Source organism: Medicago sativa, chromosome 6 (assembly GCF_051527215.1).
Source record: "Medicago sativa cultivar Bolivia chromosome 6, Bolivia_mono, whole genome shotgun sequence".
NCBI classification, from domain to species: Eukaryota; Viridiplantae; Streptophyta; class Magnoliopsida; order Fabales; family Fabaceae; genus Medicago; species Medicago sativa.
Window position 1 is genome coordinate 81,972,071 of NC_140754.1, and position 115,593 is coordinate 82,087,663.

At 35.8% G+C, this 115,593-nt stretch overlaps 2 protein-coding genes and 3 pseudogenes across 3 annotated transcripts; 1 reads left to right on the top strand and 4 right to left on the bottom strand.

Moving 5' to 3' along the window:
- Positions 1–8,150: 8,150 nt before the first annotated feature.
- Positions 8,151–10,795, bottom strand: LOC146917363 (rhazimal reductase 1-like). The gene is made up of 4 exons (XM_085719152.1): positions 10,383–10,795; positions 9,904–10,147; positions 9,092–9,271; positions 8,151–8,537 (listed from the first exon to the last, which is right to left on the bottom strand). Exons 1-4 carry the CDS (start codon positions 10,400–10,402, stop codon positions 8,322–8,324), a joined length of 660 nt encoding a protein of 219 aa, XP_085575278.1. The 5' UTR covers positions 10,403–10,795; the 3' UTR covers positions 8,151–8,321.
- Positions 10,796–10,803: 8 nt separating this feature from the next.
- Positions 10,804–11,124, bottom strand: LOC146917364 (methylecgonone reductase pseudogene; annotated as a pseudogene).
- Positions 11,125–15,416: 4,292 nt separating this feature from the next.
- Positions 15,417–76,294, bottom strand: LOC146917365 (methylecgonone reductase-like; annotated as a pseudogene). Its single transcript, XR_015015581.1, has 6 exons — positions 76,212–76,294; positions 28,859–29,214; positions 28,354–28,585; positions 27,784–27,963; positions 26,957–27,174; positions 15,417–15,558 (listed from the first exon to the last, which is right to left on the bottom strand). The product of XR_015015581.1 is annotated as a methylecgonone reductase-like (transcript).
- LOC146917366 (uncharacterized) lies at positions 16,859–22,307 on the top strand (annotated as a pseudogene).
- A 4,503-nt stretch (positions 76,295–80,797) lies between the features above and the next one.
- LOC146917367 (CASP-like protein 4D1) lies at positions 80,798–82,486 on the bottom strand. The gene is made up of 3 exons (XM_085717238.1): positions 82,328–82,486; positions 81,538–81,673; positions 80,798–81,046 (listed from the first exon to the last, which is right to left on the bottom strand). The coding sequence occupies exons 1-3, from the start codon at positions 82,474–82,476 to the stop codon at positions 80,798–80,800; spliced, it is 534 nt and encodes a 177-aa protein (XP_085573364.1). The 5' UTR covers positions 82,477–82,486.
- Positions 82,487–115,593: the final 33,107 nt, after the last annotated feature.

Below are 115,593 nucleotides of genomic sequence, written 5' to 3' on the forward strand. Positions count from 1 at the left end.
AAACCAGGAGGCAATGAGCACGAGAGAAGTCTTTTGTGACCAATGAATGCATAAGATGCATGAGATGTGTATATGCAAAAAGATTCTTTTTGAGTTATCGAAGGGTTTTAGACAAATTAGAAACTTGTAAACATTACTAAACAACTGAAACATATTCAAAACATCACAAGATCTTACAAGATAATTCCCTTTGAAATACTAAGCCAAGGGATAGACTTTGAAATGTAAAACAATCAAAAACAAATGGAAATAACAACAGGAAACTGAAATCCTCAAGCATAGGAAGTGGAAGCATCATCCTCAGCCTCAGACCCAGACTCATAGCTGCAGTATCGTGCATAGAAGTTACGGGCACCCCTAGCCCTCTTGGAGTCTCTCATAAGCATCGTATCCTTTTCTTCAATTTCTTTCCTAGATTTAGCCAACTCTTTCTTCAGTGTCAACACCTCATGAGTCTTCTGCTCATCCTTTCCATCCAAAGTCATGATCAAGTTCTCAGCCTCATAATATCTAGTCTTCCATTAATACTTCTCTCGGCTCTCCATAGCTAGATGCCCCTGATACATCTTCTGAGTAGGTGGTAATAGAGGCAAAGGCATGGCTGGAATAGATGCAGACACATATCTCATGGAGGGGTAAGGCATACCAATCTTCTCAGCTTGGTTTATCACCCACTGAGTATAGGCCTCATGAGTAACACCGGACCTTACACCCATATGCTTCACCTCTTTCTTCCGAAGTTTAGACCAAGTCTCTATGAAATCCTCTCTTATTCCTGTGGGTGTATTGGAGTAGTGAAAGAAGTAAGGAGATGTAGCAAGATTGATGGGCTTCTCTTTCATCGGGAAACCAAATTGTCGCAAGGCGAGCTACGGGTTATAGTTGATTCCACCCCGGGTACCAAGAAGAGGTACATTAAGAAACTTCCCACCACCGAAGATGATTTCCTTGACTCTAGAATCTGGAGTAAGCCGAATCACGTCATTAGGAGTGAGAGCCATGATCCTTTGTGAAATAGACCAATTCTCTGGATTATCATGAAAAGACTTCGGAAGGTGGGAAATAAACCACCTATGGAGGAGAGGCACACAACAAAGAATGTATCCACGACCCTTGCCGGATCGATCGTGAATAGCATGGTATGTGTCAGTTAGCAAAGTTGGAACCGGATTCTTGGAGTGGAAGATCATAATAGCATTCATGTCCACGAAGTCATCAAGATTTGGAAAGAGAATAAGCCCATAGATGAGAAGTGCGAGAATAGCTTCAAGAGTGTCCTGACAAGTGGTCTTGAGGTTGGCTTTCTCAAGTAGATACTTCGAAGTGAACCCTCGGATGTGAGCCTTAGTGACAAGATTCTTGGAGACATCGGTGGTCTTGAGATAGAGATCCTTAGCAATAACCAATGAAGTAGGAGGATTTTCAAGTCCCGCGAAGGGTACCCCCTTAGCAATAGATAGACCCATCAAGCAAGAATAAGCCTCTAGAGTAGGCACCAACTGAAAGTCAGGAAAAGTAAAGCACCGATACTCCTGATCATAGAATTGCACTAGAGTGTGCACAATCTTCTCATCCACATTAGTCTGGAGAATAGTAAGTAAGGCCCCGTAACGATGTCGGAAACCAGTCGGATCTTTGATCTTGAGTGCCAAATCTCTCAAACTAGCCAAATCCACTTCCTTGAACTTGTAGGACTTAGTCTTCCCCATTCCTACAATGTTTACAAATTCAATTTGTCTAAGCCCTTCGATAAAAATGCATGGAAAAAAGTTTATGCATGTATGCATGTATGCATGATCACATTCAAGTACGGAGAAAACATGGTGGGTTAAAATTCAAAGTCAAGGAGTCATGGGTTGACACGGTGTCCGGTGAATCTAGGGCTTTGGATAATAGTAACCGGGTTCTAAAAAGGTTCCCAAGTTGCAACCTCTCCGACGTATATCATGGTGTCACGAGACAAACACTCGCTCCATGATTATCCGTAAGAAGGTCTAACTTGAGTGTAGTATCGCGTGACGACTAAAATTCGAGACAACACTCGGTTTAGCCTCCGCACTACATCCTAGAAAATGGCCATGGATGGGTTTGGTTATCTACGGTTCATAGTGTCATAGAACAATTAGAAGTAAAGTGCCTAAACGCGACAACACGCGCCGACAACATCACCCCCAAAATGCCTCAGCTATGTGGGATTGATCGCATAATCCAAAACACGAGGCAACCCCCGGAATGAATTGTCGATTATATCCCCCCTAAATCCTAAGTTCACTCAGCCCGGGTGTAGGACTTTTGATATTCGCACCCCACACGTTTGCAAGAATTTAAACATTTATTCACATAAGAAAGCAAGTAAAAGAGGCAAGTAAAAACGAAAGCGCAAGCGTGGAAATAAAGACTAGGCGTAACTCTCGAATCTCCCCAGTGAAGTCGCCAGCTGTTTTATCTTGGTTTTCGGGTGTCAAACATTGATTACGTTTGAACCTTTTTAACCTTTGATATCTCATTTTTTCTTGGGAAGGGAAAAAATAAGCAAAACCCTTGAGAATCGAGGTCCGGGAGTTGTTTTCGCTACGGGAAGGTGTTAAGCACCCATAACGACTATAGTATCCTATAGGAACCGTCTTTACTTTCTACGCGCACGCTTTATTTTTAAATGCTATTTTGAAAGTGTTTATTTAAACCTAAGAGTTTTCTAAGTGAAGAATTGGAGGGAGAAGAAAGTGTTTGAATTTTTATTTGAATTGAAGGAATTTTGATTCCTTGCCTACGTACCCGATTAAGGGATCAAATCCACCGTAGTTCTCTTCCAAAAAATGTTTTTTGTTTTTGTTGGTCGATTTTAAGTTTGAAAATTGGAATTTGAAGAATGAGGGAGAGAGGCCTCAAGGGCATAAGATTGTGAAATTGTGAGGTTGAATTAGTGATTTTGGAAAAAGTCAAGTATGACTAATTTTCATTGAAATTTGATTAAGAAAATAAAAGGGAAAATACAATGGGATTTTGATCCCAAGGTTTATTTAGAAAATGATTTGAGTGATATTGTTCATATTTATTTGGAAAAAAGATTTTTGTAAGTGTAAACCCTAAGCATTCATCTAAACATTCAATCCTAAACATACATCTAAACATGCATACCCTAGCCATACATCTAGAAATATCTATGTGATGTGTGTGCATGTGTCGGTGCTTGTGTCGGTGTACATCATTATAGTCCATTGTCCTTTACATCATTGGCCTAGATACATTCTATGGTCTTGCAAGAAATTAAAAATTGCATAAAAGGAAATTACAAAGTCCCCAAGTTTTTTACATGCTAAATCTTGGCTAGAGTTAAATTGCAAGAAAAATAGAGATGGATATGAGATGAGAGAAGCTATGGGATGCATGAAATATGAAATGAAATGGTTAGTGAAACATGACAATGTCAAGAAATAAAAGCAAGTAAAAATTACTATAACAGAAGCAAAGCCATCACCACAAAAAACATAGCAAAAATGATGCAAAATATAGCTAAAATTATACCATAAAATGCAAGATTCACATGACTTATAATCCCCACATTTCAACACATTTTAAAGACATGAACTCAGATTCTAAAATGGGGATCAAAGGTATATGAGAGACCATGCATTTTAATGGTGAACTTAAGCATATTTTTTATTATTTATCCACAAACAAATCTTGCAAAGCAAGTAACTAAACACAAGGCACACACATATAGCAAAGACACATTCAAATAGCAACAAGACCTTCACAAATCATATATCCTGAATCAAAAAACATCCATCAAGAATTGGAATTGAAATCAAACAATTTTCATAGGCTTTTTACATAAAGTTTCACAATTAAAGCACTAAAATGCCACACTATTTTTTTATCAATTTTCAACACAACGAATATCATAAAAGGACCACAAAAAAAAAATAAAGAAAACACGTATGAATTTTTATAGAAATTTTTAAAGGTTTTGATTATGATCATGGGTGTAATTATGAAACATAGCGTGTAAAACAGCAAAAAACTTAAGAAAGATGCAATCTGTAGAAGAACACAACCCAAGCCCAAGGTCTTGATGGGTCTGGACTATCCAAACGCACCAGGGGCGTTGGATTGATCCAGCTCCCATCTAAACCTAGATCCAAGGGACTACATCACGCAGAACATAGTAAAACAAGACAGGTACACAGCAACGAGTAATCACGTACTACACGTCATACAGATCAAGATCTAACAGTCCACAAAGCCAAAGAACATGGTAACAAGCATATACAGGCACGCATGGTAACATGCAATATATAAGCATGAAGATAGAGAAAATACACACAAAAACTCAAGCCACTCTCTCTCTAAAACGAAAATAGAGAGAGAAGCTCTGCAGATATGCGCCTTCTTCTCCGATTTCCACTTCTTCTTCCGGCGCGGCGGCCGGTTCACTTTCCGGTGCCGTCGCCGTCGCCGGAAAACCTTTTAGCCTCAGATCTTAAGTTTTTTCATAGTTTTGAAACCGTTTTCCATTTTTAAATCCAAATCCGAGCTTAGTTTTTGCACGTGGAGGTCGGAGAAGCGTAGATCTTAAGGTTTACTATATATAGAAAACGAAAATGAAAGAAAGGGAACGAAGAGAAGATTACCTCTCTTGATGTGTTTTTCTTCACGTCGTTGTCCGTTTCAAGTACTCCTTGCTCCGATCTGCAGCAGATCCTTCCCCTCTTGCTCAGTTTTCAGTTCGAATCTGGTTTTGGAAACTTGTTGAGTGTTCGTTCTTGATGAGAATCCAGTTTTGTCTTGTATCCCTCTGATTCATTTGGTTCACGTGTTCGTCATTGTTACGAACGGTTTGAATCGATGAGTCTTGACGTTTTTGTTGCTGGATTCGAATTTGTGTGGTTTTGGTATCGAAATTGCTGGATTCGAATTTGTGTGGTTTTGGTATTGAAATTGCATTCGAATCTTGCGAATTGGTGCTATTGTTCGGTGATGATGATTCTGTGATGTTGAATCTTGGTGAATTCTGGAAATTTGTATTGTTTTTGGGAAAAAATTGAGTTTGTTAGGGTTTGAGATTCATGTGTTCTTGATGAAGTTCATCAAGTTCATATGAATCTTGATGGTTTGATCTGTTTTTTGGTGGAGAGGGAAACTGTGTGGTGTTTCTGATGAGTGTGCAGAAAAATGATTGGGTGTTGCCCCTTTGACTGTGACTGGACTATTTATAGCTGATGTGTATGATGACTGGACCAATCTGCTGATGTCATGTGGCACTGGACAAATGAAAAACTGACATGTGGACTGGACTTATAACAAACTTTGGACCAATCTGCAATTAACTGAAATAAAAGGATTAAGATGCAAAATGACAAAAAGGACTAAAAATGTAATTAAAATAAAATTGGTAAAAAATGTAATTTGAAAATAACGTAAAGTGAAACGATTAAAAATGACAAAACGGACTAAAACAAACCAATTACTTAAATGAGGTACTTTAAAGTAACCTCTTCTGCCAAATTTTCGTGTGAAATGACCAAAATGCCCCTGGGGACTAAAACGACTCAAAATGACTCAGATGCAATTTTTAAAATGATTTTTTAACAGAGAACTAAAGCAAGAATTTATACAAGCAAATTAAAAGACTCAGAGACAATTTTAAGAGATTAAACAGGGCTTTAACACATGAAAAGACTAAAATGCCCCTAGAGGCTAAACTGACTTAAAATGACTTCAAATGCAATTCTTAAAATGGATTTTGACATGGAATTGAAATAAGGACTTATTCAAACCATTTGAAAAGACTCAAACAATTTTTCAAAGATTGAAAGAAATTTTAACATAGGAAATGACTAAAATGCCCTTTTTTCATGAATTTTGCAAATAACATTGAAATAAAATGCAGAGAAAGATGCAATTGATCAGAGACAAATTCAAATGACTTGAAATGCAAGAAAGATGTCTTGGATGACTTGAAATGCAATAAAACATGGACAAATACTCAGTTAAAAAGATTTGTAAAGCTAAGTTGAGAGATAAAGCAGAGTGAAATGTCAGTGTAAACAATAGCAAATTGGCAATTCTTCAAAAGTAATAGACATATATCAAAGATGAAAGAAAATTTTGAACAAGTATTTTTAGGTCCAAAATTAGGGTATAACAGGTGGAAGTAAGGAAAAGAAAAATAAATTAGGTTTTGTGGGAAAAGTGTGTAGACCTTTAGAGGAGGGTGGACCTGGGATTAAAAATTTGAGAGACTTCAACATGGCTCTTTTAGGGAAATGGGTTTGGAAAATTAAATCAGAGATGTAGGATTGTGGAGTAGAGCTTTGGCTTGCAAATATGTGGCGGGGAGGAAGGGTTTATGAATGGTGGTATAGATCGTTCAGTCTGGTGGTTTGACATTAGGCAATTTGAGTTTGACGATAGAGATCTAGTGTTTTTGGTAATCAGTAAAAGTTTATTGTAAATCGATTATTTTGGGCTTACCAAGTTGGTCTAACACGGCTTGGGTGAAATTAAGTGTGGCATAAATCGATTTTGTCGAAGCTCCCATGTTTAGTGTGGAGAATTTTTTTCAAAATATAGTAGCAACAAAAGATAATCTTGTGAGGAGAGGTGTCATTGGTCAAGGGTCGTCCTTGTGTGTCGGGGGTTGTAGTATGGAGGTATCGGTTCACATCTCTTTTTTGAGTGTCCGAATTTTGTAGGCTTATGGTACCATGTGTGGAATTACCTAGGGACTGTTGCAACACTTTAGAATAAAGTGATGGCTTGCCTAGATCAATTTGAAGGCTCTATCGGTATTGGAAGAGCATTCTCTTTAAGTGTTAGTTTGATTTGGTTTGCCGGTATATGGAGAATTTGGAAATTAAAAAATGATATGTTTAAAAACACTGATATTGGTATGGATAATATGATTGATGAGGTAAAAAGCATTGTTCATTTGCACGTGAGTCCTAAAGCATGTCTTCGATATGTGGATTAATGCTTTGAGCTTTGATATTATTGGAAGATTATGGTTCAGTTTGCTGATATAATATGTCCTCATACCAATTATTAGATGCATTTATTATTTTTTTTCTAAACATACTCTTAATTAATATTATTACCTTGTCCTAAAATATAAAATGTCAAATTTAATACACATAGTAGTATTCATACACAAAATACACACATAATTGTACTAACAAATTTTCTTAAAAAATATAAAAAAATAGAAAAGAAACTTATATATAATGATGGAGGGAGTAACATTTTTGTCTCTTAAAAAAAATGCAATTCTTCTATGGGAAAATTTGAGCCTTTGCCCACTATAAACATTAAACGGCATCTTAAGTCATAGCCATTAAATTCGTGTGAAATTTATAGTTTTTTTTGACAATTTATAGTTGCTATAGAATTCGTGTGAAATTTATAGTTGCTATAGAATACTTTATCCGATCTAAATTATATGTCATCTTAGTAAAATATATTTATTCTAAATTATACTCCCTCCGTTTCAAAATGAGTGTCGCTTTAGCCAAAAAAATTGTTTTAAAATGAATGTCGCTTTCAGTTTCCAATGCAATAATAACTTTTTCTTTTCAATTGTACCCTCCAATTAATACTCTGCACACTACTTCCAAAGTATTACTTTTAAAACTAACCAATGGTTAATAAGGATAATTTTGTAAAATAACCATTCTCTTTCTTTTAATCATTGCATTTCTTAATATGTGTGTAAACACCTAAAACGACACGCATTTTGAAACGGAGGGAGTACGTTGTTTGACATTATCAAATAATCATTAATGTTTATTTCCTTGTTATGTCATTAACTATTTATTATTTTATCTTTCTCCAATTCTTTTTATTTATGTTTTTCATACCATTAATAAAGGATATTTTGTAAACCAACTTATATATTTTTTTTACTATACAATATTAACTGCATTTTTTAAATTATGAAAAATTTCTAAAGGTAATATATAATGTGGAACAGAGAGAGTAAATAAATGAAATGGAATCTAACTTCTATCCCCGTGAGCATAGCTCAGTTGGTTGGGACATAAATAATTATATATAGGATCGGGGTTTGAACTCCGGACACCTCACTTATTCACCTTGACTTATGAAAATTAACAATAAAAAATGTGTTTGTATTTGGTGTGTCTGAAATATTCACATACAAACACAAATATTAAACTGTAGATATATTATATTACAATTTATTGTCTTTTATGATGATTATCAAACTTTTTTCTAAACTGTAGAACTTAAAATAACTATCATACATAATATTTTATTGATGAAGAAAACATAAGGGTGATATTCTTGAATTTCATGTCTTCTCAGTCAAAAAGATCTTCAGTAGTTTTGTAAGGTCCATTTTCAGTGATAAAACGTTCTCCTTTAAAACCCCTGCATTGTGATACTTGTTTAATCTTCTCCAAATCAACCTCACTTAGCTCCCAATCAAATATTTCAAGATTTATTTTCATTCTCTCCTTGTTGAAGCTCTTCACAATTGGAGTAGCACCTTGCTCTATTAGCCATCTTAATGCAACCTGAAATTGAAAATGTGTAAGGGTGTTGAATTACTTTTAGAAAGAAAAAAGGGGTAATTAACATATTGTAATTAAAAGTAGTGATTGAAAATACAAAAGTTTACTTATAAATAGGAACCAAAAGTAGTGATTGAAAATTTTACGAGGACTAAAAGTTGAAGAAATTTTTTAAAGGGACTAAAACGAAAAGCTTGTATATTTATAAAGCCTGATGTGGTACGAATTAAACAAATTAAAGGACCTATCTACACCTTTTTTTTATAATAAGGGACCAATATAAACTCCGAAATAAATATATGGGACAAAAAATGGTGTTTAAGCCAAAAAATTATTAATGATATAGATTTCTCCTTCATAATATTTGATTTTAGTCACATTTATTCACTATTTTCTACAATCCCACAAAGTTGTAACCTAACTATGTAAAAGCAGTCACATCTATCTATGATTGAAAACTTGTATAATGCAAAAAATAAATTTTAGTGCCCTGATTTATCATAAGAACCTCTAAATTCCTAATAATGCAAAGAAATTGGATTAGTATGAAAATTCACCTGTGCTATAGCTTTTCCAGATGAATTTGCAATGTCTTTTATTATTGGATTGTCCATAACAGCAAGTGAACCCCACGGTGCTCCATTAGCACCCAAAGGGGACCATGCACTCACATGAATCCCTTTCTCTTTGCAGAACTTTCTCAGATTTTCTTGATGCCATGCAGCATTCATTTCCACCTGGCAAAGCAAACAATAAATATTTCTAATGAGTTATTGGCAGAACATTGATGATGTTTTTGAAAATTAATTTTGTTTTATCTTCAAAGAAAATTGTTGATAAAAATAAAAAATAACACTACTTTCATATTTTATAATTCTATATATAAATGGTTAAAAAAAAATTCAATTCAAAAGTTTCCATTTTTATTGAGACACATTTATAAATAAAAATAACACTAGTTTCATATTTTAGTTTATAGGAAACTTCTAATTTCAAGAACATACGCAGCCAAGAAACGCAATTATAAATCTCAACCATTAATTTAAATCCCACTACCGATATATTCCGCCAATAACCTACTGTATCAGTATCACCAGCTATTTGTTTAAGATTCTTCCACGTGTATATTCTTGCAATTCTTGAATATATCCTTCGCAACATATAGCAAAGCCCTAGTTTATATTATGACCAATATTAAGATGTTTTTATTTTATAAGTATATTAATTTATGTTTCGAATATTACTAATCTCATTTTTAGTTTTTACCTGATTCAGATATGAACACCTACACTAGTTATATCAGTAGATCAATTTTTAAATGGTTTACCAAAAGATGAAAAAGAAAATAGAAAAAATCAAAGCATTGTACCTGGACAAGAGCAGGAGGAATAGTTGCATATTCTAGAATTTCTGAAATTTTTTTCACACCAAAATTGCTGAGACCAATAGACTTAGCCAAGCCCAGATTAGCACATTGTTCCATATCTTTCCATGTCCCTTTCATATCGAAAGGAAGAATGTCTTCATTGGTGTAGTTGATCCCTTTTACCCCTTGTCTCAACCTCACTGGAAAATGGATTAGGTACAGATCCACATATTCTAGGCCCAACCTCCTTATGGAATGAATCAACACAAAAAAAAAAAAAAAACATAAAACAATTAAGTCAAGCTAGACATAATCAAATAAAACACATGCCAAATAAAAATAAATAAAAAAATTCTCCGGTCATAGGTCCGGGATCCACATGTACGAATTGAAACATCAGAATGATGCACTCTGGAGAATCAGTTGTTAGAATCAATCGATCTTGAAATCGTTCATTTGAAAGAAGAAAAAAAAAAGACTACCATAAATGAATTCTCTCCATTGAAATCTTTTCAATTTCTTTTGATTATTACATCCCAATCATCAAACTCAAGCACATATTTTCTTTATAATATTATCTCTTTTATTTTCTCTCGTGTTTAATGGTTGAAATGTAGCAATAGAGAAAAAATAGAGATGGATTCAATGAAGAGAATCTGTTCCCACTTTACCCTATTCTAGAAAAAATCACGAGCCTCTGGATTTATTCATCAAAACAGAAAGAAAAAAAAAACTTTTTCCTGTCCGGACAGATAAATCCAAAAGCGTAGTTTTTTAATAATCATGGAGGGGAGAAATGAAGCTCTAATAAAAACTAAATTGACATTATGTAAAAAAATAATATCTAAATTAACAAAATTTCATTTTAAAAGTTGCACCAATGAAATGAATGAGAGAAATTGATTACTTCAATGAATTTTGGAGTGCAGGGAGAACAAGGCCAGGGTGTGCCTCAGTGCACCATAGTTTAGTAGTGACAAAAATTTCACTACGATTTTTAATAAGACCTTGTTCTAATGCTTGTGCTATGGCTTGACCAAGAGGTTCCTCTGAACCATAATAAGCTGCAGTATCAAAATGTCTATAGCCAACTTTTATTGCATTGATGAATGCTGGAATGAGTTCATGATGTGGTGGTAAAGGTACTGTTCCAGTGCCAAACCCTAGCATTGGCATTTTGTGGCCTGAATTTAGCACAACTTCTGGAATTGATTTTGCTTCCATTGCTTCTATGGTATCAAAAGGATGGAGATTATTGAATTTATAATATGGTTAATGGTGTAGTCATTTGCTTGTTAAGGAATATTGTGATACGTTTAATATATTATTAGTCATTTTTTTGTCCCTTATTCATTGTTTAAGATTTTTACCAAAAGTAAATTGTTGAAGATTCTAGAATATGCATTTAGAAATGTAATAAATAGTTTATTTTTAAAAAACAATAATATACATGAAGACTCATTTTGATCCTTGAAAACAATGTATATTCCACTTTAGTCATTGGAAAAGATAAACATGAACAACTTAGTCTTAATATTCTCTTGCATTTTAACAAGATTCATTTCACATTTTCCGGTTTACAAATTAAGAGTTTGAAGAAAAATATTTATATAGAAGGAAAAAAAAGGAAAAGCATCGGCTGTTTTTTAAGGAAGGGAAAATATTGACTGTTATTTTGTATTTTCATGATACAATTAAGTTACTTTTCAAATTATATTTCTAAATTTGTACTATATACATTAAGTCTGCTATGTATGCATTAATTTTTTTTTTTGGTAATATGTATGTATGCATTAATTAATCTACTTTTTCAATTTTATTAAGACTTTGAAAAAAATATTGACTTAGTAAAAGGGAACAAAAAAATATTGACTATTATTTATATTATCATGATACGATTAATTTACGTTTCAATTTTATTTCTAAATTTGTACTATATACATTAAGTCTACCATGAATTTATAATAGTTTTTTGAGGGCTCCCCTAAAGAAAAAGCTTTTTGAGGGGTGGAATTTATAATATATAGTTAGTAAAAAATATCGATCACACAAGTATTTGTCAAATCCACTGGCGGAACCAAGGGGTGGCAAGGGGAAGCCACGGCCACCCTATCTTAAAAAATAATACTCCCTCCGTCCCATATTATAAGAAAAAAAATAATTTCACATTTATTAAGAAAATTAAAACATAATAGTTTATAACATAGTTCCTTGTGTTATCCTTGAAATAAGTTTTATAGATAGATGTAAAAACAATTTTCATTGGTTGTTGATTATAGGGAAAATGAAAAAGAAAGCAAATTGAATGCAGTTTGCATTTAATTTTCCTATGGAAAAGATGATTTTTTGAAATAACATAATTAAATATGATAAAAAAAAATTACATTATAACTTGAGACAAAGAAAATGAGTTTTTTTTTTGCTTATAATTTGGGACGGATGGAGTATTTTTTTTAGGTCTTGGAAATTACCATAATTCCCTTCAATTAATATGAAAATTATCAATGTCATTTCATTTCCTCTTCCCCTTTCTTCTGATTTAGTGAGCAAGCAATTGATTTGTTGACACTAAGTTGTGCTTTGTTTTCTGAGGATAAATATGTACTCTTGTTGAAAAATATTATCATATGGATTTTAATGATCAAGAGAATATTAATTTGTCATTTCATCTTCGATATTTCCTTTTTGATGCTCGTCAATCATCAACTTTGAAGAATTTATCAACTATTCAAGAATTATGCTCATGTTTGGCTGTCAATAGACAAACCAAGTAATACTTCTTGATTGATAGGTTGTTGCATTTTATTATGACTCTTCTGGTTTCTACAGCCACAACTGAAAGATCTTTTTTAGCAATTAAATTTATTAAGCCTAAGTTGAGAAACAAGATGGGACCTGGGTTTCTAGTAGATAACATGTTAGTTTATATGGTATGGGAAATTAGTGCATGTACTAGTTCTGAGTCAATTATTGATTATTTCAAGTCACTCGGAAAGCGTAAAATGTCACTTTAAGTATTTAATGATCAATTTTATATATTATGTAGTTTAAATTTTGAATGATCAGCTTTTTGTTTATTACAACTTAAATGTGTAGTATGCAATATGATTTATATATTTTAGTTTATTTTGATGGCAGCCACTCCAAACTTTTTTGTTTTCCTCCGCCACTGGTCAAATCTCAATATAGTCTTTGGATTTATTATAATGGATGAATGATGTTTGAAAAACGATTTGATATTTGTGTCAGAAATATAAAATGATGAAAAAAGCCTCGGAATCATTATAGTTCATCATTACAACAAACACTTTAAATCTTATTAGTTTTCTTTGCCTTAGAAATGCATGTCTAAAGATGAGATATTCTCTTTGATATCAATGTTCTATTTCAAGAAATATATAAGTTTCTAACCAACAAGACTCATTCTCATAGTGTCCATGTTAGTGCAACCCATTACGATCGAATATCCATTTTTACATCCTAAAATATGTTAGGTTATTCTCATGTTTCAAAACTTTTGTCTAACCTTATAAGTTCAGCAGCTACCTTCACCTTTCAGTTCCTCGATCGTTGCCTTAGATTTTGGTGAATTATTGTGTGTAAGACTTTCAATCCTTATTATGACCGAATATCCATTTTTACTGTTTGACTCTTATCATGCTTCAAGCCTTAACTAACCTTGTAAGTCTAGAAACTACCTTCATCTTTCGGTCCTTCGATCGTCACCTAAGATTTCTCATTATGACCGAATATCCATTTTTACTATTTTATATTGTTATCATGCTTCAAGTCTTTTATCTAACCTTATAAGTCCATAAACTACCTTCACATTTCGATCCTTTGATCGTCATCTAAGATTTTGGTGGATTATGGTGTCTAAGATTTTTCAATCCTTCTGTTTTCAACATCCACTCTCGTTACCTCGTTGATAACATAAACTAATAATTATTTGATCTTGTTGTGCTTATATCAATCTAATTTGATTATCCAAATTTTAACAATCATACCATAATCCGATCCGTTTTGAAAAGCAATAAAATTAGATTAGGTGAATGCATTTTCAAAAAAAAAAATTAGATATTATGTAAAGTTTGTCATAAGACTACTTTCCGTAACCATAAAACTTAGGAAAACTAGCCACTCATCATACGATGACCTACCAAAAAAAGATCATCAATGTTTAAACCACAAATTGATAGACAGTCCAGTATATACATACATATGTACATAATAACAATGTAGAATTGATATACCTTGAATTTAGCTAACAACAAAAGTATAATGACTTATGCTAGCAACATTCTCTCTAATACTAGCTATTTTATTGGTTTAAATCATTGTGGATATAGACTTTGAAAATTGAATTCACGGTAGGACATTCATTAATTTCATCAAATAAAAAAATGGGTGTTATAGAGAATGTTGAAAAGTGAGTGTTGCTAACATTCCTAAAGCGTAATAACTTAGCCATGGTAGCAATAGCGGTGACGATCTCTCCTAGTTTGAGATTGTAGAGGATGGTAATCAGAAAAGGAATTAATCAACCAAGAATGAATAAGGTGATTACACCTTTCCCATGCACCTCGATTCAAATCCAATTAACATGGAATTGGAGTAGAATCGTTGATAAAGACGAGCTTTCTCAGCACCCAATGCTCGTTGCATGGTGAGACTTCATGCGAGATAGTTTGATATATTAAGCTTAGGAGTTAGGATTAATATAACAGAGTTAGATCCTTCGCTTGGATGAACTTTTAAGATGTAATCGGAATCGGAATCAGGTTGTTGATGTTGAATGTGAACAAAGGCATGATGAATGTGCAGAAATACGAAGAATAACAATGAAAAATCAATTGAATCTAGAATGATTGAAGAATAGAATAAGAATATTGATAACTTGTAAAAGTAAAAACCAGAAGATGATGAAGATTTACCAAATAACGAGGCACCAAAAACTTGATGACAAACTCAAACAAGAAGAAGATCCAACGGAAAAAAATAAAACACCAATCTTGAACGAACCATGAACAAACCAACAAAGAAGCTTTGCTGTAAAATCAATGAAGAGGATGAAGATAAACAAAGACGAAGAATCTCAATGAAGATGAGTCACAATGGAAGGAAAACCTTGTAACTGAAAATGGTTAGGATTGTAACTAACTTTTTATATTGACATAGGCGAGAAAATTTGGTACCATATTATGAAAGAAACAAATTGAATGAAAGTGAACTATTTGCATCGATTCAATCCGTGTTTACAACTCACTTGTATATACAAATAGTCATCTACACACTCACTAGGGTGCACAAGCTAGTATTGGATCCAAAAAAACTAGTATTCAAATAGTAGCTTAAGCTACAAGTAACTGCATGAATCTAACTAACCAGGTGTAGAACTATCTATATTGTAATAGCAATACCCTCTTGAACATCTTTCTTAGCATAAACAAGAAATGGGTTCTTAGATTCTATTGCTTCATAATTATGTAGGTGCACAATTGTTGGAAATTAAGAAGTTTGACAACAGAAAAAAAATTCTCATAACTGCTTATAAAAAGGAATGGAGGAAATAATAATCAATTTATGATGTAATACAACACAGTACATTGCAATTTCAATCAAATTTGGAATTTGTACAAAATGCCTTGGAAATCATAGCTCACTGATGACACCTCGTCATCTTAGTTTTCTTAGGCCTTTTTATGACATTGTGGATCATATTTGATGTAATTCTCGAAGCAAAGAGCCACAAAGAAGCAAAAGAGAAGGTTTCAAAGAAGTCAGAAATCGGTTACCGAAATTAATCATCGGTAACCGATTTTGCTGCTGATTTTCATGCCCTTGATACTGGATTTTTCGGTAACCGATCTATGGAATTCGACCACCGATTCTGCGAAAAGCTGGCACGCGTTTTGGTTAATGAAGGGTGTTCGGCCACCGATTCTGGGGGTTCGGACACCGATTTTCTACAGCTCTATTTAAAGGAAACTCGTTTTCAGAATTAGGGTTGACGATTTTTGGAGATCAAAAGGCCTAGAAACACATAGGAGAGCGATTTGGAGCAACTTGGAACATCATTGAAGGAGTTTTAACAAGGTTTATTCATGAATTCATCTTGTAATTCTTCTTTTATTGTTTATTGCTCAATTATGTGTAACTAAACCCTCCATTGTTGGGGATGAATAGACCTAGATGAACATGTTTGTTATGACCTAGTTTATTTTATTGATTGAAATTCAAATGATTGTTTCTCTTATTTCCGTTCTTAATGCTTTTTATTGTGTCGGCCGCTTTAAATTGATTTACGGTTTATTTTGTGATACGGAAGTGGAATTGATAAACGCTTTGAAATAAGAGATCCTCGCCTTTGTAATCTAGGAATAGATACAAACCCTTGGAATCATTAAGAGAATTCTTGTTCGTTAATGCTTAACCCTAATCTTCAAATTCACTAAGGAATTAGGTCTTTAGTTTAGGTTTAAAGTTTTTGTCACTAAGGAATTAGGGCAAGAATAAATTAGATAATTCGATAACAATCATATGAGTCGATTCAATAGTTGAGACTAAGTTATTAACTTTTCATGGTCATCTAGTGAAATTCATCCCTAGCATCTTTCTCCAATTAATCTTAATCACTTTACTTTCCATTATTTTCATTATTGCACTAAAAACAAACCTCGTACCTTTTTGTTCAATTAAGTCTTAAATACAATTCAATAGTATAACGCAATCCTCGAGTTCGATACTCGGTTTTACCGTTTTAACTTTACTACTTGAACGGTTTCGTACACTTGCGAAATACGCCATCAAGTTTTTGGCGCCGTTGCCGGGGATTGCCAAATCACTATTGAATTTTATTTTCTTAATTGAAATTTTTTGCTCTGCAACAAAATTTTTACTTGCTTTTTATTTTAATTATTGTTCAATCTCTTATTACTTACTATTTGTCTAATCTTGTATGCGAGGCCAGGCCTCAGCTAAACTTCTCTTTGTTCCAGAGATTGAAAAAACTTGCCGAGCCAATCGGAAAGAAGCAAAACTCAGGAAACTCAGAGAAAAGGAAGAAGCGAGTAAAGTGGAGATTGACACGGACGAAGAGGTAGTCGAAGTAAGTGTAGAGATGGAGGGAACACCAGGGCCACAGCCCCAACCTGCAGAAAGACTTCTAGGAGACTATGGGGCCCGTGACAGAAACCGAAACAGGTTGACCATCACAAATCAGCCTGTGACGGTGGACAAGTTTGAAATCAATCCCGGTCTATTGCGGGAGTTGAAGGAGAATCAGTATGCTGGAAAGTACAATGAAGATGCCAACAAGCACTTGAAGAGTTTCTTGATACTCTGTGAGACAGCAAAAGTGCAAGGGCACTCTGAGGAAGCAAAAAGATTGAGACTGTTCCCGTTCACTTTAACTGATGATGCATATGAGTGGTTTGATTCCTTACCGGCTGGTAGCATAACAACTTGGAATGAGATGGAAGACAAGTTCTTGGAGCAATTCTTTCCTACAGCTCTATTTGTGAGAAGGCGACAAGACATTTCCAGCTTCCAACAGAAAGAGGGAGAGTCCTTGGGAGAAGCTTATAAAAGGTACAAGAAGTTACTCTCAGCATGTACCGAGCACAACTATGATACTACAGTTCAAATGCAGATTTTCTGTAATGGTCTACGTCTGGCTCCTAGACAAGTCCTCGACACAGCTTCCGGTGGTTCCATAAATTTCAAAACCGCCTCTCAAATAATCAAAGTCATTGAAGCTGTTGCACTTAATGAACAAATGGAGATGTATGATAGAACTCGTGTTACAAGGGGAGGACTCATAGATCTGAATCAACTTGAGCTCAAAAATGCTCAAAGCATACTAACTGGTAATCAGATTCAAGATGCAGTAGCTGCTGAAGTATCAAAGAAAATGGCAGCACTTAACTTAACTCAACCCCAAGTTGCTTCGGTGAATCAAATGAACACTGTCAAATGCGATTGGTGTGATGGCCCTCATTTCACTATGCATTGTGATGTGCCCATGGACGCAACCCAAGTAGAAATGGTGAACTACCTCAGCAGTCAAGGGAACCAGGTTAGAAATAACCCTTTTGCAAATACATATAATCCAGGCTGGAGGAACCATCCAAATTTCTCATGGAAAAATCAACAAGGTGGTTCTCAAAATCAACAACAAGGGGGTTATCAAGGAGGTCCATCAAACCAAGCTCCAAAAAAGGCGGATTGGGAGTTAGCAATTGAAGCAATGGCTACCAACATGAATTCCTTAGCTCAAGAAACCAGAGAGGCTCAAAAGAATACAAGGGCTTCAATCAAAAATCTTGAAACTCAAGTTGGTCAAATTGCTCAACAACTCACACAACGAGCACCAGGAACCCTTCCAAGCAACACTGTTATCAATCCAAGGGATCATGAAAATGTGAACATGGTTACCACAAGAAGCATGAAGAAAGATGAATCACTATCATCTCAAGCTAAACATGATGAAGGTGACTCATCTCCTGAACTCATTGAAGTGGAGCTTGAGGTGCATGATACTGGTGTTACTAAAGTTGTTGAAGAGCCTGAAAAGAAAAAGAAAGATGAGGCTCCAAAGCCACAAATCAAGCTGCCTTACCCTCAAAGGGTGAAGAAAGAAAAAGATGAAAAGTGCTTTGCAAAGTTCATTGAGATGTTTAAGAAGCTACAAATCAACATTCCTTTTGCTGAAGCTATCCAACAAATGCCTTCATATGCAAAGTTCATGAAAGACATCCTTTCAAGAAAGAGAACAATCGATGATGAAGATGTGTTGCTCACCGAGCAATGTAGTGCGGTCTTGCAAAGAAAAATTCCAAGGAAACTAAAAGACCCCGGGAGTGTCACTATTCCTTGTACAATTGGGGATAGAACTTTTAAGAAGGCGTTGATTGATCTTGGAGCTAGTGTGAGCTTGATGTCGTTGTCCATATATAAGAAGTTGGGCATTGGAAGGGTACGAGACACAAGGATGACTCTACAGTTTGCAGATAAGTCTTACAAATTCCCTTATGGCATAGTTGAAGATGTTCTTGTGAAAGTTGATAAATTCATCTTCCCGGTAGATTTTGTCGTTCTTGAGATGGAAGAAGATGAGGATATTCCTTTGATACTAGGAAGACCGTTCTTGCAAACCGGAAGATGTTTAATTGACATGGAAGATGGCACTTTAACTTTGAAATTCTTTGATGAGGTGGTGAAATTGAATGTTCTTAAAGCTATGAAGCACCCCGAAGAAAAAGAAAAATGCTATAGGGTCGACATGATCAAATCCTTGGTGAAAGAAAAACTCCAAAAAGAGATACCAGCCCTACCACTTGAAAGAGTCTTAAGCTTGCCACCGGAAATTGCAAAAGAAAGTGAGGATCCTAAAGAAGGTGAAGTCTTAGCTATGTTGGAGGCCTCTCCATCCCACAACCGTCGCACCCCTACTAGGTGGGAGGAACTTCATCCTCAAAACGAAGTTGTGGAGAAATCAAAAGAAGCACCAATAATTGAACTCAAACAACTACCTTCTCACTTGAAGTATGTGTTCCTTGGTGAGAAAGAGAAGTACCCAGCTATCATAAGTGCTAGTTTGAGCAAACTTGAAGAAGAGAAACTATTGAGGGTGCTTAGAATGTACAAGGGTGCTCTGGGTTGGTCTATTGAAGATTTGAAAGGTATTAGCCCCACTTTCTGCATGCACAAAATTCTGATGGAGGATAATTTCAAGCCGGTGGTGCAGCCACAACGAAGACTAAATCCAGTCATGAAAGAGGTGATTAGAAAGGAGGTGGTGAAGTTACTTGAAGCTGGTATCATTTATCCCATTTCAGACAGTTCGTGGGTGAGTCCCGTCCAAGTTGTTCCTAAAAAGGGTGGGACTACCGTGGTTACAAATGAGAAGAATGAGCTGATCCCAACACGTACAGTCACCGGGTGGAGAGTTTGTATTGACTATAGGAGACTGAATACAGCAACAAGGAAGGATCACTTCCCACTACCTTTCATTGATCAAATGTTAGAGAGGTTAGCGGGTCATGAGTACTACTGTTTCTTGGACGGGTACTCTGGTTATAATCAAATTGCGGTGGCACCTGAAGATCAAGAGAAAACTGCTTTCACATGTCCTTATGGGATATTTGCTTACAGGAGGATGCCATTTGGGCTATGCAATGCCCCTGCCACGTTTCAAAGGTGTGTCATGTCCATATTCTCCGATATGCTTGAAAAACATATCGAAGTTTTTATGGACGATTTCTCTGTCTTTGGCTCTTCTTGATAATTGTTTGCATAATTTATCTCTTGTTTTGGAAAGATGTCAAAAAGCTAATTTAGTCCTAAACTGGGAAAAATGCCATTACATGGTGAGAGAGGGAATTGTTTTGGGTCACCGAATCTCCCACAAGGGGATAGAGGTTGACCAAGCTAAAATTGAAGTAATTGAAAAACTTCCTCCTCCCACTAATGAGAAAGGCATTCGAAGCTTTTTAGGCCATGCAGGTTTTTATAGGAGGTTTATCAAGGATTTTTCAAAAATAGCAAAACCCCTTACTAACTTGCTTGTAAAAGACATTCCTTTCCAATTCAATGATGAGTGTTTAAATGCTTTTAATACCTTGAAACAAAAATTGATCACTGCCCCTATTGTCATTGCACCTGATTGGTCACTACCTTTTGAAATTATGTGTGATGCAAGTGACATAGATGTTGGGGCAGTACTTGGTCAAAGAAAAGATAAGTTGTTGCATGTTATCTATTATGCCAACCATGTTTTGAATCCGGCACAACTTAACTATGCCACCACTGAAAAAGAACTTCTGGCTGTTGTTTATGCTTTTGATAAATTTAGATCTTACTTGTTAGGGTCTAAAGTCATTGTTTACACTGACCATGCTGCACTAAGGTATTTGTTTTCTAAGCAGGAATCTAAGCCAAGGCTTCTTAGGTGGATACTGTTGTTGCAGGAATTTGATTTAGAGATCCGTGACAAGAAAGGATCAGAGAACACGGTGGCTGACCATCTTTCTCGCCTGGAGAAGATGGATGAAACAGAGGAGAAGAGGCCTATCAAGGACCTCTTTGCTGATGAGCACATCTTAGCTGTAACGATGGTGTCGTGGTTCGCTGACTTTGCGAACTACATGGTGGGTAAGATTATTCCTCTTGACTTTAACTCCCAACAACGTAAGAAATTCCTACACGACTGCAAGTCATATGTGTGGGATGAACCATTTTTGTACAAAAGGGGGGTTGATGGTTTGTTAAGAAGGTGTGTCCCCGAAGATGAACAAGAAAAGGTGTTGTGGCACTGCCATGACTCCAGCTATGGGGGACACTTTAGTGGGGATAGGACTGCTGCAAAGGTCCTTCAGTCAGGCCTGTTTTGGCCTACTCTCTTTAAAGATGCGTTCACCTATGTTAAGAAATGTGACCGCTGCCAACGCACAGGAAATATTTCAAAAAGAAACGAGATGCCACAAAATCCTGTGTTAGAAGTGGAAATCTTTGATGTGTGGGGAATTGATTTCATGGGACCATTCCCGTCCTCATACTCAAAGATGTACATTTTGGTGGCAGTGGACTACGTTTCTAAGTGGGTAGAAGCTATAGCCACGCAAACCAATGATGCTCAAGTAGTGGTTGCCTTCCTCAAGAAAAATATTTTTTCACGCTTTGGGGTTCCTAGAGCTTTAATTAGTGATGAAGGCACCCACTTCCTCAATCGAAAGATGGAGGCATTGTTGAAAAAGTACAATGTGCATCATCGGATTGCTACACCCTACCATCCTCAGACTAGTGGACAAGTAGAAGTGTCCAATAGGCAAATCAAGCAAATTTTAGAAAAAACTGTGAACTCGTCCCAAAAGGATTGGTCTCTTAAGCTTGATGATGCCTTATGGGCATATAGGACTGCCTTCAAAACACCTATAGGTATGTCCCCTTTTCAAATTGTTTATGGAAAATCTTGTCATTTGCCCTTAGAGCTCGAACACAAGGCTTTATGGGCAACTAAGCTCCTTAATTTTGATCTTTTTAAAGCAGGTGAGTCTAGAATTCTTCAACTCCATGAGTTGGATGAATTCCGGAACTATGCCTACGAGAATGCCAAAATTTATAAAGAAAAAACAAAGAAATGGCATGACAAAAAGATTCAAATTAGGGAGTTTAGAGAAGGGCAACTTGTTTTACTTTTTAATTCCAGGTTGAGGCTGTTCCCTGGAAAGCTGAAGTCAAGGTGGTCCGGACCATTCAAAGTGGCGAAAGTTTACCCGTACGGTGCCATTGAGGTACAACACTTGGATTCTGACAAGACCTTTAAGGTCAATGGACAAAGGCTCAAACCATATTATGGGGGAGAGTCGGAGCGTTCAAGGGAGTCCATTTCGTTACAATCCACCTGAAGGAAGAAAAGTGGACCGTCAAGCTTAGGACGTTAAACCAGCGCTTGATGGGAGGCAACCCATCGTAGGTATAATTTTTCTTTCCGTTATCTTTGCATTTAAATTATGAAAAATGTGGGCACTGCTGATTTTAAGTCCCACACAAAAAAAAGAGAAAAAAAATATATAATCAAAATCGGCTACCGATCACCCAAATTCGGTGACCGTTTTTGACCAAAAATAGTGTCTTTTTATTCTGTAAAAATCGGTCACCGTTTACCCTTTTTCGGTGTCCGATATTTTTTCGTTTCTTAAAAAAAAAAAAAAAGGCATTTAATTTCGGACACCGATGTGCACACAACGGTAACCGAAGTCAGCTTGAAAAATCCAACGTTTGTCGCTGGAAAAATCGGTCGCCGAAATTCCCACATCGGTAACCGATTTTGCACGAAATTCAAATTTTCTATCCGTTAATGCTGACTTCGGTGACCGAATTATCTCCATCGGTAACCGATTTTCTGGTTCCAATTTTAAAATATGACCGTTATAACTCCATCGGTCACCGATAAACCCAAATGGTGGCCGATTTTCCCTGCATCTATATATATCCTTCCACCGAAAAACACATTCACAAATTGAAAACTTGGTGTTACTCTGCCCAATTTTCCTTAGACCAAGTTGTGCATCCTAAACTTCATCTTCTACCTTTCTAAGCCTTCATACATCAAACCAACAACCACAACTTCACCTACAAACAACTAATTCCATTCAAACCAACCCAAACTTCACATCAACCCTAACTTTACCCTACCCCCAAATTTCATATTTTCAAATTGGCCTACCCATTCCCAATTCCAAACAACAAATATGGCCAGAGACAAAAACCAAACTCAAGAACCCACCAACAAGAGGAGTAGAGGGAAACGATCTACCGGAACCTCTTCTCAACCACCACCACCAAGCCCCCCACCACAACCTCAACCACCCATTCAACCACCATATGACCGTTTTAAGTCACAAGAGGTAGAGGATAGATACCATGTGATCAAAAAGCGTGTGTTTACCAAGGAGAGAGGGTTCGATTTTGACAATTTGTCTCGTTACCCGAATTTTGAACAAAAGATCCATGAGAAGCAGTGGGAAGGAATAGTTGCAATGGTGACCCCGGAAAGTAATCAAAGCATAGCATTAGAATTCTTGGCTAATGTGTTTGTTGAAGGGAGTACCGGGAGGCATGCAATGGTGAGAGGGAAAGAGGTGAGTTATGCTCCGAGTGATATTGCTAGAGTGTTGGGGCTGCCAAGGCCAGAGGAGTGCGAGGTTGTGCGTAGAAGGAAGGAGCTGTCCGGAGAATCTACCAAGGCACAGTGGGATGCATTGTTGGATGGTTTGATGAGGGAGGGTACCGGTTGGAAAGGACAAGGAGGGCGGCCCCAGAGAATTGATACTGTGGATTTGCAGCCCGAATACAAAGCATGGGCATCTTTCATTCTCACTACTATTGAGCGGACATCGGCGAAAGCAGAGATGACCCGTGCTCGTGTTTACATCTTACTTGCTTTATTATCTGACAAGGAAATCGACGCAGCATCCTTAATGTATCACAGTTTGAAGGAGCTTATAACTACATCCAGGGCAACGTTGGGACATTGCTGTTTAATTAACGCTTTATGCAGGGATGCACATGTTCCGACAGATCCTTCTGATGTGTTTTTGACATCCCAGCTACCTATCTCCAACAAGGTCATGCGAAAATTTGAGAAAGATCAAGAAGAGTTTGAGCGTGGACTTGCGCAGCAGGAGGGGCAGCAAGGTCAACCTCAGATGATGGAAGAAGATCAGGTGCCTCCGGTGCAACCACCTATGATGCAGCAGCAGCAGGGATATATCCCTCCCTATTTTGCGGAGTACACTTATGCTATGGCCAACTGGGCCCAGGAGATTTCTGCTAGAGACCGGATGCCACCACCAGCTTTCCCGGAGCCCTTTCTGATAGAGGCTGAGCGTTATCGTCAAAATCCTATTGCCAGGATGAATGCTTATGAGAGGTTTGCTAGCCCGGATGACATGGAGGCTTATTTTGCGGCAGAGAGGCAGAGAGGAGCTGAGAGTGAGGAGTGTATCAGGCAGGAGTATTACAGGATTCAGGCTGAGCATCAGAGTGCGACTGGCACATATCCTCAGTTTTATCAGTTTCCATCAGCGGATCCAGGAGGACCTTCAGGAGGACCACAGTGACTTGGGCACCTTGTCTAGCCCGAGCATTTTATTTACATTTCAGTTGTTACTTTTGTTATTTCTGTTATTTGCTTCTGTCATTTCTTTCAGTTGTATTTGAATCGAACCTGATTAGTACTGTGATGTTTTGGTTAATCCCCTTTTTGTAATGCATCTGCGGTTGTTTTTTATTGATGAATTCATTTTTCTTGAAAGGTACCAGTTTAGTAACAAAGATTTCACCAATGGTTTGTCAAAAGTTCAAAAGGAGGTGGTTGCTTGATTGGATCTTGTCAATGGGAAGTGTACAGCAGGACGGAATGCTTAGGTAGCCACAACTTCCAGAAACCTCATCTTGTAAGGTCATAGCCAAATTTTATTTTTCAATTTTTACAAATATGAGTGTTTCCATGTGAATGCTATTTCTAGGGCTTTCGATTTTTCTCTACTATTGATTGGTTATATTGTGTGCACACTAAGGCAAATTGCTTGTACCTTGAGCCTTTGCAGCCAACCTGAGTTTATATTGAATTATTCCTTTGTTTAAACCAAGTTGAGCCATTAGGATTAGACCCCTTGTTTCGGTCACGAACCACATTACAAGCCTAGAGACCATAGGATTGTCCCAATAATTTTGTTGGAGTTAGGCATGAATTGTGTTTCAGTGTTACAAAAATTCAAGTTTGGGGTTGCTCATGGAACTAGCAACGCTCTAAGTTTGGGGTAGGGGTACTAGAGAATTGAAGATCATCTTGTGTTGTCTTATAAAAGAAAAAGAAAGAAAAGCATGTCAAAAATAAGCTGAAACATTAAAAATTCAGCTCAAAAAAAAAATTATATGAATATGCATAAAGACAACAAGTGATCAGTTTTTCATTCAATGTTAATGATCTCTAGTCCCTGAATTTTGTGTGGTATTGTTTTTAAATTTTTAGAACCGTAGGTTGATGCTTAACTCCAATTTGTTTATTAAGCCTACTTTCCAAATTATCCCACCTCGAACCTAAGCCCCGTTATAACCGAAAAAGTCCTTAAAAGTGTGTGCATGATATTAACTTTGATTGATGCTTAGAAATTTTTAAAGTTTTGGTAATATAGTAGTTTGCATGTCGACTGTGTGAACCCTGTTTCAATATTGTTGCGAGAAGTTGTGGATTGAATTTGTTGCCAAGCAAGTTAGCTCATCAATTGCTAACAAAGGAGTGAACTTTTGACATAATCATTGGTGGGGTAAGTGTTATTCTACTGTTACTTTTCATTTAAAGTGCGTTCCTTGAGGACAAGCAACGATGCAAGTTTGGGGTTGTGATGACACCTCGTCATCTTAGTTTTCTTAGGCCTTTTTATGACATTGTGGATCATATTTGATGTAATTCTGGAAGCAAAGAGCCACATAGAAGCAAAAGAGAAGGTTTCAGAGAAGTCAGAAATCGGTTACCGAAATTAATCATCGGTAACCGATTTTGCTGCTGATTTTCATGCCTTTGATACTGGATTTTTCGGTAGCCGATCTATGGAATTCGGCCACCGATTCTGCGAAAAGCTGGCACGCGTTTTGGTTAATGAAGGGTGTTCGGCCACCGATTCTGGGGGTTCGGACACCGATTTTCTACAGCTCTATTTAAAGGAAACTCGTTTTCAGAATTAGGGTTGACGATTTTTGGAGATCAAAAGGCCTAGAAACACATAGGAGAGCGATTTGGAGCAACTTGGAACATCATTGAAGGAGTTTTAACAAGGTTTATTCATGAATTCATCTTGTAATTCTTCTTTTATTGTTTGTTGCTCAATTATGTGTAACTAAACCCTCCATTGTTGGGGATGAATAGACCTAGATGAACATGTTTGTTATGACCTAGTTTATTTTATTGATTGAAATTCACATGATTGTTTCTCTTATTTCCGTTCTTAATGCTTTTTATTGTGTCGGCCGCCTTTAAATTGATTTACGGTTTATTTTGTGATACGGAAGTGGAATTGATAAACGCTTTGAAATAAGAGATCCTCGCCTTTGTAATCTAGGAATAGATACAAACCCTTGGAATCATTAAGAGAATTCTTGTTCGTTAATGCTTAACCCTAATCTTCAAATTCACTAAGGAATTAGGTCTTTAGTTTAGGTTTAAAGTTTTTGTCACTAAGGAATTAGGGCAAGAATAAATTAGATAATTTGGTAACAATCATATGAGTCGATTCAATAGTTGAGACTAAGTTATTAACTTTTCATGGTCATCTAGTGAAATTCATCCCTAGCATCTTTCTCCAATTAATCTTAATCACTTTACTTTCCATTATTTTCATTATTGCACTAAAAACAAACCTCGTACCTTTTTGTTCAATTAAGTCTTAAATACAATTCAATAGTATAACGCAATCCTCGAGTTCGATACTCGGTTTTACCGTTTTAACTTTACTACTTGAACGGTTTCGTACACTTGCGAAATATGCCATCACTCACCATCCCAAAGATCTTCCAAGGTTTTGTAAGGTCCATCTTCAGATACAAATTCTCTTACTAAGCATCCTCTCCTCTGTGGTATTTGCTTAATCTTCATCAAATCATCTGAACTAAGCTCCCAATTAAATATCTGAAGATTTTCTGTCATTCTTACCTTGTTGAAGCTCTTCACACTGGAGTGACACCTTGTTCCAATATCCATCTCAATGCAATCTACCATACCAACATTAATAGTTAGTATAGGACTTGAAGAGTGACATGGCAACCTTTTTACTATGAATTCAACACATTCTATGATAAGATTTCAAAATGACTAACAGTGGCACAAAAACTTTTCTTTTGCCAAATTCAATTGGAAGAAAGAATTTTGTATTCTGCAGTTATAAAAGTGTTATATGTTTTGGAATTATTAGAGTCTAAATATTTGGATTGGTTCTAACTCAACCTTATAAAACTGACTTGCAAGGTAAGGCTTAAACAGACAGAACTCGATATCTAAGTTGGTCTAACTCAAATTTGCAGAATCAATCGATAAGGTGGGGAATACCTCCACTTATAAATTCATGCACATGCATTATCTCTAATGTGAGACTCTTAATAGAGATTGTATTCGACATATTAATCAAGCTCGTTAAGCATGACGTAGATATTTAAACAGTTGAGTGATTGTACTATTACGTTCGATATAAATATTCAGGAAACTATTTCTCAATTATACAGAAAGTGTTTTCATCTCATGAACAAAGAAAACCAAATTCTGGTACCTTCAAACTTATTTGGTTAGGAAAGAAAGATCCAAGAAATTCCAAAGAAAAAATTCACCTGTGGCACACTCTTTCCTGTTGAAATTGCAATATCCTTTAAGATTGGACTCTCCATAACAGCAAGGGTACCCCATGAAGCACCATTAGCTCCCAAAGGGGACCATGCACTCATCTGTATTCCTTTTTCTTGGCAGAATTTTCTCAGATTTCCTTGCTGCCATGCTACATTCATTTCAACCTGAAAATTTTTAAGTACAAATCTCGAATCACTTCATCATCATCAAAGTAAAAATGCAAAATCTTGTCAAATTTGATCGTCATTGAAAATTGATGACACTCACTGTTACATAATATCTCCGTTTCAAAATATAGGATGTCTTCGGAAAAATTATCGTCCCATTTTATAAGACCTTTGTCAAATTTTGGCTTAAATATGAAAATGGTCTCCAGAAATATCGTAGATTTTGATTTTAATTCAGTAAAAACAATTTTTTTGTTTTAGTATAAACTAATGTTTTGTCTTGAAGGATAAATTGTAATAATCTTCCTATCTATGTTCTTAATTCTCGTGATTCATTTAACAGTTCCAAAATTTAGGGATGAAGGTAGTAACTTGAAAGATTTTTACCTGATTAACAGCTGGTGGAATAGTAGCATTTTGTAAAAGTTCAGAAAGCTTTTTTGCCCCAAAATTGCTCACACCAATAGACTTGGTTAAGCCTAACTTAGTGCACTCTTCCATGGCTTCCCAAGTCCCTTTTATGTCAAAAGGAAGCACAACTCCTCTGGCCTCATTTCTAGGTTTCAATCTCACTGGAAAATGGATTAGGTAAAGATCCACATACTCAAGTCCCAACCTCCTTATAAAATGTTAAAGAGCAAGTTAAAACAATTGAGTTAATAATCACATAATAAAACAACAATTTAATTTTGATGCAGTCATTTAAAAAAAAAAAAAAAGTCACTGTCAACAAATCACAATCAATCGTATGTGTGAGTTTACCAGTAGTTATAATCAATATTGAGGTATGATTGATTGGCTATACTGACGGTGTATTGGAATTAGATCCATATAACAAAGGCAGATGTTCATGAAAAATAGAAAGAAAGTAAAAAATGAATGTTATAATTACTGCAGTGAGTTCTTGCGGGGAGGACAAGGTCAGGATGAGCATCAGTACACCACAGTTTAGTGGTGATGAAAATATCGTCGCGGTTTTTAATAAGACCTTGGTTTTGTGCTTCTGCTATAGCTAGGCCAAGGGCCTCCTCAGAACCATACATAGCTGCAGTGTCGAAATGACGGTAGCCGACTTGGATGGCAGCAGTCAAGACAGGTATGAATTCTTCATTTGGTAGGAGAACCGCTGCTGAGGTTCCAAAAGAAAGCATAGGCATTGTGTGGCCAGAGTTTAGCACCACATCTGGAACTGCTTTTTGCTCCATCAATGTATTGTTTTCCTTCTGTTATTCTATATATGCTATAAGCCTAAAATGAAAAAACATTATCAAAATGGGATGAAGAACCCCCTAAGGTTAAGTTTATAGCACCGACACTTTAAATTAGAGGCATGTCTGATATCTGACACTCGCATTTAATTATACAATTTTCTCAAATTACAACCGATGTCATGTGATAGGTGTTTGTATACCGATGTCATGTGATAGGTGTTTGTATGTGTGTCCGGACTTCATAGCTTGGGTTGTTTGGTAAAAAGGACTTTTTAGGGAACTAACTAAATACTTATCACATAAGTGTTTGTTTATTGGTTATTTCTTTAACAAAATATAAAATAAAATCAACTTGTTTTCATAAGTTAACCTTAAAAGCTTACAGAAATAAGTTGAAAGTAACTTATGAACATATCATATGTTATTTCCATAAGCTAATCCGTATAATTTTACGAGTGGTTATGTAAGTAGATAAATTTAAAGTAGTCACACAATCCAAATTCATATTGAGAACGCAAATAGAATTATGATACAAGATGTTCGTATAAATAATTACAATTAACAACAACCTATTTTTTCACTCTTTTTTGAGCCTTGAATATGATAGTAATTGTTTTTTTTTTTAAAGAAAATTAACAACCTAACAAACTCGCAACTAACTAACTAACTAACCAATTGTTCCGTGAGCATAGCTCAGTTGGCAGGGACATGCATTGTTACATGCAGGGACCGGAGTTCGAACTCCGATGTAACACCCCGTTTTCCCAACATAAAAATTTCATCATAAATCAGAGTATTTAAATCACAAACGGAATGTCACATACTTCTTTTAAAACACTCCGTCTTATAAGTGAACTCTATCAACGGAAGATGACTATCCCAATACTTGAATGATAGCTGTTATTATAAGTGAACTCTATCAACGGAAGATGACTATCCCAAGTTCCACCTTGCTCAAGTACACATACTCTCAACAAATCTTCGAGTGACTGAATCGTTCTTTCCGACTGACCATCTGTTTGGGGATGATAAGCCGAACTCAATCTCAACTTAGAGCCTAAAGCTTCTTGCAAACTCTTCCAAAATCTCGAAGTAAATCTTGGATCTCTATCTGACACAATGCTTGAAGGAACACCATGCAACTTCATAATATCTCAAATATAAATTTCTGCCAACTGAGCTATAGGAAAACTAATATTGATCGGAATGAAGTGTGCCGACTTCGTCAATCTATCGACAATCACCCAAATAGCGTCATTCCCTTTAGGAGTATTCGGCAAACTCGTCACAAAATCCATGGATATTGTCGCGTCATTTTTCGGAGATCAAGGCTATTTGATTAGCTTTTGACTCACTAATTTATTTCACGACTGAACATTTTTATTTTTTAAGAAAAGGGGAAAAAAGTTCAAACTACCCCATTTTGAAAAGATTTTGGATTCGGGGGTTAGTTACATAAAGAGAAGGTATTAGCACCCTTTATGTCCGTACTACTCTATGGGAACCTCTTGGTTTCATTTAATTAATGTGCTATAACTTGCTTATTTTTGAAGAAAGAAGAATTTGAAATGATTAATAAAGGAGGACCTAATTATCTACATTTTATTGATTTGAAAGGACGAGTGTCCTCTGCCTACGTACCCGTGAGGGATCAAAATCACGTAGTTCGTGGTAAAAATTGACGTTTCATTGGTTGTGTGTTTTTTATTAGTTTGAAAAAGGTTTTAAAATGGAAAAGCCAAATGGCAAATGATATTTGTTTGTGTTTTTTAATATTGAAAGAAAATTACTCAAAGTAAAATTAAATGGATTGAAATTTGATTAAGAAAAGAAAATAAAAAAAAAAGAGACGTCACTTGATTTAAGATCAAGGTTTATTTAAAAAAAAATATTTTTGTGTTTTGTTTTTGTTGTTTTTGAATGATAACTAACGGAGCATAAAAAAGTAAAAGCGTAGGGATTTTGTGGTGACGTTGGATCACCACAAAACCGTTAACCTAATCTAGAAACATAGAAAGAAAGGCATACACACACGCACCCTTGCACCTACAGCTATTACATTAAAGCCTATGATACATGCTATAGTCTGCAGAAAAATAAATATGCATGATAATAAACCTAAACTAAAGATGTATTTACATTAAACCTAATATACATTCTAAAGTCTGACAAAAATGAATAAATTAATATGCAAAACGATGAAACTAAACCAAAATGCATGAATGATTTACATCAAAGCCTAATATACAAACTACGTCCACGTGGTAAAATAAATAACGAAAAGTGAAATATGCATGATAATAAACCTAAACTAAAGATACATGAATGATTTTTACATTAACCTAATATGCATTCTAATTATTAAAAAAATAAAAATAAGTGACATAAAAAATAAATATGCAATGAACAAATGAATGATGAATATGCATCCTAATCTAATAAATATAGAAATAACAACATGCTAAAGAAAATAATAACAATGCAAGAGAATTTAAAATGCATGAAGTAGAATAAAAAAAAATGATGCAACAGTGGGGTGCAGGAAGCAATCAGGGGGGTATTAAACAGCAAGCAGGAAAAATAAAAGGGAGAAGCAAGATGAGCCTTGCAGGCCGAACCGGGTCGGTTGTTGGTGTACGGGTTGAACCGGTTCGGATGGGTTGATATATAAAGGTTGTGGGCTGTTTTTTATTCATTTCAAAGCCAGACTCTCTATCTTCTTTCTTTCTAATCCCTAAACTCTCTCTTCCTCACCTTGTGCTCTGTTCTTTCTCACGTTCTCCTTCTCTCTTTATTCTTCTTCTTCAACAAAATGAAGGGGCGGCCGGAGGAAGATCCGGTGCGGCGGTTAGCCGTCGTTGACGGCGCCGCCGCCGCTGTTAAAGCCCCAAACACCTCTTTTTCATTCTTTCTTTTCCTTATTCTCTCCTCTAATCCTATTTCTTTCTCTCAAAAACAAAAAGAAAACAAACAGGGATAAAAATAAAATACCCTTATGCGTTTAGCTCTGATTCGGACTGGCTACGAGCTGAACGATTGTTGGCTCGCGTGTCTCCGATTCGTCTGTGTTGAATGGCTGGCTGTAGTGTCTCTGTGTCTGGATCGGTTCGGTGCTGTTATGCGGCCCTGATAGTGGTGACTGGTCTCCTGTGTGTCGCCCTCGGTTTCGTGTCACCGTCGCAGCTTCCGATTTGGACTTGTGAACTCGTCAGCTGCGTGTTGTGTCCGCTGTGTTGTGTGTGTTGCTCATTGTAAGTTTGGGATGTGGATTTGGTTTGGCTGGTTCTGCTTCGTTTCCGATTCGGCTGAGTTCTTGTGTTGCGGCTTGAGATGATTATTTGTGGTGTGTTTGTATTAGGTTTTGGGAGGGTTTGAGGTTTGTGTTCAGTTGGAATTGAATGTGTTATGCGTGACTGAATTGTGTAGGTTTTTTGAGATGATTCTGTTGATTTTGATGCAGGTTTGGGATTGAGATTGTGTTGTTGAAAAAATGGTTGATGAGTTGTGCGATGAAAACGTTTGGCTCGGTGGATTTGTGTGATAGACTTGGCCGTGAAAATGGTTTGTTTCCTTGTGAATTTCGGCCCCCTTGACTGTGTATTTTGTGCAGGTTTTATAGTGCTGGACTTAGGTTTTGGGGTTTGTTAATGAAGAGCAAAAACTTGTGCTTGAATTGGGATGAGAAGGAGGAAAAAAATGTGATTCGGTTCCTGGATTTTGAGCAACACGTTTGCAGATGTACCTGGACATATTTTTTGACTCCATGGACACTATTTGGACTTATCTCTTAAAAAACAAATAACAATAATAATAAAGATAAATATGCATATATTTTTTGGATTTTTATTGAATTAAAAAATGAGATAAAAATAGAAAAATGAAAAAAACAAACTACGCCTACCTCTAAAAAACAACAATTAAAAAAATGAAAATAATGATGAGGACTAATTTAAAAGGAAAAAATTGAAAAGTTAAGATTAGATTAAATTAAAAAACAAAACAAAATTAAAGTTAATTAAAACTTAAATAAAAGATGGAAATTAAAAATAAAAATAATGAGAGAAGAGGGTCCAACTCGAAATCAGACATGAGGTATTTTAAAATACCTCTCTGCCAAATTTTTCACTGAAAAAGTCAAAGACTTAATTAGGTCAAAGGACACGTGTCGGTGTATGAATGTAGGATTCTTAGGTCAAAAATTGGGGTATGACAGATATGCTATCCCATTTCCATTCTGGTACATCTAACGGTGTCATCAACCCAACAGGTTTCTGATGCTCTACTTTCGACTTCTGACAAATCAGACAAGAGTACACAAATTGTGCTACATCACGTTTCAATCCAGACCACCAAAACAACTTCTTCAAGTCATGATACATCTTTGTAGCTCCCGGGTGAATACTTAAGCTACTCCTATGACTCTCTTCAAGAATCATCTTCTTTATCTCATCATTGTCTGGAATGCAAATCCTACCTCGAAATCTCAGCACACCTTGATCATCTACCTTGAAGTCATTATCTTCAGTTTGATTACTAGCAACCAACAAGTCCACAAACTTAACATCAGCTTTCTGCGCATCTTTAATATCTTTTAAGAAATCATTATCAATTTTCAGCATTCCTAACTTAATGCTCCGAGACAGCATTTCACAAACTAAGCTCATATCTCTAAACTGTTCAAGCAATTCAAATTCCTTCACCATCATAGCAGACATACGTAAACTCTTCCTACTTAAGGCATCCGCAACAACATTAGCTTTACCCGGATGGTAATTCAAACTAAAGTCATATTCCTTCAACAATTCGAGCCACCGTCGCTGTCGCATATTAAATTCTTTCTGATCAAACAAATACTTCAAGCTCTTGTGATCACTAAACACCTCAAATCTCGAACCATACAAGTAATGTCTCCAAATCTTAAGGACAAATACGACTGCAGCTAATTCAAGGTCATAAGTAGGATAGTTTCGTTCATGAGTTCTCAACTGTCTTGATGCATAAGCAACAACTTTACCATCTTGCATAAGCACACCGCCTAAGCCCAATTTGGACGCGTCACAATACACCACAAAAGGTTCATCAGGTTTTGGTAAAATCAAAACTGGAGCCGTCGTCAAACGCTTTTTCAATTCATTGAAACTGTTCTCACAATGAACATCCCACACAAAGGTTTTACCTTTACACGTCAACTGTGTTAACGGAAGTGCTAACTTAGAAAATCCTTCTATAAATCTTCGGTAATAACATGCCAAGCCCAATTTGTCACTCATCTTCATGTATTCTGCTTTGGGTATGGCAGTGACAAGAGCTCCTCTGATAATATGTTGCTTCTTGTAAAGTTTCCTCAGTTCTGGAGTATGTTTCTTTCTATCCACAGCAGCTCCTTCTTCATCAAGGACTAAATCACCAACACCATCTTCCAGAATATCCCATAATTCTTCATCCAGGCTCATGATGTTACTGTAAAAGTTGGTCTTCCACCAAGAGAACTCTTCAGCATCTCCATTGAACTTTGGAACTTTTCCAACACTGGTTTTCTTACTATCACTATAATCATGTGAGACATGTTTATAGCTAGTATCACTAGAACCAGTAGGAGGAGGAGTAGACATGTTTTTCTCAGATCTTTGACTGTTGCACGGTTAAGTGTTACACAACAGACTAGGGCTCTAGATACCAATTGAAGGTGAGAAAAACACAAGAAGGGGGGTTGAATTGTGTTTTAGAAAAATTCTTCGTTTCTCCTAAAAACTGAACACACTGATCAGAAGCTAAGCGAGACAGCTTCTGAAGTGATAATCAGAATCTAAATGCAGCGGAATGAAACAGAGAGAGAGAAGAAGAACGACACAAGGCAATTATACTGGTTCCTTCCACAATCCGGAAGTAGTCCAGTCCCCCTTGCACTTCCAAGGAGATTTCACTATGAGTAATATCTGATTACAAATGCTCAAGCACACAAGCAAGAGACTTCCAATGCTCAAGCACACAAGCAAGAGACTTCCTTTGCTCAAGAACGCAATCAAGAGACTTCCTGCTCAAGCACAATTGCAAGAGACTTCCTAACTAAACAAAATTACACAGAAAATTGTTTAAGGTTGAACACTTGATATACAATCAGAGGTGCTCACAATACAAATCAGATACAGACTCAATGGACTTAAGAATTTCTAAGATATGACTTTGAGACACAGAAATTCTAAGTGAATGCAGAACAATTTCAGCAGAGGTTTGGTACTTGTGAAAATCTTGTGAGTCTTTCGTTCAGCGTTCTTGCATTACCAATTCTCTAGGTCTTCACTCCTTTATATAGAGGTGTGAAAGAGACGTTGTGAAATTGCCAGCGCACCAAAGAGTCGTTGTTGAAGCTTGATCTTTCACCAGTGATATATTGCCTGATTTGGTTGTTGTCCTATGAAGAACAAATTTGAAATCCATTCCTTATCCAAAGGAACATCTATGCAGGCGAAGCTGTATTCTGGAGCTGTTTTCTTGTCTTGTAGCGTGGACACAAAACAGAGTAGTGGAGAACGTGGTTGTACAATTCGTACAAAGTACAATGTCAACGCTTTCGTCCAAATTGCAAGCACAAGCCTTCAAACACCTTTGAAATGACCGTTGCAAAATTCCACTAATCCTTTGTTTGTGTTTTCGAATCCAATAGACAGCTTTTGCATTGATAATTCTTCAATTCTTGAATCTTTTGTAAATCCAGTTGAGATTCAGCTTCTGGTGAAATAGCTTCTGATGAGGCAGCTTCTGATGATGCAGCTTCTGATGATATGACTTCTGCAGCTTCTGATGACGCAGCTTCTGATGATGTGGCTTCTGGACCTCTTGTCTTCAGAAGCACTATTCTTCAGGAGCAGCTTACTTCAGGAGCGCTATTTCTTCAGGAGCAGCTTGACTTCAGGAGCGCTTTGCCTTCAGAATCATTTAAGCTTCATTTTCTTTGCTCTTTATTTGCTCATTCAGAACCAATGATGATGTAACTTTATAATTATGGTCCTGTACACTTGAACAAATATTAGCTAGCCCAATTTACAATTTTTAATACCTTGTTATCATCAAAACTCTTTAAGGTTCATTGTTAAACACATTTTGTTCCAACAATCTCCCCCTTTTTGATGATGACAAACAAAAGTATTTAAAATTGATCAATTGTTGTTAATCTAATTAACAAGTTGACTTTGGGGTTCTGAGGTTTGTAAGCTCAGAATCTGAGGTTTGTAAGCTCAAACTCCCCCTGAGTCTGATAGTCTTTAAGGTGAGGTTTGTAAGCTCCCCCTAAGTTCTATCCAGGTTAATTAAATTCATTTTTCGCACAATAAAAAATATCAGAGCTTAAAAACAAAATTGAATCATTGAAAGAATTAACTTATAGATAAGAAGAATGGTTCAATTAATTTTACTTGAATTTTGATACTTCTTCGTTCGTTCATAGCTTATACCAATAAGGTAAAAAAAATGATAGAAGTTTTTCAAAAATTTCAAATGCCATTAATGGGGCTCAGAGCCTTTAAATACTTGTCACATATACTCCCCCTTTTGTCATTATCAAAAAATAATAAAAAAAATAAGCATAAAAGACAAAAAGATTTGAGAAAAACTCAAACAAAAGAGAGTATACAAGAAATTAATCAGATCAAGGATATATGAACATGAATATCTAAAATATCAGAAGCAGCTAAACAGTCAGAATCAGTAAGCATTCAGAAGCAAAGAGAATTAAAACAGAATGGTTTCAGAAGCAAGGACTAGGAATTTAAAACAAACAACAACCAAAAAGAAAAACACAAGGGTGTGCAACTAAGGGTTGGTTTGATGTTGTTTCTTCATCTCCTCCATTTCTTCAATCTTCTTCTGCAACAGTTCTTCAAGCTGTTGTTGCCTCTGGAGAAGAGCCTGTTCCCTTTCCTTAGCTTCTTGCTGCTGCTGTGCCATCTGTTTCTTCAGAAGCTTACACAACCTGGCTTCTCTGGTCAAGTAATCCGTTTCTAAGAAGAAAGGCTGGTTTGCCAGGAGCAGTGTAGAACTTCTTACTCTAAGACTCTGATTCAGATTTTCCATTAGCCTTCTGACTGATGCTTGCTTGACTCTGATGCATTTAGCCTTGATCTCTTCAATAAGTTCAGCTGCCCGGTTCTGAAGAGATGCCCAGGTGTCTTCATATGCACTTGTGAGATCAATTGTCCTTCTTTGATCCACAAGATTATGCAACTGACTCAAGATTGAGAGAAGCTCAGAATTAATATATTCAGATTCCAGGATGTTTGAGGGTGGTTGTTCAAGGATTTCAAGATCAGAATCACTGATTTCCAAATCTTGAACAGGGTTAGGAACTGGAATGGTAAAGTGTGTTTGTGTGTTTGAAGATGAAGGCTGGTCAGAGGCAATGTGAGTGGTAGAGGTTGAGGCTTGAACATTGACTAGAGATATGTCAACATCCATGGGAGTTGGTTCTGGAGAGTGTTCAGGTAAAGATTGAAATTCAGTTTCAGTTGGTGGTTGTTGTGGTGAAGTTGATGTTTGAGTGTTGAGTTGGGGGTCAATGGTAGCTGTTGGTGATTTTGGGGGTGTTGTGGGTTTATGTGGTTCAGGTGTTTGTTGATGGGGGTTTTCTAAAACAACATTTTCAGAAGCAGCTGCTTCTGGAGTTGCTTCAGAGGCCTTTTCTGAAGTAGATTTGTCTATGGGTAACTCACCTGAGTAGTGGAGAGCAAGATTGTCTAAGACAGAAGTGTCTTCTATTGGTTCAGGTGCTGATGGTGAAGAGGGTGAAATGGGGAGAGAGGTGACTGGAATCTGAATTACCTGATCTGCAGGGCCAGCTTCAGAAGTGATCTTCTGTGGATCAGCAGCTTGAGGAACTACTTCTGAAGTTCCCTCTTCTGGAGCTTTTTCAAAAATGAGCATCATATCGTCTTCCTCATTGTCTTCAGTAGGCTTACCAGCAATGGCTCTTACTTCAGCCAATTTATCTTTGTAGAACCTATCACAGTCTTCCAATCCCAAAGCCTTGAGCTTTTCATCTCTTTGATGAGTGTATTGTGCTTTTAGATCCTTCTTGTCTGAAATAAGTTCAGAAGCACGCTCATCTGCCATCCTTTTCCTTATTGGAGTCATCTCAACCATAGGACTCACAAGTTGAAGGGGAGCATTCTTCTTCTTCAGCTTGGGATCAGCCTCTTCTTTCTCCATTTCTTCAAGAGCTTCCTCCAGCTACTCTTGAGTGATTACCAAGTCTGCCTTACCTTTTCTTCTCTTCTGAGGAATAGAAGCAGCACCGATCTTCTGCATCTTTCCTTTATCCTTGATAGAAACAGGTTTAGCTTCAGACTTAGCAATTTTAGCAATTGCAGCTTCTGACTCAGTACTGGTTCTGGCCTTCTTTCCTTTAGTAGGAGCAGCATCAGATTCAGAACTAGTTCTGGCCCTTTTCCCTTTAGGTGCATCAGAAACAGCAGCTTCTGACACAGCAACTGCTTTGGCCTTCTTGCCTTTCCCTTTAGCAAGAGCAGCTTCCCCCTGAGAACTTGCATCAACCTCCAAGATGTACTCAGCTATTAATCTAGCTAAGTGTTCAGGATTACTTTCCTTAACTATGGAAGGAAAGTCCCTGATAAACTCAGATTCTTCTGTGGTCAACTCCAACCATTTCTCATCTTTAGGAGCTGTCTTGAAAAAGTGCATTGAATGCAAAGTTTTGCTACTGATAGTCTTCTCTGCAGTAGAAACTTCGAAGCATTTATCAGAAGCATCCCTTGTTCTTCTCAACAAATCCAGCACTTTCCCTTGATAAAAGATCTCAGAGAGCAATCTTCCATAGGGCACTTGTTTCCTTCCTTTGACTGTGCTTTCATTAATAGCCCAGCAGAGATGATCCAATACATATCTTGGAAAGTTTATCTTTTCCAGATTGGTCATGAAGTAGATTGCTAGCTTCTGTTGGTTGTTGGGTTGATCAGACCCACCTGCTCTTTGAAAGAAGCAATCGTTGCTGAATTTCACCAACATTCTATTGTGAATCTCCATTTCAGAAGGCTTAGCATCTTTGTTACCACCCAGAAGAGTGTTGTAGTAGTTTTGCAGCAGGACATCATCCTTCTTAACAATTTCTTGAAACCTTCCTTCTGCATCCATTCTACAAGCTTTAGCAACTATCTCCTCTGTGATGATTACAGGAATACCCATCACTTCAGACCTTATCTCAAGGCTACTGAAGGAAGTGGGATTCAACTCAATCTCCTTCTTTCCTTTCTTCGACCCAGCTGGTTTATCTGCTGCCTTCACAGGCTTTCTATTGACAATTTCAGCCCTTAACCAGAAATCTTTGACCAAGTTCACATATGTTGGCCCATTTAGCATGTTGAAGTAGCCAGACAGTTTCTGAGTTTCTACGTAGCCTTCCATGTCCACTTCGTACTTCTTGAGTGAAGTGAAGTCCACTGGTGATTCTACTTGGACTATTAAGGATTTCCATGGAATATCCATAGTCTTCTCTTTTTAGATGGACCCAGATTCTGATATGCTTTGCTTGTTTGATGTAGATTATGAAACTTTTGAGCTTGATGATGCCATTTGATGATTGATGAAGATTTGAAGAAGATGAAGATTTTAGGGTTCTAAGTTTGAGAGAATGCGCTTACTTCGCAAGAGGTTTGAGAGCAAATGTGTTTGTTGTGAGTGAGTAGTGTGTGAATTGACAAAGTGTTAAAAGTAAAACGATTGCAATTCAAAAGAGACAAACAAACATAACATTAATGACAAAAAATTGGGGGCGCGTGAAAAGTACTTTCAAAGCTATTAAATCATCATTGCCCTTTTTAGTTATACACCAACACATACATGCCACGTAAGAAGTTCACAGAGTAACTACCAAGTTAGTGGGCCAGAAGTTACTTTTTAAAAGGTAACTTCCAACGTTTCCACTAATTCAACTATTCAGAAGCAACAAATCCAGCTTCTGGACTTCAGATGCTGACGTCATCATCAGAAGCGAGTTTTTCTCAGAACCTCAATAAAGAGCTTCTGATGGACTACCGCTTCTGAACTAACTTCAGAACCTAAAATCCTATTCAGGAGCAAGCAAGCATTTAATCAGATACAAAGTGCATGTTCAAATTTTTCTTTATAAAATCAAATCTTTCAACAGTTAAAGGCTTAGTAAATATATCAGCCCATTGATTTTCAGTATCAATGAATTGTATATCTAAAATTCCTTTTTGAACATAATCTCTGATAAAATGGTGTTTGATTTCAATGTGCTTCGCTCTTGAATGCAAAATTGGATTTTTAGACAAACAAATAGCAGCAGTATTATCACAATAAATGGGAATACTGTTAGCAGTTATCTGATAATCTTCCAACTGATGTTTCATCCAAAGTAGTTGTGTACAACAACTTGCAGCTGAAATGTATTCTGCTTCTGCTGTAGACATAGCAATAGTTGTTTGTCTTTTGCTAGCCCAGGATATAAGATTATCACCCAGAAATTGACAATTGCCACTGGTTGACTTTCTTTCAATCCTATCACCAGCATAATCAGCATCACAGAATCCAATTAGCTTATAATCTAAGGATTTCCTATAAAGGAGTCCAAGATTGGTCGTTCCTTTCAAATACCTGAAGATTCTCTAGGATCTGATTGGAATCTTGCACACAAGCATACACTGAATAAAATATCTGGCCTAGATGCAGTGAGGTATAACAAAGAACCAATCATACCTCTATACAGCTTCTGATCTACTTTAGCTCCTTCATCTTCTTTGTTTAAGGTGCACGTAGGGTGCATTGGAGTGTTCATCACTTTACAATCTTCAAGTTTGAACTTCTTCAGAAGCTCCTTTGTGTACTTTGATTGATGAACATAGACTCCATCTTTGCATTGATTGATTTGAATGCCCAGGAAGAACTTCAGCTCTCCCATCATGCTCATTTCAAATTCATCCTGCATTAACTCAGAAAATTCCTTGCAAAGAGATGCATTAGTAGAACCAAATATTATATCATCAACATATATTTGCACAACAAGAATATCTTTCTCAAGGGTCCTTCTGAAGAGTGTAGTATCAACCTGTCCTCTTTTAAAATCATTTTTGATTAAGAAATTACTTAGTCTATCATACCAAGCTCTGGGAGCTTGTTTCAAGCCATATAGTGATTTCTTCAGTTTAAAAACATGGTCAGGATATTTAATATCCTCAAATCCAGGAGGTTGCTTGACATACACTTCTTCTTCTATGACACCATTTAGAAATGCACTCTTGACATCCATTTGATATAATATTATGCCATGATTAACTGCATAAGAAAGAAGTAACCTGATTGCTTCCAATCTTGCAACTGGAGCAAACGTTTCAGTGTAATCAATGCCTTCTTGTTGACTATACCCTTGTGCAACAAGCCTGGCTTTGTTTCTTGTTACTTCACCTTGCTCATTCAGCTTGTTTCTGAATACCCATTTTGTTCCAATAATGTTCTTGTGCTGAGGTTTGGGTACCAGATCCCACACATCATTTCTTTGAAATTGATTCAACTCTTCTTGCATAGCTAGGATCCATCCATCATCTGAAAGTGCTTCATCAACTGTTGTAGGTTCAATCATTGAGATTAGTCCAATCATTGACTCCTCTTGTCTGAAATGTGATCTTGTTCTTCTTGGACTATCTTTGTTTCCAATGATTAGCTCCTCAGGATGTGAAGACTTGTGTTTGAATGTGTTTCTGGGAGGATCTGCTTGATGTGAGCCATCTTGTGCTTCATCAGAAGCAGCTTCATCTTGTGCTTCTGATGTGGGTTCAGCTTCTGGACTATCTTCAGATTCAGTTATCTAATCAGGTTCTGGAGTAGCTTCAGGAACCTGTATCTCTGCAGAACTTTCACCTTGCTTTGAAGTTTTATCTTCAAGCTCCTTGTCATCAAATTTAACGTGCATAGATTCTTCAACACAAAGTGTTTCTGAATTATACACTCTGTATGCCTTTGACCTTTCAGAGTAACCTAAAAAGATTCCTCTTTGGGCCTTGGCATCAAATTTCTTTAGGTATAGCTTGTTGTTCAGAATGTAACATGTACATCCAAATTGATGAAAGTAAGAGATATTGGGTTTTCTTCCTTTAAAGAGTTCATATGCTGTTTTCTCCAAAATAGGTCTAATATAGATCCTGTTTTGAACATAGCATGCTGTATTCACTGGTCCAAATAAATCAATATGGAGTAATTCTAAAGGTCTTGAGGTTGAAACAATGTCTTTGGTTTTAAAAGATGATTTCACAATTTTCCCTCTCTGACATGCACCACAGAGTGCATCTGAATGATAGTCAATGTCTGGTAGCCCTTTCACAAGTTGCAACTTACTAAGCTTAGAGATTAACCTCCAGTTAGCATGTCCCAACCTTCTGTGCCACATCCATTTCTTATCATTCACTGATAGTAGGCAAACCACCTTCTGATCAGCCAGTTCAGAAAAATTGATTTTATAGACATTGTCAACTCTCTTTCCTTTAAACACAATGGATTTGTCTTCCTTGTTGATTACTGTACAGTTGGGTTTTTCAAAAAGCACATCATAACCATTATCACAAAATTGACTAATGCTCAAAAGGTTATGTTCAAGACCATCTACCAACCATACATTATTAATTGAGGTAGAGGAATTACCAATAGTTCCTGTACCTATGATCTTGCCTGACTGGTTGCCTCCAAATTTCACATTTCCTCCCTCTTTCATTGTTAGGCTGAGGAACATGGACTTGTCTCCTGTCATGTGTCTTGAGCAACCGCTGTCTAGGTACCATGATCTTTGCTTTGGAACTGCTCTTAGACATACCTGCATCATTGACATTTTTAGATTTAGGTACCCATTGTTCTATGGGTCCTGGAAGGTTAGTACTTAAGGCTTTACTCTTCACTTCTTGTACCTTGTGCTGTGAGTTGGGTTGCTTCTGATTTTCCATCACCTTAGGTTTTGGTACTTCAGAAGCAGTAACTATCTTCTTCTGAAACTTAGACTTCAGAACCCCAGATTTTGGTTTCACCAGACTCTGAGGAATAGGTTCTGATCTTTTCAGGATCCTGACCTTTGAAGTCTTGGAATCAGATTTGATCATAGCCTTTGACTTAGAGTTCTTTGGCGTTGAAGTAATCTTAGCCTTAGGACTAGAAGCTTCAGGTTCTGATTGAACAACAGTTTCCAACTCAGCCCCTTCTGGTACAAAGAATGTTTTCAGACCTTCCTTGATGCATTCACAACAAGATTTTAGATTGGTTTTCTAAAGTTTCACTTCTGGAAAACCAATTCCTCTGCCATTGTTCTTGTAAATGCTATAAATCATAGAAGCTACTCTGCTTCTGTCAATGCCAGATATAATAAAATCTTCAAGAGCAATTTCATGGTTACTTAAAGGTTTTTCATTACACTTTTCTTGTAGCTTCTGACATAAGAACCTGAGCTGATCTTCATATGTTTTACACATGAAGTCAAAGCCCCTAAGTCCTTGTTCAGAAGCTTTCAGATCCAATAGAGTTGATTTTTGCTGTTGTACCAAATCAGCATATTTTTCTTTTAAATCCTTCAACTCATTGGTTCTTACTTCAAAATGTGTAAGAAGTTCTTTAAGTGACTCAACAAGTTCATCTCTGGGAATTTTGGAATATACCTCGTTTTCATCTTCTGAGTCTGAATCTGATCCAGCTTCTGAAGTTGCTGTTGCTACCAACCCAACAGCTACCTTTGCATCTTCATCAGCTTCCTCTTTATCAGATCCAGATTCACTACCCAAATCATCCCAGGTTGCCATTAAACTCTGCTTAATCTGCTTCTTGAGTTTGCTTGGTTTGAATGTAGACCTCTTTGACTTGTCCTTTGACTTTTCTCTTTGAAGATCAGGGCATTCAGCAATGAAGTGTCCAGGCTTCTTACAGTTGAAGCATCCCTTCTGATCTTCTTTCTTTGAGCTTCTGGAGTTACCCCTTCTAGAGAGAAACTTTCTGTTCTTCTTGGCCAAATATTGAAGTCTGTTTGAGAGCATGGCCATTTCAGCAGCATCTGGTTCAGAATCTGAACTTGACTGTTCTTCCTCTTCAGATTCAACTACTTTGAGAGCTTTTGATGACTTACCTTTGGATGGAAGAGCTATTGATTTACTCTTCTTAGTAGACTCATGTTCATTAAGACTTAACTCATGAACTTTGAGAGAACTAACAAGATCTTCGACACTTAAAGTGTTTAAATCTTTAGCTTCCTCAATGGCAGTCACCTTTGGTCTCCATCTGGCAGGTAAGCTTCTGAGTATCTTGCTTACATGATCAGAAGCAACATAGCTCTTCTTTAGAATCTGTAGCCCAGAAACTAAGGTTTGAAACCTTGAGTACATTTCCTCAATAGTTTCATCATCCTTCATCTTGAATAACTCATACTGATGTACAAGCAGAAGAGCCTTTGCTTCTTTGACCTTCTTGCTCCCTTCATAATTTGAACAGAGAGAAGCAAACATAGCTTTAGCAGTGGATTTGTCACTCATCTTCATGTATTCTGCTTTGGGTATGGCAGTGACAAGAGCTCCTCTGATAATATGATGCTTCTTGTAAAGTTTCCTCAGTTCTGGAGTATGTTTCTTTCTATCCACAGCAGCTCCTTCTTCATCAAGGACTAAATCACCAACACCATCTTCCAGAATATCCCATAATTCTTCATCCAGGCTCATGATGTTACTGTAAAAGTTGGTCTTCCACCAAGAGAACTCTTCAGCATCTCCATTGAACTTTGGAACTTTTCCAACACTGGTTTTCTTACTATCACTATAATCATGTGAGACATGTTTATAGCTAGTATCACTAGAACCAGTAGGAGGAGGAGTAGACATGTTTTTCTCAGATCTTTGACTGTTGCACGGTTAAGTGTTACACAACAGACTAGGGCTCTAGATACCAATTGAAGGTGAGAAAAACACAAGAAGGGGGTTGAATTGTGTTTTAGAAAAATTCTTCGTTTCTCCTAAAAACTGAACACACTGATCAGAAGCTAAGCGAGACAGCTTCTGAAGTGATAATCAGAATCTAAATGCAGCGGAATGAAACAGAGAGAGAGAAGAAGAACGACACAAGGCAATTATACTGGTTCCTTCCACAATCCGGAAGTAGTCCAGTCCCCCTTGCACTTCCAAGGAGATTTCACTATGAGTAATATCTGATTACAAATGCTCAAGCACACAAGCAAGAGACTTCCAATGCTCAAGCACACAAGCAAGAGACTTCCTTTGCTCAAGAACGCAATCAAGAGACTTCCTGCTCAAGCACAATTGCAAGAGACTTCCTAACTAAACAAAATTACACAGAAAATTGTTTAAGGTTGAACACTTGATATACAATCAGAGGTGCTCACAATACAAATCAGATACAGACTCAATGGACTTAAGAATTTCTAAGATATGACTTTGAGACACAGAAATTCTAAGTGAATGCAGAACAATTTCAGCAGAGGTTTGGTACTTGTGAAAATCTTGTGAGTCTTTCGTTCAGCGTTCTTGCATTACCAATTCTCTAGGTCTTCACTCCTTTATATAGAGGTGTGAAAGAGACGTTGTGAAATTGCCAGCGCACCAAAGAGTCGTTGTTGAAGCTTGATCTTTCACCAGTGATATATTGCCTGATTTGGTTGTTGTCCTATGAAGAACAAATTTGAAATCCATTCCTTATCCAAAGGAACATCTATGCAGGCGAAGCTGTATTCTGGAGCTGTTTTCTTGTCTTGTAGCGTGGACACAAAACAGAGTAGTGGAGAACGTGGTTGTACAATTCGTACAAAGTACAATGTCAACGCTTTCGTCCAAATTGCAAGCACAAGCCTTCAAACACCTTTGAAATGACCGTTGCAAAATTCCACTAATCCTTTGTTTGTGTTTTCGAATCCAATAGACAGCTTTTGCATTGATAATTCTTCAATTCTTGAATCTTTTGTAAATCCAGTTGAGATTCAGCTTCTGGTGAAATAGCTTCTGATGAGGCAGCTTCTGATGATGCAGCTTCTGATGATATGACTTCTGCAGCTTCTGATGACGCAGCTTCTGATGATGTGGCTTCTGGACCTCTTGTCTTCAGAAGCACTATTCTTCAGGAGCAGCTTACTTCAGGAGCGCTATTTCTTCAGGAGCAGCTTGACTTCAGGAGCGCTTTGCCTTCAGAATCATTTAAGCTTCATTTTCTTTGCTCTTTATTTGCTCATTCAGAACCAATGATGATGTAACTTTATAATTATGGTCCTGTACACTTGAACAAATATTAGCTAGCCCAATTTACAATTTTTAATACCTTGTTATCATCAAAACTCTTTAAGGTTCATTGTTAAACACATTTTGTTCCAACAGACACAAGTGAGGAGTCCTCTCACGAACACTTCTAATCTTTATTACCTGCAAATTACCCACGGTCGAGGCAACATATACGCAGAAGGGGTGAGATTTCACAGTCAATACATTAAGCATATAATTCAATAAAATGCATTAAACAACATAAAATATTATTGACATATCAACATTTAACACTTAGCATATTTTCATTCCATAATCAAATACAATCATCAAATACCATTACTAAATATCATCACTAAATCATAATTGACTTAACTCTTAACTTGACACCACAACTCATATTGACAATGCAACTCTATCAACTCAACAACTTAACAACTTAAACCATCATGAAACTTCCTGATATGCAAATGCATGTGGTACCAATCATCAACATAAATGAGCACAAAGGCTGTCGGGCCTAAAGCCCCCAACTTTAATGAGCACAAAGGCTGCCGGGCCTAAAGCCCCCAACTTTAATGAGTATGCAATGGACTCAACCTTCCAACAACTTAGACAACATCGTGGACAACTTAGATAACTCATAATCATGGACAACTTCTTACATTCTGACAACATAAACCGACTCATGCAGCTTCAAGACATTAATAGTCAACAGCAGAAAACAGCAGCAAGATACAGCATATTATAACAATTGAATGCATTAACATCATCTAAGGAATGATTTACATCAACATAATTATCATAAAGCATCATAATATCACTCATGCAACATCACTACTAATCTCAGTCACCTGGACAGAGTTCTGGAGCTTCTGAAAGTATCCTAAACAACTCTCTTTCTTACTTCTAAGGTCAACTCATGTCTACACGTGCGAAAGGATTTCATCGGAACAATTTTGGGCAACTAACAGTCTAACTCGCAGTGGCGAGTAACCTTGCTCGCAGTGGCGAGCAAAGCGTGCATTTCTGGGGTCCCTAAGTCCTTGCTCACAATGGCGAGCTATTCTGCTCGCAATGGCGAGCTTACAGGTCACTCGCAGTTGCGAGTTGCATTGCTCGCAGTGGCGAGCTCTGGGTCCTGGCTCGCAGATGCGAGTGTTCTTGCTCGTAATTGCGAGCGATGAATGTCAGTACGGCCAGTAACCTAAAATTTACAACTTTTCACCTATCTTCAAGATTCTTTCATCCAAATAGCATCTAATTATCATCTTAGGCAATATCTAAGGTTTGTACACTAATTTTGCATCAATCTAACATCTTTTCATGGTTCAATCATCAAATTCAGTCTTAAACCTAAATCATGTATATAAATATATTTTTAAATAATCAAATAATTAAGACGGGCGTTACAACTCTCCCCAACTTATAGAATTTTCATCCTCGAAAATTTACCTCAAGCAAACAACTCTGGGTAAGACTCCATCATCTTACTCTCTAGCTCCCATGTCAAGCTTTCACCAGTCGTTCCACTCCAAACAACTCTCACTAGAGGTATCTCCTTGCCTCTCAACGTCTTCATCTTGCGATCATCAATCCTCAAGGGTAAGGTCTCCACCGTAAGGTTGTCTCTAACTTGCACATCATCACTCTGAATCACATGGGACGGGTCTGGAACATACTTCCTCAGCTGCGACACATGAAACACATCGTGCAAATTCGATAAATGCGGTGGTAAGCCAACTCTATAAGCCACCGTGCCAATTCTCTCAGATATCTGATAAGGACCAATAAACTTCGGAGTCAACTTCTTTGACTTCAATGCACGACCAACGCCGGTCGTCGGAGTAACTCTCAAGAATACATGGTCTCCCTCTTGGAACTCAAGGTCTTTCTTACGCTTATCATGGTAACTCTTCTGTCGACTCTGCGACGCTTTCATCTTCTCTTGAATCATTTTCACCTTCTCAGTAGTCTGTTGAACAATTTCTGGTCCTAAAATCACACTTTCACCTGTCTCAAACTAACACAACGGAGTCCAACACCTTCGACCATACAAAGCCTCGAAAGGTGCCATCCCAATACTTGAATGATAGCTGTTATTATAAGTGAACTCTATCAACGGAAGATGACTATCCCAAGTCCCACCTTGCTTAAGTACACATACTCTCAACAAATCTTCGAGTGACTGAATCGTTCTTTCCGACTGACCATCTGTTTGGGGATGATAAGCCGAACTCAATCTCAACTTAGAGCCTAAAGCTTCTTGCAAACTCTTCCAAAATCTCGAAGTAAATCTTGGATCTCTATCTGACACAATGCTTGAAGGAACACCATGCAACTTCACAATATCTCAAATATAAATTTCCGCCAACTGAGCTATAGGAAAACTAATATTGATCGGAATGAAGTGTGCCGACTTCGTCAATCTATCGACTATCACCCAAATAATGTCATTCCCTTTAGGAGTATTCAGCAAACTCGTCACAAAATCCATGGATATGCTATCCCATTTCCATTCTGGTACATCTAACGGTGTCATCAACCCAGCAGGTTTCTGATGCTCTACTTTCGACTTCTGACAAATCAGACAAGAGTACACAAATTGTGCTACATCACGTTTCAATCCAGACCACCAAAACAACTTCTTCAAGTCATGATACATCATTGTAGCTCCCGGGTGAATACTTAAGCTACTCCTATGACTCTCTTCAAGAATCATCTTCTTTATCTCATCGTTGTCTGGAATGCAAATCCTACCTCGAAATCTCAGCACACCTTGATCATCTACCTTGAAGTCATTATCTTCAGTTTGATTACTAGCAACCAACAAGTCCACAAACTTAACATCAGCTTTCTGCGCATCTTTAATATCTTTTAAGAAATCATTATCAATTTTCAGCATTCCTAACTTAACGCTCTGAGACGGCATTTCACAAACTAAGCTCATATCTCTAAACTGTTCAAGCAATTCAAATTCCTTCACCATCATAGCAGACATACGTAAACTCTTCCTACTTAAGGCATCCGCAACAACATTAGCTTTACCCGGATGGTAATTCAAACTAAAGTCATAATCCTTCAACAATTCGAGCCACCGTCGCTGTCGCATATTCAATTCTTTCTGATCAAACAAATACTTCAAGCTCTTGTGATCACTAAACACCTCAAATCTCGAACCATAAAAGTAATGTCTCCAAATCTTAAGGACAAATACGACTGCAGCTAATTCAAGGTCATGAGTAGGATAGTTTCGTTCATGAGTTCTCAACTGTCTTGATGCATAAGCAACAACTTTACCATCTTGCATAAGCACACCGCCTAAGCCCAATTTGGACGCGTCACAATACACCACAAAAGGTTCATCAGGTTTTGGTAAAATCAAAACTGGAGCCGTCGTCAAACGCTTTTTCAATTCATTGAAACTGTTCTCACAATGAACATCCCACACAAAGGTTTTACCTTTACACGTCAATTGTGTTAACGGAAGTGCTAACTTAGAAAATCCTTCTATAAATCTTCAGTAATAACATGTCAAACCCAAAAAGCTTCTAATCTCTGTAACTGACTTAGGAGTCTCCCATTGTGATACTGCTTCAACTTTAGATGGATCGACTGCAATACCATTACCAGAAATAACATGGCCAAGAAAACTTACCTCATTCAACCAGAATTCACACTTAGACAGTTTAGCATACAACTTCTTCTCTTTCAGCACTTGCAAGACAATCTTCAAATGCTCCGCATGTTCTTCTTCTGTCTTGGAGTAAATCAAAATATCATCGATGAACACAACCATAAAGCGATCCAAAAATGCATGGAAAATGCGATTCATATACTCCATAAACACGCCAGGCGCATTACTCACACCAAAAGGCATCACCTTATATTCATAATGACCATATCGCGTCCTAAAAGCCGTCTTCTGCATATCTTCATCTTTTACTTTAATCTGATGATAACCCGACCTCAAATCAATTTTGCTGAACACACGTGCACCCACCAGCTGTTCCATCAAATCATCAATTCTAGGAAGTGGATATCTATTCTTTATAATTACTTTATTCAGTTGTCGATAATCAATGCACAACCTCATACTTCCATCTTTCTTCTTAACCAACAATACCGGCGCTCCCCACGGTGAAACACTCGGTCTTATGAACTTCTTTTCTAGCAAATCTTCCAACTGTTTCTTCAACTCAGCCAACTCAGAAGCTGACATACGGTAAGGTGTCATAGACACAGGCTTCGTTCCCGGAACAAGATCAATAGAAAATTCAACTTCTCTCTATGGTGGTACATCAGGAATGTCATCAGGGAAAACTTCAGGAAAACCACACACCACTTGCAACTTATCAACCACTGCTTGATTCTCCAAAGATAAGGATGCCATCAAGGAAAACATTAAGATCCCATCGCGTTCTAATTGCTTCAGCTGCTTAGTAGCCAAAAACTTTGCTCCACTTTCTTCTTCAGCAAAAGAGTAATACACCGACTTACTAAAACAATTAATACGAACATGGTTGTATTCCAACCAGTTCATACCAGGTATTGGTTCTCTACATAACAGTCAACAATAAGTACAACTTAAATACAGTACAAACTGTAAAACGACACAACGTGACTCAACTACTTGGCCGGACGGACCGACCTGCTCTGATACCAATTGTAACACCCCGTTTTCCCAACATAAAAATTTCATCATAAATCAGAGTATTTAAATCACAAACGGAATGTCACATACTTCTTTTAAAACATAAAATGGATAATAATAATTATCTCTCAAATTCAACATCAAAATCTAAAATCATGCAGCGGAAAATAGTTCAGCATACTAAAGTTTGGCACGCATGCCTTATCAAAATCTCGTAAATCAGTTCAATACTTATTCATGAAAAGTTCATAAAGACACGTAAGGAATAGATAAGAAAGCAAGCCCCATCCCGTTACGTATCAGAGCACCTAGACACAAGTGAGGAGTCCTCTCACGAACACTTCTAATCTTTATTACCTGCAAATTACCCACGGTCGAGGCAACATATACGCAGAAGGGGTGAGATTTCACAGTCAATACATTAAGCATATAATTCAATAAAATGCATTAAACAACATAAAATATTATTCACATATCAACATTTAACACTTAGCATATTTTCATTCCATAATCAAATACAATCATCAAATACCATTACTAAATATCATCACTAAATCATAATTGACTTAACTCTTAACTTGACACCACAACTCATATTGACAATGCAACTCTATCAACTCAACAACTTAACAACTTAAACCATCATGAAACTTCCTGATATGCAAATGCATGTGGTACCAATCATCAACATAAATGAGCACAAAGGCTGTCGGGCCTAAAGCCCCCAACTTTAATGAGCACAAAGGCTGCCGGGACTAAAGCCCCCAACTTTAATGAGTATGCAATGGACTCAACCTTCCAACAACTTAGACAACATCGTGGACAACTTAGATAACTCATAATCATGGACAACTTCTTACATTCTGACAACATAAACCGACTCATGCAGCTTCAAGACATTAATAGTCAACAACAGAAAACAGCAGCAAGATACAGCATATTATAACAATTGAATGTTGTTTTATCTTGGTTTTCGGGTGTCAAACATTGATTACGTTTGAACCTTTTTAACCGTTGTGTTTTATCTTGGTTTTCGGGTGTCAAACATTGATTACTTTTGAACCTTTTAAACCGGTGATATCTTATTTTTTCTTGGGAAGGGAAAAAGTAAGCAAAACCCTTGAGAATCGAGGTCCGGGAGTTATTTTCGCTACGGGAAGGTGTTAGGCACCCATAACGACTATAGTATCCTATAGGAACCGTCTTTACGTTCTACGCGCGCGCTTTATTTTTAAATGCTATTTTGAAAATGATTATTAAACCTAAGAGTCTCTAAATGAAGAATTGGAGGGAGAAGAATGTTTTTGGATTTTTATTTTAGTTGAATTGAAGGAATTTTGATTCCTTGCCTACGTACCCTTTTAAGGGATCAAATCCACCGTAGTTCTCTTCCAAAAATGTTTTTGTTTTTGTTGGTTGATTTTAAGTTTGAAAATTGGAATTTGAAGAATGAGAGAGAGGCCTTAAAGGCATGAGATTATGAAATTGTGAGGTTTGATTAGTTATTTTGGAAAAAAGTCAAGTATGATTAAAGTTCATTGAAATTTGATTAAGAAAATGAAAAAGAAAAATTCAATGGGATTTTGATCCCAAGGTTTATTTTGGAAATGATTTGAGTGAAGTTTGTTCAAGTTTTTTGGAAAATGATTTTTCTAAGTATAAATCCTAGGCATTCATCTAAGCATACAATCCTACACATACATCTAAACATGCATATTCTAGCTATGTACTTAAAGTGGTGTGTGTGCATGTGTCGGTGCTTGTGTCGGTGTACATTATTAGAGTCCATTGTCCTTTACATCATTGGCCTAGATACATTCTATGGTCTTGCAAGAAATTAAAAATTGCATGAAGTAAAATATTACAAAAGCTCCTAAGTATTACATTCTAAGCCTCGGTACAAATTAAATTGCAAGAAGATAAAAGGTGAATATGAGATGAGATGGGAATGCTTATGAAATGAACAAAAGAGTTAGTGATAATAGGCATAGTATGATAGGAAAAATTGACAAGGAAATAAATTATGGTAACATGATAAAATGGCAAGGAAAGAGGGCAAAATATACCTAACAAAATACCAAAATCCCAAGCAAACAAAAGACTTATAACCCTCACATTATAACATTTTTTAAAGAGTTTTGGGGTCAGCCCTAATATGAGAGTTACAAGAAAATTATAGGCCAAGGAATCATGATACGAAATTAGGCCTATTTTTGCACCAATTCACATATTAAAATGACAAATAACTTGCTAACTAAGCAACCAATTATTACCCATTCAAAACAGCACCAAACACTACATATTATGCAACAAATAACACCCTAAGATCACCCATCAAGTACCAACTATCATGAGCCAAGATATTGGAATTAAAACGTGCAAAAAGGCTTCACAAAATATGATAAAAAACAACATAAATCGCTCACAATCTCACATGTATTTTTCCATCAATTTTCAACGGGCTAAAGGTCACAAGAAGCAAATCTTAATCCTTCAAAACAAATGTAAAAGAAAACACGAGGTTTTTTACAAATTCTTTAACAAAGTTTTTTTTCAAAAAAAGAAAAATTGAATTAACAAAGAATGAATTATTTTCATGTATTTTCATCAAGACTAATGTGTAAAACACATCAACATTTACTGAAAATAACAAGAAACTATCGAAAAGATTTTAGAAAAATTTTTGTAGGATTTTTAACGAAACAGGGGTGTAAAAACTAAAACCAAGCGATGAAATAGCAATGCAAATTAGTTACAGCAAAAACTGCAAGCACTCAAGGCCCAAATCCAACCCAGAATGAAGACGGGTAGGGTTATGGATCGGGTTAGCAGCATGGATATGGCATAAAGGCTATGTTGCTGCTTATGAAGACATTTTCGCAAATCAAGACCTCACTTTCCACAAAACCAGTTTCAGACTCCTCTTTCTCTCTAAGCCTTTTACGGTTCCCTCTCTCTCTAAAACCAAGCTTCATCTTCTTCCCTCTCTCAAACACGCTACACATACACATACAAACGGATTCAGACTGGAACTCTTCTCTTCCTAAATCATTCTTTCTCTCTATTCACGTGGTAACACATCCTTCAATTCACTTCTTCTCTCAAATCGATTTTTCACACAAAAAATGTCGAAGACTTCAACAAGAACACACCTCTAAACCTTTCTCACTTTCTCAAACATTAAACACAACACATAATCACCGAAACAACACAAAAACGATTTCAGCAAGAAAAGGAGCAAATAGCGATTAATAACCACAACGATGAAGCATATGCATATATTCAGTTGAAAGGGAACGAATACCTGAATTACAATCGGAGAAGTTGGTGGTTTTCAGACGAAGAAGCTGCTACAAACTCCAATCCGAAGGCATAGCTTGTTCTTCTCAGTTGTTTTGCGATCTGGAAATAGCTCGATCTAGTTTTCGAATGATTTGAATAGCTTGAATCTGGATCCTTGATGTTGTAGCATTTCAAATCCGATCTTGATGCGTTTGTGATTTTTGATTCTGGATCGTAATTGGAATTGTGATAGATTGCTGTTTCCTGATTTGCGATGGATTGAATGTGGGATTCTGTGAAATTCGGTGGTGATGGAAGAATTGTGATGAATTTGGGTGGTTATGGAGGATTTTGAAGGTTGTTAGGGTGGTGGAAGTGGTGGTTGAAGGTGGAGAAGAGGTTGTTATGGTGGTGGAGTGGGTTAGTTATGGTGGTGAAGGTTTGTTATGGTGGTTGAGGTGGTGGAGGGGAGGTTGTTAAGAATTGGTTGTGGTGGTGGAAATTGCCACGTGATTGAAGAGAGGAGAGGAAAAAGAAAAGAAAATTTGTGACTTTTTTTTGTGGAATTTTGTAAAAAAAATGATTGGTGTTGAAAAAATTGACCATGACTTTGACTTATATAGGTGATGTGGTAGGCCTTGGACCAATGACAAACTGCCATGTGGTGTAACTAACTCTTGGGCAAATTAGGACCTGACACGTGGCACTGGACTATGACTTGGACAAAAATGGACTAAAATGCAAAAAAAGACAAAAACGACTTTAAAAGTAATTAATAATAAAATGGGTAAAAAACGTAATTTGGAAATAAACGTAAAGTGAAACGATTAAAAGCGACACAACGGACTAAAACGAACCAACGGCCTAAATGAGGTACTTTAAAGTAACCTCTCTCTGCCGAAATTTCGTGTGAAATGACCAAAATGCCCCTAGGGCTAAAACGACTAAAAATGACTCAGATGCAATTTTAAAAATGGATTTTTAACAGGGAATCGAAACAAAAGTTTATTTAAACCAACTTGAAAGACTCAGAGGCAATTTTTAAGCTTTGAACAGAGCTTTGACACTTGAAAAGACTAAAATGCCCCTAGGGGCAAAACTGAGTCAAAATGACTTCAAATGCAATTTTTAAAATGGGTTTTGACATAGAATGAAACAGAGTCTTATTCAAACTACTTGAAAGGACTCAAACAAATATTAAAAGACTGAAAGAAATTTTAACATGAGAAATGACTAAAATGCCCCTAGGGGCTAAACTGACTAAAAAATGACTCAACTAATATTTTTTGAAATGAATTTTGACATGAGATTGAAACAGGGACTTATGCAAACCAATTTAAAAGACTCAAACAATTTTCAAGGATTAAAATGAGTTGAATGCAGGAAATGACTAAAATACCCTTCTATGTGAGTTTTGCAAATAACATTGAAATAAAATGCAAAGAAAGATGTAATTGATCAGAGACAGTTCAAATGACTTGTAATGCAAGAAAAGAAGAATTGAGCTAGTATTTTTAGGTCCAAAATTAGGGTATAATAGCTGCCCCTATTTAAGTTTCTTTGTCCGGAGAGTCAAGAGACGAAGTCTTAGAGTTGACGGGACGAAGATACTTAAATATTAACATTTGCACTGCTTTTGGACATAAAAATACGCTTTCAGATTTTCAAAAATATGAATGCCATGCAACATTTTGATTATGAATGCAAGACAAACGACTGGAGTCCATGGAACATGTCATGTCACTGGGGATTCAGATGGACATTGACAGGGTGGACAGACCAGGGGATAGAAAATAAGGTACAAGTTGTTCTTTGGATCGAACTAGTCACTTGACCAAGGAATACAAACAAGAGATAGGTACAAGCTGTTCTTGGGATCGAACTGGGCACTTGACCGGAAACATAGACATATAGGCAGATACAAGCGGTTCTTTGGATCGAACTTGACACTTGATTGAAAATACAAACAGATAGGTAGACACAAACTGTTCTTTTGGATCGAACTGGCTGTTTGGCCGGAGATATAGACAAAAGGGTAGATGCAAATTGTTCTTTGGATCGAACTTGCTTGTTGGATTATCACCACGTCATGTGGGAAGGTGCAAACTGTTCTTTCAGATCGAACTTGCCGTTTGACTGATAACAAAGCATAAGCTGGGTACAAACTGTTCTTTGGGATCGAACTTGTCGTTTGTCCGGAAGTATAGGTATGTAAGCAGGTACAAGTGGTTCTTTTTGGATCGAACCTGGCACTTGACCAGTAACAAGATACAAAATGAAAGTCTGGTTTAACAAGATACCAATTGAGGGTAACTTGTCATTGACTTGATTTGAAAATAGACATGACCATTTTTGTTGGTCCAAGAGTAAATTGAGAGTAAATTGACATTGATTTGAATTGAATTGAAAGTTGACATTGGCAGAGAGATTGAAAGTTGAGATTGAGCAAAGACATAGACATTGGATTGAAGAGTTGCAATTGACATTGAGATTGGATTGGAATTGAATTGAAAGTTGAAATTGACATTGACATTGGATATTGACATTGACATTGACATTGAGATTGGGTATTGACATTGACATTGAGATTGAAATTGGAGATTGACATTGAAATCGAAATTGAGATTGCTTCGAATTTGAATTGAATTGAAATTGAGATTGGAAATTGCTTCGAATTGACATTGAATTGAAATTGAAATTGCTTCGAATTTGACATTGAATTGAAATTGAAATTGAGATTGAGATTGGAGATTGCATCGAATTTGACAGTTGAAATTGAATTGGATTTGACAATTGGAATTGAAATTGAGATTGAGTTTGACAGTTGACATTTGGATTGAATTTGACAGTTGAGAGCTTGGATATGCAACATGTATGTATGGTATAGCAAGATTATTGGATGTATGAGCACATAAAATGCATGATTATGCATGTATGAATGTTTGAAATGCATGATTGGTTTGTAGTTTGACAGAGAAGTTTCACAAAGGCAGACAAAACATTGGAAGGTTGGGCACGTAGTGGCTCGTGCTGCAACATATTCACAGGGGAAAACCTCTTTGGAGAGATCGTCGTTGGGAGACGTATCAAAACCATGGCTGAGGGCAATAAAACTTGTAGATAATGGAACCTTGGAAGATTCTTGGATACAGGCCGCCGTTGCTAGGCTTGTCAGTGCTGGGTAAACATTGGATATTCGCATCTGTGGTCAATGCTTTTCAATATTTCATTCTTTCATTCTTTCATTTTTCAATCCCATTTTTGCCTGAACCGCCCTTTCGGGTTTTCGATTCACCGGGGAATAAATTCTTTTCATTGCCCCATTTTTGCCTGATTTGCCTTCACAGGTTGTCAATCAGCGGGGTGCTCATTTTTGCCTAAGCCGCCCTTTCGGGTTTTCAACTTAGCGAGCTTTTCATTTTCATTTGTCGATTTTTCGTTTTCATTCTGTTTTTCATTCTTGCCATTGACCACAGATCATCCTGGGGAGTAACCTGCTTGTAACATGTATTGAAATAGACATTGACATTCATTTATTCATGCATGTTTCATTGAAATATACCCTATTGCTCAAGTTTGTTTTCAAAATAGACAGGAAAAGATGTTTTAATTTTCAAAAATGTTTGTTTCAGACATTAACATTATCAAAATAGAAAGAAAATGTTTTTTATATAGTATTGAAAGTGGAAAGAAAAATAGAGTTTCAAACAATAGCACAGGCTCAAATTGATGTAGAAGAGTGAGAGTCAGCCAAAGGCATGACTTCACAGATTTACAAAGCTTGGAAAATGGTAATTTTATTGGTTGGTGATACATTGAACACGATGACCGCTACATTTCATAGAAATTTTGAATCCACAAGTACGGAAGCTTCTGATGAAGACGATCATTGACAGTTGCAGATGCCCCAAGGGGTGATGGTGATTTGCCAGATATAGTTACTTGTCTTTTATTGTCAACCTCATTTTTGCATGGACCGCCCTTTCGGGTTTTCGGCTCATCGAGGCACTCATTCTTGCCTGAGTTGCGTACAATCTCAGCGAGCTTTTTCATATTCATTTTTTTGTCCCTAACTTTTGCCTGGATCGCCCTTTCGGGTTTTCGATCCACCGGGAAGCGCATTTTTGCCTAGGCCGCCCTTTCGGGTTTTCGACCTACCGCGCTGTTCTTTTCTTTCTAGACAAAGTATTTCTTGACTATATCGGCGTTAACAGGATTTGGGAGTTCAACACCATCCATGCGTGTAAGGATCAAAGCACCACCAGAGAAAGCCTTCTTGACAACATAAGGACCTTCGTAGTTAGGTGTCCACTTGCCCCTTGGGTCGGGTTGTTGACTTATCCTTCTTTTCAATACAAGTTCGCCTTCCTTGAATTCTCGAGGTCGGACTTTCTTGTCAAAAGCATTCTTCATTCGCACTTGATACAACTGTCCATGAGCCATAGCATCCATACGCTTCTCTTCAATCAGATTCAATTGATCATACCGACTTTGACACCATTCAGCCTCGGTTAATTTTGCTTCCATGATTACTCGAAGAGATGGAATCTCCACTTCCAGAGGGAGAACTGCTTCCATGCCATACACAAGAGAGAAAGGAGTTGCCCCGGTTGAACTACGCACTGTAGTACGGTAACCATGCAGGGCAAAAGGTAGCATTTCATGCCAGTCTTTGTAAGTAGTGACCATCTTCTGAACAATCTTCTTGATGTTCTTGTTAGCGGCCTCAACTGCACCATTCATCTGAGGTCTATAAGGAGAAGAGTTGTGATGTTCGATCTTGAATTCTTCACATAAAGCTTGCATCATACTATTGTTCAGATTGGAACCATTGTCAGTGATGATCTTGTTGGGAACACCATATCGACAGATGATGTTATTCTTGATAAACTTGACAACCACTTGCTTGGTCACATTTGCATAGGAGGCAGCTTCGACCCACTTGGTGAAATAGTCAATTGCCACTAGAATGAAACGATGTCCGTTGGAAGCTTTCGGTTCAATTCTTCCGATCATGTCAATGCCCCACATAGAGAAAGGCTATGGGGAAGATATAACATTGAGAGCATGTGGAGGCACATGAATCTTGTCAGCATAAATTTGACATTTGTGGCATCTTTTAGCATGTTTGTGGCAGTCACGCTCCATAGTTATCCAGTAATAGCCGGCTCTTAACAGTTTCCTCGACATAGTGTGGCCCGAAGCATGGGTCCCAAAGGTACCATCATGTACATCATGCATCAATTTCTCAGCTTCTTGTTTGTCAACACATCTCAATAGGACCATGTCATAATTCCTCTTGTATAGAATTTCTCCGTCCAGAAAGAATTTACTAGCCCATCGTCTCAAAGTCTTTTTATCCCTGTTGGAAGCACCAGGTGGATATTCACGATTCTGCAAGAATTGTTTGATATTGTAATACCAAGGCTTTTTACCATTCACATCTTCATCAGTTTGATCTGGTATATTTTCAACAGTAAACACGTGAGCAGGTCTATCAAGACGCTGTACTTTGATCACAGGTACATCATTCCAATGATTGACACGAAACATGGAAGACAAAGTAGCAAGAGCGTCAGCCATCTGATTTTCATCCCGAGGGATATGGTGCAGCTCAACTTTCGTAAAGTATGTCAACAGACGTCTTGCATAGTCACGGTACGGGATCAGCTTCTCATGATGAGTCTCCCATTCACCCTTTATCTGATTAATGACAAGTGCAGAATCTCCATAGATGTCAAGGTGCTTAATCCTCAGGTCAAGGGCTTCTTCAATGCCCAAGATACATGCTTCATATTCAGCTATGTTGTTTGTGCATTCAAAAGTTATTCGAGCGGTGAAAGGGATGTGATGCCCCTGCGGAGTTACAATAATGGCTCCAATCCCTTTACCATAAGCATTAACAGCACCATCAAACACCAATCCCCATTTGCTATTGGGATACGGCCCTTCATTGATCAGTGGTTCTTCACAGTCTTTTGCTTTCAAATACATAATCTCTTCATCAGGGAAATCAAACTTAATTGGCTGGTAATCATCAAGAGGCTGACAAGCAAGATGCTCAGCAAGGACACTTCCTTTGATTGCTTTCTGAGCTTTGTACACAATATCATATTCAGACAATAACATTTGCCAACGTGCAATCCTTCCAGTAACGGCAGGTTTCTCGAAGATATACTTGATCGGATCCATTCGGGATATCAACCAAGTTGTATGATTCACCATATAATGACGCAGGCGTTTGGCAGCCCAAGCTAGAGCACAACAAGTCTTTTCAAGCATTGTGTACCGAGTCTCACAGTCGGTGAACTTCTTGCTCAGATAGTAGATAGCATGTTCTTTCTTACCAGTCTCGTCTTGTTGACCGAGAACACAACCCACTGAATCATCTAACACTGACAGATACATAATCAAAGGTCTTCCTTCCACTGGCGGGACAAGGATGGGTGGTTCCAACAGGTATTCTTTAATGCTATCAAAAGCTTCCTGGCATTCATCATTCCATACAACAGGCTGATTCTTTCTGAGCAATTTGAAAATTGGTCCACAAGTAGTAGTCATGTGAGATATGAATCTTGAAATATAATTCAGACGTCCGAGGAAACCTCTGACTTGCTTCTCAGTTTGAGGGGCCGACATTTCTCTAATGGCTCGGACTTTGTCAGGATCAACTTCAATGCCTCTTTGGCTGACAATGAAGCCTAGCAACTTCCCAGATCGTACACCGAAGGTACACTTGTTAGGATTCAACCGCAGCTTGTACTTTCTCAATCTTTCAAACATCTTTTTCAAATACACAACATGCTGCTCTTCATCACTTGACTTCACAATCATGTCATCAACATACACTTCAATTTCTTTGTGAATCATATCATGAAATAGAGTCGTCATACCTCTTTGATAGGTTGCACCAGCATTTATCAAGCCAAACGGCATCACTTTATAACAGAATGTTCCCCACGGAGTGATAAAGGACGTCTTTTCTCTATCTTCAGGTGACATCTGTATCTGGTTGTAGCCAGAGAAACCATCCATAAAAGAGAACACCTTAGACTGAGCCGTACTGTCAACAAGAACATCAATATGAGGCAATGGGAAGTTATCTTTTGGACTGGCTTTATTCAGATCTCTGTAATCAACACACATTCGAACTTTTCCATCTTTCTTTGGTACTGGTACAATGTTGGCAATCCACTCGGGATATTCAGCTGTCATGAGGAAACCCGCATCGATTTGTTTCTGCACCTCAGCCTTGATCTTAAGAGCCATGTCTGGACGAGACCTTCGCAATTTCTGTTTGACAGGAGGACATTCAGGTCTTGTCGGTATCCGATGTTCCACAATCTTGGGATCTACACCCGGCATATCTTCATAGGACCATGCAAAGACATCTAGATAATCATGGAGAAGCTGAGTGATCTTCTTTTTCACTTCTGGCTCAAGTGCAGCACCAATCTTGATCTCTCGCTCGTTCTCTTCGGTACCCAGGTTGATAAGCTCAATCTCTTCCTGGTGAGGCTGAATGGCTCTTCTTTCTTGCTCAAGCAGCCGAGTGATCTCATACGGTATCTCTTCATCATCATCCTCATCTTCGGCTTCATATACAGGGAATTCAAAATTTGGAGGAACCATAGGGTCACTGTGTTCAACGGGTTTATTGTGGTTCAATCTGCATAATGTGATTGGGATGATTTTTAGAAAAATGTTTTTCATGCAGATTTTTGAAATTAATAAGAAAATACAGATGTTTTGGTTTTTTCTGGCATTACCATTATTTACAAGAAAAAGGCACTAAAAATGTAAAAAACAAAGAGTCGTGAAAAAGACGACAACTTTTATTGATAACGGCAATGCCGAAACAAACACGCCCTTACAATGATATCACTTTCGCCTTGGGCAGAGCGAAAGGATTGTTATTTTGAAAACGAAGAAAACATGAGCAACAAGACACATTACATGGAAGCATGCATGACTAAAGGAACATCAATGGCTTCCCAATTTCTCACGGTGCCTCCTGGTATAACAAATGTAGGCACATAACTTCTTTCAGCAGCATCTTCAGTAATAGCATTGATGAACCCAGCACTGTAGAAAGTTCCTGTTGAAACACCCGAGGTTGGGGAGAATCCAAGGCCCTCTTTACGCTTGTTTTCCAGAATCTGAATCACTTTGCCCCAGCCTGCAGCTTGCCCTTCTTGAACAGCCTTCTGGGCATCCTTCAATGAAGCCATGCTAGTACCAGCCCTCCGGGGTTCTGCTCCTTCAACAGTCAAGCCTTGAAATGATGTCCCTTCAGCGGACCCTGCTTCAACACAAGAGAAAGATGACACTTGGCTAACCAGATATGCTTCTTCACCATGCACAGTGACAATCTTACCGTTCCTCATGAACTTGAGCTTTTGATGCAAAGTAGAAGTGACTGCCCCAGCGTCATGAATCCACGGTCTTCCGAGGAGGCAGCTGTACGAAGCATTGATGTCCATGACTTGGAAGGTAATCTGAAATGTCTCAGGACCAATGGTGATTGGCAAGTCTACTTCCCCGAGAACATCCTTGCGAGATCCATCGAAAGCCTTAACCAGATAGCTACTTCCCCTCAAAGAGATCCCATGATGGCTCAATTGCCTTAATGTGGATTCAGGCATTACATTCAGAGATGATCCAGTGTCCACCAGCACATTGGATATCATGTCAGACTTACAATATACGGAGATATGCAGAGCCAAGTTGTGGTGTTTCCCTGTTTCGGGGAGTTCATCGTCGCCAAACCCCAAGTTGTTGCAGGCAGTAATATTACTCACTATCCCACCAAACTGATCCACAGAGACTTCATGGTCAACATAAGCTTGCTCCAGTATCTTCATCAGCACTTTCCTGTGAGCCTTTGAGCTCATGAGCAGAGACAGGATGGATATCTTTGACGGGGTTTGCAGCAGCTGGTCAACAATTTTATAGTCACTCTTTTTGATAAGCCTCAGAATTTCGTCCAGATTGGACTCGTCAATAGATTGGCCTGTTGGGCCGGGGCTTTTGTCAATAGGAGGAGCAACTGGTGGAGTTACTGTGGCAATAGGTGTGACCACCTTCTTTTGAAACAAGGGTAGACGGACTTTCCCGCTTCTCAGAGCTGTAATTTTTCCCGCAACATTGTCGACTGTAGCTGGGGATACCAGAGGCACTTCCACTCCATTCTCAATCATGGTTGCATTGTACTTGTAAGGAATTGCTCTTGTGGATGCATAAGATACAGGACCAGGTAACCTGATCACCAAAGGCTCAACATTCCTTGTCTTAGATACACTTTCAGCGGGAGAATCATGAAACACTGGCACAATCACACATACATCACTGGTAATCAAGTGTTTGTCATCCATCAGACTCTGGATATCATCTTGCACCACACAACAGCCCATAGGATTCCGAAGACATTCTGAACAAGAAGCATGATCATGTTTGAACAGAGAAGCTTGGCAAAGCTTGACATGTAATGGCACCAAGGGAGTAACGACATTGCGGACATCCAACACGGGATCCTCTTGAGGAGCGGGGACTCTTTCAAAAGCCTCGATCATATTGACAGCAGCATGGTTTGGAAGTGGATTGTCAAGAACATGAGGAACACTATTCTCAAACGTCAACCGTCCTTTTTGTATCAGATCTTTCACAATATATTTTAAAGCATAGCAACCTTCAGTATCATGGCCTTGAGCACCCTGATGAAATTCACATGTAAGGTCCTGACGGAACCTAGGAGGCAAAGGATTAGGCGGAGGTTTGCATGGTCTAGTGACACAGTGTCCCTTAGCAAGTAAAGTTGGGAGCAGCTCAGCATACCGCATAGGTATTGGTGGGAAAGAAGGTCTGGGTCGGGGACCCTGTTGTTGCTGTTGTTGTTGCTGAGCAGGAGGCTGTTGTTGTACTTGCTGAGCGATGGCATTGACGGGCACTGGTGGTTGACCCGGTGGCAGAGGATATTGCTGGTAAAATGGTGGGAAGAAAGTATGTTGAGAGTACTGCATGTATTGGTAAGGCAAAGGCATTTGAGTAATAGCTGCAGATGGGTTACCAGATACCATCCCTACTTCAGATTCTTTCCTCTTATGGTGGCCATTACCGTACTTCTTTGGTGCACTGGCTGAGGATTCACCTTTCTCAAGAACAATGATGTCTTCTCTGACAGCCTCCTCTAGACGAGTTCCCATAGTGACCATGTCGGAGAAGTTGTTTGGAGCAGAGACTATCATCCTTTCTTTATATTCCTTCTTCAGAGTCTTCAGGAATGTCTGTGTTAATTCTTCCTCATCTAGTCGAGGAGAAACACGGGCAGCTGCCCCTCTCCATCTCTGGGCGTACTCACGGAAGGTTTCATCTGATTTCTGAGACAGAGCCCTAAGAGAGTCCCTATTCGGCTTCAGACGGGTATTAAATTCATAATGGCTTTCAAAAGCAGTAGCGAGTTCCTCAAAAGTATGGATGTTGTCTTTGCTCAAACTAGGGTACCAATCTGCTGCATCATCTGTCAAGCTACTTTGGAAGCAGTGGATCATCAGTGCGTCATTATCTGCGTAGTTAGCCATCTTTCGGACATACCGGATAACATGGTTGTGTGGACAAGAAGTTCCATTGTATTTGTCAAATTCTGGCTCTTTGAATTCCTTAGGAACCTCAAATCGGGACACCAAGCATAGATCACGAGCTTTAGCAGGAACACCGTTGTTTCCCCGGCTAGCCTTGACTTCACGGAGTTCTCCAGCCAACTCCCTTAACTGTCTTTTCATAGCTTCCATTGCGGGATCTTGTCCACGCGGAGTATCGACATCAATCACCTGTTGCACAGTGTGTACAATAGGGTCGGTAACAACAGCAGTTACCTGAGGCATAGTAGTGGACACAGGAATCTGTCCTTGACCAGCGAAACCAGAGACACCAGCAGCAGTATTAGGAGAATAGTAAGCTGAGAGACCATAAGGACGCCCATTAGGCATGACAAAACGAGCATCAGTAGCCACAGTAGATAGTGGGATAGATGGAATTGCTTCAGTAGCAGTTGGAACAGATGTGGCTGGTTGTTCCTGTGCAGCCATCATAGAGGACATAACGTCATGAGCCTTAGCCAAGTCTTCTTTCATAGCGGCTAATTCGGCACGGAGCTGAGCATTTTCTTCTTCAAAGTTAGCCATGATCCTTCTCTTGTGAAATCTTGTTTGATGCACTCTATCTGGTTGGTAAATCTTGCGACCACGAGCCACTTTTCAGACTGCGGCGGACAAAACCAGGAGGCAATGAGCACGAGAGAAGTTTTTTGTGACAAATGAATGCATATGATGCATGAAATGTGTAAATGCATATGCAAAAATATTCTTTTTATGTGTTATCGAAGGGTTTTAGACAAACTAGAAACTTGTAAACATACTAAACAACAATTATCATAAACGAGAAACAAACAACCAACATATAGTTTTACAAGATAATTCCCTTTGAAATGCTAAGCCAAGGGGTAGGCTTTGAAATGTAGAACAACATAAGCAACTGGAAATAACAACAGGAAAAAGAAATCCTCAAGCATAGGAAGTGGAAGCATCATCCTCAGACTCAGACTCATAGCTGCAGTATCGTGCATAGAAGTCACGGGCACCCCTAGCCCTCTTAGAGTCTCTCATAAGCAACCTATCTTTCTCTTCAATCTCTCTCTTAGCTTTAGCTAACTCTTTCTTCAGTGTCAAGACCTCATGAGTCTTCTGCTCATCCTTTGCATCCAAAGTCATGATCAAGTTCTCAGCCTCATAGCATCTAGCCCTCCACTGATGCTTCTCCCGACTCTCCATAGCTAGATGCTCCTGATACATATTCTGAGTAGGTGGGAGTAGAGGCAAAGGCATGGTAGGAATAGATGCAGACACATATCTCATAGAGGGGTAAGGCATACCAATCTCCTCAGCTTGGTTTATCACCCACTGTGTATAGGCCTCATGAGCAACACCGGACCTTACACCCATATGCTTCACCTCTTTCTTTCGGAGCTTGGACCAAGCTTCCATGAAATCTTCTCTTATTCCTGTGGGAGCATTGGAGTAGTGAAAGAAGTAGGGAGATGTAGCAAGATTGATGGGCTTATCTTTCATCGGGAAACCAAATTGTCGCAAAGCAAGCTCCGGGTTATAGTTGATTCCACCCCGGGTACCAAGAAGAGGTACATTAAGAAACTTCCCACCACCGAAGATAATTTCCTTAACTCTAGAAGCTGGAGTAAGCCAAACCACTTCATTAGGGGTGAGAGCCATAATCCTCTGTGAAATAGACCAATTCTCCGGATTGTCGTGGAAAGACTCCGGAAGGTGCGAAATAAACCACCTATAGAGGAGAGGCACACAACAAAGAATGTAACCACGACCCTTGCCGGAACGATCATGAATAGCATGGTATGTGTCAGCTAGCAAAGTAGGAACCGGATTCTTGGAGTGGAAGATCATAATAGCATTCATGTCCACGAAGCCATCAAGATTCGGAAAGAGAATAAGCCCATAGATGAGAAGTGCAAGAATAGCCTCAAGAGTGTCCTGACAAGTGGTATTGAGGTTGGCTTTCCCAAGAAGATACTCTGAAGTGAACCCTCGGATGCGTGCCTTAGTGACAAGATTCTTGGAGACATCGGTGGTCTTGAGATAGAGATCTTTAGCAATAACCAATGGAGTAAGAGGAGGCTCAAGTCCTGAGAAAGGTACCCCCTTAGCAATAGATAGACCCATCAAGGAAGAATAAGCCTCTAGAGTAGGCACCAGCTGAAAGTCCGGAAAAGTGAAGCACCGATAGTCCCGATCATAGAATTGCACCAGAGTGTGCACAAGCTTCTCATCCACATTAGTCTGGAGAATAGTAAGTAAAGCCCCGTAACGACGTCGGAAACCAGTCGGATCCTCAATCTTGAGTGCCAAATCTCTCAAACTAGCCAAATCCACTTCCTTGAACTTGTAGGAATTAGTCCTCTTCATTCCTACAATGTTTACAAATTCAACTTGTCTAAGCCCTTCGATAACAATGCATGGAAAAAGTTTATGCATGTATGCATGTATGCATGAATGCATGATTATGTTCAAGTTCGGAGAAAACATGGTGGGTTGAAGTTCAAAGTCGAGGAGTCATGGGTGGACACGGTGTCCGGTGAATCTAGGGCTTTAGGATAATAGTAACCGGGTTCTAAAAGGTTCCCAAGTTGCAACCTCTCCGACGTATGTCATGGTGTCACGAGACAACACTCGCTCCATGATTATCCGTGGAAGGTCTAACTTGAGTGTAGTATCGCGTGACGACTAAAACTCGAGACAACACTCGGTTTAGCCTCCGCACTACGTCCTAGAAAATGGCCATGGATGGGTTTGGTTATCTACGGTTCATAGCGTCATAGAACAATTAGAAGTAACGTGCCTAAACGCGACAACACGCACCGACAACATCACCCCCAAAATGCCTCAGCTATGTGGGATTGATCGCATAATCCAAAACATGAGGCAACCCCCGGAATGAATTGTCGATTATATCCCTCCTAAATCCAAAGTTCACTCAGCCCGGGTGCAGGACTTTTGATATTCTCACCCCACACGTTTGCAGGAAATTAAACATTTATTCACATAGGAAGGCAAGTAAAAGGAACAAGTAAAAAGAGCGCAAGCGTGGAAATAAAGACTAGGCGTAACTCTCGAATTCCCCAGTGAAGTCGCCAGCTGTTTTATCTTGGTTTTCGGGTGTCAAACATTGATTACGTTTGAACCTTTTAAACCGGTGATATCTTATTTTTTCTTGGGAAGGGAAAAAGTAAGCAAAACCCTTGAGAATCGAGGTCCGGGAGTTGTTTTCGCTACGGGAAGGTGTTAGGCACCCATAACGACTATAGTATCCTATAGGAACCGTCTTTACGTTCTACGCGCGCGCTTTATTTTTAAATGCTATTTTGAAAATGATTATTAAACCTAAGAGTCTCTAAATGAAGAATTGGAGGGAGAAGAATGTTTTTGGATTTTTATTTTAGTTGAATTGAAGGAATTTTGATTCCTTGCCTACGTACCCTTTTAAGGGATCAAATCCACCGTAGTTCTCTTCCAAAAATGTTTTTGTTTTTGTTGGTTGATTTTAAGTTTGAAAATTGGAATTTGAAGAATGAGAGAGAGGCCTTAAAGGCATGAGATTATGAAATTGTGAGGTTTGATTAGTTATTTTGGAAAAAAGTCAAGTATGATTAAAGTTCATTGAAATTTGATTAAGAAAATGAAAAAGAAAAATTCAATGGGATTTTGATCCCAAGGTTTATTTTGGAAATGATTTGAGTGAAGTTTGTTCAAGTTTTTTGGAAAATGATTTTTCTAAGTATAAATCCTAGGCATTCATCTAAGCATACAATCCTACACATACATCTAAACATGCATATTCTAGCTATGTACTTAAAGTGGTGTGTGTGCATGTGTCGGTGCTTGTGTCGGTGTATATTATTAGAGTCCATTGTCCTTTACATCATTGGCCTAGATACATTCTATGGTCTTGCAAGAAATTAAAAATTGCATGAAGTAAAATATTACAAAAGCTCCTAAGTATTACATTCTAAGCCTCGGTACAAATTAAATTGCAAGAAGATAAAAGGTGAATATGAGATGAGATGGGAATGCTTATGAAATGATGAACAAAAGAGTTAGTGATAATAGGCATAGTATGATAGGAAAAATTGACAAGGAAATAAAGCATGGTAACATGATAAAATGGCAAGGAAAGAGGGCAAAATATACCTAACAAAATACCAAAATCCCAAGCAAACAAAAGACTTATAACCCTCACATTATAACATTTTTTAAAGAGTTTTGGGGTCAGCCCTAATATGAGAGTTACAAGAAAATTATAGGCCAAGGAATCATGATACGAAATTAGGCCTATTTTTGCACCAATTCACATATTAAAATGACAAATAACTTGCTAACTAAGCAACCAATTATTACCCATTCAAAACAGCACCAAACACTACATATTATGCAACAAATAACACCCTAAGATCACCCATCAAGTACCAACTATCATGAGCCAAGATATTGGAATTAAAAAGTGCAAAAAGGCTTCACAAAATATGATAAAAAACAACATAAATCGCTCACAATCTCACATGTATTTTTCCATCAATTTTCAACGGGCTAAAGGTCACAAGAAGCAAATCTTAATCCTTCAAAACAAATGTAAAAGAAAACACGAGGTTTTTTACAAATTCTTTAACAAAGTTTTTTTTCAAAAAAAGAAAAATTGAATTAACAAAGAATGAATTATTTTCATGTATTTTCATCAAGACTAATGTGTAAAACACATCAACATTTACTGAAAATAACAAGAAACTATCGAAAAGATTTTAGAAAATTTTATGTAGGATTTTTAACGAAACAAGGGTGTAAAAACTAAAACCAAGCGATGAAATAGCAATGCAAATTAGTTACAGCAAAAACTGCAAGCACTCAAGGCCCAAATCCAACCCAGAATGAAGACGGGTAGGGTTATGGATCGGGTTAGCTGCATGGATATGGCATAAAGGCTATGTTGCTGCTTATGAAGACATTTTCGCAAATCAAGACCTCACTTTCCACAAAACCAGTTTCAGACTCCTCTTTCTCTCTAAGCCTTTTACAGTTCCCTCTCTCTCTAAAACCAAGCTTCATCTTCTTCCCTCTCTCAAACACGCTACACATACACATACAAACGGATTCAGACTGGAACTCTTCTCTTCCTAAATCATTCTTTCTCTCTATTCACGTGGTAACACATCCTTCAATTCACTTCTTCTCTCAAATCGATTTTTCACACAAAAAATGTCGAAGACTTCAACAAGAACACACCTCTAAACCTTTCTCACTTTCTCAAACATTAAACACAACACATAATCACCGAAACAACACAAAACAATTTCAGCAAGAAAAGGAGCAAATAGCGATTAATCACCACAACGATGAAGCATATGCATATATTCAGTTGAAAGGGAACGAATACCTGAATTACAATCGGAGAAGTTGGTGGTTTTCAGACGAAGAAGCTGCTACAAACTCCAATCCGAAGGCATAGCTTGTTCTTCTCAGTTGTTTTGCGATCTGGAAATAGCTCGATCTAGTTTTCGAATGATTTAAATAGCTTGAATCTGGATCCTTGATGTTGTAGCATTTCAAATCCGATCTTGATGCGTTTGTGATTTTTGATTCTGGATCGTAATTGGAATTGTGATAGATTGCTGTTTCCTGATTTGCGATGGATTGAATGTGGGATTCTGTGAAATTCGGTGGTGATGGAAGAATTGTGATGAATTTGGGTGGTTATGGAGGATTTTGAAGGTTGTTAGGGTGGTGGAAGTGGTGGTTGAAGGTGGAGAAGAGGTTGTTATGGTGGTGGAGTGGGTTAGTTATGGTGGTGAAGGTTTGTTATGGTGGTTGAGGTGGTGGAGGGGAGGTTGTTAAGAATTGGTTGTGGTGGTGGAAATTGCCACGTGATTGAAGAGAGGAGAGGAAAAAGAAAAGAAAATTTGTGACTTTTTTTTGTGGAATTTTGTAAAAAAAATGATTGGTGTTGAAAAAATTGACCATGACTTTGACTTATATAGGTGATGTGGTAGGCCTTGGACCAATGACAAACTGCCATGTGGCGTAACTAACTCTTGGGCAAATTAGGACCTGACACGTGGCACTGGACTATGACTTGGACAAAAATGGACTAAAATGCAAAAAAAGACAAAAACGACTTTAAAAGTAATTAATAATAAAATGGGTAAAAAACGTAATTTGGAAATAAACGTAAAGTGAAACGATTAAAAGCGACACAACGGACTAAAACGAACCAACGGCCTAAATGAGGTACTTTAAAGTAACCTCTCTCTGCCGAAATTTCGTGTGAAATGACCAAAATGCCCCTAGGGCTAAAACGACTAAAAATGACTCAGATGCAATTTTAAAAATGGATTTTTAATAGGGAATCGAAACAAAAGTTTATTTAAACCAACTTGAAAGACTCAGAGGCAATTTTTAAGCTTTGAACAGAGCTTTGACACTTGAAAAGACTAAAATGCCCCTAGGGGCAAAACTGACTCAAAATGACTTCAAATGCAATTTTTAAAATGGGTTTTGACAGAGAATGAAACAGAGTCTTATTCAAACTACTTGAAAGGACTCAAACAAATTTTAAAAGACTGAAAGAAATTTTAACATGAGAAATGACTAAAATGCCCCTAGGGGCTAAACTGACTAAAAAATGACTCAACTAATATTTTTTGAAATGAATTTTGACATGAGATTGAAACAGGGACTTATGCAAACCAATTTAAAAGACTCAAACAATTTTCAAGGATTAAAATGAGTTGAATGCAGGAAATGACTAAAATACCCTTCTATGTGAGTTTTGCAAATAACATTGAAATAAAATGCAAAGAAAGATGTAATTGATCAGAGACAGTTCAAATGACTTGTAATGCAAGAAAAGAAGAATTGAGCTAGTATTTTTAGGTCCAAAATTAGGGTATAACACGTTGATATCTCATTTTTTCTTGGGAAGGGAAAAATAAGAAAAACCCTTGAGAATCGACGTCCGGGAGTTGTTTTCGCTACGGGAAGGTGTTAGGCACCCATAACGACTATAGTATCCTATAGGAACCGTCTTTACTTTCTACGCGCGCGCTTTATTTTTAAATGCTATTTGAAAGTGATATTTACACCTAAGAGTTTACTAAGTGAAGAATTGGAGGGAGAAGAATGTTTGATTTTATTTTATTTGAATTGAAGGAATTTTGATTCCTTGCCTACGTACCCTTTTAAGGGATCAAATCCACCGTAGTTCTCTTCCAAAAAAATATTTTTTGTTTTTGTTTGTTGATTTTAAGTTTGAAAATTGGAATTTTGAAGAATGAGAGAGAGAGAGACCTCAAGGGCATAAGATTGTGAAATTGTGAGGTTTGATTAGTGATTTTGGAAAAAAAGGCAAGTATGATTAATTTTCATTGAAATTTGATTAAGAAAATAAAGAGAAAATGCAAAGGAGTTTTGACTCCTATATTTTTTGGAAAAGGTTTTCAAAGCAAGCAAGAGGTGTGTGCTAAGCATATATCTAAAGTAACCATGTGAGGTGTGTGCTAGTGTCGGTGCTCGTGTCGGTGTACATCATTAGAGTCCATTGTCCTTTACATCATTGGCCTAGATACATGCTATGGTCTTGCAAGAATTTAAGAGCATAAAGTAAAATACAAGAATTCCTAGGTATTACATTCTAATTTTTGCATGAACTTTAAAGTGTAAGAAAGATAAATGCTAAGAATATAAGATGGAGGATGGGATGCCTTATGGAATGCATGAAACATGAAGTAAAGTGGTTAGTGATAAAAGGCATAGTATAGTAGAAAAAATTGGCAAAGAAATAAGGCATAATAACATAGTAAAATGGCAAGAAAAAGTGGCAAAAATGCACTTAATAGAATACCAAAATTCCAAAGCAAGCAAGAGACTCATAACTCTCACATTTTGACATTTTTCAAAGGGTTTTATGTTCAGCCCCAATGTGAGAGTTATGAGAAACACAAGTCAAGGACTATGGCATTTTATTAAGCCTATTTTGCACTAATTCACATGTTAAAGAATCAAGTAACTTGCCATATAAGGAATCAATTATCACATATCACAAACCAGCACCAAAACACCAAATCAATCACCAAACAATACACCAAAATTATTCAACAAACCACAATTATTATGAACCAAACAATTGGAATTAAAACATGCAAAAAAAAACTTCACAAAATTGGACAAAACAACACAAAATTCAAACAATTTCTCCATGTATTTTCTCTAACAATTTTCAGCATACAAAATTAACAAGAAACAAACCTAAATCAATCAACACAAATGCAAAAAGAACTCACCAAATTTTACAAGCTTTTCATCAAGATTTTCCAACAAAAAGTAAAAGAAAAAGCATTAAACCAAGGCAAAATAATTTTCTAGTATTTCTTGATCAATCTTGACATGCAATATATCAAAATTGATCAAAATATACTAGAAAAATTACGAATCCGGGCTTAGTTTTTCAAGAAAACCAACGGTGAAGCGTAGATCTAAGTTTGAAGTTTGAAAATTTTTTGAAACAAAACCTCACAAAAGTTTAGATCTAAGCTACTACACATAGATAGACATAGAATATTACCTCAAAGTATTGACGAAACGACTTGACTTGATCGGATCTACAAAAAACTTCACAAAAATCGGCTCCTCCTCCTCTAGCACATAACCGCCGCGGCTTGCATGTGTGGTCCGGTTCGGCCGGTTCACTTCCTTGCGGTTCCGGTTCGGTTTTGTGTTATATTGAGAACTTGTGATGATTTTTGAGACTTTTGGTGTATTTGTGATGATTTTTGGTTAGTTTTGTGTTCATGAATATTTGAATGTTCATGAGAAAATCATACGATATTCATAGTGTTCTTGAGACTTTTGTGATTTTGATCCAAAATTTTGGAGAGAGAAAAGTGAAAATCTGTTTTTGTGTGATGTGGCAGAAAATGAATAGTGTAAATGATGAGTTGGCCTATTTTTATAGGTGTCATGCAGTGATTCTGAACCAATGAGAAAGTGCCATGTGGACTACAAGTGTAACAAACTTTGACTGATCTCTAACTGCTTTGACTTTTGGGATTTTTCTGCAAAAAGGAAAAATACAAGGACTGGACTGCAATTTTAACAAACTGGACTAAAAAGTGCAATTTTTAGAAACTTTAGGACTAAAATAAAAATTAAAAATAAAATTGAATTAAAATTGGTAAACGGAAAATAACGTAAAGTGAAACGATTAAAAATAACAACACGGACTAAAATGAACCAACTACTTAAATGAGGTACTTCAAAGTAACCTCTCTCTGTCAAAATTTCGCGTGAAATGACCAAAATGCCCCTGGGGACTAAAATGACTCGAAACGACTCAAATGCAATTTTAAAATGGTTTTTTACAAGGAAATAAAGCAAGAGTTTATACAAGCAAATTAAAAGACTCAGAGACAATTTTTTAGGGATTAAAACGAATCTTAACACAGGAAATGACTAAAATGCCCCTAGGGGCTAAACTGACTCAAAATCACTCAGATGCAAATTCTTGAAATGGATTTTAACATGGAATTAAAGAAAAAAATCATTCAAACCAATTGAAAGGACCTAGGGACAATTTTTCGAAGATTGAAAGAAATTTCAACATAGGAAATGACTAAAATGCCCCTAGGGGCTAAACTGACTCAAAATGACTTTAAACGTAATTTTTGAAATGGATTTTGACATGAGATTGAAACAAGGACTTATACCAATCAAATGAAAAGACACAAATAATTTTCAAGGACTAAAATGAATTTGAATGCAGGAAATGACTAAAATACCCTTTTTCATGAATTTTGCAAATAACATTGAAATAAGATGCAGAGAAAGATGCAATTGATCAGAGATAATTTCAAATGACTTGGAATGTAAGAAAAATATTTTGAATGACTTGAAATGCAAGAAAAGAAGAATTGAGCTAGTATTTTTAGGTCCAAAATTAGGGTATAACAAATGCATTAACATCATCTAAGGAATGATTTACATCAACATAATTATCATAAGGCATCATAATATCACTCATGCAACATCACTACTAATCTCAATCACCTGGACAGACTTCTGGAGCTTCTGAAAGTATCCTAAACAGCTCTCTTTCTTACTTCTAAGGTCAACTCATGTCTACACGTGCGAAAGGATCGCATCGGAACAATTTTGGGCAACTAACAGTCTAACTCGCAGTGGCGAGTAACCTTGCTCGCAGTGGCGAGCAAAGCATGCATTTCTGGGGTCCCTAAGTCCTTGCTCGCAATGGCGAGCTATTCTGCTCGCAATGGCGAGCTTACAGGTCACTCGCAGTTGCGAGTTGCATTGCTCGCAGTGGCGAGCTCTGGGTCCTGGCTCGCAGATGCGAGTGTTCTTGCTCGCAGTTGCGAGCGATGAATGTCAGTACGGCCAGAAACCTAAAATTTACAACTTTTCACCTATCTTCAAGATTCTTTCATCCAAATAGCATCTAATTATCATCTTAGACAATATCTAAGGTCTGTACACTAATTTTGCATCAATCTAACATCTTTTCATGGTTCAATCATCAAATTCGGTCTTAAACCTAATTTTCAATTCTCACCAAGACTCAACCTAATCATGCTAAATTCATTCTACAGAATTATACTCTTAATAATATTGAAAATTAGTCTCACCCTTACCTGGTAATTGCAGAAATCGCAGCCCTCACTCTCTTGTTCTCCTCTTCTGACTTTTCTCCCTTTTTCTCCAAAAACGTACGTACTGTTCTTCTAACTTATGTCTGTCTATTTATCTCTCCTTTTTACTCTTCTCACTACTAAATTACTCATCTCACAACATAGCCCAAATTCTAATATTTTTGTTTTCTTTATCATATCTTATTTTATTTAATAATAAAATAAGTCATAACAACTTCACAACAACATATACCCCACATAATTCATTTATAAATCATATAAACCACTCAACTTCATGAATCATAAAATTCACACATATCAATCATGAAAATCACTTAAATCATATATATAAATATATTTTTAAATAATCAAATAATTAAGACGGGCGTTACATCCGACACACAACTTATTCACCTTAAAAAGGGTGAATTCTAGCCGCAAGACTAGTTGAAAAAAAAAAAAAACTAACTAACCAACTACTCAACTACCATCAACAACTACATTTCTTCACATGAGTTAATAAAAGACTAATGCAATTTGAAATGTAGAAGAAAGAATTGAGAAGAAAGATAGTAGGATACCAGAAGTCAACGACCTTGCAGGAACTCAGCAGCACCCAGAACCTGTTTCGATTGAGTACTGAACTACTTTTGGATTGGCTTATCACAATTTCATAAGCTGCTATTGCTATATTTTAATAAGCTCTCACAACATTGTACTAAAAAAAATAAAAAAATAAGCTCTCACAATAGGTTTTTTTTTTTATTTGTGAAGGACTCTCACTGTAGGCTTCACTGTAGACTTATCAGTTGGCTTAACACAAGCTTTCCAAATTTACTCTTTGCCGACAATCCTTCATTTCCCATACTCACAATCATAGTTTTAAAACTCAGATCGATGATCGACTCGGTAAGGGTATTGGGTCACTGGATCAATGGTCGAACCACTGGGTCATTGATCGAACCGCATGAAAGAATCGGATTAAATCGCTTGACTCGATTGTGTCACTCGGTTTTTATAATGAAAGTCTTGTATTACATTATATGATTCTGTTCTCTAAAAAATATTATTACACTTATAAAAAGTAACTAAAAAAATATTATTACACTTATAAAAAGTAACATAATTTCACAAGTATATTTTTTAAATTTAATCCATTGACTATGATACAATTACCAATCATACAAAAAATAATTTTAAGCATAAAACTGATTTTCATAAAAATAAATTACGCTATTTTTATTCTTTACAAAAAAAAAATATGCTATTAATTACAACAATATTTATAAGCAAGTGTATTTTTTTGTGTTAAAAATATTTGGATATAATTTAAAATATAATTTTGCAATATTCTGTTCAGCTAAAATTATGAAAAAAGATAATTGAAACATTAAATTATAAGTTTTTTTTCCTTTCAAATGCTTTATTAAAAAAAAAATGTAAGTTGTAGTAAACTTTTACAATTGAAATTAATATAACAAATAAAAAGTGAATCAATCTCACAAATGAGTGCATGGCCTGTTGGTATTTCATTGTACATTTCCTGCTTGCTTGCTGGTTCGATTCCTTGCTTGGCCAAAACTCGATTTTCTTTTTTAAATATAACATACCCTTGTTTCTTGTAAAAAAAAAGAGTGTTGACCCGGCCGGTTCGAGAAGACCCATCGAGTCACCGGTTTATTCCGGTTCTGGCCGAATGGTACCGGTTCGTAGCGAGTCAATAGCATAACCGATCCAATAAGTGAACCGGACCGGCTTACCCACCGGTTCACGGTCGGTCCGGTCCGAGTTTTAAAACTATGCTCACAATTATATTATTTTTTTAATAACACACGTTTTTTTTTTGACAGATAATAACACACTTTTTTTAATAAATATTTTTGCCATGTTTATCTCATGTTTAAATAGTTTTTTTTCTTAAGTCATTATTTTTAGATGATAATTATTTTTTTTGGCTATATGAGAAAACGGGAAAAATAAAAACAGAAAAAGAGGCTATTGGCCGCGATGATAAGCAACACCCATATTATCCGCTGTCAACAACAAACGAAGTTCAGCTGGAGGATCAAACACAATCAATATATTACTCGTAGACCTTGTTCCAAGCTTTGCTAAAAAGTCATCACACATATTACCCTTTCTTAGAGTGTGACATAAATTAAAAGTCAAATCCTTAGCCATGTACTTTCTGATAATAGCTATCTCATTTCCATAATGGTGAGTGGAAACATCTGCATGTTGGACAAGCTGGATAGTATTCATGAAATCAGTGTAACAAATAATGTCTTTCAGACATTCCTCCCAACATATTTAAATCCCATGCATTAATGCCAAAATTTCGACATGCCAATATTTGAAAACCACACATGAATTGTCCATCTGAGTCTCTAACTAAGCCACCAAATTGTGCCATCCTGGGCTGGTTTGAGCACTACCACCATCCATATTATGAATATATGATCTAAAATGACCTCTATGCCAAGAAATAAGATGAAGCTAAATACTAGTAGTCTCCTTATGCATAATGTTGAAAGCTTGAGTAACATCTTAAATATGACATATAATACTTGAATTTCAACAATAAAAAGCACCTAAATTAAATAGCAAATAATGTATTATATACGAATTATTGATACAATTGAAAACAAATAACGGTTTTCATGTTCATATGGCAAAAAATAAATTAAAAGCAAGATGAAGATCAAAATACATGAAAATTCATCTAACAAATCTATTATTAGCTCTACTTCAATTGATTTGTTGTTGACAAAATAATATCATCACCCAAAAATGCTTTTGGTTTTCGTTCGATTGAATGCGGAAAGAACTGAAACCATAACCATGGCAAGGAATGCAACAGAAAGAACACAGAAGCAACAATTCCACCAACATACTAACAATTCCACCAACTTAATAGTTTATACCTCAAAATTTTCTTAACTTTCGGGAAGAAAAACATATAGTTTTCAAACTTTTAGATAATTATAGATTGTCACAAGTTATAACTAAATTGACTATAATAATATTTGAATTTAGAAGAAACATTGAATCATCCGGCTTTTAAAATAGAACTCAATATTTTTATTCATTCAAAGAGGAATTAAAACAAAAAATAATTCAAAATAAAGATTCACTCAATTGTGTCTTAAATGCAAAATAAGCTGGTAACAATAATCTAAAATTGGTTAAAAGATAAATAAATCAATATTTATCGACTTTATCCATTTTAAATTGATATATGTTTCAACACTATTGGACATCAATATTAGTTTATAGTACCTTTTTTTTTTATTTTCCCTTGTCTTTTGATGTATTTTTCGAATGAGCACTATTTTATTTTTTCTTACTTCAGTTTTTCTTTATTTGTACACTTTTATGAATTTATCGTTTAAGGGATCATTTCTAACCTAAACACTTATAAGCTTGACTGTGCAAATATAATACAAAATGTTGGATTTTCGAACAATTCATCTAATAGTCAAAATCTTAGTGTCTTAACAAGATCATATATTTACATAATGTGATCATAATTTTTCCGTTGCCTAATAATTTTAATGATATAATCACTCTATAATGAGAGTTTTCTTTCTCTTTATTGCTTTAAAAGCACCTTAATTTAAGCAATGAAAATATTACAAAAATTTGTCAACTTAAATAATAACTCTTATACTTCTTGAATATTTCGCTTTATGATCATACTATCTATGAGATTTGGTGTCAACTCACTTTATAAACTTGATTCTCATATTAGATACCGAATTTATAAAAGAGTGTGAATTTAACAATCCTTATATTAAGTCTAGATGATAGGATTTTAGCAAGTGAACTAAAATTTATCAAAGTAATAATTTAAAAATCATATCCATAGGGATTGTTTCAATTTCTATTCGACAAAGTCATTAATATTAAGGAAATATTAAAATAAAGGGTTGCACATGGAAAATAGTCGATTTTAACAATTGTAAAGTAAATAGCAAAAAGTAAAGTAATTGGCTTAAAATTTCCAATGAAAGATGACGAGGTCTTTCGAATCCTTTGTCTCTCGCTGTTTGGTAAACTGCACCATACTCAAAATGTAACGTTCATATTAAACTGCACCATCCTATTAAATTGATTTTAACAATTGTAACGTTCATATTAAATTTCCTGAGCTTCTTTGCTGCAAAATGTGTCTTCTAGATCCATAAATAATTATGAACCCTTGCTCTGAAATGAAGTTTTTCTTATCTAGATCTCAATCTGGCACTTATAATTAGGTATTAGGAATTCCTTGATTGTAGTCTCTCTCTTCATTTGTGGGGAGAAGAGAGAATATGGTTATGTACGGTATATTGAAAACCACCGTTGTTATAGTGAGATGACCAATTAGAGTTTCCATTGTAAAAGTATTGTCCAAAATTACAAAAAAAAAAAAAAAAAATCAATTTTCAATACAACATTAAATAAAAATTTTCAATTATACTCTAATTAATACTACTTACATAATTTTCAATTCGGTATCCTCCGGTTTATCATAATTTTCAAATCAATATCCTCCGATTTATCTTTATGGTAAAGATTAATAAGCCAATGCAATGTATTGCAATGCTACTTTAGTAAACGTACTATTATCTCCCTATTTATACATATTTCTTAATGTATATAAATGGATCAACTACGTCAACTATTTAGAATGAGAGAATGGTTGTTGAGGATCCAAATCCATTCATGATAGAAGCGTTTAGCTGGAGTCGGGAAATAACAAGTGAATCCAATTGTCAATGTAAAACAGCAGAGATGGCAGTAGAGAGTATAGTTGCTGAGGATTCAAATCCCGTTCCCGTTAGAAAACCAAACTTTGTATTGGAGTTTGCATTAAAACGCAAAGAAACAATTAGTCTCCGTATCATTGAGTTTATTCATATTTGCATTGACAATATAATCTTAAATGAAATGCAATACTTGAATTCAATATTAAAAACACCTAAATAAAAACATAAATAAATTAATTATTTGATACGAATTTTGATCGATACAATTGAAATCAAATAATGTTTTGCATGTTTATATGGCCAAAATAAACAAATAAAAGCAAGATGAAGAACAAAAATACATGAAAATTTCATCTAACAAGTATTTATTAGTATCTCTACTTCAATTGATTTATTGTTCACAAAATAGTATATCATCACCCAAAAATGCCTTTTTTGTTTCGATTGAAGGAGGAAAGGACAGAAACCACAAACATGGCAAGGAATGCAACAAAAAGAACACTTGAAGCAACAATTCCACGAACATAAAACTTGTTGTTTGTGCTCCTCGTTGCATCTTCCTTTGAAACACCAGATGCGTCAAATATTTGGTCGAAGAACCTCTTAAATTCGATCGAAATTGCAAAACCCGCACCAATGGCTGTGGCCAAAAGCGCACTTATTACCTGCAATTTCAAACATTTTTCATTCAATTCACGTGTATATGTAATATACAGAAAACATGCTGCAAGTAGTAAAAGAAGAAAATGAATGTTTTACACGTGGAGTAAATACGAATATGCGATCAAGACCTCCAGCTCAAAATTTTAAGACATTAAGTATATGAGTTATCATTCGCGTATATATATATCATTTGTATTTGAACCAAGTAGTGAGCTAGTCAGTTCCCAAGTTGATGATTTTGTGATAAATTTTTTTATAATTTATTCTCATAATTTGCTATTTTCATCCTTTCGGTGTTAAATAATTTATAGGTTTCCATCATATTTACATAAATTATTTGTTACAAATAACTTTTTATTTCATAAAAATGATCATTAATTTATAAATTTAGAAAACAAAAATACTATTACACCGTAATTTACAAGTGTACCGTAGAAGTTTCTTATATATTAAGGTGATTGATATAATTGATAAATAATAAAAGGTCAGGAACCTTGTCTCCATAGAAGTCAAATTCTGGCAAGAATCCATTGCGTATCAATCTCTTCTGCTGAACAGCATAGTATATGGAAAATGGTAGCTGCACTATACAATATGCACCAGCAATTGCTGCTACAGCGACCACATACCTGCAATTTTGACATAATGTCATAAACATAGTACGTTAATTAATTAACTAGAAAAATTTTTGAATAGTATTTAATGTAATATTTAGTCAAATATACTGTCTAAGTAAAACACACGGTCTATAAATTTTTTTTTTTAAGGACGGTCTATAATTTTGAGACTAAATTAATAATGAAATTAAATATTTATTTTTTTTATCTCTAATTATGGTCAAAATCTCAACTTTTCAATGATTGAATGTAGTTATTATCATGAGACTACTATGGGAAGCACACGATCTGGATATTGTACATAAATGTACAACGGGAGAGGATCATCTCCGGTGAGAAACTCTTATGTTTTCTATGGTCATTAAATCTCATCATTAATTACATTCTCTCTTCTTTTTTAATATTAAAACATGTTATCTCACCTCTTTAATAGATGGTCAGGATCACACATGAGAAAAAAAATCACATGAGACAATCCCCTCCCACAAATGATTTGCACGCAAATCAAAATTGAGCAAAAAATATATTGAAAAAGGTTAAACGTATCTCAATTGATTGTACAAATTAAGGATCCCACTTGTGCGATAAAATAAGGTGTCGGGTGTCCCTTTTGCATGTTCATAATTCATTTCCCTCTTACCAATACTAGCTTGAATGCATTTTTACCTGAATGAAATGAAATCTTGAAATTTCATAGTTGTACCATCATCAAACTTGGCAGTGTTGGTAACAAGTAAGGCCACGGTTGTTACTGAGGCTGCAAGTGTGATTATCCTAAGCACAAGCATTGAGTTGATCACAGCTTTGGACACCATGTTTTCTTCAAAGATCTTTTTCCACTAATTAAGTTTCTTGATATTTTCTTGTGACCAAAAGAAACCCTTTTATAAACAAAATTAAGTTTCTCCGTCCTCAAACGTTAGCTCCAATGTCATTTGTCTTAATCTATAAACCGCGTTGTTTATATTCTTCTCATGAGACTGTTGATGATTATTAAGCTAATAGCTATGCTTATATAATGTTCAATTAAATATTAGTTGGAAGAAATAAAAAATTTTAATTAACATCTTTGAAGAGAAAAAAAAATTAATCAACCCTACTTAAAGGGAAAATTTTTGGGTAAAATAAATTGTTGAGAAAACTACTACATCCCTCCTTATATATAAGATTCACTTGAGTAAAATATGAAAATTAAGGTAGTTGATTTTGATATTAAATTTATTGACAATTATTTTTTTAAAAAGTTAACTTTTCATAAGATAGAATTATTTAAAATGTTTTCAGAAAAAGATTTAACATGATTAGAGAAATATTGGTAAAAAAAATAATAAATACAATTGAATATTTGAAAGAAGTCTTAAAAAAAGAAGAAAAAAAAACTTAAAGATAGCCATGTTTTAGGACAAATTAAAGGTACCATATGATTTTAAAAATTTGAAAGTAGGTTAATGAAAGTAATTATTTTTTCTTCTTTTTTCACACACTCAATGCATTTTAGTGTTATAGCAATGTTATCTACACTCTCTTTCTAACATTGAACTTCCTGAAAACTGTCGCATAATTTTGCATGATGGCAACTGCAGTATTGTGTATGAATTGAAATCGTTGCACAATCCAATGCAATGATGACATTCTTTGACCCATTTGTTGAAAAATTCAATGTAACCAAAGGAGAGAAATTTAAGAAACCTTAGAGGCTAAGGATTGAGGGTTCTTGGGTAAGATTTGAAGGGTCAAAATGTGAATCTTGAAGAACGAAAAGAGGAGGCGTTTGGAAAAGGGTTGGTACCTTTCAGAGAGAGATACTAATGGATAGGGAAACGCATGGGAATGAGAGCCTTGTGAGAAATTTGGTGAATCTTGAGAGATCAAAAAAGGAGATCCTTAAGAAATTAAAATGCTAAGGGATGGTTCCTTTTGGATTAAATTCTAAAGTTGGGAAACAATTTGTAAACACATTGGGTAGGTAAAATTTGTAGTCTCTTGGCCACGAAAAAAGTTTTGAAGAAAAGGTAGAAATTAGATGTGTTGTTTGTGGAGATCTTGTTGAAGCTAATTTCTTATAACTTTTTTGTATCTCTTTGTAAGAATCTCATTGATAGTGAAGTGTAGATATCTCTCTCGTCCAAACGTAGGTTGTTGTTGGGTCGAACTGTGTGAACAAATTCTTAGTATATTGTTCTCTACTCTCTACTCTCTTTATAATTGTAGTTCTTTAGTTTTGATTGCGGTTTTGCTTTACATTATCTAGATCAGTTTTTATTGCTTGCACCTGTTTTAAGTTATTGGTTATCATTAATGCTTACTCCATATTTAAGTTTATTTTATTTTTCTAAGTATGAGTTCAAAATTGAAAATTCAGAACAATCTCAAATGCACGTACTAAATCCAACCTAGTTTTTCATTTTGCTGTTGTGAGAACGAAGCGTCCAACATTGCACTTGTATTATGTTATGATAATTATAATAATAAGGACAAATTCTTCTCTAAAAAAAAATTAACTTTTCTTGTTTGATTTACTTCTTTCTAAGTCCTATGTTTGTTACATCTATTGGCACTAGTTTGCCTTTAATTTGATTATTTGTCGCTTGTAGGACTCTCCCAAAGACTTTGTAACCGACAATGGCCTAGTTTTACAACTTGAATTATTTAATTTTATCTGTCATGGCCGGTTTTGAGATCTGAGTAAAAAACACAGATAAAAGTTAGGGGAATGTTAACTTGTGCCTCAAGGCACAAGTTAATGAAACAAATATAGAAACAACTCACTGAAATGTGTCATTACATTTAATCTTTAGTTTTTTAATGAGTTGAATGCACAAAATTTTATGAAATATTTCTTCTTTTAGGTTTCTTAACATGTGCCCTAAGGGCACAAGTTAACACTATCCTAGAAGTTTATATGTACTCGTAGAATACATGTTAATGAATCCAAAGTAGAGTTATTGTTTTAAAAGACGTACAAACAGCTTTTTATTCATAAAAAATAAAGGATATTCATCTATTTAAGTTGATTGAGTACATCGATACAAGACAAATACAAAGTCGTTAAAAATAAAAAAAGACGAATTTGCGAACAAACTCACATCATCCATTTAAAAACATAAAACAGCAAAGTACAAATGCCTATAAATACGACTATATTCAAGTCACAGAATACTCATGTTTTCGAATCTGCAACATTGACAACACAAAAGTTATTGATTGAATATGCACTTGATCAAAGTTAATCTTTCAACCTGAATCAAATAAACACCCACTAAGATGAGAAATAAAAAACACACCCTACAAAGACGGGAAATCAAAATAAACAAAGTCATGTGAGACGACGAAATCACAAAAACAAACGAAAGAAAACTGAAAATATGTGAAAATCGCTTATTTAACTAAAAGAAAAACAATTTGGATGGGTAATTTCACGTCTGGATGGATAATTTCAGGTCAAAATTGACTTTAAATCATCTATCTATATGGTAGAACTAGAACATGGAAAAAAAAAAATGACGGCTGAAATTTGAGAAAGAGAAAAAAAACTTTTTAAAAGTTAACATTTTTTTATTAAGGCAAAATTATTACTTTTGTATTCTTTGCGTGTGACATTAGAGTATAAGTTGGCAAGTCTCAAAACCATATAATTTTTTTTACTTATTTAAAACTTGCATTGTTAGCTAGGTCCATACATAGATTCTTGACCGGGATTCAATATAATTTTTAGAAGAAACAAGTATCCAGCTGTTAATGGATTAAAATTAAATATTTGCTATAGTGTGGACCATTTCAATGAACAGATCAAGAGTTATACTGTTGTTGATCACAAAAGATGGCATTTCTTGTACGAAAATCACAATGTAACTTTTGGCACCATTTCAGTGTTTGTTACCGGTTGTCTAGGAAAGTTTGTATTTTTGGAGGATTAATTCAATCAGAAATGATATTTGTAATCATTATGGAACAACTTTTAAGATTTATATTATTTTTTTCTCATACATTTATTTTGTTTTTATTTTCTTCAATTGTTGCTTCTCTTTTTCAATCGTTTTTGTGTCAAAAGAAGATGAACGAAAAAGATTGTTTTAAAAAATTGTTACAAGACACTTATACAGGTATCACATTATTCTAATTCAATCTAAAGATAGTTGTTTCCTTGATCAAAGAGTCTCCCTCGTGAATAACCTTGTATATTATAGATGTTTTTTAACATGTTAAATGTAATCTTCGAGATGGAAGTTTAATGGTAAAAACTTGACTTTATAACTTTGAAAAAAAGTTCAAATATCATAATAGACAATTGTAAAATGACTATCATTATCGGTGTCATCAATAACTATTCACCTTTATTATTATTTTTATTTAAAAAACACCTTCAATGTTTCACATGATATATGAACTGATCCAATCGAGAGTTAGCTTCCGATCTTATCGGAATGTAACTCCCGGTGGGCTGTAAGTGTTCTCATAGAGTTGGAAAAAGTAGAAATGGCATGGTTTGTGGCTTGACATATTTTGACAGTTTTGGCAAAAATAACAGAGCTGAAAATGGGGGATCGAATGTTGTTGAGTTCCTAAAGGCACATCTTGTGCTTTACTAGTCCCTCATTATTGTATATTTTAGTTTATATATTATCTTTTGGCTTATTAAAAAAAGTTATGTTTTTTTTATTAACTTGATGATTTAAGTTTTGTTTGACAAATCTAATATCCAAATTATACATATAGCATCAAACTTTAAAAGAAATGTTAGTTGAAAATCCAAAATAGGAAAACATATATAGTCGTTATTTATTTTTCTCATTTAGTTAAGTTCTGTTTTAAGTATTGTTTGACAAGCCTAATATCCAAAATATATATACATGCTGAAGATAGAAAGAGAAAATAAAGCATATAGTAAGTGTAAATTTTAAAAGTTATGTTTATGTGATAGTTATTTTCAAACATGTTTGTGAAATAGGTTTATATTTGTGACAATTTGATAAGTTTTCATTTGACGTTGATGTGAAAATTAAAACCATGAAGAAGGGAAAAAAATTATGAAGAAGGAGAATGAAAGTTGAAGAGATGAGAACTTCACTGTCTTTTACAATTACATTAGCACCGAAACTTGTTCATCAGCGTGTCTTGGAAAGTTGTTATGAGCGGGAGGAGCTTCTACTACGTTGTTTCTAATGTTCATTTTCAGTTGTAGTGATATAAAATGAGCTTCTACTTATATCTGCAACTGAATGAAAGTTCTAAGGAAAAGTTCCACCTTTTTTCCATTCATGTTATATCAGAAAAGTCATAGAACTTTCATTTTGTTGATCATAGAAGTAGAAGCTCATTTTAAATTCAACTGAAAATAAACATTAGAAACAACGTAGTACAAGCTCCTACCGCTCATAACAACTTTCCAAGACACGCTGATGAACAAGTTTCGGTTCTTAATGCAAATGTAAAAGACAATGAAGTTCTTGGCTCTTCAACTTTCATTCACCTTCTTCATAATTTTTTTTTCCTTCTTCTCGGGAAATGATTCGCAACTTTGAATGGTTTTAATTTTCACATCAACGTATAATGAAAACTTATCAAATTGTCACATAAACCTACTTCACAAACATGTTTGAAAATAACTATTACATAAACATAGCTTATGAAATTTACACCAACAATGCATGTTTTATTTTCTCTTTCCATCTTCAGCATGTATATTTTGGATATTAGGTTTGTCAAACAAAACTTAAAACAAAACTTAACTAAACGAGAAAAATAAATAACCACTATATATGTTTTCCTATTTTGGATTTTCAACCAACATTTTTTTAAAGTTTGATGCTATATGTATAATTTGGATATTAGGCTTGTCAAACAAAACTTAAATCATTAAGTTAATAAAAAAACAGAACTTAACTAAATGAGAAAAATAAATAATGACTATATATGTTTCCCTATTTTGCATTTATTCGATATACTTAGCATTATTTTTCACAATGCTAAATATTATTGTGAAAAATAATACTAGATTGATTTTAACATTATCTAAAAAAAAATTATACTCAATCTGAAATATTTTAGTATCAATCTAAAATATTAAGGTACTCAATCAAATTAATTTGGTACTCAATCGGAAACATTTTGGTACTCCATCTTTAAAATATTATAGTACTCAATGTGAAATATTTTTGTACTCAATCTAACATGTGTGTTACTTGTCTCCCAAGTTTCTAATGGATTAGTTGTGAATTCTCCCAAAGAATTCTATTGAAAATATTAGAATAGTTTTTGACTTAATCTTATCACCAAAGCATTAAAGATAGCATGATCAATTTGATTTATCTAAAAAAAAGATAGCATGATCAATATTTGGATAAGGACATATTTCTCTCACATCGAAAAAATATGCCCTTATTATAAGGGCCTTATACTAATAATGACCAGGGTATATTTAATTTCATCTTAAGAAAAAAAAAACCACATTTTAAGACACACATATATTTCAGCACAAAAAAGAAGGAAAAAAAAAACATTCTGACCTCTGACTTTTTCAATATATCGAAAGAGAATATACTCTTACGGTCATTCTTAATTCTGAAGGATCAATATACCATGAAAGAGACTATGATCTTGAAAATACTATTTATTCTAAAGGGACATAAATTGTCAAAAAGAATATGCTCTCAGATTAAATAATATGAATTAAAAAAATAAATAAAAGGGAAACGTGGCTGGAAAATGCATCAAGCATAAAGAAAGGTAAGAGCGAAAGAATTCTTTGATGTGCGGAATGAACTATGTGAGCTCTCAATTTACAGGGAGAATTCACAACTAATTCATGAGTAACTTGGGGGACAAATAGCCGGCATATTAGATCGACTACAAAAATATTTCAGATTGAGGACTAAAATATTTTTAAAATTGAGTATCATCATATTTCCGATTTAATACTGAAATATTTTAGATAGAGTATAAAAATATTTTTAGATATATTATTAGATAGAGTACAATAATATTTCAAATTGGCGACTAAAATTTTTAAAGATTAAGTACCAAAATATTTTCGACTAAATACAAAAAACACTAAAATTATTAGATGCATCAGTTAGTAGGGATAATGCATAAAGTATGTAAGGTTCGTGGTTCGAACTCTGGCCACTACAAAATAATACCACATTTTAATTAATTAATTAATTAATAACAATATGTGATATGAATTAAAAAAACAATATGATCGAATTAAAAATGACTAAGAAATCATATGCATGCACGTTGTTTTATAATTAGCTTTATATATTGAGAAATGCAACACACATTTTTTGGTTACACATTATAAATCATTTGAAGGCCCAGAACCGCATTTTTATTATTTTAGCAAATTTATTATTTTCTGTTTTATTTCAATTTGTTATTTTTCGATCCATTAGAGTTTGTTATTTCCCTAGTATTTAAACAGAACTTTCGTAGCCTAAGAGGCGGTTTTTCAGTCAATAAGATTATCAAGAACTTTTATCAATTCTGGTAGATTTCAGAAACTCTTATTTGACAGGTTCGTTGCTTGCAACTTGTCAGTTTATCTCTTAGGATTAAAGCTTGCTAATCCTTGTTTTCGTTCTGCGTCAATTAGTTCACCTAATCTTATATGAACAACCTTGTTCAATGCCTTCTTCACCTAATACTACTTGTGTATTTCTATATAGGACTCCCCCTAAATATGAAAAACCCCTCTCACTTTCTCTTAAGCTATGAAGCACGGATACAGATACCAGACACAACACGGACACTAACACGCCGACACCGCTAATAATTTGAGAAAACTACATAATTCAGTATAATTATAAATGTCGGTATCGGACACGACACATGTTCGACACCGAAACACGCCTAATCTAAGGAGTGTCCATGCTTCATAGCGCAATCACCATATTGATTAACTCGATCACAGTTACCATTTGAGTTGCATTACTCTCTATGTAAGCATTGATAACAAATAATTGGACAATGACCCAATTACAAACACTGTATCATTCACTAACTTCGTATGTCTGTCTATTAAATAATTTTAAGTAACACGCAAGAGCAATATTTTTTCATGTTTGTATCTATCCTTATAAGTAGTACGGATAAAGAAACACCTAACTAGATATGGATAATCTCTCTTCATAAACATAGCAGCCCAAGACATAAACCTAACAAAATAAAGTTTAACATTAATTTTGTGGACTATCAATGGCCAGAATAGCTTTTTTTTTTTTTTTTCTTTCTTCCCAAGCTAATTAAGGAGGTTTTTTTTTTTTTTATAATTTATTTTATTGAGGACCATTTGTTTTTGTTCTAGATAGAGACCATAACTCAGCAATCAATTTATTTTTAGTTTTAGATTTGGAAGATAATCTATGAAACACGTCCTTAATATTCATAGAGTCCAAAGACTTGTAGTCCCTCCACAAAACATAACAGTAATTACTTTATTCCATCTTATTCATACTGTGAGACGAAAATAAAACCACCATATTTAAGCTTTAAATTAAAATAAAATAAAAATAATAGTTTATATAAGGCACAAGTTAGAAACTTCAATTTAAAACTGCAGTTACAATATAGTGTTACATATAGAATTCATTAAATCTCATTTTCCTCTTATAAAGACTTTTATCTTTTGGTTGTAGTAATGTTTGAATAAATATTGTAGTCAACCATAGTCAAACTTTCCTCTTTTTTTATCAAACATAAAAATATGCTTAGTTATATACAATTTGGAAATTTTTCAAACATATTGCTCGCAAGCACCTCGAATTTCAAAAAGTATCCTAATGATAGTTAACTACCGTTCGCTACTGACAGGAGTTAACTACCGTTGAGTGCATGAATCATTTTTGTAGGTAAGGGCCTTCAAATGCTGCAATCCAATGGTCAATCATGATTTGTGCACGGAACGGTTTATAACTTCGGTTCTACAGTGAACGGTAGTTAATACTGTTGGGTGTATTTTCGAAAATTCAAGGTGTTTATGAGCAATTCTTAGGTGCTAAAAAGCAACTTCCATATAATTTTGTTTAACTCTTTAACTTGAATATTTGTCTGTTGGGCTTCTTGTTCTATTTCTTTACGGGCTCAAATAATTTTTGGTAGTTTCTTTTAGTATTTATTCTGGAAGAAACTTTTCACACCCCACATCACTTTAGATGTGCACATTCGAAAGAAAAAAAATGTGAATTTTGTGTGTCGTCCCAAAGATATTTTCCAACAAAATATGTTTTCTATGTACACTTCTAAAACTATGCATGATTTTTTTTTTTTTTTTATAAGTGTGGTCATGAAGAAAATTACTCCCTTTTTTTTTTATTTAGTTCAGACCATTATGCATTATTTGTCACTATATTGGAATTTTTGACATAAACCCATTAATTTGTACAGCATACACTTTATTTTAAAACATGGGAAAATTAAAGAAAAGTTAACAAACTAAGCAAAGGAAGGATGTCCGTCGAAAATCATCACTAAAAAAGTCTCGAATATTATCATGAAAAAAACTCGAATCATCATGAAACAACTCTCGAATATCAAAATTTTCATCATGGACCAGATTTGCCAACTTTTCAGCACACTTTTTGGCGTCGTGAAAAATGTATTTGACTGAGCAATCCCAATCAGCTAGGTCAATTAAACCAAGAGCTTCTTTCGATAATGGAGCAATATGGAGATTATGAGAATGTCTCATCGTAACCATATTACTAATCATCGGTGAATCAATTTCAACAAATGAAAGGACATATTATTACGGGCAAGACGAAGGCCATGAACTATACTCCAAAGCTCTATCAAAACGGAAGTGGCTCTACCAAGAGTGCAAGTGAAACCGCGAATAAAGAGACCATTAGAGTCCCGGAGGATGCCACCACAAAAAAAAAAAAACATGCCTCTACCACCACTGTAATGAGACGGGTGATTGGCCTTATTACTCGCTATGTGCGACTTTTTTCTGTTTTTCCAACAAAATACTAATCAATTTTTTTATTATTTTTTCGATTTGGAATCTCTTTTCATCCAAAATATTGAACTGTATAAACATATCACAAAAAATATAAAATAACATTTTTCTCTTACTATAACCTTTCCAAACTTATTATTCAAACCAAAACACACATTTATCATTTGCAAAAAAATAAAATGCGGATATTCAAACATGATCATTCGGCATTTTCATTCTCAATACATACATACATACATATATATGTGTGTATGTATGTATTTTGAGAGCTTAATTACATATATACTAATTTAATAATACCCTAGACAAACGCAGCAGAAGAATAACGAAATGATGATAGTTGATGCGTATTTATCTCCAAAGATAGTCTTGTCCATGAAAGGGGAGTTTCATCTTATTTATTTTAGTATACGCAAAAACAAAGGCTGCAATGCATAATTTGAACATTGTTTTCTTTTATAAAAGTATGCAACTTTTTTTGATCTTTTAGATTTGATGCTTTGACTTTTGGACTATAGCACAAGCAAACTCTCTTTTTGGATTTAAAGATAGGTATCCCCCACTCACATGGTTTGTTTCATGAGTTATCACACTATTCAACTTGCAATTGAGAAAATTCTTAGGGAGGGTATTGTGGATCAAAAAAAGAGATGCCTTAAAATTAAGGAGGGCCCTCAACACCAAAATTGATGATTAGGGTTTGTTGGCTAAACTTTTGCTTCATACATTAGAAAACTTTACCATATCAAGATTTGTACAAAAATCAATCAACTCCTAAAATTATTTACACACTATGTACCCGTTTGTTATGGAGCATTAAAAGGAAATTTTACCATAATAAAAATTAATTTATTTTTAAAAATTTAGAAACTTTACCATAATAAAAATTAATTTATTTTAAAAAAATAACTAGTCATCAAAATGATTTTATTTAGAGAATCTAATCAAAACATCTTCTCAATCGAAACCATTTTAAAAATATTTTTTTCAATGAGATTATCCTTGACAAAAATCTAAAACAAACAAGTGAAAACTTATAATTGTTTTTAATAAAAAATAGTTACAAACGGGTTCTATATAGCACAATAAATTTATGGAACCTTTAGAGCCTTCCTTGCAAAGCATATGTCATTTCATATGGAAGCTTTTGTGTTGTAAATAACACCTTCGTTATCTTTATTCTTTCCATTGTGTGTGACATGTTACCACCTATAACTTCTTTTTGGTTACTTTTTGTTTGTTTTACATTCTCAAAATACTTTCATACCCCATGAAAGCATGGAAACTCCATGCACTTGGTTTGCCATGTCATGATTCATGTAAATTGACCCTTATTTGTTTTTGATGAATCCATGGGTGATCATAACCCCATACTTTTAGGGCTTTTGTCTTTCATGTGAGATGATCCAACCACCATCATGGTTGAAGGTGATAGAGAGGCACATGGAGACTAAAAGGTCATCTTCCCACAAAAGATAGTACACATTACAACCAAAAAGATAAAGAGAAACAAATGATGAAAAAGAAGACAATTTTTTTATAAAATAAAAAATAAAAAAATCAAAAAGGAAAAAGAGAGTTAAATCAACCCACACTCATCTGTCCTACTAGATAATGCTATTCTTCAACACTCTCATTCAAGATCTTATTTACTTTTTTCATATATATATATATATATATATATATATATATATATATATATATATATATTATGTTGTTAACAAAAAAAACTTATTTATCTTTCCTCGTTGAGAGAATAAATTTATGAAACTCAAGATGTCCCGTAGTTGGGTGTACCGGTATGTATTATAGAGACATAGATAGTGAGAGATAGAGGAAAATATAAAACTAAAGGTAATGGAGATGGGTCATAGATTAATGTAAGGGCATAAAGGAACCAAGTAGACCAAAACCCCATAGTAGGAAAAATCCAAGTAGAACCAACTTTTTGTTAACATAAGTGACAAATTAATATTTCCAAGGAATTCACTAGAATTCCATTGATATGCATATATGTCTCTTTCTATTTAACATATCTCCATTAAGGGTGAGAAATTATTCCTATGCTTATCTAATTGCATCCCCCTTTGTGTGTATGTGTAGTTATTATCATCAATGTGTACTTAAAAACCGGCCCTCACCAATGTTGGCTGGCACCAATTGGTTCATATAATAATTTATAGTATAATGCTATTTCCTATGTGGGTCGTGAGAGTCTTTAGGTAAGTGTGAGACAATTGTCTAAGGCCTAATCTTTCAAGATCTTAAAAGATTTTACATATTTTAAAAGTTATGTTTATTGTTACTTTAATTTAAAATAATTTTATATTTTTTCATATACTTTATTAAATTTAAATGAAAACTCTATTAAATTAATTAAGAATTTATCAATTTTTCAAATTTTTAAAATATTCATTGAAATAAAAATACAATTGGATTAGAAGAGGCATATTCATATTCAAGGTTAGAGAAAACCATTAAAATTATTGAGGATTTACAATGAAATTTATGTATACTAGACCATCGACCCGTGCTCCGCACGGGTCTTACCGACTAAAAAGACACCAATTCGTCTGTTTTTAATACTTGTCAAGAAAAACATATTATTCCAAAATAAAAGATAGTTCACATACAAGTCGTACCATTTTTTAAGTTTAAAAATCTTTAAGAACGACTAAAAGTGAGTATTTTTTAATGTGGGATCATTTCCGCATTTGAGTAACAATAGAGAGAAAAAAACGCTCCTAACTAAGATGTTTGAACACGTCATATCCTCTTTGATTGGAGCAAGTTGAGACCAATTCCTTCAAAAGAGAGTCCTGTTATATATATAATTAGAGGAGGGAAAATAGGGAAAAATTGCTAGGCTTTTGGAGTGAACTTTGGTTCATGGTATGGGGTCTCAAAATAGGTCAAGGGTAATACAGTAAAAGTTAGCTTAGGTTTTAGGTTAAAATTAGGGCTAAAATAATCACCCGAGTTAAGTTTTATATATAAGAAGATTAGAGGAGGGAAAATAGGGAAAAATTGTTAGGCTTTTGGAGTGAACTTTGGTTCATTGTATGGGGTCTCAAAATAGGTTATAGGGGTAATACAGTAAAAGTTAGCTTAGGCTTTATGTTAAAATTAGGGCTAAAATAATCACCCGGATTAACTTTTATATATAAGAAGATTAGAGGAGGGAAAATAGGGAAAAATTGTTAGGCTTTTGGAGTGAACTTTGGTTCATTGTATGGGGTCTCAAAATAGGTCAGGGGTAATACAATAAAAGTTAGCTTAGGTTTTAGGTTAAAATTAGGGCAAAAATAATCACCCGGGTTAACTTTTATATATAAGAAGATTAGAGGAGGGGAAATAGGGAAAAAAATTTAGGCTTTTGGAGTGAACTTTGGTTCATTGTATGGGGTCTCAAAATAGGTAAGGGGTAATACAGTAAAAGTTAACTTAGGTTTTAGGTTAAAATTAGGGCTAAAATAATCATCCGGGTTAACTTTTATATATAAATTAAGAAGATTAGAGGAGGGAAAATAGGGAAAAATTGTTAGGCTTTTGGAGTGAACTTTGGTTCATTGTATGGGGTCTCAAAATAGGTCAGGGGTAATACAGTAAAAGTTAGCTTAGGTTTTAGGTTAAAATTAGGGCTAAAATAATCGTCCGGGTTAAATTTTATATATAAGAAGATTCTACCAAGTGCAAGGTTCAAGACTTGAATCGGATCACAAAAGACGTTCGCGGGAGGCCCGACCATTTGTGTCAACTAGATATATATATATATATATATATATATATATATCTATTTTGATTCTTATATATTTTGATTCTTATGTACGTAGAAATCAAATTTTGCGACAATTTTTTGCAGATGAGCTTTTAATAATGTTCTAACACGTCTTCAAAAAATTGTTCAAAAACTCAAAAGTTTAAGCATAAATTAAACAAATTTGAATTGTGGAGGGACTAATACTGAGTGCAGAAAAAATTAAGGACTAAAAGAACTATTAAAATTAAGTAAGAACTAAACTTAATAGGTCTAAACTTAATAGGTCCCAATTTTATAGGGACCAAAAACATATTTAACCCTAAAATGAACGACTTAGTCTCTTTCTTAGAAATTGTGGTTGGGCCTAACACAACCCCACAAAACCGGCTTGTGAGGTGAGGATTGCCCCCACTTATAAACACATTGTCAAGCCAAGTCCTATCCGATGTAGAACTCTTAACACACCCCCTCACAATCTGCACTATTGGGCTTGGTTCGTGGACATAAAAGGTGGGTGGCCCGATAGCGGAAACCTGATAGCAGGTGGCCCAATGGATGAAATTGTGGTTGGGCCTAACACAACCCCACAAAACCGGCTTGTGAGGTGAGGATTGCCCCCACTTATAAACACATTGTCAAGCCAAGTCCTATCCGATGTAGAACTCTTAACACACCCCCTCACAATCTGCACTATTGGGCTTGGTTCGTGGACATAAAAGGTGGGTGCCTTTTATGTCCACGAAGATAGCGGAAACCTGATAGCAGGTGGCCCAATGGATCTTGGAGAGGCTCTGATACCATCTTAGAAATCGTGGTTGGGCCTAACACAACCCCACAAAACCGGCTTGCGAGGTGAGGATTGCCCCCACTTATAAACACATTGTCAGACATGTCCTATCCAATGTGGGACTCTAAACACTCTTTTTTCAGTTAAATAAAAGAGATTAATTCTTCCATTTTAATTATAGTCATTAACTTAATTATTTCTTTTAAAATGATACGATCATTAAAAAAAAAAAACCAATATGTCCTACGGTTAGACTAAATTGTTAAGATTTATTTTTCAAGAACCAACTTATATTTTACCATTTTTCTCTAATAAACCAACATATATTTCACCATTTGAATCTACTTAGGGTGTTGCAGATCTTTCTGCACCCCATCTACTTAAAAAAAAAAAAAAAAACGAGTGTTCACTCAAAAACAATTATGTGGTTTTTATGACTTTATTTTTGTCTGTGATTGAGGCAGATATTTAACCAATTAAGATTCTCTGGACCCCGTCATGGAATACTTCCTTGAAAAGAGAACCACCATTATCTTATATGCTCACCTAATTATAGTTTCATGGTTTAAATTAAAACCTTCTAATTAAGTAGTGAAAATCAATGAGTTACATAACAAATTGATTGATTAAATCAATTGTCAAGTTTCAATCAAAAAGCTTAATTATCCATATAAAAAATATATCAAAAGCTTTATATATATTTTTTTTTTTTTTTACAAATGCAATGAAAAAGCTTAATTATGTTCCATGTTTATACAAAGAAAATGCACATATCAGCCACAGTCACTAGTAGGCATGCATTCATCATTATTGGGACATAGACAACAACTAAATGTTTGTGTACCCAACATCTCACGCCTCCTTTCACAACCTTGTCATGCTATTGATGATACTATGATCAACAACATATGTTTGTCTTGTGCATGAGTGATTAGAACATCCAAGATCATTATATGGATTTCAGAGAAGTGTCATACATTTGTCCATTTATTACAAACAAGAAAATAAAACAAAAAATAGAGATAGCAATGGGCACTTCGTGATTATTATCAAATTGGAAACATGAGAAGACAAGTGGCTTCAAATCAGGACATCCTTACAACAAGAAACAATGATATAATACACACAGCGGAGTTATTATAAATAATGGAAAATAACTATTAGTGCCCCATCGGCCCACCCCCCTTATTGAGACAGACAATTTAAGATTAAAGTTTGTGCTAACAAATGAAATGATTAAGCTTAAGTGGTTAATAAACTTTGATTAAAATTCAAACATTTAGGAGAACTTGTATTTATATCTTGTCCGAAGCAAATCATTGGTCAACTTTTATTTAACTCCCAAATAAACTGTGAAAATCATTGGTCAACTTTTTTTTTTTGAGGCAAGAGCACAATGACATAAAAAAGAAGTAGAAGACATTCCAACAAAGTTGGGATGTCTTGCAGATTTCAATCCTTGTGCGGTACTCATATACAATATTAAAAAAGGAAAAAAGAAATACAAAAAAAAAAAAAAATCGGGGGACATAAACCTAACCTAGTAAATCCACACAAAGCGTATGTCAACCCAATCGGGTGATACCAAAAAAATAAAAATAACACTAATGGATGTCTAAAATGCGGTGTATTGACCAACCGTCAACACGTAACGAATATAATAACCAACAACTCCTTGCAACAACAACAAGCATAACGTCTTTTTTTTTGTTGAGTCAAACAGTCCAACATCAAACAGGTAGACCGATGAGGATTTTGAAACCACCAACACAGATACAAAATCCCACGCCTACATCCATTTCTAGCCAAATCCAACAGAAAGCAACTCAAAATCAATTGGAGGCCATATATAGGGATGGTCAATCAACGGGTCTGAGCACCACGAGCACCGCCAACACGGTAAAACCCGAACCCACCACTCGCAGCAACAACGGACAACAAGTAAATGACCATTTCTAGCATAGACACCTGTTACGAAGCACATTCAATAACAACCACGCTAAGGATGATCTTGGGGTAACTCCTAACTAAACTGTGACTTGCAAGAACTTCATTTCCCTAAGAATTAGAGTGTTAAAAAGAATATTATACTAACAATGTGTGACGGAAGTGGTAAATATTTATTTATATTCCGAATTATTCGGTCGGATTTTATTTTTGTTTCTAAAATACCTTTAATTTGTATAATTATTTATTGTGACTTCATCACATGAGAAGAGATAATCTAAAAGGTTAATCTATTAAGGGAAAGAGTCTTGTCGCTTAAGTACTAAATTGAATAGTTATTTTAATTCAACTTAGTTTCTCCTGAATAAATATCTGCTTGGACAAAAAAACTCCTACCTAATGAAGAAATTGTTGGAGAGGTGACAAAACCCTATATTCTTCATTACAAAACCAATAATCCTGAAAAAGGTAGATTATTTTGTGAACGGATTTCTGGGCTTATAAAAAGTGGGATTCATGCTTGTTGAAATCATCGAGTAATCGAAGATAAAAAGGATCAACCAAAGTTTTATGAATAATGTGGAGTAGAATTTGTTGATTCTTGGGTACGTAGATATTAAATGGTGCAAACTTTTATGGAACCTAACATTCAACCACATTGTTATAAATTAACCCAAAAATGGTCTTTTTGAGTAGAGAGAAGAACTAAACCCAAAAAGTTAGTCTACATTAATAGATGAAAGACTCTCATGGCTTAAGTATCAAATTAACATTTAAAAAATGATACTTACACAATCACCTTAGAATAACTCTCTATCTCCCCCTCTCCCTCTCTCCCCCAAAAGAATACGGAAGGAAAAATTCTCCAAAAAATTGTCCGAAAATTATGTATAAATATCAATTTTTTGTTAAAAATAAATGATATTCATTAAAATTGATATAATATATCGATACAATACAAACTCAAAATCGTTAAAACAAAAAGGATGTATCTGCGAGCAAACTCATAACATTCATGTTAATAGCACTAGCGGAAAGACGGGCACTATCGTGCCCGTCTGTCCGCTCTTTCTACTGCGCTAACGCATGTGTTTATTTTATTATGTTTGTTTGTATAATTTTGATTAAAATTTTAAAATATTAATGGAAATTATTGATATATTGATTTATAAACAAAATATTGTCAAAGCGTATAACAAAATTATTTTTGAACTCAACATATTTTAGCTTGCCTGCATATAAAATTAAGAAAAAATAATGATCATTTATTGTTTATTCTAATAGTAATTAGTAACATCATAACATAAATGTATAAATGACATGTTATGTAAAAGAAACATTGCTATGATTACAATAAAAAATTATTTTTAAAAACTACATTTTTCGTAAAGTCTCAATCTTCTCATTCTATTTTCCCTTCTTTAATGAGAACTTTTGTTGAATTTTGAGAAACTCCTCTTGATAAAGCTACATATAATTGACCATGGCTGAATACATGTCGTGGAAGATAAATTCCGACATTGCGAATGGTCTGCCCTTGTGACTTATTTATGGTAATAGCAAAACTTAGTCTAACAGGAAACTGTTTTCTACTAAGCACAAAGGGAAGTCCTGAACTCACATTTATTTTTAATTTAATTTTGGGCAAGAATGCTCTTTTTCCAGCATTTTCTGTTAGGATTTCCACATCCAACATATTCTTAAATAAACCACGACATAACAATCGTGTCCAATTACACAAGTCATATCTAGGGTCTATGTTTTGCAACAACATCAAAGGTTCACCTTTATTTACCTTTAAAATATGTGGTGGGATACTTCCTTGAGCAATTGAGTTTAGGAATTTCTGTTGATATAAGTTATGAGTATCCCCTTCAACCTCGTCAAATGACAACAAATTATGTTCTTCTCTTGGAAACTGATTGATAATATTTAACATAGTGCTAACAAATCTTTTTCTAAAATATTTTGAGTCCTAATCCTTTTCTAGAGGATTTAAAGTCCAATCTTTAACATTATTTTTTGCTCACGTTTGTTACTAATTTTTTTTTTTAGAGGATTTAAAGTCCAATCTTTAACATTATATTTTGCTCACGTTTGTTACTAATCTTTTTTCTGAAGATTTAAAGTCCCATCTTTAACACTATTTTTTGCTCACGCTTGTTACTAATCTTTTTTTAGAGTATTTAAAGTCCAATCTTTAACATTATTACTTTTTCCTCACGTTTGTTACTAATCTTTTTTTATAGGATTTATTAAAGTCCAATCTTTAACATTATTTTTTGTTCACATTTATTACTAATATTTTTTTAGAGGATTTAAAGTCCAATCTTTAACAATATTTTTTTCTCACGTTTGTTACTAATCTTTTTTTTAGAGGATTTAAAGTCCAATCTTTAACATTATTTTATGCTCACGTTTGTTACTAATATTTTTCAGAGGATTTAAAGTCCAATTTTTTCCATTATTTTTTGCTCATGTTTGTTACAATTGATCAAAGGCTAAGGAAGAGTAACTTATATTAATAAAATAATATGGAAATACTGTTTTTTGTGGAAGTAATAAAATAATATGGAAATACTGTTTTTTGTGGAAGGGATATGAAAATACTTGACAATCTTTGTCGGTTGTATTGAGGGGAACAACTCAGATGTACAATATAAAATCGGCTGATAAAAAAGTAACATGAGTTTTTGTTTTGTGCTAGTTTTTTGTGAGTTTGATCTGTGGTTAACGGAGGTAAAAGAGGGTTAACGGGGACGATTAGTGACATGAATTAGTAATCCACGTGTTATTTTATAATTGACTAACAGTAAGAACAGTCCATAAGGAATTGTGTATAATTTTTCTCCTTAAAATAAATTTATTATTATATATTCGTTACATGTGTTATTTGTATTTAAAATTAAAATTAAAAATAAAGGGTATTTTTGGAAAGAAAATTCCAACCCAAAAGTGTGCTGAAAGGGGTAGTTTTCTTTATATATAGCATATATGGTATAGATAAAACGGCAGAGTACCCATGCTTACAAATATGACCATATTCAAGTCTCTGGAATACTCATGTCTCCGGATAAGCAATGTTGATGATGTCAAACTCATTGATTGAGTCTGCACTTACTCAAAGCTAATCTTTCAACCTAAATCAAATAAAACCGTACTAAGACGGGAAATCAAAAACACATCACACAAAAGCGAAAAACTAAAATAAATAGAGTCATGCAGAGACGACGAAATCACAAAAACAAACAAAATAAGATTGAAAATAGGTGGAAATCAATTATTTAAATAAAAAAGAAAAACAATTATTTGTGTGTCAGGATGTGGTCTAGTGGAAGATGCCCGCCATCTGTTTTTGTCGTGCAGCTGCTTTGGTTCTTTATGGCCTTTAGTGAGGTCTTAGATTGGCTTTGATGGTGTCGATCATTGTGATATTTCAAATCATTGTGCTCAATTTTTATATTATACAGGTGGTTTGAAATCAAGGAGGTCTTTTCTTCAGGTTATTGGTTACTTACGATGTGGGTTCTATGGAATGAAAGAAATAATAGGCTTTTTAAGCATAAAGAAAATTCCATAGCTCAATTATTAGATAAAGTAAAATATCATTCATTGTGGTGGATGAAAGCCAAAAAGGTTGTTTTTATGTTTGGTGATCATTTGTGGTGATCATTTTCGGTACACCTTGTGCTGAGAGGACTGCTATAGCATTGTTAATATACTCCATTTCTGTTTGTTCAAAAAGAAAAAAAAACAATTCGGAGGAGTGATTTTGGGTCAAGATTGAGCTAAATCACCCCTCTTTAATAGATGATAGTTAAAGTTTGAGAAGGAGATAAGAGAGAGAAAGAGGTATAAATATCATTTATCTTAACAATTTTATTTACTGAATATATATATACTAATCTTAACAATGTTCGTTGTTCACAATAGTACAATGAAATTCATAATAATTTACAGTAACTACATAGTATTAACCTTTAAAAAAAATAAAGTGACTACATAAGACATTGATTGAAAAGATTTCACCCAGCTTAAATTCATCGTGAACCCCACCCTCACCCCTATTCATTTTGAGGCTATTCTTATCATTCATTTAACCACGGTGATAAAGACGGGTCAAAACTTGATAGATCACCTAAAAGAAAATAATGATGCATGTAATCAAAATGTTTAATATGAAATTCTATCGTGTTTGTCTGCCTTTTATTTATTTTATTCCAATCAAGGTCAAAAGTATAAATCAAAAACAAAACGTTCATGACAAAATATGTAATTATACAGCAATTTTGATATTGTTATACTAGCTGAAAGGGTGAAGTTGTTGCACAAAGTCAAATTGCTTTTCCCTACATGCAATTTATATAGGTCCACTATTATTCTTGAATAATTATTTTTTAAAAACGAAATAACAAAGTTACTATAAACAACCCACATATGAGTAGAGGTGTTGAAGCTTGAACCTCAATTATGACGTCAAACTTAACAATTATAGTATTTTTGTCAATTAAGATAGACGTACAAACAATTCTGAATTCGATTTAATTATAATAACTTGGGGTATAAGTTTATGTGTTTAGAACTGTAAAGTCAAATAAAGACAAATAAAAGTGCATGTAAGCTTTTCGAGCTTAATTTATGGAAAAGTTTTGGACGATAAACTTTCCATACTTGACATAGAGCTAGCTCAATAAACACTCATTGTTGTACGTAATGGGGATGAGTAAAATTTTGGGATGAAACTTAATAAAGAGAAAACAAATCATAGATGATTTGATCAATAACACTCCATAAAAAATATAAAATTGTCTTATTATTTTTTCCACAAAAACACACAATGGATTACACTGATTCCTTCTTTAAAGGATCATTTTTTATTAGTAGTTTTGCATGTAGAATCTTCCAATTACAAAATAGAAGTGTTTTAGAATACTTTTTATTTTCCACAATTTTTTCCGTATTTACTGATCAATGTCCTGCACTGAGCCATATGAGACAATTGCATCATGCCTTATCTATAAGAACCATTAAGAAATCTTCACTGAAAAAATAGTAGACCTTGAAGCACCCTAGAAAAAATCATTATGTAATTGAGAAAGACATTAACAAATGAAAAATTTGTTGAGATTTCAAAAGAATAAAAATTTCATTAATTAAAGAAGCATTTCAACATCCAATATCATGATAAACCAATGGTTACTCATAGCAAGGGGATCCACATCTTTAGCTAGTTTTCATATTTTCATATATTTTTACTACTGCTATTAATGAAATGAACTAAACTATTTCTTATTAAAACAAAAACATGGACTAAGTTAACTGGTTTTGCAACATGCATAAATTTATTTATCACAGTTGGATTAATAAGTCTCTTCGTATTAAATTTAATAATAAAATTTATTAATCAAATAATGAAAATGACATTGTCCATGGTGCAAGACTTGCATCCTTTATACTCAATACCTTGTTTTAGACACACTGAATCAATTAAGGGTTAAATATGTTTTTGGTCCCTATAAAATGGCGACCTTCTAAGTTTAGTCCTTACTTAATTTTAATAGTTTTTTTAATCCCTGCAAAAAAAAATTTACTTATAATTTTAGTCCCTGCTAAAATAAATTTTGTTTAATTATCCTTAAACTCTTAAATTTTTTAACGATTCTTTTTATACAAGTTTAGAACACTATGAAAGATTCATTTACTAAAATCTATAACTTTTTAACATGAAATAAATTAAATATGAATTTTTTAAAACGACAAAAGTTTAAGATATAAGTAACAAAAATATGGACGTATAAATCAAATTTTTGCGATATTTTTTCGGAGGACCTTTTAATAACGTTCTTAACACGCCTGTAAAAAATTATTGAAAAACTTAAGAGTTTAAGTATAAATTAAACAAATTTGGATTGAGTAAGGACTAATATTGAGTGCAAATTTTTTTGTATGGATTAAAAATGCTATTAAAATTAAGTAAGGACTAAACTTACAAGGTCGCAATTTTGTAGGGACCACAAACATAATTAACCCATCAATTAATCACTTATTTTACTTGTGTATTATCTATATTTTTCTACTTTCAGTTTTTACTTATGCTTTTAACTTATTAGTTCTCAAAAGTCTTTATATGTATTTAACACTTGTTAGAGGGGTTAAAGAATTCACAATCCATTATGGCATAGTTATTTGGAAAAAATAATATCATTGTTGAGAAGTATCTCTATATACATGTATTCTAAGGTGCATTTTGCTTACATGTCACCTCACCAAAGCCTCCCCTTTCTAATTAATCTCTCATACATATATGCCACATGGCTCTCTCTTTTTCTTCATTTTTTTTTTGGTCAGGTAGCCTAGTGGCTAGAATTCACCTTTTTCAAGGTGAATAAGTGGGGTGTCCGGGGTTCGAACCCCAGCCCCTGCATATAAGAATGCATGTCCCTGCCAACTGAGCTAAGCTCACGGGGACCTTTTTCTTCATTTTTTACTTCTTTATTATGTAACTTCCTATTCCTATTAATTAATCATTTGTGTGACTCCTTCCACTACTCATTTTTTATTTATAACCTACAAATTGAAAAATTATTATGTAACTTCCAATTAATTTGTGTAACTCATTCCACTACTTATTATTTTTCATTTATAATATCCTACAAAATTGAATAAATTTAGTGCATAATTTTTCACATTCCCTTTCACCCTTTGTAACCACCGCTTACCCCACAATCATTTTCTACTCTTTTATGCACATCTCCACCTAGAGAATTTTTTTCACCGCTTCGTTTTGACCACTATATGTTGTTCTCCACCATTGCTCAATTTTTTCTCCATCGGTTCACCTCTTTAGGTTCATCAAATACTAATTTTTGTTTACCCATGTTTGTTTTTACGTACTATTTCTGATTCATCTTTAGTGCTCTTTTATTTAGAGTTTAATTGGAGTATTCAACATATTAGTTGTTTCTACTAAAAAAACATATTGTTCTTTGTTCATTCAAATCTTTCTCTGATTTTTCAATTCACATATTTTTCTCCCGATTTTGTTGTTTTAGATTCTGATTATATACTATGGTTTTTATGAATAGGAAGAGGAAATAATGGGAAAGTAAAGTGGAGGAGAAACATCACCATACGAACAAAAGCAAAAAATTGAGAAGTTTAAGAGGAAGCCAAAAATGGAATACGAGTTTTCAATTTTTAAATGAATTGCCTTCTAACATTTAGCACATTTTGCTAACTATATTTGAACTGCTGATTTTTTTTTTTTACAAAATATTTGAAGTGCTGATAATAAAGCAAATATCATAGCAATGATGATAGACAACATATACCTACGGGTGGTTCTTAATTTATAAAGTTTTTATTGCCAATTTTATTTTATAATTAGACTAATAAACCACTATATTATTAACTCTTTTAGTTGCAAGCTTTCAATCTCATTGCCAATTTTTTTTTATTGTTATGTTGTTATGGCCAATTTGAATTCTATGACTCTAAGAAGTAAGAATTCAAACTCAATGCATATGAAGGAAATAAAAAAGAAATTAAAGAAGAATACGTTTAGATTTGTACCAAAATAATCCTATGGTTAGGTGATGTTATTTTCTACTTATCCTATTTCATTTGCATTGCCCAATTTATTCTCTTATATGGATATGATCTTATTTCTTAATTCTTTGAAATGTTTGTTTTTAGTATTTTTCTCCGTGACTCTGAGAATTCCAACTCAATACATATGAAGGTCACAAAATAAATAAATAGGAGAATACATTTAGATTTGTACCAAAATAATCTCATGGTTAGGTAATGTGATTTTCTACTTCTTATGAATTGGATTGAGTGATGACAACTAATATTAGTCTTAACATAAATTGTTGCATGTGGATTTGTCATGCAATGTAATTTTCTACTAATTCTAAACTGAATTGAGGATGACAAGTCTAACATAAATGGTCACATGCGGATTTCTTTATTTATATATATTGTCCTTTCTACAACAGGAATCACATGTTGTAATTTTTTAAAATTGGCAAAGATGTATTAAAAGAAATCAAATTCAAGCACAAGATGTACTTGGATAATAGTGATGACAACTTATATTAATCTAACAAAAAAATTTGCATTTGGATTTCTTTCTCTCTATATATATTGCGACTTCTACAAGTGGGATCACATGTTTTTTTAATCAGCAAAGATATTTTTAAAGAACTCAAATCCAAACACAAGATGTACCCGAATAAGAGGTAAAGAGATACAAAAATGATACTCTAGCTGAAAAATGACACTAATGATTATTTTACATCTATCTCCCACGTGATTTAAACCACGTCACTTAAAATTACAAAATCAAGCTACAACCACTAATCTAACACTTCTTAGAAATAATATTGGTGTTAATATGCCAAAAGTAATAGTGTATTTTTAATGATGTACCTAAGTAATAGAATAAAATTTTGGGCTTCAATGCATGACTTTTTATGAGTAAAATAAATGTATGACTCTTAAAATATTATAATAATGATAATTGAAGTTACAAATGTTAATAATTGTGTAAAAAAATAGAAGATAATAGTAATACTAATTGGATGTTATGAAGATTAATATAGCATTTGAGAGGTGAGAATAAGAAGAGTCAAATTAAAGGGTGAATTTACTCTATAAATAAAAATTAGTATAACCAAGTGATTGGACTCAAATGGTTAATAAGATCAAACAAAGGATGAATTGTTGACGAGTACTCAATTTCAATTTCTGCATGGAACAAACAGACTTTTTACCTCATGGCAGAACCCTAGATTATTAGGTTCTCTTCCCCTAGAAACTAGATGGTTAACACAATTTGATTTTATTTTTTATATAATGATATATACCCCAAAAAATGATAACAACAATATTAAAATTCGTAGAATTTAAGAAATTATTCTAATATGTAGATAATTATTTATATTTTAGTGGTTAATGAATATAATAAACAAGTGATTTTTTAATCAATAATGAAGTAATCTAAGTAATTAATTGATTACATAGAAATATCTCTTTGTTATTATCTGGAAAAACTATTAAAAAAAATATTTTCTTAAAAAAAAAACTATACGGTTCATAAGTTGAAAATAGTGTTTCTAAAAATAGTATTGTAAAAAAAAAAAGTAAAATATATTCTCAGTCATAGGAAGTTGAGATTTAACCTTTGTCATGTTAACATGGTCTTAGTGTTACTATAGTGGTGAATAAAGATACTGAAAGAGAAAATCAAGTTGGTTACAATTATATAGTAAGAGAAAATTTTAAATATATTTTAATTTTTAAATTATGATTTAAACACATTATGATTTAAAAATAGTGTTTGTAAAAAATAAAAGTCAACTATATTCGGTCATAGGATGTTGAGAACGAACCATTGTCGTGTTAAAATGCTCTTAGTATTGGTATAGTGGTGGAAGAAAAATATTGAACGAGAAACTAATATATTTTTTTTAAGCCAATTTTTTTTCTTCGGTAAACCAGGAGAGAGGACAGGCATCAAGGAGAAGCAACGGCATCCCAACTAGGTTGGCACCCCGATGAACTCCCATCCTATACGCCAATCCCAAATTTTATAATAAATAAAAATAAAGAGATACAAAGACTGGGGGGACATTGGACCTGACCCAGGAAAACCCAAACAGGAATACAACTTGATAAATCAGCCTAAGAGGATCTACTCTAAGCTATCATAACAAAAGTTCACTATCATATACGCAACCCAACGAACCCGCGTACTGGCGCGAAACCAAGTTACTAAAAAAGAATGAAAATGAACATCTGCAAAGAACAGTTAGAGTGTAGTCATGACGAATGGATCGACCGCCAACACGGTACAAAATCCAAGTGTCAACTGCTCCCTGAACAACAACAAGTATAAAAGCTCTTTCGAGCAAGCAACGCGTATGAACTCAGACTGAGGGATGAGTCCAATACGTCAGTATTGAACTACAAGGGATACAAGGGAAGATAAAGTTTTATTTTTTTTTTTGACAAAGGGGGGAGATAAAGTTCTAAACATATTTTAATTTTTAAATTATGATTGACATATTTTATTCACTATAAATTTGACATTTTAACATGTATCCATTTGATTTTTGTACCTATTGTACCAAAAAATATAAATTATACTATCCTAATAAAACCCGTGCAACGCACGGGTTATATACCTAATTAATTGAATACTCGACTAACTTTTAGGTTTGGCAATAATATTAACTTTAAACAGGCCTATTCACTAAGACCATGTTTTGCAACACCAAACATTATCTTATAGCGTAAAAGCTCGTATAATTGTTTGGTAACAATATATATATATATATATATATATATATATATATATATATATATATATATATAGAGGATGTATACTATGAGAATGACTATCTTATATGAGAATGATGAGAATGATCATCAACCATTAGATCAAAAATGAATGGTTGACATTAAAAAGCCACATATGTACCTCACTTTATTATATCAATTCTCATAAACTCATTTCCCTTTTCATATATATATAGAGGATGTATACTATGAGAATGACTATCTTATATGAGAATGATGAGAATGATCATCAACCATTAGATCAAAAATGAATGGTTGACATTAAAAAGCCACATATGTACCTCACTTTATTATATCAATTCTCATAAACTCATTTCCCTTTTCATTTTCTTCTCCCCAAAATATCTACAATCATTTAATAATATATTTTTTGGCTTTTCAAAAAAAAAAACCATTAACCTTCTCATAACCCTTTTTTTCTTTCTATTATATCCGATGATAAGATCTTTATGCTGGTTTCTAATAATTCAAAAGAAATAGCTTTCATTTTGTATTAAAATTCTCAGTCGGTTGATTCTCAAACCATACAATCCCAAATAATTCAATTGTTAAAATTGATGTGGGGTTATTTTAATTTATCAATTGAAGTTGAAGGTTGATTTAGTATCAATTGAAATCGAAGCTCAAGTTTGATGAACATGGTGAGTGAACAAATGAAATTGTTAGTTGGAGAAGATGAACAGGATTAATGAGAATTGATAGAATAAGGGAGACATGTTTGTTATTTAATTAGATTGGAATATTAATTTAATTTTGTTTAGCTATGATTGTGGGAAGAAGAATATGAAAAGGGAAATGATTTTATGAGTATTGATTTAATAAAGTGAGGTATATATGTGACTTTTTAATATCAACCATTTATTTTTGATCTAATGGTTGATGATCATTCTCATCATTCTCATATAAGATAGTCATTCTCATAGTGTGTGTGTGTATATATATATATATATATATATATATATATATATATATATATATATATATATATATATATATATATATGATCGTGCCTGATCAGAAGGTGACTGCCGGTGCTTTGAATGCGGTGGTTGTGATGGTGGTGGAATACGTCAGAATGCTTCTTGGAGCGGATGGGGGGTGTGTACCTGCAGACACTCCGACGCTCAAGTCAGTAGAGATCAGAGAGTGAGGGTTTTAGAGGAAGAAAGAGTTCTACCTTGGGGACTGCATTGAGTCCCCTATTTATAGAGGTGGAGGGCTGCAGAGCCGTTGAAGAGGCACACCTGGCTCTGACGGTTACGAAATCGTGGGAAGTGTAACCGCCAGAGAGTTTATTGCAGGAACGTGAAGAATGTGCAAAGAGACGTTGGGGGTTCGTTTGAACCGGTCTCGTTTGCTTCGTGCACCCCCCTCGTGGAGAGAGGGTGTGTTGCGGGCAATAATGCCAAACGTGGAGTTTGGGCTTTGAGAGATATTGGGCCTAGGTTAATGGGCCAATAATCCTTTTAACCGGTCCAAAACAGTAGCCCCCCAAGTCGTTGCTCTTGATGAAGAGTGATGACTTAAGTGTGGGCGTCCTGCTCGCTAGAAGCCGATCTCAAGGGAAATTTAGTTGGTATGTATCCCCTTGTTCGAGGGAGAGATGAACGCCGTTCGCCGGATTCGTACGTGGCTCGAGTCGGGGAACCGTTTGCGAGGTAGATTGGGAATGCTGAGAGTTTGGGCCGAATAGGCTCGCCTATCTCGAAGCGTTTATTCCCCCTCTACGGAGTAAGTTCGCCTGAAGGTGTGGCGGAGTCCGGCATATGTATGTCCGGCTGTATGAGGTCGGATGGGAAGATTCCCTCGTCAAGAAGTTTGGTCAGATGTCATTCCGTAATTAATGCCAACGTCTCGTGGGAGAAGTTGAGGGACATGACCTTTGGTTTCTGAGTGACACGTGGGAAAGCTATTAGTAGCACTTGATTACCTATAGTTTCCAGCGTGTTCTCGGTTTGTATTATCGAGGTGTCATCATCACCGTTGATTGTATCTTGACGTTTGGAGAACCGTAGTGACGGATCAGGGCCCTTGGATGAACATGTTTGATTGAATCTGGGCCGCAGAAGCCATTTTTTAGAGGAAGAGTCGCGAGTGAAGGGATGCACCGGATAGACTTCGTGACTTTTGGGTGGTTTGTGAAACGAGTATAAATAGTTCCACTGTTGTTTGGAACGTCACTGCATTTCAAATTTCTCAGAGACTTAGAGATTTTCCACAGTTTCCAAAAGCAAAGTTCTTCCGAGTTTTCGCTTTCCAATCGCAACTTCAATCTCTTCCCCTTCACAGGTAAAGTTCCGATGACTTATTTCTTTACTTCTCCATTTTTAGTTTCTGTCTTTTTTAGATACTGTAGGAGTGCATGCTTCTAGGGTAGAAGTAGTCTTGACTCGGTGGTTTCCGCTGTTGGTTTAGGTGGTTTCCACCGTGCATCAAAAGATTAGGGTGAATATACTGTCTGTTCTCTATTAGTGTCCAGAAAAACATTGGCGACAGGCTTAGGCTTCTAGGGTTAGGGTTATCTGTAGCGTAGGCTTTTTCGCTGTTTGGAGCGTTCCTAGACCTTCTAGAAACTTTCTTAGTGATTGAACCTCATAGTTTTGGGGGGGACGATGGTGACCTTCTCCATGTTTTCCTCCTTCCAGGTTTGATCGTGGTGAGAAACTTAGGAGGGGACAAAGGAGCAATGTCCATTGATTCATGGATAGGCGGGGAAATCTTAGGAGCGCGTCCTAGTTTGCGGTAGATGGTGCTGGGGTAGTTCCACGCTGTCCAATATGGAGGAAAGAGGATTGGGAGATCCTTCTCCCCAAAGCTGCGGACCGAGTATGCTCGCGTTTCCCGAGAGATCGTTTTCCCATGTATGAGGCAACCTTTAAGGAAGTGGGTTTTAGGCTTCCCTTTTCCTCTTTCCAGATCAGCGTTTTAGAGTGGCTGGGAATGTGTCATTCCCAGTTGAGGCCCGATTGCTTCGCATATATGTTGGCCTTTGAATCGGCGTGCCGTTTCCTCCGGCTTGCTGTCTCAAAAGACCCCTTCTTCGCTATTTTCACTGTCCGACGAAACTTGGATAAAGATGGTGGCTGTAACTGGGTGTTGTTCCACCAGCGTACATCTCTCTTTGAGACTTTCAGTAATGGTGTTGCTAAGTTTCATGAGAGGTTCTTCCTGGTGAGGCCTCGGACGAAAGCAGCGCTCCAGAGTGTCCTGAAAGTTGTTGAGCGACCCCGCGGGGAGGGTGGTGTCGCGCCTGTGCGTGTCCCTCGAATCCGTTTTAACTGGAGTTGCGGCCATCTGAAGAATGAGCCCACCATGTATAGGTTCAGCTATGACAAGTTGACCAAGCAGAACAAAGATAGCTTCGCCAAACTCGTGGAGTATGTGAACTCTTTTTCTCGATCGGTGGTGGTCGACGATGGTGGCAATCCGGTAGTGGATTTGCAAGGGAATCCTGTTACCAAGCCACGACTGATCGACACCCGTTCTTTGGTGTTCTCTAAGAATCCACTGGGTCTCCTTGGTATGTTGGTACTGTTATTTTTATCTGCTCGCTTGAGTTTGCTGATTACTGATTTATCTTTGTTTTTCACCTGCAGGAGAAATGTCACACATTCGCTCCCTGGTGAACAAGGCTAACCAGAAAGTTGCTAGGCAAGGTAGTAGCAGCAAGAAGAGAAATGAGCAGCGAGATCGGACGGCAGAAGCATGGTTCCCTGCACGTTTAGCAGATGATCAAGTGGAAGAGGAAGAAGTTCCTCTGAAAAGAAAAAGGACCTCCGTTCTTGACAAGGGTAAGCAGGTTCAAGTTCAGGATGTCACTCTCTCACGGGGTGTCCCTCCTGCCGATGAAGGTCTGTTTCAACTTCCGAGGGTGTGGTCAGAATTCGATCGCTTCGGTCCTCAAGCTTTGTTGTACCTTGGTGACTCCGAGTTGAAGGCGATCCGGGATTTGGGGACCGCAGGTCGAGCTCGTGCAGTGACTGAGGGGGTCGTCGATGCTATGAGGGCCTTGGAGGTCGTCGTCTTTCTCAACAACTCATCCATGGAGGAAACCGTTCTCAGCAATGACCAAGAGAATAGCTGAACTCGAGGCGGAGGTGACCGCACTGAAAACGAGCGCCTCAGAGAATGGCAAGCTAATAGCCTTCCTGGAGGAGAAAGCTGAAGTGGGGTCTCGCTGCCATCGTGAGCTGACCGAGGTCCGTGCCAAGTTCGCTGCAGAGAAAAGGGCTCTGGAAGATGCCCTCCGTGATGCAACCCAGCCTGGTGAAGACGAGACAGAGAATACAGCGGCGTTGGCCCGTCCTGCCTTGGTGTACAGGCTTGAGGAACTGGAGAGAAACCTTATAGGTACTGCTCGTCATGGCTTTGACAATGCTATTGAGCAACTCAAGGTAGTGAATCCTGGCGTGCAGTTTTGTGTGGACGGGCTTAATTTCTTGAAGTATGTAAGGAATGGAGAAATTGTTGATCAAGACGATGATGGGCATGTCTGAAAGGCCCAGGCTTCGTATTGCCCTGTAATCTACTTTTTGGTTTTGCTTGTTCGGCCTTTGTGCCTCTGACATTATACGGCCCTTTGTGGCCCGTATGTTTCTTGCTTTTTAAACATTTGATCCTAAAATGCTTGATTTACTTGGCATAATGTTTTGATTATACATGCTCGCTGAGTGAGGCTTTTTTATACTGTGTGAAGTATTTGTTTGAGAGCGAATTATCTATCTATCTTGTATGTTTGACAGACTACAATAATTCGTATGCTCTTAATTGTTCAACTTGTAAACTTGTCTGCTTTTGAATTGCGAAGCTCTTAAGTTGAATGTGGTGGGATAGACTACCCCCCGCAGTCATTATTTCGACGAAGTGATTTAATGACTGGAGAGTTTAGCGTGTCCGCCTGGTGTTTTTACTACTTTGACTTGATGAAATCAAAGTTTTGCCTTTTGCCTCCTAGGTAGTAAGTTTACTTTGCTTGGAAAGTTCTACCTTTGCGTGGTTTTGCAAGGAAGGGCTTAGGCAGGAGTTTTCTAATTGTTTACGCGGAGTATTTAGTCAGAAGTATTGCACATCCAAGAGATTGTTTATCTAAATGTGTGTCCAAAGCTGTGGACTTGTACAATGGGTGAACGAGAGAACTGTGCTAAGTTCACCGCACTGAGGCGTGAAACACCCATCGCGAGCTGGGGTTCTACCTAACATGCCGAGCAGTGATGTCGCAGCGGTAAGCGTACATACTCAGGAGTAAGAGAGTTTGTTGTGTAAATCCCTCTTATCCTTTTTCTTTTTGGATTCGGAGTGGCACGACTTTCCTCTTCCATTTACTTGCTCGACGGGGAGCGATGAGTTCATTGTGAGGAACTAAGTACGTACATTAGAGTAAATTGGCGATGTTTGCCATCTAAGTGTAGTACTTTTTGAGTTTTTCTGCATTCCAAGTTCTTGGAATTGCGTTTTAGTGGAGGTCATCGAGTTCGTAAGCTCCCGTCCCGGTCTTCATCCGGACCTTGAAGGGGCCATCCCAGTTGGCGGCTAGCTTCCCTTCTTCGGAGTCCTTCTGGTTTCGCCGGAGGACGAGATCGCCCACTTCGAATTCCCTTCTTATTACCTTTTTGCTGTGATGAATGGTTATTTTTTGTTTTAGCGCTGCCTCCCGCAAGGTCGCCCCAATCCTGACTTCGTCGACGAATTCGAGCTCTTCACGTAGACTTGCCGTGTTGGCTGGGAAGTCAGTGCTGGCATCCGTACGCCATGTGAGTTCAGTTAGCTCAATGGGTAAGACTGCCTCTGTCCCGTACGTGATTCGAAAAGGTGACTCGCCGGTTGTGGAGTGGGGTGTAGTTCTGTAGGCCCCAAGGACTGCGTGTAACTCCTCATCCCATTGAGTTTTGGCCGTATCTAGCCTTCTTCGTATTCCTCGCAGAATGACCCTGTTTGCAGCCTCGGCGAGACCGTTGGCTTGAGGGTGCTCGACGGAAGTGAAGCTTTGTTTGATGCCAATATTCCTTAGGTAGTCCTGGAACCTTTGGTCCGTGAACTGTGTACCATTGTCGGATATTACTAATGCTGGTACTCCAAATCTTGCCAAAATATTTCTTTTGAAGAAGCGGAGTACGTTTTTAGCTGTGATCTTGGCCAATGGTTCGGCTTCGATCCATTTTGTTGAGTAGTCGATTGCGACTACCAGATACTTGAGCTGCCCTGTGGCTTTGGGAAATGGTCCCAATAGGTCGATGCCCCACGATGCGAAAGGCCAAGGGGAAACCAGCGATGTCAGCCCAGCAGGGGGTGCTAGGTGCATGTCCCCGTGTCGCTGGCATTTATCGCAAAGGTTCACGTAATATTGGGCGTCTTTCAACATAGTAGGCCAATAGTAACCTGCTCGTAGGGCCTTTTTTGCGAGAGCTTTTGCCCCAAGGTGTTGCCCGCAAATGCCGTCGTGGATGTCAGCAAGGACTTCTTGGGTCTCATTAGGTCCCAGGCACTTGATTAGTGGAGTGATGAAGCCTCTTTTGTACAAGGTTCCTTCCACCAAAGTGAACGAGCAAGCCCTTCGTTTCAGCCTTGTTCTTTCTTGTGGGTCGGTCGGGAGTTCACCACTCTCTATGTATCGAGATATGGGTCCAGTCTTCCATTCCGATGATTGCGTTGACTTCCAGATGGAGAGTTCCTTTATCCTGGATGCTTGGTTCGCTAAGAACCTCTTGTATGACTGTTTTGTTTCCGTTCGCATTTCGTGTACTTGCGAGTTTTGAAAGAATGTCTGCCCGATTATTTTGTTCGCGGGGAACGTGGATTACTTCGACGTTTTCGAATTCTTTCATCATCTCTAGTACTAACTGGACGTACTTTTGGAGGTGGCCCTCTTTTGTATGACTGAACACTTGTGCCTTCAGCGCCTTTCTGGATTCATAATGAATGTCGTACTCGGATAGTTCGAGTGACCATTTCATCATCCGACCGGCTACATCTGGGCGACCCAGGATCTGTCTGATGGGTTGGTCCGTCCGGACTACCACCGTATGAGCTAGGAAGTACTGCCTCAATCTTCTGGCTGCAGTGAGGAGTGCGAGGGCTACCTTTTCAATCCTCTGGTACCTTGTTTTAGGTCCCAACAA

Excerpts from the sequence above, each read along its gene's own strand:
- LOC146917363 (XM_085719152.1), bottom strand. The coding sequence starts at position 10,402 with ATGGAGAGAATTCATTTATG. Across the intron at positions 9,272-9,903 it reads TTCCTCCTGCTCTTGTCCAG|GTGGAAATGAATGCTGCATG; the intron begins GTACAATGCTTT and ends TTGCTTTGCCAG. Across the intron at positions 8,538-9,091 it reads CTGGAAAAGCTATAGCACAG|GTTGCATTAAGATGGCTAAT; the intron begins GTGAATTTTCAT and ends TTTCAATTTCAG.
- LOC146917367 (XM_085717238.1), bottom strand. The coding sequence starts at position 82,476 with ATGGTGTCCAAAGCTGTGATCAACTCAATGCTTGTGCTTAGGATAATC. Across the intron at positions 81,674-82,327 it reads CAAGATTTCATTTCATTCAG|GTATGTGGTCGCTGTAGCAG; the intron begins GTAAAAATGCAT and ends TCAAAATTGCAG. Across the intron at positions 81,047-81,537 it reads TTGACTTCTATGGAGACAAG|GTAATAAGTGCGCTTTTGGC; the intron begins GTTCCTGACCTT and ends TTGAAATTGCAG.